General features: G+C 34.6%; 8 protein-coding genes, 2 long non-coding RNA genes and 1 other non-coding gene across 14 annotated transcripts; 7 read left to right on the top strand and 4 right to left on the bottom strand.

The window, feature by feature from the left end:
• The first annotated feature begins 27,008 nt into the window (after positions 1-27,008).
• Positions 27,009-29,300, top strand: LOC135147736 (uncharacterized). The gene is made up of 5 exons (XM_064081045.1): positions 27,009-27,103; positions 27,209-27,283; positions 27,368-27,466; positions 27,726-28,596; positions 28,917-29,300. Exons 4-5 carry the CDS (start codon positions 27,728-27,730, stop codon positions 29,173-29,175), a joined length of 1,128 nt encoding a protein of 375 aa, XP_063937115.1. The 5' UTR covers positions 27,009-27,103; positions 27,209-27,283; positions 27,368-27,466; positions 27,726-27,727; the 3' UTR covers positions 29,176-29,300.
• Positions 29,301-29,571: 271 nt separating this feature from the next.
• Positions 29,572-29,644, top strand: TRNAR-ACG (transfer RNA arginine (anticodon ACG)). Its single transcript has one exon. It is a non-coding gene; the product is annotated as a tRNA-Arg (tRNA).
• Positions 29,645-31,466: 1,822 nt separating this feature from the next.
• LOC108195312 (putative methylesterase 11, chloroplastic) lies at positions 31,467-33,430 on the top strand. The gene is made up of 5 exons (XM_017362269.2): positions 31,467-32,110; positions 32,204-32,440; positions 32,521-32,664; positions 32,749-32,877; positions 32,964-33,430. Exons 1-5 carry the CDS (start codon positions 31,739-31,741, stop codon positions 33,273-33,275), a joined length of 1,194 nt encoding a protein of 397 aa, XP_017217758.1. The 5' UTR covers positions 31,467-31,738; the 3' UTR covers positions 33,276-33,430.
• A 7,098-nt stretch (positions 33,431-40,528) lies between these two features.
• LOC108193724 (protein SPIRAL1-like 1) lies at positions 40,529-43,715 on the top strand. Of its 2 annotated transcripts, none has more exons than XM_017360523.2 (3): positions 40,529-40,683; positions 41,817-42,115; positions 43,392-43,715. In XM_017360523.2, exons 2-3 carry the CDS (start codon positions 41,846-41,848, stop codon positions 43,470-43,472), a joined length of 351 nt encoding a protein of 116 aa, XP_017216012.1. In that variant the 5' UTR covers positions 40,529-40,683; positions 41,817-41,845; the 3' UTR covers positions 43,473-43,715. The 2 variants fall into 2 exon arrangements, with proteins under 2 accessions (XP_017216012.1, XP_017216011.1); XM_017360522.2 differs by having other exon boundaries at positions 40,530-40,683; positions 41,812-42,115.
• Positions 43,716-43,962: 247 nt separating this feature from the next.
• Positions 43,963-46,397, bottom strand: LOC108194082 (ubiquinone biosynthesis protein COQ4 homolog, mitochondrial). Of its 2 annotated transcripts, none has more exons than XM_017360985.2 (3): positions 46,179-46,397; positions 45,214-45,427; positions 43,963-44,642 (listed from the first exon to the last, which is right to left on the bottom strand). In XM_017360985.2, the coding sequence occupies exons 2-3, from the start codon at positions 45,397-45,399 to the stop codon at positions 44,136-44,138; spliced, it is 693 nt and encodes a 230-aa protein (XP_017216474.1). In that variant the 5' UTR covers positions 45,400-45,427; positions 46,179-46,397; the 3' UTR covers positions 43,963-44,135. The 2 variants fall into 2 exon arrangements, with proteins under 2 accessions (XP_017216474.1, XP_017216473.1); XM_017360984.2 differs by having other exon boundaries at positions 46,201-46,397.
• A 9,774-nt stretch (positions 46,398-56,171) lies between these two features.
• LOC135148072 (uncharacterized) lies at positions 56,172-58,268 on the top strand. 2 transcript variants are annotated; one of them, XR_010285944.1, is made up of 4 exons: positions 56,172-56,372; positions 56,494-56,533; positions 57,874-57,954; positions 58,016-58,268. It is a non-coding gene; the product is annotated as an uncharacterized LOC135148072 (long non-coding RNA). The 2 variants fall into 2 exon arrangements; XR_010285943.1 differs by having other exon boundaries at positions 56,172-56,382.
• A 1,189-nt stretch (positions 58,269-59,457) lies between these two features.
• On the bottom strand, positions 59,458-61,365 carry LOC108195655 (uncharacterized). The gene is made up of 2 exons (XR_010285526.1): positions 61,118-61,365; positions 59,458-60,272 (listed from the first exon to the last, which is right to left on the bottom strand). It is a non-coding gene; the product is annotated as an uncharacterized LOC108195655 (long non-coding RNA).
• A 502-nt stretch (positions 61,366-61,867) lies between these two features.
• Positions 61,868-67,424, bottom strand: LOC108196687 (fructokinase-like 2, chloroplastic). The gene is made up of 5 exons (XM_017364086.2): positions 67,276-67,424; positions 66,650-66,975; positions 65,875-66,530; positions 64,577-65,048; positions 61,868-62,320 (listed from the first exon to the last, which is right to left on the bottom strand). The coding sequence occupies exons 1-5, from the start codon at positions 67,314-67,316 to the stop codon at positions 62,085-62,087; spliced, it is 1,731 nt and encodes a 576-aa protein (XP_017219575.1). The 5' UTR covers positions 67,317-67,424; the 3' UTR covers positions 61,868-62,084.
• Positions 67,425-93,896: 26,472 nt separating this feature from the next.
• On the top strand, positions 93,897-100,611 carry LOC135147703 (cytochrome P450 85A1-like; the record flags this gene model as incomplete). Its single annotated transcript, XM_064080952.1, has 9 exons — positions 93,897-93,909; positions 98,938-98,975; positions 99,077-99,232; positions 99,322-99,570; positions 99,673-99,759; positions 99,843-99,921; positions 100,025-100,134; positions 100,218-100,342; positions 100,524-100,611. Coding segments are annotated over 9 exons (945 nt in total), but the record flags the coding sequence as incomplete, so codon positions are not given.
• A 10,691-nt stretch (positions 100,612-111,302) lies between these two features.
• On the top strand, positions 111,303-114,273 carry LOC108194607 (cytochrome P450 85A1). The gene is made up of 9 exons (XM_017361565.2): positions 111,303-111,496; positions 112,317-112,638; positions 112,740-112,895; positions 112,985-113,233; positions 113,336-113,422; positions 113,506-113,584; positions 113,688-113,797; positions 113,881-114,005; positions 114,186-114,273. The coding sequence occupies exons 1-9, from the start codon at positions 111,303-111,305 to the stop codon at positions 114,271-114,273; spliced, it is 1,410 nt and encodes a 469-aa protein (XP_017217054.1).
• A 4,170-nt stretch (positions 114,274-118,443) lies between these two features.
• On the bottom strand, positions 118,444-119,082 carry LOC135147892 (pollen-specific leucine-rich repeat extensin-like protein 2). Its single transcript, XM_064081928.1, has 2 exons — positions 118,861-119,082; positions 118,444-118,722 (listed from the first exon to the last, which is right to left on the bottom strand). Exons 1-2 carry the CDS (start codon positions 119,080-119,082, stop codon positions 118,444-118,446), a joined length of 501 nt encoding a protein of 166 aa, XP_063937998.1.
• Between the last annotated feature and the right edge of the window lie 23,345 nt (positions 119,083-142,427).

The following is a 142,427-nucleotide window of genomic DNA, read 5'->3' as shown; positions in this document are numbered from 1 at the left end:
AACTTTTTATCTTGAAAAGGTTCCCTTTGAGGTCCAGAGAAGATCCTCCTTGCGATGTCCCAGCTTTCTCCAACTTTCCGAGCAATATCTTCTTTCTTCTGCTTACAAGCAGCATCCCAAAGTTTCTGTTTCTCCAACTTGATATGCTCATCAGTAATCTTCTTTTCATCCACCAGCCTTTGTAGTTCACGAAGCTTTGCCTTGCTAGCTTCATGTTCAGCTTTAAACTTTTGAACCCTTTCCAAGTGCTCAGGGTCAATAGGCTCTTGCTCGGTGAATAAAAATCTTTCCTCAAAATGACCTTCTTCTTCAGCTTGGAAGTAGGCAGCATCAAATGCATCATCATCAGCAACATCATCAGGAATGTTATCATAATCTTGATTAGAGAAGATGTCATCAGATGCAGGCATTTTGCCTTTAGACTTGTCATGTTTAGCTGCTTCAGAAGAGTACTTTGAACTTTCTTTCCCTTTGCTTGCTCCACCCTTATCCTCCGGATCTTTGTCCTTATCCTTCTCCCCCTTAGTTGAGGGATCCTCTGGAGTTGACTGAGCTGTAGACTTAGGAATCTTCAAAAAATCAACAACCTGGGCCAATGTTTGCTCCACGCTATGAAGTTTTGACATACAGAGCTCATGATTCTTGTCAATCCGAGAGTAAATACCCTTGACATGTTCGTCCATTTTCCTTTGCAGAGAAGTGTAGGAAGAATCAGCAACTTGCTTCTGTAGAGTGACTAGCTCTCCACTCTTCAACTTAGCATTTTCAGCAAGAAGTCTTTCACATTCAGCTCTCAGGGCAGCCATTTGTTCCTGTAACAGATCCGTGTTGGTGTGTGCACTCACCTCACGAACACTCGAAGAATGATCTCTATTCTCACGTGCATGTGTTTCGCTCGGTGTTTGCCTTTCTTCACTCGTGTTTATCACACCGTCATCAGTACCTGTATAAACTACCAAAGTTCCCTGAGATGGAACCATAGGTAGTGAAGGAACAAATTGTCCTTCCGATGCCTGTGAAGGCAGATTTACTTGCAAGCTGCCAAGTAGTCCCTGATCAATAAAGAAAGAGTGATCAGAAAAGTTTTCATTAAACATGTTTTGAAAATCTGTGCACTCATTAAGTGTAGTAACAAAAGGATCAGGTTGAGTGTTTACTAGCGTGAGTGCTAGTGATGTGCTTGACTCTTTACAGGGTACCGCGGTAGGACGGCAAATTTCAATAAACGCATCCTGTTGAGAGAATGAATCTAGAGACTGTATATTTACCATTTCAGTATCCAAATCCTTTTGGGAGGAAATGGATGCGGCTGCAGTTGTCTTAGGTTCATACACCCTTAGCTTCTTATGAGACAGAGCTGCGGGTTGACGAATCATAGCACTCCCACTCCGTTTCCGGGCTACCTTCTTAACACCAGGTGTAGTAGTGTTGGTGGAAGTGTTTGACGAAGAATCAGTGGTTGAAACAAATTCATCAGCTTGGTTATGAACCTGGGTGTTTTCAGGTTCAATGCTGGCAGTCTGACATACAAGATCAATATCACAATCATAATCTGATACATCAACAGTAAAATTAGATGACAAGTTAGAAAGTACCTCAGCTACCTGTAAGTCGTCACGGAAGTTCTGTAGCTCAATGTCGATGTCAGAATCAGCTGGCAGTGGCTGAGAGGTTGATTGTGTTTGGGGGAAGTATTGTGTTTGGACATTTGAGGGTGTTGGTTCAGATTGTGATGGAAGGATAGATGATTGTTGTACAGGGAAGAAGTTGTGTTGAGGTGGTTCTGTTTCAGGTGGTGGTGAAGGGTGATGTAGAGGTGATTGGTGAGGAGATTGGTATGGAGAGTAGTGTGAGGATTGGCTAGAGGATTGGTAGTCTTGGATGAGTAGAAGTGGTGGAATGTGATGTTGTTGTTGCATCTCTTGTGGTTCTGGTTGTTGTTGAGGTTGTTCTTGTTGAGGTTGAAATGGTGGAAGTGGTTCTCCTGGTTGAAGTTGTTGCAGTGGTTGAGGAGGTGGTGCCACTTGTAGCTGATATGGCTGTAACTGTGCATTGAACTGTTCCAGCATGAAAGGAGTGACAGTGAGAGGAACCCGATTATGTTTCTTTGCAGCAGTAAGTGTGGTCATCAGCTTAGTACAAGACTTAGATGTAGGAGCCACTGGTGAGTTCATGTAGAAGATCTTGTCTTCTTGAGACATCTTGTCATTCAAAAACAACATAAAGAACCTTGGATAAAAGCAGTCAACTTTGGCATTGTCTAGCACATTCCGATTCTTTACGGGACCAAGCTTGTTGATAATAACCTTCATAAGAATCTCCCCAAAATTGATAGGACGATTATGCGCACAACAGAATCCAAAGACCTGTAGAAGGGAAGATATATTACCAAAATTTCTCCGGTCAGTGGGAGCAAATACTTTCGCAAAAGTATCAAAGTACAAATCCCACTCAGCTCTTAGGTTGCCCTTAGACATTTTTGACAGCTGGATTTCCCCTTGGTAGTGGATTGTCTGAAAGAAGTGAGTCAACTCATGGTTAGACGGAACCTCAGCAAAATTATTCCTCGGGAATCCAAGTATTCTGTTCACATCATCCGTAGTAATTGTGATTCGCTTGCCTCCTCTAATTTCACCAATGATCTTGTAATTGTCCAAAGTAGTTGAATTAACTGCAGTGGAATAAAAGTCATAGAGGGGTTGCACTTGAATGTCTGCATAGGCAGTAATGGCCGTGCTGACTAAACACTGTTCATTCAGAAAACGAATCCACGGTCTGAAGTGACGTGAGCAAGAATCGGGATCCAAGTACCCATAATAGTTAGTCTCCTTAATTCTGAATTGACCATTCATTTTTATAATTAGAAATTGAATTAAGCGAGAATTTTTCAAATAAAATGATAATTCTCAAATATCTCGCAAATTTCAATTAATAATTAATGGACAATTAATTAATTAATTAATAATTCGAATTAATAGAATAAACTCGAATTAAAACTTAATTAATTAGTGAATGGTTCAAGATCAACTTAGTCCAATAATCACCAATAACCAAACGCGGTCTTAAGTCCAAATAACTCCAAGTAAGCTTCAAAAACCCAAAACAATTTCAAAGTGCCAAACGGAGCCTTAACACAAAACTAATTAAACCACAACCTCCAAACACACCTTAATATACCAAAAACAAACTTAAAATCCCCAATTAAACCACAAACTCCCGAATTAACTGGAAAGCCCCAAATCACCAGCTAAGAACCCTAAAACACAGCAATCGAATCAAAGAAACCCAATCAGATTACTCAAGCAAACGGCAGAAAATCAGTCCCCCAAACACAGTTAACCATTCAAACTCAGGCGAATCGTTCGATGTTCCAATGAAAAACCGGCAGCGTTTCGGCTGTATTTCAAGCAAAAACGAAAACCCAGCAAGCTTTAAGCTTGAAATCGAGTACGAAACCAGCAAGTTTTCGGCGAAACTTGAAAACCAGAGTAAGCAGTGTGTATATATCTGTGTAGAGGCGACGAGATTGTGGTGTTTGAAGGGGTGTGAAGTCGCTGCGTGTGTGTGTGTGAAGCAGGGACGAGAAGGTAATGTAACGGTGGTGGTGTGGAGAAGAGAATCGAAGGCGAGTTTAGTGCGGTGGGGTGATGAAGAAGAGGGCGAAGTGGAGTTAAGGAAGACAAAGAACTGATATGTCTTGGTGTTTTGCGATTTGTTAAGCCAAGACAAATGTCTTTTCGATTTAAACCGGGTTAAAAAAGATTAAGACAAAAGTACAAAGCGTGGGTATGTGATCGTGTAAGACAAATAAATCAAATGTCTTGCGGGTCAGTATATGCGTGCTCAGTACGATAGACTCGGTATGTCTTGGCAAACGAAATGATTTAAGCAGTACAACTTGGGTAAGACAATGTGCGAGCCGAAAATACGGAGATTGTAAGACAGACAATGTATTTGTCTTTGTGGGTTCAGTAGGCGCGCGTGACATGGCTGGCAACGTAAGGATGAGTCGGGTAAGACAAATTATTAATTTGTCTTGCCGAAGGCTATAACTGACAAAATCGTACGAGCAGCCCAGCAAAAATAGCATAGATTATATATATATAAAACGATTTTTGATTAAAAATAAAAGAAGAAAAAAAAAAAAAAAAAAAAACGTTTTAATAAATAAAAACTAAAATAAAACAATAATATATATTACACAAATATTTAGTAAATTCCAACTTTAATTAAGTATAAATATTTATGAACTTAACTTTAATTCAATAAAATGAATTAACTTAAATTCTAATATTTATACTTAATTAATTTTGAAAAATATAATAATTACAAATAATTAAGCTAATTATCTAGATGCTTAGAAAATAATACAGGGGAGTACGCAAGCATTTAGAAAATTACAGACTAATATACAAACATGCATAATTACACAAAATATTATCAGATAATTTACGGGTTATCATATAAAATCTAATAACACAAATATAATTACACAGATAATTCACAAAAATATATAAAAACATATAAAGCATATGAAAAATATATACAATGAGAACTATGTCATATTTAACATCCCTAGCTCACAAACCAACTTAGAGAAAGTGGATTCATCAAGTGGTTTAGTGAAGATGTCAGCAATTTGCTCAGTCGTGGGTACAAAATGTAACACCACTGTACCATTCATGACATGTTCTCGAATAAAATGATACCTGATATCAATGTGCTTGGTTCTTGAATGTTGAACCGGATTGTTGGAAATGGCTATGGCACTTGTATTATCACAAAATATAGGAATTTTGTTTACTACAACACCATAATCATTTAATTGATTCCTGATCCAGAGTATCTGAGCACAGCAGCTACCAGCAGCTATATACTCAGCTTCAGCAGTAGAAGTAGACACGGAGTGCTGCTTCTTGCTGTACCAGGAAACCAACCGTCGTCCTAGAAATTGACAGCTTCCAGACGTACTCTTCCTATCAATCCTGCATCCTGCATAATCAGAATCTGTATAGCCAGTTAAGTCAAAACCAGTATTCTTAGGGTACCAAATACCTAAGCCAGGTGTACCCTTAAGATATCTAAAGATTCTTTTGACGGCTATAAGATGTGATTCTTTAGGATCAGCTTGGAACCTAGCACACAAACATGTTGCAAACATAATATCTGGCCTACTAGCAGTGAGATAGAGTAATGAGCCAATCATACCTCGATAGCTTGAGATATCAACTTTCTTACCAGATTTATCCTGGTCAAGCTTTGTGGCAGTGGCCATGGGTGTTTTTGCCGGTGAAGAGTCTTCTAGATTGTACTTTCGCAGAAGATCTCTGACATACTTTGATTGGCAAATAAAAATACCATCTTCCTTTTGGCTTACTTGAAGACCAAGAAAGTAGGATAGTTCACCCATCATACTCATCTCATAATTACTCTGCATTAACTTAGCAAATCTCTTGCACAAGTCATCGTTAGTAGAACCAAATATAATATCATCAACATATATTTGAACAAATATCATATTATTATCATGCAATTTGTAAAAGAGAGTTTTGTCTATGACACCTCTAGTGAAATTATTTTCAATTAAAAACTCAGAGAGGGTGTCATACCAGGTTCTTGGTGACTGCTTGAGGCCATAGACAGCTTTGAATAAGAAGTAGACAAAGTCAGCAAATTCTGGATTTTCAAAGCCAGGAGGCTGTTCAAGATATACTTCTTCTTCAAGCTTTCCATTCAGAAATGCACTTTTCACATCCATTTGATAAACCTTGAAGTTGGAGTGTGCAGCAAATGCAAGAAATATTCTGATGGCTTCAAGGCGAGCAACTGGAGCATAGGTTTCATCATAGTCAATTCCTTCCTCTTGAGAATAACCTTTTGCAACCAGTCTGGCTTTGTTTCTCACAACAATGCCATCACCATCTAACTTGTTCCGGTAGACCCATCTAGCTCCAATTATAGATTTACCCTTAGGCCTTGGAACCAGGGCCCAGACTTCTTGTCTCTCAAATTGATTGAGCTCTTCTTGCATGGCAAGAACCCAATCAGGATCAGCAAGTGCTTCATCTATTTTCTTTGGTTCCAGTTGAGATAGAAAACCAGAAAATAAACATTCATTAGACGTAGCACTTCTAGTCTTTACACCAACATCAGGATCACCAATAATTAAATTAAAGGGATGATCTCTGCTCCAGATCCTTTCCCTTGGAAGATGTGATCTTGATGATTCAGCAGTATTGTCATTATGCTGAAATGTGTGACTAGTTGATCCATCAGCTCCCCCTGAGTTGCTGCCAGGATGACTTGATGATCCACCACTAGCATTAGTGGAATCTCCAGTGTTTCCACCATTTCCTCCACCATTGCCTGGATCAACACCATCATTGTTGCCATCTCCTGTTGCAACCTCAGGTGGCAAATCATCATCTGAATCTGAATCTGGATAGTTGTCAAATTTCAGAGACTCAGATGAATCAGCAGATTGTAGACTTGGTAGTTTAGTGTCATCAAATGTTACATTGACACTAACTTTCACTGACAGAGTGTCAATCACAAAAACTTTATAAGCTGTATTGGTGTAACCAACAAAGATGGCTTCATATGCCTTTGGTTCAAACTTGTTCAAATGCTCTTCTCCATCCTTGAGAACATAGCATTTAGCTCCAAAGACATGAAGATGTTTGACATGTGGTTTCTTATTGTTAAACAGCTGAAATGGAGTTTTCATGTGATCCTTATTGATCAAAGTTCGATTTTGGGTGTAACAGGCAGTGCTCACAGCTTCAGCCCAAAAGTACAAAGGAAGCTTTGCTTCAGCAATCATTGTCCTTGCAGCTTCAATCAATGTACGATTCTTTCTTTCGACGACTCCATTCTGTTGAGGAGTCCTTGGTGCTGAGTACTGTCTATTAATTCCTTTCTCAGAGTAATAGTTGACTAATGTTTGATTCTTGAACTCCGTACCATTATCTGACCTTATAGCTTTCACAGGAACACCCTTTTCTAATTCAACTTTCTTGATATGATCAATTACTGTCAGGGGAGTTTCATCCTTGGAAGATAGGAAGTAAACCCAAGTAAATTTAGAGAAGTCATCCACAATAACCAAAGCAAATCTTCCTCCATCAATTGACATAACATTCACTGGGCCAAACAAATCCATATGCAATAGCTGCAATGGATCAGTGATGCTATTGATGGTCTTGCTTTTGTGAGATGCTCTCTTTGCTTTTCCTTTCTGACAAGCTTCACAGAGATCATCAGTTGTAAATTCCAGGGAAGGTAAGCCTCTCACTAGATCTCTCTTGACCAGAGAGTTCATAGTTTTAAAGTTGAGATGTGAGAGCTTCTTATGCCATAACCAACTTTCTTCAGTAGATGCCTTTGCATAAAAACATTGTATTGCATTTCCTGGTCCAGAAGATAAGTCAGCTACATAGATATCACCTTTCCTTATGCCAAATAGTGAAGGACGTTCATTCTTGATATGTCTGATTGTACATGTCTCCTTTTCAAAATGAACAGAGTATCCCTTGTCACAGAACTGACTGATACTGAGGAGATTATGTTCAAGTCCTTCAACTATAGCAATCTCTTCTATGATGATCTTTCCAACTTTGTACTTGCCATATCCTACAGTTCGACCTTTGCTATTGTCAGCAAAAGTAACTGAAGGGCCAGTTGCCTCTCTTACTTCTGTCAGCAGGGAATTCATGCCAGTCATGTGCCTTGACGCTCCACTGTCAAGCACCCAAACAACTCGTACAATTCCTCTGGCACCCTGCACAAGACAACTGATTAAACAATCTTTGGGACCCACACTTGATTGGGTCCAGCATACTTAAAGAATTGATTTGTATCTGGCAAGACAACAAAGCCTTTTGGACTGACATTCGATTCTGACTTGACTGAACTTACTTCCTTAACAACAGCCTTGTAAACTTTCGTTTTAGGCTTTGGAACATAAGTCTCCTTCCTAACACGAGGAGGACTAGCAGTCTTTGCCCTAGCATGCTTGCAGTTTGTGTGTTGTCTTGGGGATGTGTTTTCATTTTTAGCATGCAAATTTCTAAAATAAGCAGACATAGTATTGAAAGCACAAAGCATACAGTTATCAACACCACAATATTTATGACATGCATCAAAAACATGGGCAACAGGAATATCATTCACAACAGTAGGAACATCAATAGATTCTACTCTAACTTTGTTGACAGATTTAAAGTTCTCAGTAGAATGGCATCTATTGTCTATGTTCTTACTATTCACAAAATTATTAGGCTTGTTGAATGTTGTTCTTTCTGAGTTGACACCTAAACCAGCATTAGGCAACCTAACATTGCCTTTCACTTTTATTGGTTTCAGTGATGTCAAGATCTCATCTCTCTTCTCATTACTCTCTTTCAGAAGAAGGTCTTCCTGTTCGAGTTCATAGTTAATGACAATAGGTGTCTCTAACAGGGGTTCAGCTTCTGAGGATTTAAACAGTGGTTGAGGGGAATCTTTCAAAACAAAAGGTATCCCTCTTTCCTCAGCACTCTTCTTAAAAGGAGTAATGTTACTAGCCTTGCCTACAGATTTGTTATAGTCATAACCTATTCCAACAGTTCTGTTAATCTCCTGTTGGTCATTTATCTCTTTGACTAAAGTGGAGGCATCTTTAAAGGCTTTACACCTAATTCTTTCTTCTTCTATCTGAAGTTTTAAAGCAGTTTCACTCTTTTCTAAAACTCTGACTTTAGCAAATTGATGTTCTAAATCCATAGTCAGTTTTTCAATTTTAGGCTTTAATACTTTCATCTCATTCATTTTATAATCATGAATTTCTAAGACTAAAGCATTATTCTTAAGAATGGCAGCTTTTAACTTTTTAATAGCATCATCTCTTTCAAGTCCTAATTGCATAAACAGTTTAGGGCATGTAGGATCTACCTGAAAGATTCCAGCAGGAGGAGGTGAAGATGATCCAGCATTAGCCATGAGAGCAACATTCCCAATCTGCTCTTCTTCATCACTATCTGTATCATCCCAGCTTTTCCCTTCTGCTAGATATGATTTGCTCTTGAAGCTTTGACCTCCAGAATTACCATGATGCTTTCTAACCAATGCATCATACTTCTGTTTCAGCTCATCGTACGAATCTTTTCTTTTTCCTTGAACCTTGGGCTGCTTGCACTCAGTCGCAAAGTGTCCAGGTTCACCACAGTTGAAGCATTTAAACTTGCTTCTATCCACCATCCCAGTCTTGTATCCTCCTTTGCTTGTAGAAGATGAGTAACCTCCTTTTTGAAACTTGTTTACAGTAGGTTTGTACTTGTAGGAGGGATTCTTCCTGAATCTCATGTTTCCAAACTTCTTGGCAAACAGAGATAGAGATTGATCTTCTAACTGTTCAAGCTCTTCCATTGTATAGAACTCTTCGTCACCACTGGAAGAAGCAGTCTGACCCATCTCAGGTACAACAAATTCCTGAGTGGTTTTAGAAGGAACAACAACATCCTTCTTCTCTTCCGGTACAGGTGACTCAACAACTAGAGCTCTCGAATGGTTCTGTGTTTTACCCCAGCCATATCTCTGCTTGCTTTGAACTTGCTCGAGTTCATAAGTTTTCAAAACTCCGTAGAGTCTCTCCAGAGATATCTCATTCAGATCTCTGCTTTCCCTGATGGCAGTGATTCTGTGTTCCAGATGTTCAGGAAGTGTTAAGAGAAACTTCATGTTGACCTCTTTCTTGTCATAGAATTTCCCATTCAGATTTAAATTATTTATCAAATTATTAAGTCTGATAAACACTTCTGAAATCCCTTCTCCGGGATTGGAACCAAACTGTTCATACTGAGCCATCAGTATTTCTTTCTTGTTTTCCCTAACTTCTTCTGAGCCTTCGTTTATGATCTCTAGTGTATCCCAGATTTGTTTTGCATTTGTACAGTTCACAACAGCATTGTACATGACAGGATTTAGAGATTCAACCAAAATTAATTGAAGAGCGTCATCTAAGTTCATCTGTTCACTCTCTTCATCTGTGTACTCAGAAAGTTCTTTCGGAATGACCTGATGAGGTATTAACACACCATCCTCTTCGTGTGCTAATATGACATTCATCGGAGTAGTAACACCTTTGTCCAAAATCCCGATGTATTTTCTGTTTGCTGTTCGGAGGAATAGGAACATGTGCCTTTTCCATAGGCCAAAGTGTTCCTGGCTGAACGGTGGGATTTTAATGCTACTGATCTTTTGTGTACTCATTTTGAAGATTTGAAAGTGTATAGTGTTTGGATGAGATATAGAAATTGAAAGAAAAATAATATAATATTAAAATTAATTTTTGGAATAAAATTAATTCGAATAAAATATTATTTGGACGTTTCAGAGTGTGTATAGGATCTAACACGGTATATTCGTATTAACCGCTCTGATGCCAATTGTTAGGTCCGGAAGCGATTGTAGAAGGGGGGGTTGAATACAATCGTCACAAAATAATCGCGGAATAAATCTGATCGGAATATAATTTTTTAATCAGATTTTAATTAATTAATATAACAATGTTTGAAGTCGTTATATAATTAAATTGGTTCAGTTTTAATGTCCACTAATGTTCGTAGAATAAATTCGACATGGTATATTCTAGATTAGTGATTAAAACAACCGGTAACAAAGCACAGTAAAACTGTGGATGTAACAATAGCAAGTTTTAGCAAAACTTGAAAGCTTTTACAAGTGCTTGTGTTTGTCAAAGTGAGTGAACACTTTCAAATGAAGAATGGTGGCCATATTTATAGGCAAAACCATTTGAACTAACAAGACAACCTAAAGGTTTGACAACTAAAGCAAGACATGACAAAGCTAAGCAAGGTATGACAATATACTAGCTTTGCCATGACAAAACAAGACAAGGTAAGACATAATAAAGCAAAGTATGACTACTTTAAGCTAGTCATGACAAAGTAAAGAAAGGAAAGACAAAGCAAACTAACACATGTCAACTTGTCACCTTCCAAGAAAGCATGCCATCGATTATAATGACAAGGAAGATTGCTTTTGATGTCATCAAAAGCAAGAAAGACATTCCATGTCTTTGTACTAATGATTAAAGCATGGAAGCATGTGGAAAGACATGCCAAGTCTTTGTAGCACTCGATTAAAGCATGGAAAAGGCATAGTTGACATGGCTTTAAGTGTGCTAGCTTGTCTTTTACAAAGAAAGGAGTTGTCTTGACCATGTGCTTTATGAACAAGGTAGGACAAAGCTTTTCAATGTCTTGCAGTGTCTTTAAAGGAGCTAGACAAAGCATTTCTTTGCCTAACTAATGTTGAAGTGCTTTAAAGTGATTTCTTTACTAAATAATAAATAGAATATAATCCACTTAATTAAACTAGTTGAATATATTCATTTAATAAATTAATTCAAGAGTGAATCAATTTACTAAATAAAATATACAACTAATATAATTATATTAGAAGTGAATATATATAATCTATTTAATATTTAATCACTTTCTTTCTTTAACAGAGCTTCTGTCTTCTTTGAAACTTTAATATCTTCATCTTGAATTGTCAATCAATTGAACTACCACCTTTGTTTGACGTAGAATATTTAATCCTTGTAGCTGATACACAAATGTACTGTCTGGTTCATTTGTATCTAGCTGAATAAAATATTCCTCGTCATTAAAACAATTAAGCTGTGGCTTGTTCGTCGAGTCTTCGTCTTGTAAGTTCTTCTTCACAAATTGGAATCATCTGAATAAATAAAGTATAGAAACTTCATACCTTCTGAACTCCTGGACGTGCCACAAAAGATTATTTGTGCACTGAGGCTTGAACATATTAATGAACTTCTCTCAGTGGACTGCAGCAGCATCCTGGAATTTTTCTGATATAAAATTCCGATAAATCATTTGACGTTCTTCGTACGGATTCCGGTGACTTGCTATTTACTGAGCTTTCTTATCTGAATTGAGTTGTACCTATTTAAATACAAATAGGCTAAGCATATGCCTTTCAGTTGTTGCTGAAAATAAATTTTTGGTGAATACATATAACACAATTTATAGTTACAAATAAAAGTAGAAAAATACCAAGCATTCCGGTAATCCATCATAGACTGCATTGCTGCCATCTCCAATTCTATTGTTGTCAAGGTTCTCTTTTGATGGATTTTTAATGTTGAAACAGACAACGTAATAGTGGTCTACATCATGGATGGGGGAAAATATCTGCATAAATAAATGTGAAATATTTAATTTAGTCTATCTATGTTCGTGTTTTTGTGTGAAATTGAAAGTATTTATTAAATGCTTAGAATGTACCAGACCGATATCATCAATTTTTGAATCATGTTTTAGAATCCATATATTTAATCTTGAACAAAACCTTTTATACTTTGCTTTAGCCTCTTCAGGAGTTTCAACATGGTTCCTTTTTGTCAATGACATCCCCTGTATTGTAGAAACAATCTCAAGTTAATATAAACTATAGAAGTTAATATAAATTAGTGCAAATTATATATTATTAAAGACCTTCATTGTGTCTAAAATATTTCGTCTAGTAGCATACCGTGATACTAGTGTTGCAAAAGAACCGGTGTGGCGAGTCTGGGGATCTGTATTTTTCGTCTTCATTCAGGATGCTCGCATATATATCAACGAAAGCAGTTGATATTCTTTCATTGAATTGAAAAGTTTTAATCTGGTACTTCATGCAAATTACATCCTCCCAGAAGAAAATAATTTGGCTGCATTAATATTATATTATTTGTTAGGAATATGTGATGCTTGATGATACAAAGTGTTTTTATTCTTACTTAGAATAAAATTGCATGTAGCTGATCAATTGATAGCATGCCAAGGCAGTATCAATTGATCAAATAAACTCAGCAACGGATGATGAGGTACTGTAACAAAGCTGGAGCATCTTAGCAATTGATGTATTGTTATGTATACTTTTAGATTAGCAGTTGATCTATCAATGGATGTTTAGATAGGGTGACTTAATTGTAAATATGTGAAGTCATGTAAATTATCCAAGTGAAGTGAAGATCGATCGCTAGTCATGAAGTATCAATGGCTAATTTAAGGGAGCTTATCAATCGCTACATCAACACCATCAATCGATAATTCAAGGAAGACTATCAATCGCTCATTCTGAACAACTTATCAATTGATAGTTCAAGAATATTATCAATCGATAATATTAGCAATTGACAATCAGCAATTGACAGTTACAAGTCAAGTAAAAGACAAAGAGCACATGGGTTGATGTGACAGATGCTGCACCAGTTTTGGAAGCTAAACCAAAAGCTGTTTAGTCAAATATTGAGAACCTCGAAGCCTACCATTTCTGGCAAAGCAACAAGAATTTCAAGCTGCCAAATGTTGTATCAAGTCCAAGAAATTCTATATTTGTATTAGCTAGAAATTGAGTAGGAAAATACTTTTACAGACTAGTTTTGTTTGTAGTAGTATATATTCACTTTGTAATTTACATTTCGATGTATTCAAACACCAAGAACTGAAGAGCAAAGCACTAGAGAAAGTTAGCAAGAAATTGTAAGATTCTGCTCTTCATTCTTTTGTAAGCAGCCAAATATTTTTACTTGGAAGGTTCTTAATATAAAAATCTCTCAGGTGGATCAAACAATCCACCTGAAATTTTTAAGATCCTTGTTCTTTAAATTTCTGTTTTAGTTTTCATGAACTCTTGTAGTTTAAATATAATCTGTTGAGAAAGAATTCATTAAAATTTTTGTAGATTGTATTCAACCCCCCCTTCTACAATCTAACTTATTGTTTGCATTGTCTGAATAACATTATTCATACTTAAAAGTACCGCCTAGATTAAGTAGTGATGTGTTTTTAAATTTAATCAAATATGTTAGTGAAACATACGTTGGATCTGATGTATCTCCTGTGATCCAATTCCACACTGTTAGGTCCAGATACGATTGTAAGGGGGGGGGGGGTTGAATACAATCGATACCAAATAATCGCGGAAGTGAATCTGATTGGAATATGACTTGTTAATCAGATTATAATTAATTAAAATAACAATGTTTTAAGTCGTTATATAATTAATAAGGTTCAGTTTTAATGTTCACTAATGTTCGTAGAATAAATTCGACAGGGTATATTCTAGATTAGTGATTAAAACAACCGAGTTATTAAAGCACAGAAAACTGTGGATATAACGAACCAGCAAGTTACGAACAATTTGAAAGATTTACAAATGCTTTGATTTACAAAGTGATGAACACTTTAGAATGAAGAATGAACGCCATATATATAGGCAAAGCATTGAACTAGTAAGACAATTAAAAGACAAGACAAATACAAGTTGTTAAGACAAAACAACTAATGGCAAGACAAATTAACTAAGGGCAACATAGAAGCTAAGTGGGCAAGACAAAAAGAAACAAGGTAGGACAATTTAAAATTGCCTACCAAGTTCTTTCACTTCGGCAGAAAGACAATTACTAGAATTGTCTTGACAGTTCACAAGATTTCGGTAGGACAATTGTCTTCTTTAAACTTTAATAACTTCGTCTTGATTTGTCGATCGACAGAACTACCACTTTTGCTTGACGTTGAATATTTAATCTGAGTAACTAATACACGGATGTACTGTCTGGTTCATCTGTATCTAGTTAAATCAAATATTCTTCGTCAAATAAACAATATAGATTTGGCTTGTTCGTCGAGTCTTCGTCTTGTAAGTTCTTCTTCACTAAATGGAATCTTCTAAATAAATAAAGTATAGAAACTTTATACCTTCTGAACTCCTGGACGTGCCACAAAAGATTATTTGTGCATTGAGGCTTGAACATATTAATGAACTTCTTTCAGTGGTGTGCAACAGCATCCTGGAATTCTTCTGACATATAATTCCCATAAGTCATTTGACGTTCTTCGTACGGATTCTGATAACTTGCTATTTACTGAGCTTTCTTATCTGAGTTGAGTTGTACCTCTTAAATACAAATAGGCTGAACATATGCCTTTCACACACCTCGTCCTCTGCTTTTGTAATCTTTTGCCTGTTGAAGTCAATTGTGCGATCAAGATATGGTGATTTTTGGGAGTCTCCGACCTTTACCTCTCTCCTCAGTCTTCCCGGATATATTCATTGTCTTCCTCTCTTGCAAATCTATCAAAATCAATACGTTCACCACCTAATGTTAGATCACCTAGAAATTCATCGATATCAATCATTTTGTTATATGCTCTATCAAATTTTGGAAGCGCTAAAATATCAATTGTTTTCCAGTCTTTGTTCGTGTAGTAAGGCCACTCTGGGTCTCGGTCATTCTCTGGTTCGAGTCTGTTTTTCAAAATATATTATTGTCACTTGAATTATTTTTTAATGATTACTAGAATAGCAGAGAATGACATATGATAAATAAGAATATTAAATCATACATTTATCAAAGTAAACAATCACAAAAATTACATTCTATTCTAAGTGTTGTTATAATACCTTTGGTGCTCTTCTTCTGCCTGATTTGGTGGTTAATACATTTTTGCAAATGTGTCTTCATACAGCTTCAGCCTAGGGTGGTTTGGGAAGAGATCATTTGCCATCTTCAAGTTGTTTTTGCATTTCTTATACACAAATTCCAATTCTTTGATGTCTTTATCAACTTGTGACATCATTTCCTAGTTTCATAGACATAATAACATTATGCAAAACTTTATATAATTACGGGACAGAAACTAGATTTTATAGAATTATAAAAAAAATGGTTTGTACCTCTTCAGTGATAATTTCATTATCTTCATAAATGAAGTTAATATCTCTTGCCACAGACATGATTCTAGTATTAATTTCATCTTCCTTGAATAGTTGTGGACTCTTTTCTACTCCCCTTAAGGTTTTTTTTTGGTGTTTTTAAATTGTCACCTTCTTGAAATATCTGTAAGAGAAGACATATTTATGTGGTTAATAAAAGCAGAGGAATTTATGTGGACCAATATAAGATTGATGCAGTTTAATTATCAATTAAATTGAGCGTACTTTGGAAGCACAAAACTATTATTGTACTATAGAACATAAACTTTATTTCAATATAGAACATGAAATCCAAATAAATTACAATCTTGTTTAGAGAATATAATTGAGAAGATTACATCCACAAAATCTTCAGCTGGTAACTTTCCTGTGTTTTAACACAATTTCAAAATTGCAGCCTCCTCATTATCCTGATGTACATCCTAAATTTTCCAAGTTTAATTACATACAAGAACTGTAGTTTACTTATCACATATGTTTATATTGAGAATGTAGTTTATGATATGCTTGTTATTCTTGCCTTGTGCCTTTGTTGTTCAGGTGATACATTTTTAGTACTCTCTCTCTCTCTCTCTCCAGTGTTTTCGTTGTGCAATGGTCCAAATTTTAAAAACAAAATTTAATCACAATTTTTCAAAAAAATCAGTTGAGAATTATATTAATTGGAGAAATGAACTTACAATTTCTCCTTTCATAAAGGTTCCATCAATGGATTCACTTCTGTTTCTATTCTCAATGAGTGAGTCCCTATAACCAATGAAAACAAGCCTTGTCCTTTCTGCTCTATATTCAGTATGGACGCTTCGGTCAAGGTAGAAGAACTGAAAACATTGTTAGTTAAAATCAATCCACGATAGATATTAAGGACAATTATGAATTATTAATATTTTATGTTTACTTACAAGAAGGAACACTAGTGAACCAGTGTAGTATTTCTTGTGAGGATCATCCCACCATTCCTCATGAGTAGATCGAAGAGATTCATTGACAAGCTTGCACCAATTGTACTGGCTCGCGTTTTCAAACTCGTCTTCAAATTCCAAAACATCTTGAAAAAGGAAAGAGCTGTTGTTTGTGTATACGAACAGATTCATCATCAGAATCATAAAGTTTTGTTTGAAATGAAGATCCACTACTCTTGATCTAATTATCGCCTCATACACGGTCAACTATATGATTCTATTTCCATCTTTGTCAGGAAATTGTGCCCTCCATCTAGAGAATTTGTCTCTATTAACTTTGCTTTTTTTTGAAACAAAATTCTTTTTCTCCCTTTGGCAGCCCAAGGGTATCAACCACATCTTGCTCTGTGATCTTCAGCCTTTGATCATGGAAGAGCATCTCATCCTTGGTCAAATCATACCACCAAATGATATTCACACACATTGAGTGCGGAACTTTTCTCATTGCAAATGATAAAAGAGGGCCAAATCCCGCTTCAGTCACCCATTTTCTCTAATCTTCTGTCAACGCCTGGATAGCATCGGTGAAGGTTTTCGGGTAGGCACGTAACAATATCTTATTTGGCATTTCTGTTGCAGGCTTTCTTATTTTCTCAGTTGGTTCCTCTTCTTCTGTTTCTTCTTCTTCTTCGACATTTTTTCATTTCTTGGCTCTTTTCATTTTGACCTAATATCATCCAGATTAAAGGAAAAGATTTACTATTTAAATTACACAATTTAAAAGATAGACAGATTCCATATGTGTGCACATATATGAAAGAGTGTTCCTAATATATGAAGTGAATGAAGAGATAAAATGTTAAATAAAAAACTTATTTACAGGACTTGAAGCTTTTCTCTTCTTTTTCTTAGGCTTAGTTGTTTTTTTGCTTTTACCATCTTCAATAAAATCATCTTCATCAGCTTTGTCTTCATTATTACTATCCAGATTTTCTTCATCCTCATTGTTATTAACTACAGCAATCACGACTAGTTCAAAATTGATATCTTCTATTGAATTTCTTTCACCTTCTTCTGCAGCAACTTTTGTATCGTGCTTGGCATAGTCATTAGGATTTTTCTTTGCTTCAATGAGCCTAGGTGATTTTCGTTGTTCCCCTGATTTGAATTTAAATTTGATGGTCTTTTTCTTTTTGACACCATCACCCTCGATCTTTGATTCTTCAATTGCTGGAAAAGGGGATGACTTATTGCCTACAAGGAGACATATTTGAAGAACATCATTATGTTTCTTTAAAGCAATTTGCAAGAAACAAAGTTCTGAAGAATAGAAACTTAAGAAAGTAGAGAATTTCTTACATTAAGTTATTTTCTGCTCTTCTTGTGAACTTTCGGGGGTGTATGATACCAGTGCAGGGAGGGCATCATTAGATTTGAATAGATCATGTGATGGCGATGTTTGCAGCATATCATGATTCACATTCTTAATATTTTGAATGCTACTTCCTTCACCATCTTTGTTTTTATCTGTAGTTCTGTCAGATAAACTAAACTCCTTTTCTATTACTGATGTCAAGTCTTCGTAAAAGTTTTGGAATTCATCCAAATCAAACCAATCTTTATTCATCTGTTACAATAGAGAAGTTTTAAATACATCATTTTATTTTATAAATCATAACAGAAATTAGGAACATATAGATTAGAGAAAACCAATAAATAATTACAAATCCTGGATAATCCTTAGACATGTCAAAATGATAAGGATAAGCAGTGAGGAATTTAAACATGTAGAACAACATGTAATAACCACATTTAGTCCCATCTTCTTGTTGTGGAATTGACGGTATGTTGTATGGTATATTGAAGATTTCCTCAACAGATTCTTTTCGATTTCCAGATTCATATAAATGAAATACAATATAATATTTATATGTAAGAAATATTTAAATCATAATTAACAGTTAATATAAGATCATACTCTATTAATTTTGTTTCAAGTCTTGTAGCCTCTCCGCATTGCAGCGAGTCCAATAAGAGTATGCACGGACTCTTTAATTCTGAATTCAAATCCTCACCAATGTTACAGATGATGATCAAGTTCTAGTGATTTCTGTCATGAACAAATTTCAATTTCTTGGAATTGGTTTGAAGAATGAGTAATATGTATCTAACATCATGTTTTTAATTTACTTACGCTTGGCACATTGGAATGAAGACATATCTGTTTGGGAACTTTTTTTGTTTTGATACCCATTTTTTTAGTTTGTTAACTGATTTGTCAGTCAAGTATCTTCGAAAAGATAGAGGATGAAAATACACAGATCCTTGTATTCTCTCTGAAGGTATTCTTTTTCATATTAAACCACATAGAAAAAAATTATTTGCATGACCAGAGAAAATAATATAAAAAAAATGTTATGTAAACACTTGTATAATTTGGCAAGAAAATATTACCTCCAATAATCATCAAAGACTGTTGTGCTCAACTGTTATTCTACTTCATCATCAGAATCTTGCTTGGTTCTCTTTTGCGACTTGCCATGTTTTGCAGATCCTGAACTTTTGAATTTATATTTCTTTCCTCCTGACCCTGTACCTGCCATGTTTAGATAAAAATAGTGAAGATATTAGAATAATTAAATAGGAAAATCAAAAGCAAGTATTTCATTTATGCAAATAAATGAAAGCTTACACCACCGAGACGCCCTAAAACGCTTTAATTAATGAAAGGGCTACACTTTGAATAAACAAGTAGGTTTCAAAAACTCAATTGATGACTAAGTAATAATAAGACATTATATAGACAAGTCAGCCAGAGCCAAATAATTCTCTAAATTATATGAGGCTTAGATTGTGACTTATAAGGAAACATCTGTGTGAAGAATAATTTGGCTCTTTCCCATTCAGTTTCATATGATACACTTTGAATTATTTGAGGCTTAGATTGTGCTTTCATATGAGCCATAGCCAGAGTAATTTTATATGATACACTTTGAGTTATTCCACAGAGCAAGTAAGAGACAAAAGTGGATTCAACATAGGAGTAAAAGACAACAACATGCTCTAAAAAACTCAAATACAAATTACTTAGTTCTATTCCAATTTATTTTGCATACTTTATCTACTTTCAGAGTCATAAAAAACATGGTCAGACCCATTATTACAGTTGATAACATGGGCCAACAATTACAATTTCATATCCCAACAAATCCAAGTTTTTGTCATAGAATTTACATGCGCACTTATCCAACAAAGTGTTCCTGAAAATCTAACCAAAACATCTCAGTGTGGTGCCAATAACTGTGACAACTGAACAATAAGCATCACTGAACAATTTCTTGTCACACTCGCGGGAACTTTCGCAGATTCATTTTATAGTTCCTGAATGTCCTATAAACAATGATATTATTCTAATGTAGAACAAACTTCATAAACTAGTAATATATTCTACTAAAGAAGCAAAATAATCTATACTATAAACAATGAATTTATTCTAATATACAACATATTTGATAAACTTGTAATATATTCTACTGTGGAAGATAAAAAACTATGTCGTATAAACAATGATTTTATTCTAATGTAGCACAAACTTTATGAACTTGTAATATACTTTACTGTAGATGCAAAATAATGAATAATGCTCTATAAACTTTATAAACATGCTCTATTTTATAAATAATGAATTTATTCTACTGAATAAATGTATAAACTCTATTTGTAATCTAATTTACAATATAATCAAAATTACTTCTATTGTGGAACATCCGTGTTTCGAACTTTGCTAAAGCACAGCATTCTATTGTAGAACATAAAATGTTGAACAATTAGTTTTACTGACATATTCGCCGGAGCATCTTGTAAGCTGTTAATACTCCTCTAAATCACCTGAAACAAACAAAAAGAGCTAATTAAGTATGTTACAAATATAAAACAAGATGTTCAAATTTGAAACCCTAATTTATCAAACCAAAATAGAAGTTCGATTAGCTTCCGATTTCTTTGAACTTGTGTTCCAAACCTTCGATTTGCTCTTCAAGGAATCTCGATTTCTAGTTTCGATCGAGCTTGTTTTTGAGCTTCGTGGTTCGAATCTCTGAAGCTCTGCTGTGCGTAGTAGAGTCTCGGTGGTTGTGTGTATAGCTTGTGTGTGTATAGTTGCCAAAAGCAAGTTAGCTGCAACTGTTTTAAGAGGTAATTAATAGGTTTAATCACAGCTGTACCTTTTTTTTTGTAATATCAACGGTTCAGATCGGGTGTACTATATAACTTCATATAAGGTGCACTCCCTATATATATATATATATATATATATATATATATATATATATATATATATATATATATATATATATATATATATATATATAGAGAGAGAGAGAGAGAGAGAGAGAGAGAGAGAGAGAGAGAGTTGGGCTCAATGGAGACCAAAAACTTTGGAGTCTTTAGAGACTACAAGATCTACCGTTAAAATAATCTGGCATTAATGGACATGATTAAATATTTTTTGTCCTGCATTTCTAGTAATGTAATATTAATAATTTACACTATCTTGTCCTACATTTCTAGTAATGTATTATTAATATTCTTGTCCTGCATTTCTTGTTTTAGTTTTAATTCAATACTATTTTTATAATTTACACTATTCTTGTCATGCATTTTTAGTAATGTAATATTAATAATTTGTCCCGCATATTTGTGATATATCTAAGTGTTATTTTGTCTTGCAACAAATTCAATTAGTTGTAGGACAATGACAATGAGTTTAGTGCCAATCATATCAATGTCCAACTACGTTTTTGTTTTGTATGCAATTATTATTTTTATTTGTTAGGATTTCGGTGATTGAACACCAATATTACGGGATTATTATTTTATGTTATGCATAATTTAGAAGTTCTGCTTGTTGTTCACCGATTTAAAAGTGCGGGATAGGGTTGCAAATTACTTGTCCAGTTACAATTTTCAATGTAAGTTTGTGTGATTAAGGTTCAAAAATTATCCTCGATATTTATACCCACTATTGACTCTATTTATTTGCAAATTACTTGTCCAGTTACAATTTTCAATGTAAGTTTGTGTGATTAAGGTTCAAAAATTATCCTCGATATTTATACCCACTATTGACTCTATTTATTACACTGACTTTGCTCTCTAGAAAAACGAAGAGTTGCATGGAACTGGACTACTATCACTACCTTTTGGTGTATATATACATGTCATGCACAGTGTATCTCCACCCGGTAAAATCTAGCAGCATTAGCTTGAAAAAAAATTGTTTGCAAGTAAAATGAGTACCTTCAATTTGAATGAGATGCCCGAAGCAGATGATCCATGTGTTAGAGAAAACCAATCTGAAGAAACACATGGTACTCATACTCATCAAGATTCAAATGTCGGCATCGATCTGAATAACTTGCCTCAGCCGGAAGAAGACATGTTGCTGAATGAATCCGTGCGAGAAGTTATCCATTTTTTCACTGCATTGTACTTTCCAATTGTTTTACAATATTTTCGCGGAAGGAAATTTCTATTTATTCTGGTGGAAGAATGTATTTTATTTATATTATTATTAAGTTCAATCTACTGTTTGGATTATGTTCTTATTTAAGTTTTTGAATCTTTTTGGAGTAGTATCTTTTTTTTCTTTCGATATTTTCAGAGAACTCATATATATCTCTGGTCTTGCAATTTAAGTAGTGTTGTTTGCAAAGTTGCATATTTACAAGCAATAAACCCAGATGAGTGCATAAGAGCCGATTGATATGGCAACTTCAAGACCCTTTTAATCTTGTATGTCTGCATTGCCAAAGCTTGTGCACTGTGGTCTGCCCTGTAGAACACACAGTCTAAACACTATGCACATGTAGTAGTACAATAGAAATATGACCAATAATAAGAAACTTCATGCACACAAATTGATTCACTTGCTGCAGCAACAAACTGATTCATTTTCATTCATAATCTCTAATAAAAACAAGTACAAATCTGACCAGCTTAAACTAAAACAAAAAACATAGTGCAATATTTTTCTGGGATTATATATATTAGAAATCTTCACTTGTGTCAAGCCATTTTATCGCTTCTTCGACCAATTTTGGATCACATCGCATTTGATGTGGCAATCTACCTTCCTTCTCCAAAGAAATCTTGTTCATGTGTGGAATCTTGTAATCGTTGGTGCCTCTAACCTTCATAATTTCGACCATACATTGCTGCAAAGTTATAAAAATATGGTTCGAGCGAATGGATGGAAACGCATCAAATGATCTTTCAACTGTAGTGATTAGTTCGTCAACTGTTTTCGGAGCCTCTTTGTATTGCAAGGACTGAATTGCACTAAAAAAATCCCAAGTCCAAAACATTCAAGTCCAGAGAGTTGGGGGGCTGACAAAATAAACGGAGATTTAGACCATATTTTGATACGGCTGAACAGAATTCTTCATCATCAGGATTAATCAGGATTAATGTGGGTTCGAGCATTGTCCTGTTGGATGTATATGGGACGGCTTGCATCAGTAGCTGGCCATTTTTTTACAATAGCCTTGTTGATTAAAAATGATCTGCATGTTTCCCTTCCAACTGAATTTATCGGTTTAGTAAGAGTTCCTGCAACTCTATTCGCGCTACTCCTCTTAGCAGGTTCTTTCGTGACAAATGGAAAAATACCAATCTTCCCTGAAAATGTCTCGTTGCCTCCCGAGTCGAATCGTGGTTGTGCTACGGCTGCTAAGAACATAATCTTCAATAAAAAATTCTTGCTTTTGCAGCTCCTCACAGGATCGCGCTCCTCCGGTAGTAGATAATATTTCTCACAATTTTTGGTTATGTTGAACCATTTCTCGTCAATGTGTATTATATTCTCCATATCTATGAATCTCGGATCATGTGGCACACTAGTTGGTTCAAGCATGGATAAACAGAACTGAACTCATGCTTTCTTATTAGACTCCTTCAAAAATGGTTTGATGGGATTGGAATTTCTCCGAATACTACCAGAACGTAAGTTACGACATAATGTTGATGCACTGACCTTTAAGGCACATGATAGAGACCGAAGACAGGTCTTTTTATTCAGGGGAACTCCTCGGAATTCTTCGTGATTGATTTCAATTCTTTTACGTCCGCAATTCTTTGTCTTCCGATGAAGAACATCTACAACACCACTGACCATATTTTTTGATTGACTTCATATACGTGAGATGGTACGTGGTGATACTGAATACATCTCTGCGATATTCTTTATGGTCCCCTTTTTAAGCTTTCCATGAACACTATTTGTCTGCAGAGTTAAGAAAATTGCCCGGCGTTCCTCATTGTGCATCATCTTTTTTGTAATCTGATGAGTTGGTGGTTCACTTTCTTCACCTATAACAAATAAGAAATTTACAAATTTAAGATACAAGTAGCCTAAACGAAAATAAGCAACCACACTAACTTGTATTATGCTCAGGTTGTTTACCATCCTCTGATCCTTCTTCGCTTACATTCACATGAGCATAACCATTTATCGGACCCTCCTCTGATCTTAATATTGGTTGGTTTAAATCAATATTTCCGATTGCTTCATCATTGTCATTATCTTGTTGCAAAACTTCTTCTTCCAAAACATTTTCTAAAGCTGCATGAACACATGGTATAAATGGTGGACTATAAGTATATGATGCAATGAAATAAAGAAAACTGTTACCTATATTGAGATGGGAAAATTAATTTAAAGGTCCCTGAACTATTGGTATTTTATTGTCTAGGTCCCTGAAATAAAGATTCCAATATCCGGATCACTTATGTTTTCAGTTTTCATATTTGAGTCCTTCCGTTAACTAAGATTCTAACGGACGTTAGAATCTCGCTGACGTGGCAGACTTGTTGACACGTGTATATGAATTTTATTTTAGAGGTCCCTGAACTATTAGTAATTTTCTTATCTGAGTCCTTTCATTAATTTAAAATTTATTACGTATTAAGATACTAAAATTTAATAGACTTAGAGGGTATTCAATTTTTAGTACAACTTAAGCTTTTTAATTCGTAATTATTTTAAAGGTCTAATAGATAATAAAAAACATTAATATAACACAGTAAAATAAACATTAATATATTTATTAATATAACACAATAAATAAATTAATGTTTATTAATTAATTAATAAATATTATTTATTTTACTGTGTTATATTATGTTTTAACTTGTGTTTCTATGTATCTTAATTTATTGTTTATTAGTTTTTTTTATGATATAATAAATGACATGTAAAAGAGACTTGCCAGGAACATTGTCATAACAAACACAAAGGTTATAATCCTATTGTAAAAAAAAAAAAAAAAAAAGGGCCTCACAAGATATTGGCCCTGTTTGGAAGTTAGAGGTTTGGGTCAAAATTAGAAGTTTGGGGTGGTTTAGAGGTTTGATCACTAAAATCCGCTAATATAAGTGTTTGGTAGTTAGCGGATTTAAATAGATGTTTGGACCAAAAAGCTAATTTTGAAAAAGCTACTTTGAGGAGTTTTTTGGGTTAGAGGTTTTGGTGTGTGTCAGAAAAAGCTAATCAATCCGCTATTAATCAAACAGTTTTAGGAGAAACAGCTAATTCAATCCGCTAGTCAAAAAATCTATTTCAATCCGCTAGTCAAAACATCTGATTCAATCCGCTAACAGCTAATCCCCAAACAGGACCATTGTCAAACAACTCTAATAACAAATCAATTTTGAATTTATTTAACTTAAAAGCCATGTTACAATTCAATATTAATTTGTCAAATAACTATCAATATTAATTTTGCAAGAATTCCGATTGGTGTTACACATAATATTATCTATTAGAATTTAGACGTTTAAAATAATTACGAATTAAAAAACTTAAGTTGTACTAAAAATTGAATACCTTATAAACCGATTAAATGTTAGTATCTTAATACATAATAATTTTCGAATGATAAAGAAAAAAAGTGCTTAGTTTCGTTTAAATCAATGGAAGGACTCACATAAGAAAATTACTAATAGTTTAGGGACCTTTAAAATAAAATTAATATACATGTGTCAACAATTCTGCCACGTCATCGAGATTCTAACGTCCGTTAGAATCTCAGTTAACGGAAGGACTCAAACAAGAAAACTGAAAACGTAAAGGACCCGGATATTGGAATCTTTATTTCAGGGACTCAGACAATAAAACACCAATAGTTCAGTGATCTTTAAATTAATTTTCCCATATTGAGATCAAATATTTGAGCCCTCTCTACTGTATCATCCGTTTGTGATGGGCTCTCTTCCGATCTTGGTGAAGAATTTAAATCGAATTCTCTCGCAAGACTCATGGTAAAGAAGAAGTTTTTTTACCGTAGCTTATTTGTTTCAATACTGCAATGTATATATATGAGAAATTTGGTGGGAAATAAAAATTTTAAATCCACGGAATTCATTCTAGTATAAAAGTTTAAACTTTGTTTAAAAATTTTGGAGGGAGATTTTGTTCTTGAAAAGCATTGGATTATCACTGTTAATGGCCAGTGGGATTACATGAAGTGTGGAGAGAAGAGCAAAAGTGTAGTTAATGAATATAAATTCACGGTGGTGTGATATTAGCTGTAACTTAATCCAGTGATTTCATTTAATAAGGGTACATACTCTTATAATAATTTTTTCTTATTGTTTTTTTCTTTTTTTTTTTTGAAATTTTTTTTCTTATTGTTAGAATTTCTTAATATGCGTGATTTATTTGAAAGTGGACATCTAATATGGGGAGAGAGTATATATCATCTAAAACAAATCAAAATAAAATAACAAATATCCATTATAAGATAGTATATTAATTAAATGAGTAAAAATATAACTATAACAGTAAAATGATATTAAAATATATGATTAAAAAATATAGAATGAGATATTCGCTAGAGCACGTGTAGCGCGGCCAATGTCCCTAGTTAAATCATATAAATAAGAATTACTAAATTCATGTATTATTTTTTGAAAAAGAAATTAAATAAATTCAAAAATTAATTTTACCTTTAAACATTATTTTACATATACATTTTATAATAATTAACCCACTATATTGGTGTGTATTTGAATTATTAAATTAAAAAGTAAAATATGTTGGCTGTTTGGCCATAAAAAAGGTCAAATATTTTAAACAATAATATTATAATAACTGGATAATATCAAACATTTTATACACTATATTGTAAATTAAATTAAAACATAAAATGATGTTGAGTGTTTTGAATATTTGAAACAAGAATGGATAGATGGGCACTCTGCACGTAAATGTCGGTAAGCCTGTAGAATTATCATCTACTTTCTTATCTGTTTTTTTTTTTTGATAAACCCTAATTTTCTGTTTCTTCTTTCCCTTTTGCATTCTTGTTTTTTTGCAAAATCTCATCAAAAAACAAGAAATCCTTGCTGATCCAAAGGTACATTTTAATTTCTGTCGCTTTTTCATTGAAGGGTTGTGAGCATTTTATAAAAATATCGTTTGTGTTGGATATGATTTATATTTATTTGCATGCAATCTGCAGGTGCATGTGTGTGGCTGTGGGGCGGTGGCTTCTTGTTGCCTCTGCCGCTCCATGAAAGATTGGAAAAGCTACAAGGTGAAATATTCTCATTTTGTTGCAATTCTTGAATTTTGAGTATGCAAAAATAGTGTAATAATGTTTGTTCTTGTGTGTCAGTAGTACTGTGATTATTGCAGGATTTTAAGTTGGGGAGTGATTCTGACGACAAAGAAAAGTAGCTAGAAGATATTTCTGACAGCGGAATTTAACAGCTTTGAGGTAAGATATTAGGCTGGTTCGATTGTAGTTCAGAGTTGTTTTCGGATTTCAATTAATAATATGTCAGGGTATTCCACTGGGTAGAAATTTTAAGATTGATGATGATCCATTGATACTACTCTTTGCATCCGAAATTTATCAGTCTGGTTTGAAATTTATGTAATGCCATACCTATAGAGAGTCCTTCTGTTATGGAAATTCGGGGATATGCAGTTTATGAAAAGTAATTAATAAAATGGAATGTTGGTTAAAATTTCAGTGATGGAGTCTGAGCATGAAAGTGAAAGCAATGAGCACTTGATCAAGGATGCTGATAATTCGAGGAATATGGATGAAGCACTATTCCCTGTAATGTCAGCTAAGAAATCTGACCATGACAGCAGAAGTGAAGCAGAAAAATATATTGATTTTAATGAGGAGACATCTGGCTCAGCCGAGATGTCAAAAACGTCTCATTCTTCTTCTTATTCGGGGTCTTCATCAGATTATTTCCAAATAGATGCCAAGATGCCTCAGAAATCCAGCACATTTCCTGTCGTCTCCCCTGAACCCCAGGAGGATAGTCAATCTAAGAATCATGGCCAGAATTCCCCATCTCAGCCCAGCTCACAAGTTTCTCAAGCCACCAATAAATCTACATTGCAAACACCATCGCCAATTGAATCACCTCCCATTCAAGTAATGGAGAAGGCTGGAGGTTATGATCCTAATAGGATACCAGATTCTGTTTTTGGGAGATCCTCTTCGGCAATGGACTGGAGTGTTGCTTCTAACGAATCACTCTTCAGTTTACACCTCGGGAACAATAGTTTCTCCAGGGAGCAATTTCTCTTGATGAGTGGAGAATTATACAGTTCTGGGGAATTGAATAAGCCTAGTGAGGCTGCTAAGCCTGGACGGCCACCATTAATTCCAATAGGAAAGTTGCAAGAAGAAGAGGCTGTGGATTCAGACAATAAACCAAAGGAAACAAAAGCAGCAGAAGAGAAGATGGATGATTCTTTAGAGCTAGATGTGTCTGATCAACCTGAAGAGAAGGAGAGTGAAGCAGAAGTGAATGGCCATTCCTCTATGATTAATCGTCCCTCTGACGCAAGTGGAACCAGTACTCAATCCTTTGCCTTTCCAATGCAAGTTTCATTCTGTCTGACTAAAACCGACCATACTTTTGTTGACACTAATTTCCTAATAAAAATGCTTTCACGTATCTCCAAATATAGAAAGCATGGTTTTGGTATTGCATTTGATTTGTTACATAGGAATGTTATACAAGCCATTTCATTCACACTCACGCATACATGCACGTCGCATCATAAAAAGGTCTTCAGGGCCAGTTTGGCACTATTTCAAGTGCGGCCCATAGTCACATTGTCCCTTCTCATGTTTTAGTCACTGATCATGTTCTTTCAATATCACAGGCATAATTAATTGTATCTTTCATTCATTACAGTTTGGTAGATCCTACTAAAACTCCTACTATGAGAAGTGATTCCATGAAGGGACCATCTCCAAGGGAGCAGGATATGCAGCGAGCTGTATACGAGGATATTGTCAAATTAGAGGCACAAACGAAGAGCTCTTCGAGTTTTGGGTGCTGCTGCTGCTGCGGTTGCAATTGTTGTTCCTCACCTCACTGCTCATGTCCTTCACATCAACATTGTTGGAGCTGGAAGTGGTGTAACAAGTGGTTTTGTTGCCCTTGTTGCTAAGAAAATGAGTGCTTCACATCCATATTTCGATGCATGGCTGTCCCACAGCTGCCTGCCTTAGGGCATGTGTACCTAAAATTTCTGAATTTCTTGAAATAAGATGAGATCTTTGCAGCATTCTGATCATAATCCAGTAGTTTTTAGCTTCATATATGTAGTTACTAGTTAGGCTAGCTTTCTATATAGGTTGTTTTACTTATCTACAAAAACAAAGTTGCTTCCTTGCTTATTTTTTTTATTATTATAAAATTTATAAGAATTATGAAAGAACTTCTGAAACTACTGCAATGATAAAAAAAAAAAAAATGCTAATTGCAAATTGCAATACCAGTTGGATACCTCATTAAAACCTGTAACTATTTTAACTTCAGTAAAACTGAGCTGTTACCACTATCCGACTCTGTGGCCCAATGGATAAGGCGCTGGTCTACGAAACCAGAGATTCTGGGTTCGATCCCCAGCAGAGTCGTTTTGCTTTTTTACATATGCTAATAAAAAACCAGCATTCAATCTGATCGGGCCAACCCTTTTTTGTAAATTGTAAGTTTGGTTTTAATATAGGATTTGAAAGGATGAAAGGACTGTTGGTTATAGAGTACTTGTTTTCTTTATCAAAGGAGTCCTGTTGGTTATAGAGTACTTGTTGTTTTCTTTATGATTTCTACTATGTTGTTAATTATGTTATTGTTCGACCATGTGTTTGTGTTACTTTAAGGTTGTCTGAGAACCTTCAGGTACAGACTTCAGAATTGTGCAGTTCATTTATTCAATTCAATCTGATTGCAGTACCTACATTTTCTAGTTTAATGGAGTTTTCTAAATGTAGCTAGAGTGCGAATCTACTGGAATCGAAACAATATCCCTAAGTAAAGGATTCAATGTTGCCGCCTGATTTAAAGCACGTTCAAAGTAATGTGTATAGTTATTTGAGAAAACGGAATCTAAGGTCGAGTTTAGAAAAGTTACCTAAAGTCGTATGCTTTTTGTATATGAAAGATTTATACTTTCATGTGAAATATGCATCAAGTCCTTGCTTATAAAATGTTTCCTTTGCTGACCATCTCAATTTGTTGTTGAACTGGAATGGTGGTATTGATTCTGTCAAGTATATGAACTGCACTCGGAGTCTGTATACCTAAAAAAGTAGAAAACTTTGTTTTGTTCTGTTGTGAAATCTCTCGAATTATGTAATGAAAATGAAAATACAAGTAGCTGTAATTCTTCTCACAGTAAGCTCACATCAGTTGGTGACTGTTACTTCTTGTACTTAATCTGAACAGGTAAAATCATTAAAGTTGAGGTTTCAACTGATAGCGATGACGTAGAAATTTTATTCAGAATCCATAGGAAATTGTTGCTGCTGTGAAGCTGAGCAAAAAAATTCTACTGAGCTTAGGCTGAAACAAGGCTGTCAGCGTGTTTGGTCAACATTCCTCTCACCTTTGGATACTGTAATTGCATTCTGGTTCTATGTGATATATGTTAGTCTTTAGTATTGTATACTGAGAGACAGGAATTAGCAAAGTTCACTGGCCTTGGTTTCCTTTCTATCATATATTTTTACCAGATTTAACAATGTACATATGTTTGGCAGTCTTTTTATAAAATTGTGGCTACCATTTCTAGACTTTAATTCTTTGTTTGCTGAATTGAATGTACAACCTTTAGTGACCTCTTACGTAGCCAGCATTTGTTATTTTCCACTAATATTTCTCTCTCTTATCTATTGAATCAGCTCCAACTCTCTCAGTCAGCCAAAGTTGGTCTTTGCTATAAGCGTACGACTCTTAAACGTTTAGGGCCCCTATATTTTAGTATCTTGTAAACAAATACGAAGAACGTGTGATTACATGAATTAGTGTCCTAAAAGTCCATTTTGATTAAGACCCTGTGAACCTCAGCACCGGCCTTGCAGTCAGCTAATGATCAAAAACGAAACAAGAATACTGCTAAATGGATTTGTAATAAGTATATGAACGGAAAACAGATTCCAGGACTGGACTAGAGCATAAATAAAGAAATATGAAATCTGGTCCAGCCCGGTCATGAAAAAGACCATAGCTACCTACCAGTATCTGTTTCAGTTGGGGGATATATGGGTGTTATAATTGCTCTGTCTGTTTCTGCATTCCCAAATTTCTATCAGAATTCAGAGTAATTAAATTCGGCATCTTGACTTTTTCATTCATGGAGAGCAGTAGTACAGAGCCAACTAACATCAACCAACCTCTACTAACAATAGCATGTATGTAGTTGCCTCTGACCCCAGCAAATTTAGTGTCATAAATATTACTGGAACAGGCTCATAGCCAAACATGCCTCTCTAAGTCGTAAACAGGGTTCGGAAAGATGAAATGTACATGTCCCTTACCCCTCTACTGTGATCTGATATAAAGCTAGTCATCCGCTAGTTCATTGAGTGTAGCACTCTGGAGAACATTCGATTTAGTGCCAGAATTTATGAGATAAAGGAGGTTCTGGCTTTATTCTGTCTTTTATATCGACTACTAACATTTTAAAGTAGCTTTCTTGACTTTTCTTGATAGACGACTATCATAGCCTTATGGGAAATTCATTGATATGTTTTGGTCACAAGGGTCACAGAGAAAGGACTTCCAAGTGGTCTAAGAAGTCGTTATCGTTTATAGAATCGGGGCAGAAATTAAATACTGCATTGAGATCACGGTCATCATCATCAACTGCAGTGAAGAAAGAAGTCATAGATAATGATGAGCTTATTCGGCAACAAGCTCTTGCAGCGCTAATGCTTCTTAGGCAGCATCAGCAGAATGGTTCTGTAACTCGATTTGATAGGTCAAACTCTGTCCAGTATCCATTTTCATCTTCCAAGAGACAGAATAAGCTGCCCAGAAGTGCAAGTTCAAGGGCAGGTTCATTGTTGGATCTTCCTCAATATCACCAAAATACGAATCAGGTTCTCATACCTAATGACCTGTATAATGAAGAATGGTATTTCGTGTCCCTGTACATTTTTTTTAAGGCAATGTTTGTTTTTTTTTTTTTTAAGGATTTGAAGGTGGAAGATCTTGAAACGAAGCATTTTGTTCTAGTCCATGGAGGTGGATATGGGGCGTGGTGTTGGTATAAGAGTATGGCACTACTGAGAGAAGCTGGATTTGATGTCGATGCTGTAGATTTAACCGGCTCTGGAATTGATACCACCGACACAAACAGCATCACTTGTTTTGCTCAATATGTAAAACCTCTCATTGATTTTCTAGATAATCTCGGTCAAGGCCAAAAGGTTATTTCTCTTCCTCCTCACAGTGCCTTTTTCGGATCATATTCTCAATCAAGCAAATTCTAAAATCATTTCACGTGCAGGTGATTTTGGTTGGACATGATTTTGGCGGTGTTTGTGTTTCTTATGTGATGGAAATGTTTCCGTCCAAAGTCTCAAAAGCCATTTATATTGCTGCAGCAATGCTGTCTAATGGGAAAAGTACGCTTGCTACGTATCAACAACAGGTTTGATTCTTGAATTCAAGTTTTGAGTTGCCTAAACTATAATAATGATCCACTGGTTTTCATAATTCCAATGCTATTGTGCAGCCCTCAAGTGATCTGATGCAACAAGCTCAGAAATTTGTATATGCTAATGGGAAAGATAATCCCCCAACTTCAATTTTCCTTGAGAAAACATTACTAACAGACGTGTTATATAACCGGAGTCCTTCTAGGGTATGGTCTTAAGCACAAATAACATGCTGCAGTTATCGCGGTTTTCTGTTTCATAAAACTAAATTTTGGATCTTACGACATTACAGGATGCCATATTAGCCTCAGTGTCGATGAGGCCAATGCCGTTTGCACCAATTATGCACAATCTGGCTCTTTCTGAAGCAAACTATGGTTCCATTCCGCGGTTTTATGTCAAGACAGACGAAGATTTTGCAGTCCCAGCAGGTCTCCAGGATTTCATGATCGATTCAGACCCTCCTGAAGATGTTTTTACGGTTAAAGGCTCCGATCATTCCCCTTTTTTCTCAAAGCCTCAGGCTCTTCACAAGATTTTGGTAGAGATTTCGAAACTTCCATCCAAAAACAAACGTCAAGCCGTGGTAAAATTGAGTGGATAGTTAGTATTAATCTGTTCTAGAAAGAAATGTTAAATGCACCCCTGTAGCTGGCAATGGTTACACCAGCATCCCTACATCCTTATAAGCATGTCGTCACAGTCTGGTATCGATCACCGTCTGCATTGTTTTCCAAATTTCAACGCTTTTTTGGGTCCCAAAAATTTCAAGAATGTTCAATAGGAGTACATTATCATTTGGAAAGACCGGAAGTAAAATAATCTGGAGCCCAAAATAATACAGTTTGGGCATACATAGAGCGAGCAATTTAGTACATGATATGAAACGATACTAAATATACATTTAGTTCGAATTTCAATTTTCGGTACTCGAGAAGAATATACACGAACATGAAAAATCAAGAATCAGTCAAATATGATTTTTGTCACCAAGATACATGAGTACACGAAATGAGTACACGAAATAACTATATACATATAATAATTAGATATATAATTCCCTGAGAAATATATATTAAAAGTTTAATGAGAAGTCTTTATAGGGTACTCGTGGTAACATGTCACATATATATAATATCATGCAGCTATTTTATATAATATTAATATTAATTATAGAAGTATATATTATATAATATTATAGAGAAATTATTAATAATATCATTGTGGTATTGGTTATTATTAGGGAAGAGCGCGGTGCGGATCGGTGCGGTTTTAGGGTAAAACCGCAACCGCAACCACAAATCTTCGGTTTTTGAAATTGAAAACCGAAACCGCAACCGAACCGCTGGATCGGATTCGGTTTTAAAAAACCTCGGTTCGGTTTAAATCGGTTCGGTTTCGGTTTTAAAACCGCAAAAGATAAATATAAAAAAGTATTATAAAAGTTAAATACAAAAAACTGTATATTTTAAATATTAAGCCTGTAAAAATTTCATGTGATAAACCCTAACAAGGCCAGAAATATGTCAGTTAGTGTAGTTCACAGTGCAGTTTATGTTTTGCACCAAAAGATTGTGAAAGCATGATATTTTAAGAGTGTTTTTAACTTGTATGGCTGGTTTCTGGGTTGTCGGGCTGTAATTCGGGCCGAGTTGCTCGCGAGCTACCCGAACCCGAACTCGTTTAAGTCTACCCGACTCGGCTCGACAATGTATACGAGTCGAGCTCGACAGGAAAATTTGCCCGTTTATTTATTCGAGTCGAGCCGAGTATACCCGATACTCGATTAGAACTCGACTCGAACTCGAAAAAACGGCTCGACTCGACTCGAACCCGAACTCGTTTAAAAAAATATATAATTTTTGCAAATATTTGATATATGCAGTAGGATTTAGGCTTTCCTCCCTACCTGCCAAAGTCAATATAATATATTCCAAAATCTATACACAGGCACAATTGACAATCACTTGCACAATCATCCTCTGACAGTGATTCATCTGCGAAACTTCTGACTGTTACGTGACTTACATTGTTGTAAGGTGCAGTGGGTGGAAATATCTCTACGTGATGAGTTTTCTTCCTTTTGCTCTTTCTTGGTTCTTCCTGATCCATAATACCCTTGTCCCCTGCATCCATAAGAAGTTGTGATCAATCCAGATTACAAGCGTAAAGTATGAAAACAGTTAACAGAAGTATAATCCATAAGCTCTAGTTGACGGGAGTTAGAAATAACTCCACCAAACCTTACTGAATATAGGAAAAATAATCCAAGTGTTGATCAGGAAAGAAATTTTGCACTATATTAGTATGTGAGGAACATTTGTCAAGACTCTTCTTTATTAAGTCTGAGTTAGTATGAGTATTATATTTATACGACTCAAACTAACCAATCCACTGTGATCATCAAATATTCAAATTAGTAAATCACAGTAGTTCCTTAGCTTGCTACTTACGCACTAATAATTCAGCCAATGAACAAACGTTGAACAGGTTCAGACAGAGTCTCAAGCATGGTAAACATATTGGACACATTCACACAACTTATCTTACAGCTTACAGGCTTATAACAATTTAATAATTTATCATAGTACACCACTTAATTAAATGTAAGCGCCTCGACATATTTAACATTATCCTAAACTCAATCCCACAGCTCTAGCCTCCAAATCATCTCTACTCCACGTCTAATCAGCAAATAAACCTCATCAAAACCTAATTGCCACACATTTTTTAATCCACACAAATCAAGTAAAGAGATAATGCTACAAACATGATTCAAAAACACATAAAAACATGTATATTCACAACCAGGATTCAATGATTCATTAAACAGAAATATATTGAGTATTGATTATGTAATTTATACACACAAAACATATGTATATATACATATAATATATATAACTATGCGAATCGATGTAAAAAGAAATGGTACCTCTTTGATTTTTAGCAGTAAATCGACGGGGTCGGTGTCAGTGTCGCCTGTCGGTGTCGGTGTCGGTGGTCGCGAGTCGCTTAAAGAGGAAAGTAGTCTACTAGTCTTCGGAGTTCGTATGCAGTTTAGACTATTTAGGGGTTTAATTACATGATACAGGCCTGGCCTGCTGTTTGTTGGGCTTTAAAATATACGTTTGGGCTTCTATAATATCCTGATCCAGTAATATTATAAACGGGTACTCGACTCGGCTCGTCAAATACCGGCTCGTGTAACTCACGAGTATACTCGACTCGACTCGTATAATAACCGAGTCGAGTCCGATCAGGAAGTTGGGCTCGTTTAACATAAACGAGCGGCTCGGCTCGTTTAAAAATACTCGAACTCGAACTCGTATATTGCTTGCCCGGCTCGGCTCGGCCCGAATTACAGCCCTACTGGGTTGTGTTATGGTAGCATATTATCTGTGATAACATATTATCTTGGTGATGTCCAGTTACTGAAACAAATTTAAATACATAATTGATTATTTAAACTATATAAAATATATGTTTAGACGAGTATATCATTCTTTTTAATACCTACATAAAGTATTAATAATATATATTTATTTATTCTAATAATCGGTTCGGTTCGGTTTTTTGCGGTTCGGTTTTAGCTTAAAACCGCAACCGCAACCATTAGAATCGGTTCGATTTTTCAATTTTCGGTTTCGGTTCGGTTCGGTTTCATGCGGTTCGGTTTCATGCGGTTTTGACCGGTTTCGGTTTCGGTTACGGTTTCAATTCGGTTTTTTGCTCACCCCTAGTTATTATAAAGAGCTTACTGCACTTTGCAACCCTCTGCTTTGCTCGAAAAACACTTTGGTACATAGACTTCTAAACGTGTCAGTTCGCCTCATCAACTTTGAAACCGTTAGCAGTTTGCCCCTGACCGTTACATTGGCTAGTTAACGTTAGTTTTTCAAAAAGCCAACGGCTCTTTTGGCCGCTCTTCTTCATATATATATAATTCTCATAATTTTTTATTGAAATTAATATGAAAATTATCAAACGAAGTTTACTAGTGTTATAGAATACCTAGTTTACCGATGGAAATATGAATGACGAATAAATGAGATATAAGATAATTAAGTAGTTTAGACGATGCGGATCGAATTAAATTATATTTATAAATGTATTTTATATTAAAATTATTATAATAAGATTTAATTTTAAAATATATTAGATAGAAATAATTTTGTGACGGTGCGATTTATATGATTCTACAATTAAAACTGATAGGAAATATTTATTTTGAATTAAAATATCTGGCTTATTAATACTCCCTCCTTCCCATATTAATAGTCCACTTTGTCAAGAAAAAATTTCCCATATTATTTGTCCATTTTCTTTGTCCAATACAAATTATAACAAGTTTCAATGTTAACATTTACTAGTTCACACAATTTTCATTATTTACAATGCAAACTATGTTGACTTTTAACCAAAATGAATTAAAACTTAGTAGTATATTTGTATAACCAATGCATGGCAATGATAACAACATATCACATTTAATACTTCTTAATTTGTGTGATTTGTGCAAAGTGGACAATTAAAATGGGAAGGAGGGAGTATTAAAATATATCAGATAAAAATAATTTTGTGATGGTGCGATTTATATGATTCTAAAATTAAAGCTTGTAGAAATATTTATTTTGGATTAAAAAAATCATAAACATGTGAAAGACATAATTTGTCTTGGATTTAGAAAAGGAATTATAAACATACAAATAAATATCAGTTGTCTTATAGAATTAGAAGTTAATTTTGTTCAAATATAACGGGGCTTATTTGTTCAATATACGATCCAATAGATGAAAAACTTTTAAACCATGTGGTCATGCGACCAAATTATCTCCCTTACGCTGATTATATATAAGTATATAATTATAAATTGAATATATTATCTAGATATGACAATAAATGTATAATGTGAAAATTTTGTAAAAGTGTTCGATGAATATTACCAATATCATGAGATTGCTTAAACAAAGAAACTAATTTTACATATTTACTATAATTTAATTTATAATATTTTATAACCATTTTTAGTTAAGCAAAAACAAAGAAAATAAATTTTTATATATTTATTATAATTTAATTTATAATATTTTACAAATTAAAATGCACGATTGTTTCACAGCAACATTTTGATATGCACGATTGTTTTTTCTTTTTTCTTTTAATTTAAAAAGTGAAATTACAGTTTTATCCTCCAATTTAACGTTGACAGTTTGACTACAAACGGAAAACGATTAACGGGTGCAAACTGCAGGATAATTATAAGTTAATGAGGCGAACTGACACGTTTGAAAGTCTATGTACCAAAGTGTTTTTCGAGCAAAGCAGAGGGTTGCAAAGTGCAATAAGCTCTATTATAAATGATATCATTTCATATTTGTGACTTATAAGTAGTGTCGCGATATTTTTATGTACCCATTAAAAGTAGCATTATGTTAATTCAAAAGTTAAAGTTGCCGAATTCTGGAAAACCTAGAAATCGTCGAGCGAGCTTCAAATTCCAATCGGATCCTAGTCATAGCTCAAACACTCTGTTCAGATTGGTTTTTGTTTTGTTTAAAATCAATATCATCAGACAATCATAATCAACCAACAAACAACACAAATCATCAACCATACCTATATTCCGGCAAAATCAAATACAAAAACTGAAACCTAAACACTAATATATACAATCGACTTCGAAAATTATTTAAAACTCAATACAAAAAACACAACATCATCCTAAGCACATAAGCAAATTACATGAACAAACAAGTAAAGATTCGTCTAATAACAAGAAAATTCTCAAATCTAACTTTGAACACAAAAATCGAAAAATCGAACCCCATTGTGAAATTGATGACTGATATCGATAGAGTTGGTCTCAAATTTCGAGCTTGTTACTCAAACTCTTAAAATGTACATTGACAACATGATCACAAGATTGTTTAATACTCGAGAACTCAAGAGCACAAAAGAAGAATAAGGGTTTCAGTTGTATTTTTTTATATGTTTCAATGAAAGAAATAGAATAAATACGGTCAACTAACATTGATTTAACGTTTCGATGGATAGAATGTTAGTTTTTTTAATGAATCATGTACTGATTCGTACCGCTTATACGTCAAAAACTCGAAATGATACCTAACACTACGATCGTTCCATTAATAATTTTTATATAATATATTTTTATATAAAATATTATAAATATTAGGAAAAATAGAACATGAACATATATTAAGGGTCCTTCATTTGTTCTCCGTATAAAGCCTTGGTAAAATACAACTATTTTTGAAGACATATCCAAAAAAGCCTGGTACCACTATCAGTCAGCACGATATTTTAAATTGATCGAAAATTGAAAACCGTGAGAAATCCACATTTCGGGCAACCTGCATTTATTTGTAAGAGCAAGTCCAATGCTAGATGCTATATATCTATTGCTATTGCTATAATATACCATCAAAAAGTGTTTTTTGGTGTTAAAATAAAATTTGCACTCCAATGCTAAGTTCTATAACTAGTTTCAAAGTTAAGTTAACCAACTCATTAACTTTTATCAAACTTCTATAAATAAAATATAAAACCAAGGATGCGGCAATATGGATGGATCCATCCTTGGTTTCAAATATAGAACCAAGGATGCATCTATGCATGGATGCATCCAAATATAGCACCCTTTTGGAATTGAGCTTTTTTACTTTTGATGCTATAATATAGTAATAGAACCAAGTATAGCATTGCATTGGAGTTGCTTTAAGATACCATAATTTATGTCGGTGCAGTTTCACCTGCAGTTCCTGTAAATGTATACATGACTTATTATGCTACATGGCAGTTGTCACATTGCTTAGTTACAATGCTTACTAGAACAAAATACTATGGGTCATTTGTTAAATGTGAACAAGTTTTGCTCGATGATTGAAAATCTAGATGAATGACCTATCTGAACGGTGAACAAAATTTGCTATTTGTTAACTCATTTTATCTGAATGACAAAATTTACAAATTTAAATATTTTTTTGTCAAACAAATTCAGTTAATTGATTATTATGCATAATATACATAATTTAATCTAAATAACTTGTCTATTCAGAAATAAAACATAAATTTATAAATCATAATTATTTTTTATACAAAATTTATTATATTTTATAATATAAAAATTTATTATAATATATAATATAATATAATTTTTTAATTATCATATTAATTTTATGATAACACGTGAATGACAAAATATACAAATTTAAATATATTTTTTATCAAACAAATTCAATTTATTGATTGTTATGCATAATATACATAATTTAATTTAGATGACTTGTCTATTCAGAAATAAAACGTAAATTTACAAATCTAGTTATTTTTCACACAAAATTTATTATATTATATTATATTAAAAAATTATATATTTTTATATTTTTTAATTATAATATTAATTTTATATAACGTAATAATTGAACATTTTATTAGTCATCAAATTAATATTTTTTAATTCTATAAGTTATGATAAAGTTATAAACGACATTGTCAGTGGAAAATATATTTAAGAAATAGTGGTAACATATATAAATAAATGTAACTACTAAATAATAATAATAATAATAATAATAATAATAATAATAATAATAATAACAACAACAACAACAATAATAATAATAATAATGAATATAACTTATATTACTGTAGGTTGTATCAAGAAAGTAACATCCTCTGGATGGTTGAGACAGAATTTTTAACGCCAGTCGTTCAGAGGAATTCACTGTCATCGAGCTGCATATTTGCAATATCAAACGGTCGGGCTCATTCACTCGTTAACAAATGAGCAATATAATAGAAAATGAATATTTAATAAAAACAATATCCATGATTTTAAGGAAAAGAAATTAGTATTATTATTATATTTAAATTTCAATAAATAAACTGTATATGCAAGTACCTTCTGTCTCCCCCATTGAGCTCAACAGCAACACTCTTGCACAGAGCTAAAGCAGATCTATCTGACTGAAGCTAAAGCTAATTTTAAGGTTGCTTAGCTTAACCCTAGATCTCTTTCTGTTATGTAACAATATACACACATTATGTCTGTATGTATAGTGACATCAAATTTTAGCTCCTTCAACATTTCTTACATAAGTGTAATGCACATCATATGTTAAATTGTTCATATGTTTGCTGCTTCTGTGCTTTGGGGATCTAAAGTTGTCATCTACTTTGTGCTATTGGGATTGCACTAATTTTGTTTTGTTAGGTGCTAATTTTAGTTAATTATTTCTACTTTTTGTATTAATTATGCAAGTGTGTGATTGCTTAACCAGATTAATTCAGTTCTATGTTTTTGCTTTTGTGTTATGTCAGTTGATGCGAAAGTGTTGCTGTTATAAGATTAAAATCGATCAAGTGGAGGATACTGTCGGTTTTAGGCCAAGTTGACACTAATTTGTTTTCTGAGCACCTCCGAAAATGTCTCGTACTAATGGATTAAGTGGACATTTGGTGTACACTTCTTACTATTAAACTTAGTATGCAACCTCTGTTGAGCAGTTTTTAACTTTTTTTGTAAGTTTTGCCTAGTAAAAAAATCCAGATAAATGAGACCTTCATAGATCAGAGACTCTGATTAGAGTTTCAGATATGAATTTTTAGTGATGGACCGATGTCCAGTAATTGGTTTTGTGTTAAAAATGTTGGTCATTAGTAATATCAATTAGATCTATATGATCAGCCTTGAGTCTCATATTTTAACTAACATCACTGTTATTTGCTTGATTAAATCTTGTTGTGGAATTGATGCCCTGTGCATTGGTATATTATGCACAAGGTTGTATCGTCATTAGGAAGTGCACTTACCCACAAATAGCAGTAGAATAAAAATTGTTTCAATGTCTTTTAAGCCAACAATCACTTGATCTATAGCTTTTCAGATTCGTGCATGAAAATGGGCTTTAATCATCTTAATTAATAATTGTAATACATATTAGACTGTAAACTTTTCATAGGTGATCCATTTTCATGTATATCTGCTGCTATACAATTTTTAATAACTATTCAGGTTGCAAACTTTATTATTCGGGTTTCATATATAATTTGACTCTTGATAGCTTTTGATTATTAACCAGTGCTTCCTTTTGTCGTCTGCTTTGGTATATGGGCAGGGCAGACTTCCTTTTAAATACGAAGTTAGGAAATATGAATCGTGGTGGTAGCTGCGGTGGGGGTCAGAGTTCATTGGGATACTTGTTTGGAAGTGAAGAGGCTCCAAAGCCCTCTGGAAACAAAACACTGGCAACTCCAGACGAGGTGCAAACTGTAGTTCAATCCCCAAAACCTAATTCCCCTCCAGAACCGGTTGATATTACCAAGCAGATTCCTGCCGGAATAAATAGCACTGCTTTAAACAGTACTGCTGCAAACAACTACTTCAGAGCAGATGGTCAGAATACTGGTAACTTCCTCACGGTATGTCGGCACAACAAACTTCTTTTCGTTCTATTACTGGCTTAATATATACAATTTCTCTTGTTTGCATAGATTCATCACGCATGGAGTAAGTAGTGGGTAGATCAAAGGAAGTCACATTATCAATCCAGAAACCAATTATTATGTCTCTTTAAAAGTCAAACAAGACTAAAAAATTATTTAGCAGAAAAAAAAACAAGACTAAAAAATTAAAGATATGTACGACTAAATGGAGCCTAGATTCATTTTATTTCCCACTGCTCTCACTTTTATTGCGGTTAAGCTAGACATTGTAGGATATTAGTATGGTCGGTAAGGCAGTAACTCTTCTGGAAAGTGTACTCATTTTTTATATACAGTGCAATGTGGAACCTGTGATGCAATGAAAAATTCATCAGAATTCTGGTATTGTGTGTCTTTATATCCTTGCATCTACGGATTCCCATGGACTATGTTGGGAACATAACTTGGTTCATCGTGTGTTTCGCATAATATAGCATTTCTAGCTTGAAATTAATAGAACTTATTGCCCCTTGTCATCATGGAGCTTGATCTTTCTCGCAGCTGAACCACACAGAATAATAGTTTTGCAATTTCAGCTGTCTGGGCACTATAGGCCACAAACTCTGCACTCTTGCTCATGCTAGACTATTTCCCATTGTCTTGGTTGAAAAATTACACATTACAAATAAAATGCATCCACTTTTTCAAGTTAAAGTCAATGAAATTGCTTTTCAGTTTTAAAATTCAGAGTGTTTCTTTTAGCTTCCAACAATATGAATTAACAGAGCTGGTGGCTTAAAACATTATCTAAGTTCTTCAGGCGTTTCTTTCAGTAATTTGCCCCTTGCTGCAGAATGGCTTCGAAATGATAGCAAACTGACTTATCTGTGGTATGTTGCCTTTTTAAAAAAGCCAGGTGGTTGGCAATATGGTGTTCACTCTTGTTGTCGTAGGGGAAATTATATATAATATATATACATATTGCATTTTTTTTCTTTGTGAGTTCTGTTTTACCTATATACAGTTACTAATCTCTACAGCAACATACAATATGGTGATCTCTTCTTTCCTTTCTTCTTTTTATACACTACCATGAACTGTTGTACCACATTAACTGTAAATATAGTGTCATACTATTCTGCATGTCTATCAGACTTTATCGGTTTCTTAATTAGAAAAAGGAGAAAAAGAATGTGTTTGAAATCCTAGATTTCTGTGTTCACTAATAACCAAAATCGTGGTTTTTACATGATTTCTGCTTTATTTGGTGCAGGAAAGGCCCTCAACCAAGGTGCACGCAGCCCCTGGCGGTGGATCATCTCTGGATTACCTCTTTGGCGGAGATTCCAAATAGTTTTCTCTATTCTAGTCACCTGTGTAGCAAATTTTCAGCAGGCCAAAGATTTTTATCTGCCAAGTCTGTGGATTGCCTATAATGGAATGCATTGTTAAATTCGAAACCTTATTATCCGATTGTCTATTGTATACCTAAGGCCTAAGGGTCTATCACAGAGTTGTGATGTTTCTTAGGGCTTGTGGTTTGATTTTATTCGATAATTAACTTCTCCATAATTATACTCAAAATTTTGATGTTGCATGTATTCCTTGTAAAACCACCATCACTTTCCAAACACTTCAACTTCAAGTATGTTGTCATAAATAAATAGCTTTTAAAAGTTCTAATTTGCTGTTAACTGAGTTTTTGAAGTCCAAAAGGTCTTATTTTGATAAAATTTGACATGCCTTGCTATTTCACTTTGAATGAGTTCACTATATCAAGTCATTTCCTAGAAAGAAATACAAATTAAACTATATATGTTTCTGAAAAAAAGAAAAAAAAGAGATGAATAAGTAATATGCATATATGTAATACGGGATTCTACAGAGATGATTATTACTTCTTGTAGTAGAATTTAGAAACCATAATCGAGCCAGTTACAATGTTGCACCTGATATACATACATGCAAATACAGAAGAAAACTCGAGTCTGACCATATCCTTCCACCTAAAGATTAACTAGACGCTTTTAGCAACATGGGGCTGAGGAGCAGGAATTATTCCCCATTTCTTCCGAACATCTTCCAAATCTTCATCGAAGTGCTTCTCATAGTATATACACATCAGATCTGTGCTTTTCATACCAGCACGTATGGCCCATGGAAAATAGTCTTGGTAAAACAATGATCTCTGCTTCTCGCTGAATCTTGCTGTTCCTCCCACCACAGACATCACGCACATTGGGAGTAGCATTTGCTCAAATTCTATTACCTTTAGTGCTGTCTCACCAATCAAATTGGTGGGAAGACCAAACAGGGTGTGCCAAAGGTCATGCACCTCACGTGCACGCATAGCTACGTACGCTAACTCGTCTGTTTCCATGAACCGAACCGGCGGCCTGTCATCTGGAGAAAAGTTCCTGGATCCCATAAAGCTTGCATATGCAGCACCAAAAGTGTTGGATGGTAAATCCCATGCATGTCCCACTTTCTCAGAAATGACACGGGGACGATCCAGTAGCACTGCCTGAGATTGTCATGGGAGAGAGGATCAGATATTCTTAACATTAACGATCAAAAAATACACTGAGTAACACAAGTTAGGAAGAAAACTGTCTTTAGAAAAGTGATTTTGCTACAATCGGTGTTTCATAATGATTGTATAGGTGACCATTTTATTTCTACAACACTAATAATATATTTTGTTCAGTTTATGATTTAATTGAAAACAAATAATTCGAGAATAAATACAACATTAGACCTATAAAATGCACAAAGTCCATGCTGGAAGAACTTAGTTACAAGCTAAAAGCATTTGCCCTCAGATATGCAACTACTTGAATGAGCAGCATAGACAACAATATATTTGCTTGACCTAAATTTGCGATGAAGTCTAAATAGTTTTGCAACCCTACGACAACATACATGAAATCTTTTATGTTACTGCTAGCACAGACCTTGGGCACTTTATGAAGAAGAAGACATATAGCATGCCAAGACTAACACGAAAACTAAAACTTACTACAGTAATAGCATTAAAAACCCTTTAAAATTGCAAAATGCACTTGTACAGAACTACAGAAGCAATAAAGTATTACCCTGCCCTCGGGACTTCTCTTCATTCTTTCAAGAACCCTCTCAAAAGCAGGCTTCCCAGTAGTCTCCCCTAACGCAGCTATCAAATCTGCTCTTCGTGGGTCCAATAAAGCCCCAACTGCAGATCCAACTGCAACAGCAGCCTGCTGCCACCCATTAAGGTGAATACGAGCTCGGCTGCCTAACATGTATGATTCACTAGCTGAATGCTACTATCTGGCCAACAAAAAGCACCGACATGCTTAAATATATAGCACGAAAAACACAACAAAACAGTAGCATGACACAGTTGTGTAAAATCATTAAAGCTACTACATAATAATTCTTGTGTTAATATACATGCAAAGCTACCGATATTGTATAAATTGTCTTAGCCATTCACAAGTGCAACAGAAACACTACTCAGCCCAATAACATCCAACATTCACTAATCTAAAACCTGCAAATACCAATTCTCGACAAATATCCTATAGAACCTCTACCATGTACATTTATGGTCCGCCAATCAAAAGCCAGAAACATACATTCCTCTATTTGTATCACGTACATTATTCACAATAAAAATTCATTTCCTATAAACTTATAATATTTCAGCATTAGTATTTCCTCTACATCCAAGTACAATTTCTGCCTAAATCAACAAATCCCCTCTAACATAATAAATTTGGTAATGACTAACTGCACCCTAACCACATACATAAACATCGAGAAAATATCTAAATGCACATCACTGTAAAACAAACGCTAATCGTAATCATCTCCAATTGAAATCCCTATCGTAAAAGGACATATCAGCAGGTGCTCCTACACAAATTTAACAAATCTAAACACAGCCGCAAAAAAAATTATAATCTGGAAGCACACAATAGAAAAAGCACAAATTAGCAGCACAAAAGGAACGTTTACACAATCTTGCAATAGTCAATTATAACATATGATTAAATAAGATGAATTGCAAATATTATACATAATTTGGAGAAAGAAGGTACCGAGTTATGATTGACGGAGAACGATTGGTACCGAGTTAACTCGGTCTCTTAGCAGCTTCTCTTCCTTACGTGTTGTCACTATATCCTGCGATAGTTAACTGGGTTTATTGCTTGTGTTTCAGTATCATTCAAGGTCGAATTCATGGGCGTTTGCCGTTTGGTTTAAGTTGCAGTAACTTATTAGCAGTTGTTGATAAATTTTTTTAGGACAAGTAGTTATTGAGTATAAAAATTATTAATATAATAATAATAATAAACTAGCGTAAAAGCTCGTGTGAGGCATGGGCCCGTAATCTATAAATTATTTTCTATATATATATTTTGATTAATAATTTAAATTTTGATTTTTTATAAAATATTAATTTTATAAAAATTTTAATACTCTTTTTACAATAAACTAATAATTTCCATGACAATTGATTTAGCATAATCGACAAATTTTCATATAACTCGAATTGGCACAATAAATTCACACATGAAAGAGGTTTATACTACAATTTTTCAGTGTGTTATTCAATCAAAACACAACAAAATATGTTCATAAACGATAAAAATAATAGATGCGATTCGAGTGAATCATATAAACAAACTCATGAACTGTTATGATAATTAAAGTTGATCTAATATGTTCATGTGCTACGATCATTAAAAAGATATAAGATCGAACACTGACAGACATACTATATGAAACATAATTATATGAGGGAGTTACATAATGAAAATAAACATAAAACTTGTTAGAGCATCCCCAGGAAGAGTTCTTAGCTAAAAACTGAATTGCATACAAACTAAAAAATATAGCCAACTTCTTCAAAGAATTGAACTCGAACCATACTCACCCCTTGTCTATAATTATAGTGAACCTTCTGTGGATGACTATATTTGTCGATCTACTACAGGTGTATGAAATCTGTAAGAAGATTACATATCACTTATTATCATATTAAATTAATGAGTTATATATCAAATTGGACACCTATTTCATCAAAAAATCTCACTTTACCCACCCAAAAATTTTCGGACTCATTTAAGCCACTATAAACCAAATATATATCATTTTACCCACTTCATTATTCATATCATTTTACTTAATTATTTATAAAAAATTAACCGTTTATTTTTTTATTACAAAACCACTTCGAGTACTTTCATAATAATCCCTAGTATTTATTAAAATAATTTGGGAATTTCTAAAGCAACATAGCCATGTTGTTAAAAAAATATATAGTTATATGAGCATCCTAGCTATGTTGCTTTAGAAATTCCCAAATTATTTTAATAAATATTAGGGACTATTATCAAAGTACTCGAAGTGGTTTTGTAGTAAAAAAAACAAACGGTTGATTTTTTATAAATGTTTAAGTAAAGAGCTATGAATAGTGATGATATATATTTTGTTTACAGTGGCTTACATGAGTCCGAAATTTTTTGCGTGGGTCACGTGAGATTTTTTGACGAAATGGGTGGCCAGTTTGATATAAAACCCTTAAATTAATATATTCTATTTATAACAATCTAAAATATTAATTGTTAGTATTGGTGTCCTAGAGACAATACTATTGTGTTTTATCGTAGACATTTATGGATTATGTTTTATTGATTATTGAATAAATATTTATTATGTCTTTATTTACTGCGTAATAAATTCTGACAAGCTAGGACCTAAGTCTGATAAATGTAATTTTGTGGGATACCCAATTGAAACAAGAGGTTATTCATTCTATAATCCTCCTGAGAACAAAGTGTTTGTTGCTCGAACCGCTGTGTTCCTTGAAAGAGAGATGCTTTCTAAGAAAAACAGTGGGAGGATAATAGATCTCGATGAAGTTCGAGAACCACATGATAACATTGAACTAGAGCAGGAACCTGAGCAGGATGTACATCAAAATATTGAGAGTAATCCTGTTCCAGAAACACAGGTTGTTCATAGATCTAGTAGGGTTCGCCATGAGCCAGAGAGATATTATGGTTTTCTCTTGACTCAAACTGGTGATGTGATGCTTATGGATAATGATGAGCCTCTAACCTACAAAGATGCTAAGAACACTCCAGATTCAAAGAGATGGCTTGATGCCATGAAATCTGAGATGGATTCCATGTATGAAAACCAAGTATGGACTTTGGTTGATTTACCCGAGGGAGTTAAACCTATTGAGTGTAAATGGGTTTTCAAAAAGAAAACCGACATGGATGGAAATGTTCAGACCTATAAGGCACGACTAGTTGCAAAAGGTTTCAGACAGATTCATGGTATTGACTATGATGAAACCTTCTCACCAGTTGCTATGGTCAAATCCATCAGGATTTTGCTTGCAATAGCTGCTTACTATGACTACGAAATCTGGCAGATGGATGTCAAAACCGCCTTCTTGAATGGAAGCCTAGAAGAGGATGTGTATATGACACAACCTGAAGGTTTTGTCGATCCGAGATTTCCCAAAATGGTTTGTAAGTTGCGACGATCTATATACGGATTGAAGCAAGCCTCAAGGAGATGGAATATTCGTTTTGATGAAACAGTCAAAGAGTTTGGCTTCATTCAAAATGAAGATGAGCCTTGTGTTTACAAGAAAGTGAGTGGGAGCCATGTGGCATTCCTAGTGCTGTATGTGGATGACATATTACTAATGGGGAATGACATACCTTCTTTACAGGCTGTTAAGACTTGGTTGAGCAAAAATTTCTCGATGAAAGACTTGGGCGATGCGACCTATATATTAGGGATGAGGATCTATAGAGATAGACCAAGAAGACTAATCGGCCTAAGTCAGAGTACATACATTGATAAGGTATTGCATCAATTTGGGATGCAAGAGGCAAAAAGGGGATATGTCCCAATGTCTCACGGGATATTGATCTCGAAAGAAAACAGTCCGAAATCATTTGATGATAAGGACCGTATGAGCAAAGTTCCATATGCTTCGGCAATTGGTTCCATAATGTATGCAATGATATGTACTCGTCCTGATGTCTCGTATGCCTTGAGCATGACGAGTAGATACCAGTCTAATCCAGGTGAAGGTCACTGGACGGCAGTGAAGAATATTCTTAAGTACCTAAAGAGGACTAAAGATCAATTCTTGGTATATGGAGGAGAAGAGAAACTAGTTGTAAAAGGTTACACAGATGCTAGTTTCTAAACAGACAAAGATGATTCGATCTCTCAGTCTGGCTTTGTATTTTGTCTAAATGGAGGTGCTGTTAGTTGGAAAAGTTCAAAGCAAGAGACGGTTGCCGATTCTACAATGGAGGCTGAGTATATAGCTGCTTGTGAAGCAGCCAAGGAAGCTGTTTGGATCAGGAAATTTCTTACAGGACTTGATGTGGTTCCTTCAGTATCAGATCCGATAGATTTGTACTGTGACAATAATGGAGCCATTCCACAGGCTAAGGAACCCCGATCTCATTCCCGCACTAAGCATATACTCATACGATACCACCTGCTCCGAGAGATTAATACTCGAGGGGATATACATATATGTAAAGTGCATACAGATGATAACATTGCAGATCCACTGACCAAGGCTTTGTCGCAGCAGAAGCACGAAGGTCATACTAGTTCCATGGGTATTAGATACATCAGAGATTGGCTCTAGTACAAGTGGGAGATTGTTAGTATTGGTGTCCTAGAGACAATACTATTGTGTTTTATCGTAGACATTTATGGATTATGTTTTATTGATTATTGAATAAATATTTATCATGTCTTTATTTACTGCGTAATAAATTGAAAGCATAATAAATGTCCTTGGAATATTATATGTAATTCTATATCTCTAAGTACGTGTATCAATATTCCTAAGTGTCCCTAGTCGAGTATTATTTTTAAGGGACAATAATGATGCATTAAGACTAGTATGTTTGTTGACTGATGATCACATCTCATTGATCATAGGTATAGTGATGCTAAAGTCAAGAACATAAGTGCATGTATCGACACATGGCACTGGAATGACCCACCGTGAGATTTTGCATGTTAATAAGTGTCATTAGAAATTCTCACTATGATAATGATGTAATGATCCTCTGACTTGATATCATTATATTTCTATATGAGAATTAATATACTTTGGTTGCACTAAAAGTGACCTTTGACTGGGTGATGATGAAATGTACATTGGGTATATTATGAATCGTATGAGAAATATGAATGATCTAGAAAGGATTTAACCCTCCTATTTTAGGAGTGATATTATTGGCCTCTTGATTGAGTGAGACTATAAAATGCATGGCCGTGCTCAAATATTGATTTGTTTAATAGTCTACTCATTGATCAAGGAAATTCGGATTAGACGATGAAGAGGATGACACAATACATGCCTTGAGTCTGATCTATAATATAAGGTTAAAGGGATTATATTACATTGTACATTATTCACAAAAGGTTTAATTGAATCACCAATTATTATTATTACTTGGGTAGCAATGATGTATTACTAGATGCCGCTCATTGTTTATAATTTTATTATTGGATATTAAAATTATTGCCAACATAATAATGACCTAAAGGGTCACACACTTAGAACGTTTAAAGGAGTTTTAATTTAAATTCTGAATTTAAATTAAATGATTAAGTTCGAAATAAATTGTTTAATTGAGCCGGTCTTAATTAAGTAATTAGAATTTCGAATTTAATATTAAAACCGAAATCGGATTAGGTTTGGAGAAGCCCAAATCTGATTAGGGTTTGGCCCATCTATCTCTCTTCCCTATAAATACATAATGATGTATTGTTTTAGGGTTAAATATTATAAAATTCGTTTTATTAAAAACCCTAGCAGCTCTACATCAAGAGAGAGGCTAGAGAGAGAGAGAGAGAGAGGCTGCATTCGGCTAGTACCGGCTCCGGTGATCTTTGGCGATCAGACGTTCATGTGGACTACTTAGAGACGCGATCCTTAGACCGAGGGCTGCGTGGTGATTGCTTGTTCCGGACCTCCATCTTTCGCTAACGTAAAGCTTCAACAAGATATTATTTCGTATCTCCATGATCAGCCATACTTTATAGATGGATCCTCGGGTTAGGGTTTCGAAAAATTTTGATTTTACGTTGATTATCCGCTGCGTTTGTTGCCCCGAAACCCAACATTAATAATATAATATTTTTAAATTATAGGCTCAGCAAATTTTACATAATGTCCTACAGGTCCAATTCAACCAACTATTACAGCCAACCTATTGAAAATGCTCTTAATACTTATTATCGTTCCCTCCCTCTTTATTTCCTCTCCCCCTCTTTCTCTAGTACATCTCTACCTAATTATATATCTTACTCGTCAGCGTGTTTTATGAGATTGAAATTTTGATGCATGGCATAAACACTAAAATATATGCCGCGGAAAACGCACATCCCAACCTATATTATTAATCAAAATCGTATCAATCGTATCAATAATATAATTAATTAAATTATGATAAAAAGCCTAACATACTCAAGCATCCGCTCTCAGTAATACCCAAGTCTACATCTTGAACCACATAATAGATAAAATATGGCCATATATATAGTCATCTCAAATTTAGCTAAATCAAAATTTAATTATAAAATACCTTAACTCCAATTCTAAAATCTCTAACTTAAATCAAAATTCAATTCATACAGGGTTACTAACCCACCAATCCTTTAGGGCTGTTAACGAAATGAATATTTAATGAAATATTCGGTATTCGAATTCGTTTAATTTTATTTGTGTTCGTTTATTAACAAATACAAATACAAATTCAAATCTTAAAAAATATTCGGTTTGTTAACAAATACAAATTCGAATAGATAAATATTTGTATTCGCTATTCGCTTAATTATTCGGAAATTAAATATTATATATATGTAATTTTTATATTATATAGAAAAATATGATATAAAATAATATATCACTTGTCATAATATTTTTTTTCAGAGGATGAAGAGTCAACAAGGTTCTGTCGCATGATCTTGGAATTAATTAAGGCATATCAAACTTTTACATTTTGGTTGTAATTTGAATTTTATTTTCTTTGAGTTGGATGACTGTAGTATCAGTACTTTATAATTTTCTTGAAATTGTGAAGTATGGGAGTTCATAACTTTTGTGAAGGGCCAGTTTAGTTATTTAGTTTTATTTTCTTTTAAATGAGTACTTTAAGTGAATATGAATAGTTCGTGAATTTAATCGAATTCGAATACGAAAAACAAATAATTATTCGGATAATAAACGAATACAAATCCGAATATATATACTTAAAACGAATACAAATATGAAAATTAAAGTATTCGTTTCGAATTTGTTTCGTTAACAGCCCTACAATCCTTCACCAACCCATATTTTTTTTTTGAGTAACCAACCCATTCATTTTATAATAATTGTAAACATACAATTTTTATCCATATATATTTTGGATCACCAAGCCCATACTATTATTATAATGGTTCATACCTAACAGGTCGATCGATTATTAAATACTCTGTTGTTACCTTATCATGAGTGTTTATCGATATTTAATTGATTATTTACTAAAATTTGACTGGTAACTCGACCGAGTACCCGAGCTCCGAGTTGGATATATTAGCTGGATGATAACTCGATTTTGAGCCTAACTCAAATAAATCTCAACATAACTAGAGTCAAAAGCATCTTTTCTCCGTTGGAAATTTTGTTATTTTGTTATTTTAGTTTTTATTGATGTTCCCCCCTTGGAGATGTGTTTTTAGACATTTTATTAAACAAGTACTTTTCAATTTTCGTATACGAGTACTCATTACTTGATAGGCTTACCAAGTCAAATCGAAATTCAATTTTTAAAACATTAGTTAGTAGTTAATTGAACACAATCATCGATCATAATCTTTGAATCACAAGATATATGCCTAAAACCTTTTTTTTTCCTGTACTCCCACTCTTTAAACACAAGACGTATCAAATCTAATATTTGTTATAAAATTTAGTGTCAATAATTGATGTAAAATTTAAAATTAATAAATATGGTTGTACTACCTTTTGTGCCTATTAGTTTGTTTGTTTTTGAAGTATTTTTACTTCTTTAATTACGTACGATTCTTTGCTCGTTTATTTAAAATCATATCATATTGTATTTGCAAAATTGTGCAAATGTGTAATATAATTGTAAGACTGTTGCAGGATATAGGATATCAGTAGCTTAATACTTTTCACACTAAGTTAAATCGAAAATAATTTGAGGTATCCGCACATGTAAAAAAAATTACAAATTTTTTATAAAATGAGAATCAAAAGATCTTAATTTAATAGTTATGATTGTAGAAATTATATGAGAGTATATTTAAACGTCACAAGTTCAATTCACATGAATTAATTTTATATAAATTAACTAACTATCTTTGTAATAAGTGATCATAAACAAGTGACAACTATAACTAAATGGATACTTATTACATAGATGTATTAATTACTAATACTTAATTTTCAAGTATAATAAATGAATCATCTATTGTTAATTTTGTAATTACAACTAATATAAGGGTATAATGGATATTTCACCACTATTTTTTTTTGCTCTTTTTGCCCTTGGTTCCTATTTAATATATAGAAGTAGATTTATCAGATTCGGTATAAATTCACAAACCGTACAAATAAATTGTTGATTGACTTATAAATTCATTACACACACAGTACGAATAAGATTCTTCTTAACCCACAAGCTTGACTTAAATACTAAGGCAAACACCCCTTCAAATATTTCTGATCGTTCCAAGAATTATTATTATTCAAACAGTTCAATAAATATTAATTTATGAATTTATAGATCGAATAGAATATTTTAAAAAATATAAATAAATAAATTATTGCTCATCAGAACATCACTAATTAGTAAAATTATAAACTAATTGTTTAATATATAATAACAATAATGATAATATATACTCCCTCCTTCCCATTTTAATGGTCTTGTTTGTTAAGAAAATATTTCTCATATTATTTGTTCTTGTTCTTTATCCAATACAAATTTTATACAAGTTTGAATGTTAGACTTTTAACAAAATGAATGAAAATTTAGTAATATTTTTGTAAAACTTATATTTCTTAATATGTGTGATTTGTATAAAGTGGACTATTATAACGAGGGAGTCAATCTCTAGTCATTAAACTCAAAATCAAGTAATTCTCTCTAATATTTAAGTTATTCAAATTAATAACTAATTTATTTATGAATTCCAAACACAATTTGTTGAATTCTGAAATATGAATTTTTTAGAAGTGGATAAGTCTTTAATATAGTTCAATAGACATCAAGAATGGAAATAAGCTACGTGAATAGATATATCCATTGTTATCAAAATCGGTTAACTAGGCCGAGTACTCATCTGAGTACTCGTTTTTAACCCCTCATCCAATCCGAGTTCCAAGTACTTGCATCCAAAAACGATTTTGTAACAAATCAGTCAAAACTCGGTTTGACTCCGAGTACTCTAAGTCAAACTCGGGTTTGACTTTTTTCGTAAAGTACGGACAATAACTAGAAACATGGATGTAGTAATTATTAAAACTTGTTTTTATTTATATTGTGAAATAGTATCATGATGATAATATATACTTGAACTGATAACTCAATTATGATTAATGTGTTTTCAATAATATTATATATTTATTAATAAATCAATATACTTATATAAAGGAGAAGCGAGGGGCATGTAGGTGGCGCCTCTCACATCGCTCCGTTCCATTTTTCTAATTTTTTGAAATTTTTGGATAAAAAATATCAATAATTAGAGCTACCTTTTTTAGTTTCAGATATATTAGAAGCAAGTTCAAGAATCTGATTTTATTTCAGATTATTTATGGAATATAGTAGCTTGAAAGTTTTAATCTGATTTTGTTTCCATATAACTGAAATTTTTAAATAAAAAATATCAAAAATTAGAACTACCTTTTTTAGTTTCGGATATATTAGAAGCAAGTTTCAGGATCTGATTTTGTTTCAGATTATTTATGGAACATAGTAGCTTGAAAGTTTTAATCTGATTTTGTTTCAGATTATTTAATTATGGAAAAGAGTAACACACAAGTCTTTCTGCACTTATAAATACCCCTATAGGTTGTAGGGTTTTGGATCATCTAAACACAACCTACTCTCTCTCAATACCACAACCCTACCTCTCTCTGGTGATAATTTTCTTGCTCGATTTCTAACTCGGTGGTGCCGTTCTTCTACAATGATAAGTGAAGGTTGTTTATACGGTATTAAAAAAATAAAGGTTGTTTCAAGCAAAAGTAGTTATAGACCGTTATGTGGGAGTCGACAAATCCAAACACGGGAGGAAAAGTATAGTCTTGACATGATATTGATGGATAATATCAATAAATTAACTATTAGTGATGTATGTTTGTTGGTTATTCTTTTATAATATTTTCTTTTGTTCATCGGACATGTTTGTTGTTAATTTTCTATATGATTTACATTGTACACGGAAAAATATTATTCATCATTATCTGTTTTCTCCGTTCAAGCAACTTTTAAGTGAAGACTGTTCATACAGTATTATTATTACAAGTAAGGGTAGTTATAGACTGTTATCTCACGGATTTAAGTTAGATGTTTTTGTGCACAATCAATCGGAAAAAAATTAGAGGAAGGTGATAATATAAGAACATGATTACTTTTTTAAAAAAACACAAATAAAATTAAGATTCGTCATGCTTTAAATTGTTAATTACGTGTAGAAATTTATTTTCATTTTTTTTACCATGAATTATAGTCCAATTTTACAATTTTATATATTAGTATTAGCATTTTTACAAATATTAATATTGAATCATTAATATACTTTTTATAGGCCGCCGCAACGCGCGGTTTCTCAACTAGTTATTGATAATATTAGATAGATTATTAATATATAACATATTCATATATAGGGTGGCACTCTAGGGAGGGCTCCTTATATGGAGTTCCATAGCACACTCCAATCTGAACCATTGATTTTATTAAAAAAAATACACGGTCAAGATTAAAAGATATTTTGTAAACGTTTAAAACACAATTATAACTCTACCTCTGTTGAGAATACACAGTGATACACACAAATACACATGGAGCTTCTGAAATATACAAGCGAAGAAACAACCTCATCTAAACTTCCTGCAAGAGCAAATCGAATCTTTGAAGATCAAAAATAAACTTGTTGCAAGATCAAATCGAAGTTTTAAAGATCAAAAACGAAGGTATGAGAAGGTAATCTATGTAATTTCCGTTTGACAAAGTTAGGGCTCTGATATAGAGTATTTAGATTCATGTTTTATTAAAGATGTTTATGAGATAATACCTTATTTTCATTTGTTTCAGGTCGAGGGAAATCATCATTGCAAGATGCTAAGGAGAAAAAGTATGAAAAGGAATCCTATATCGTATATTTTGTTTTTATTTTTTGTGTTCTCTAATAAAATATATCTGATTTTTTGCGTATCATGTATTTCTTTTAATTTTAATTTGATTTTGATTGTATATTGGAATCATGACTTATTATATTGTAGAATATATGCCGTTGTAGAATATATAATAAATTTATTTGTTTATTTAGACATTTATTACTTGAATCTATTTTGGAAGCTTGTATTTTATCTTCGTTGTTCAGTAGTAGAATACATCCATTATTTATACAATAGAATACTTTTTGTTCTACAATAGAATATATTACTAGTTTATCACATTTGTTCTACGGTAGAAAAATTCATAGTTTATACAGTAGAGTATTTTCACTTTTGCAGTAGAATATATTACTAGTTTATCAAATTTATTCTTCATTAGAATAAATCATTGTTTATACCAGAGAGCATATTACATGTGTAATGTGATTGTTTTATGTTTGTGTTATATAATATAACACTTTTTACTTAAACTAGAGAGCAAATTACTTGTGTATTGTAAATGTATTAAATATATTCTAATATAGAGTACATGTTTATTATATTTTATAGTAGATACTTGATCCCACTAATTCTATTATAGAATTCATTCTTAATTCTTAATGCCACTTTATAGTAGATATTTGGTCCCACTAATTCTACTATAGACTACATTCTTAAATCTTTTCACTAATTAATAAGCAGATTGCGGAGACTAGAGTTGATAGTGTAGGGGAAATCTCATGAGAAATGACTAGAATGATAGTTTATTGTAGTCAATGATTTGTACTAATGAGAAAATTAGTAATACTTTTTTCATAATGCAGTAATTATATGAACCACATTCCTATTGCGAAAACTAGGATGTGCTATTATATATATATATGCAGATCCTGAGATCCCCTAGTAAGCAGTGACTAACTACAAATAAGTAAGAGAGGTCACAAAAAACATACTTATGTGTTTAAAATGTATAGCAACTATGATAAGTTTGGTTTGCTAATATTTAAGGGATTGATTCCAAAGATTGGAACATTAGTCTTCACATTTTTCTAAATGAAAACACTTAATTGATATATCTCTCTTTTTAAAGTAGAGAAAAACACTTCAATGAATGTCTTCAATGTTAGGGCGTAAGAACAATTGCGATGTTGTGTGGTCATGTTGCACCAATAGTAGATCTTGCTATCTATTTTCCTACCAGTATTCTTGGAAAAGAGAATATAAAAGATTTAAGTAATGTGATGCAGAACTCTAAATCAGTTTAAAATTATGCACTTTTTAGAACTTGTTCTGATGGTGTATTGTGTGTGTGGAGCAGAGGCTGCAGCCATTATAGGCGCAGAAGAAAATTGTCATCTTGGAAGGCAGTCCATCTATGGTCCAAGCTTGAAAATCAGGGGTATGTTTGTTTTGCTTGTTCTTTAATTGATTCAGCTCATTTATCTGAAGATCACTTGCAGGAATCTGCGGAAGTAGGGGAGGCATTAATGTCACATGAATGCAAACTGGAAAGCCTCCTAAGTGCAACATTGTTATTGTTGATTCCGATAGTCTACCCATTGTACAAACCATTTTTCATGGTAATTTGTCTATTACGTCTTTAAAGTTCATGTCTATGATCTTGCCTGTTGGGGATATTGAGACACAATTCAAAGTTAATGTCTGTAATCTTGCCTATTGATGATATGAGACAAAATTTGTGGTTATGATTGACTCATGAGGCCTATAAATAGTATATTCATGTTATTTACCAAGCTAACATGTGCATATTCGGAAGTGTAGATGCCTCCCAAGAGTTTGAAAGATCATAAACTAAATAACAATGTTGATAGCATGACGAATATACTCGAATGTTGCCTTTGCTAACTGGAATGAGAGTTCTTAAGAGCATACAAAGTGAAAGTTGAGAATGAGATGGGAGCAGGAAAGGTTGCAGATGGATATGATTTATTGACATGATTTATGTTCTATATTAGAATCATTTTGTGTTCTATATTGAAATAACCTTTGTGTTCTTAATATAATCATTTTTATGTTTTGTAAAATCATTTTATGCTATGTATTAGAATCATTTAATGTTCAGTATTGGAATAAGATTTTCGTCATAATTAAAAAGCAAAAATTATATATATGGGATGATTTTGTGTTCTTATAATGAGTTTGAAATGAACCATACAATTAAATCTTCATAGTTGAATCATTATAATTTTGTGTAGACTTAAGGTTCCGTACTAGAATAACTCATATAATTAAAATCTGGATGTGAATTATTGACTTTTTTTATCGAATAATATTTGTGCCTGTAGTCAGATTTGACTTCTAGGTTAAATTTTATTTCATCACGTATGACTATTCTATGTTAGAATCATACTTCAGGTTTAAACACGTTCTTATGACCTTATCTGAAATGTTACTTCACGACTTCGATTAACCTTAAAAAATTTGCTTCAACATATATCATGTACTAAATCTGTTCCATTTGTGGGCTTGTATCCAGTTAAAAACAATAGTGGCAGGAAATTGAAGGTCTCAAAACATAAAAAAAAAAAAGAATAAAAGAAGAGGAATAACCAAATCAAGATATATGCAACATGATTTAATGTTGTTCCTTGACGTATTGACTTGTTTTGCCCGTACTGCTCATATTTACCTAGCCATTTTGAGTTTATATTCGTGCTATATTGAGACGATTCCTTGTTCATTTTTCTTGTTGCTATTATGGCAACTTCATTTTTATTTTTGTACACTTGTTAGACTTTATCCACTTTACACCACTCAATAAAGAAGTTGAAACAAGACACATTTAAGCATTTGCTCCCCTCGTTTTACTTACAGACCCCGCATGTTGAATCAAATGCATACTAATTTATGTATAATATTCTTTAATTTAATCATTTCTCTATGACAAAAACATATAAGCAATGTTCATCATTTTCATCCAACTTTCAGAAAAAAACGTGAAATGAATATACAAAACAAGACATGCATGGACTAAAAATAAAAACGACACTTCGATGATAGTATTCCAATACATATCCAGCTGATGAAAGCAAAACGATAAATATGATGCACATTGGTTCTCCAATATAAATCCTCAACCACAATAGAAGTAAACATGCACACAATTTTCAACCAAAACCACTCTCCCCTAAAACAAGAAATGGTAAATATTAAAAAAAAATCCATACACCTACTAATAAACGAGGCAGTGATCTATCCTTCCGTTACTCATGTACAAAACCTATTCAACTAGTTTGTTGGTAGCAGCATTTAAATTACATGTACATCAAATGGAATAAAAAAAACCATTAGACACTCCAAAAACACTCTACTCACAAACTGGAAATCTTAGCAAATTAAAACTCAACTAGGCATTATATCAGTTCCTAAGGCTAACATAACTCATTTCGTAGCTTTTGAGAGAAAAGCCCACATGCATCCATACTCATCAATTACAGCTGATAATGCTAGAAAAATTGTTGCATCCAATCGACCTCATAACTTCCAGGTGTCATCTCTAAGATTATATCGACTAACCCTGTCCAAGGCAGGAGACATTACAAACAGAGTCACCATTGATTTAGTGCAACTTACGAGTCAGACAAATCATAGAAAATATTCAACCAATTATAATTTTGCTCTTTTTCTTGCATCTTTCTATCACTTTTGAATGAAGTCAATCATCCTCTATTAACAGTAGCCTCAAAATGTAATGATCTACAAAAAAACAAATTCAATACTAAACATCATATAATAGAAAGTCCTAATCACATTTTTTTATATCTTTAATTAAAATCAAATCTGACCTTAAATCAACAACATAAATAACAAAATATAAAGAACCTACTTTTACATTTTAAATTTGATTCTTAGTGTTAAGCCTAATGTTAATTCTAATTTAGAATTAAAATCACAATATTATCACTTTATCGTAAAATTCCATCAAATATTGAAATATCATAAAACATAAAATAAAAAAGAATCTCACACGTCATCACCTTATTTTCACCCATTCATACAATCAAACTAATTCAAGAAAAAATTCAAAATCCTCTCAATTAAACAAATTTCTGCTTAGATTCAGTTCTTGTCGTAAAGTCTTATGCTACTTCCACCATATATTAAGTTTAGTTGAATGAATCATAGTATACGTGACAAAATAAAATGCCATAACAGAAAAAATATTTGATACATTAGAAATTCGAGAATATGCATATTTTGATTCTATATTAGAGTCATAAAGTAAAGATAACAAATAACATATATTACACCTTAAGGATATGTGATTGTATCAAATATGTAATTCCATAGTAGAACTAAAATTAATGAAGAACAAAATAACCAAGGAATATCATATATAACATGGTTCTACAATAGAATAAAAACAAATTAGCAAGTATTAACAAAATCAGGTAGTAAATTAACAAATCAAATTTAATGTTCAATAATAGAATCGAAATCATAATTGAAATCAGTTATGACCGTAGAATCACAAACTCTTACAAATGAAACAAATTTGACAATTAATTAAAACGGATAAAAGTAGTCAGAATTAACATAACCTGATGGACATCGAACATCGAACATCGGGAGTTGATTTGATAGTTTGAGTTCATTCAAGAAAGGTTCCCGGATTTCATTGTGTGCGCCACAAAGAGTGTAGATAGAGGGATGGAGAGGAGGGAGAGTAGATCGGGGAGAGAGAGGGAGCGAGCGAGCGAGGGGGGAGAGCAGAGGAGAGAGAGCGCCCGTAGAGAGAGAGTAGAGAGAAACACCGTAAGGAACAATAAGCATCAAGATCTTTTTTTTTCAGAATTTCACAACCGTTAGATCAGATAAAAACGAACGATTAAGATTAAATATAGGGTGTACTATGAAACTCCATATAAGATGTCCCTCCATGGAATTTAGGCCTTCATATATATATTAATAACAAAAACTTTTATACTTAAAGTTTCAAGTTTAAACTTTTGTAATTTGTATACTAAAATTTGATTGAAAATGAATTTAGAACATAAAAAAAATATTAATATCCGAATAGCTGTCTGAGTACTCGTTTTCCGAGTACTCTCCGATTTCTGGATACTCATTTTTTTCAGAACAAAACCGAGTCAATCCGATTTTCGATTTTTACAACCTTGTATATATCCAATATATGAGTTACTTAATTATCAATCAAAGTCGAAGTTTTCGGTTATGCTGTTGTAATGCGATGCGTTCGGACAAGTTAAAGCCATACTGAATTGACACTGCCATGCTGCCTCTTGAGGTATCAGAACAAAATTTATGGGAGTTGTGGTTGAAAGCCATGATTACAAAAAGAAACATTCCTCTTCTGTATTAAAATCGTGAATTTTTTTAATTCATTCTACAACAGTGGATTCCATCCATTTTTAGCTTGGTATTGCGCTAAACATATATGATCATCCCTATGCAATGGGACGATGAAAAAGATAAAACACTCAATTCTACTACCCGATTACTCTACACAGTGCTGAAGCCTTACATTCAACTAACAATGCCAGTGCATCAAATTGTAGAACTAACAGGCACTAATGTCCGATATTGTTTTTCTGTTATAGACATTATGCCATTGGTATCTGGAACAATGTCACCTTCCATCTCTTCTTTAGGAGGGAAGCCACGGATTCGTGCCTGAAGCCATTGGTCTGTTACTCCACAATTAATGGCATACTTGATGGCGTGCTCCAAATAACCTTTATCAGTGATGAGATTTGGTTGAATTGTCAGCTTTCTCATCAGAGCTGTACAAAAATCAAGAAGTAGGAGTCAGCACTATTTTGGTAGCCTTTTTTTTTCTGCTTGAAAAAATCAGCTTGCTTATGAAAATATGTGTAATTCAGTATGTGACCATCAATTGATATAGATACAGTAGTGCTTACTTAAGGTCATACATGACTTCAACGTACGAGTGCAAATGCTTACAAATATCGATATAGGTAGCAAAAGCTGAACTACTTTATTAATATCTACTTTGCCATCCGTTTTGATTCCATTCATGTAAATATGGTATGTATGTGTCATACTACATTTCATATTTAAGGGCCCTCCGAGTGACATTGTGTGAGCACCCGAGTGGCAACAGCGCGCACACACAAGACAGAAGGCAAGAAATTTCAAGAAAGTGAAAGTACAAACTAACATCCTATAAAGTTACGGGCTAGATAAATGTGAGCACCTGAGTGGCAGGAGCGCACACTCAAGACAGAATGCAAGAAATTTCAAAAAAGCGAAAGTACAAACTAAAGTTATGGACTAGATACAAGTGCACAAGCTAAACAAGTTAAATGAAACACATACAGAAAAAGAAGTAAGATGATGAGAGCTCAGACATATACATGATGCATTATGTGAAAGATACTTTTAAATGTGTTTGCATCTTTTGAGCACATGCACCGCTAAAATCTCACACATGTCTCACGAATGATCTTCTATCAAGTAGGTTAGGTGAAAATTGACAGAAACTGATCTACCTACAGTTTTTCGTATCATCCTAAATCTTGGTTCCTTGGTAAAATATATATTATGAGTTAAGCCAACATTTAGCAGCTTATAATAACACTAGAAGACTCATTTTCAGCAAAAATATGAAAAATTATAGTATTGAACCTAAGATAGGAATTGAAGCTAATAAGATGAGACAAAAAGAATGGAAATATGAGCAAACAGAAGTACAGAACAGCTTTGTTACTCGGACTCGGGTACGGAGTGTCGGACACGACACATATCTGAGTGTCGGACTTGGGAACTTTGAAAATCGGGGACACAGGGACACTGTCCAATTTTTGAACACAGGTACGAGGACAAATCGTAGTATACTAATAAACAAGTATGGTAAGTTAGACATCTTAGTAACAATAAAACTCAAATCAGACATGGTTTTGTAGGGGATTTTGCATATTAGGAGTCTTCTGTACTTTAATCTCATCCTTGCTTCTTTCTTTTTTCGTACATATTTCTTTTGAATTGTAAGTTTGACTCATATTTGATTTTTAAATTGATCAAAGTGGGCACATTCTAGTCAAAGGATCCGATACAAAATAGGTGCTGTGTCCGAGTGTTCGACACGGGTACGGTAACCTAAATAGAAGAGTCGGAGTAAAATAGCAGAACAGAACTATAAGATGCTATTGTACTTATAAAAAACCTACAATTCTTTGTAGGGCATAGGTTTTGAGAAGAATGCATTAAGAGATACACTAAGGTCTAAGGCTTAAAAAGATTCAGTTGGCCTTCAAGGGAATTTAATTTCTTTAAATTCCACTCCTTACTCTATATAAAATTATAATTACTCTAAACTCTCTGGAGTAACTAATTTCTTAAATCCAGAAATTAGGTTACAATAAATTGTTCATCTTGGTTTTGTAAATTTTCTTACTCCACTGATTTAACATGGAGTACTTTATCGTCTGTACAATCGGAGGAGGTAGCTACACTCTAGTTAAATTATTCAAATATTTAAAATAGTTTTAACCCTAACAGAAGATAAAATAGACACAATTCAGATATGTAATCGGGGGATGATTAAGAGAATTACAAGAATTAAGAATGCTTCCTGCTACATAACCAACAATTAAATCGTAATTAATAAAAGTGGTGACTTCTGTTAATTGTTGACCAATAAAATTATCTCATGGGATCTTTTAGAACCAAGAACAATTGTTTTTTGAAAATTTATGGCTTCATGAATTAAAAAAATTATATATTAGTGATATGCAATTGATGAATTCTACTAGCCACTATTTAATTTCTAGAATATTTCTTTTGTAGTTAATTGTGGATTTAAATTGCTCATTTAGAATAATTAGTACTTAATTAAAAATCCATATAATTAATAAATAAACTTATTTTGTCAGATATATAAGCTTAACATTAAATAATTCTCTCCATGTGTCAATTTACTTACCATTATACTATTAACTATGAAGACCCAACTTGCCCGATTGTGTTTACACTCGGAGAAGTGTATACTAGTCCTACATAGTAGTAGATGAATTTACCTGCAACAATGCCATCCCCTGCTGCAGACATGTCACAACTGAAAGGAGTAACAGGTGCATCCTCCATCCCAAGGACAGCTCCATCGTGTTCCTTGGTGTAGTAATGAATCTTTGACGTCCCATTTGTTACAAACAGAAGTTTTAGATTTTCATGCCAAAGTGGAGCTAAAACTTCTGGTGCATAATGAGGGAACTTTGATTTGTCATTATTTTTGGTATCAAAATTTTCAAAGGGCTCAATTCCACAAAGAAATTCAAGCTCTTGTGTGGTAACCTCAATAACATCTGCAAGATCCCATGCTTGTTGTATGAACATTTTGGTCTCTTCCCCAGATTGCCATAATGGTAATGGAAGGTTTACATCATAGAAAATCAGACTTCCTAACTTCTTTGAGATCTTGATGGCTTGTAATGCAGTGGATCTCATCTTTTTATCAAGCAGTGAGAATGTGTTGAAGTAAAACATCTTTGCCTGCAACAGAGGTCAAAGGGATAAGATAAAACTAGATGGCTTAATCTAAAGTAAGCTAGACAGCTCGTAAAATTAGATTCAAAGCAAACAGCCAGGGATTCATTTTGAAAGTATCGCTGAAATTATCTTTTCTTCACAGGTCAATGGCAGAACTACACAATCAATTTAATGACAAGAAATACAGTTGAGTGCCTGAGTCTTGTCAAAAACAAGTTATTGATTATTTTGCACAGTATTAGAGATATTATAATATTAAGAAAGCATTCAACCTTTAGGCTGTGAGGCTTACTTAAATTACATATATCATTGGTAGATTTGACCCAAAACAGATACAGAGAGGAAAATGCCACAAAACGCACCCGAAAAGAAGAAAAAGAGATGGCTAAAAGTGCTTATTCAAGTCTGAAAAAAATATGATTGCCCGAAAATTATTTGTGACAAGTCACCAAAGAGCGGATAATTTGCTTGTAAAAGGATACTCAAACATCTACTTCCAAGCAATCTAGCACCTTGAAAAGGAAAGGTGTCTACATCAGGTATCTAATTTAACAAGCCAAAACCATGTGATTCATGTTGAAGAATTTTCAAATCTTTAACCACCAATTTACCGAGTATTATAAACACTTCAGGTTAACAAAAAAAATGTGGAAGAGTTGTGCACTTTTCTGTTCAGTCTGTTATTCAGAGTCACGCATAACAATTTGATTCCAAACTTGTATGAAATAAAGTGGCAGTCCATAAGTTTAGCTCCAAGTTTAGTAAATAATCAGAATATATCAACCAAAAGAGAATACTGGGATACTGATATTGCAAAAATCATCCATACCTCCTTCAACACATCTATGTTGATCTCAGACTTCAACAATGAATCCTCTGCACATGGTTTGACACAAGTCATTCTCAAGCCACCTCTCTTGCCTATCTTCATTTGTGAAATTGCAGTAACTCTTTTACTATCAATTCGAACTGATCGTGTCTGAACTCTGCTTTCATTTAGATGCAATAACAATGCTTGACCATAATCATCGTCCCCAATTTTTCCCATGAAGGCAACTTTACCACCTAAATTGGCCAGAGCCAATGCAACATTGCTTGAACAACTCCCTGGAGCCCTAATGTACTTTTCAGGGGCCCATAAGGCATCCTTCATTCTTTCATGCATTTCATAGTCAAGAAGCCTGTTTGCAGGTCTTCCTGAGGGCACAAACGAGTGTTGAGCAGATCCGAAGCAACAGACAAGAGGAGGCCATCCATAAGTAAAACTGATATCGTCTTCTCCATCATCATATTCAAATTCCAGTCCTTTCTCATTATCATCTTCCACGTCAGTGTCAACTGCCTCCCCTTCACTATCGCTAACTTCTGTTTCACTAACTTGATCAACTGGATCCTCGATCTTCTTTTTAGTCCTCCGCCTAGTTACCTTTTTTACAGGTTTTTCCTCCACTATGCTGTCAGAGGTAGACTCAGCTGCTACTAAAGCTGCAAATAATGTACGTACATTTAAAAAATTGAGCTAGGTATCATAATAGCAATAGGCATTAATTATATCTGGCGGCAAAAAAATATCCTGCTTTTATCTGTGTATGCTAATACAACACCTTTTTTTCGCGTTCGCCTCTGAGGTTTTTCAGTCGACACGGGAAATAATGCTTTATCATCTGTGACATCATCAGCCTTCTCTGGTAAAAGGCTATCCTCTGGAATTTCCACTTTAGCTTTTCTACGACCTCTAGCTGGAGCCCGTTTAGAAGTTTTCCGCACCTTTTTCTCTACAACCTCCCCTTCTCCATCAGAACCATCACCAACTAAAGATTCTGAAAGATTTTTCTTAGATAAGGCTGTCGGTACACATCTACTCCGCAATCTAATATCCTGAGGTTGTACGAACTGAATCGAGGCAAATAAAGGCAAATTCAATTGCCACCTTCATAAATCAAAACAACACAAATCTTTTATCACTAAAAGCATAAATCATCTGCCCAATTCTCAATTGGCTCAAAGACAAAAACAAAATTTACAACAAGAACTACCTAATTCATAATTTAAGAAAATCCCAAACAAACAAAGTTCACAACTTTCTTGGTTTTATTATTCATACAACAAACCAACTCAAACGAAATTAGCATGATATCAGCAGACACACACAAATACACACACACATAAGTATACAAGAACAAATCAGCAAAATAAAAGCTAGGGAGTCAAAGACAAGGGGAGAGAGAACCTGGGCAGCACATAGAACTGTGTGAAACACAGAGAAGCCATTTAGGAGCTTCCTCAAAACCCACTGGGTTTAAGGGTTTATACAACTCAACTGAACATATGCAGTTCTAGTTTAACAAGATGAGGCTTTGCTTCTGTCTTAAAATATTATTTCCTTTATTTTATTTGGTTCTTTACTTACCAAAACACAGATTTAATATTTTAGTCAAGCCCATCGCGACCTGCAAGCCCACACGGCCCACTTTGTACCCGCATAAAAATAGAAAATAGTATAGATACTTTCATGAAATTATCATATTTCAATTACATTTTTTGTTTATAATTTTTTGGCCGAGCTCATGATTATATTGTTGAATCACTACTACAACAAATGCCATGTCATCGATTACCATATTAAAATAATACATTTTATTTATAAAAGTTTGAAATAATAAAAACATGCTATATTTGAAATATAGTTGATTAATATAGCAAGTGCTATCGAAACAAAATGTGTTATAAGTTCTGCAAAATTTACATAATATCTCATAGGTCAAATTTAGCACATCATTATAACCAACCCCAATTCAACAAACCATTGTAGCCAACTCGATTGGAGATACTTTTACGGACTTCATTGGAGATGCTCTAGTATAATAAATTATTAATAGTACAATGGTCAGCTTTTAGGCTCCCTTTCATATATAACCAGTACGTTCAATCACTTTTCAAAAACAACCAGTTTTTTTTCGAGTTTTCAAAACTAACCAGTCCAATTAATTTGTGTTTGGGCGACCCAAATTATTTTTTTGGAGCCGTTAGGGGCGCCCCTTGCAAGGACGACCCAAACTTGTTTGCTAACAAGTAAGGGACGCCACTTACACGGGCGACCCGTGCTGGGTGACCTGTGACGTGGTCGCCCCAGTCACGGGTGTCCGCGTGGCTGCCCCGACCACCTCAAAACACCCCCCCCCCCAATTCTTTTCCTCCTCCCACATTTTCTTTCTTCTCCTGCAGTCGACCCCTCCCCCGGTTTAAAATCCACCACCCCTCACTCACAAATCAGCCTCCAAATCACTCAAAATCAGCCTCCAAATCATTGTCATTTCAGATCGGTACTTAAAAGCTCCAAATAAATCTCGATTTAGCATCAAATTCAAAGGTAAATTCATTACCTTAAGCCCCTTTCAAATATTACATGCATGTGTATATATGTGTATAATGCCATGATTTGGATGCATGCTTATGTGAATTTTTATCTTGAAAATTGTTGCTTGATGTTGGGTAAGAATTGAAGTAATATATTGTAGCCTTTTTTATATAAATTTAGATTTTACAGATTAGTGAAATTAATATTGGTAAGAAAAAATAAATATAAAATTCAAATATAAATTCGGGCATAATATTTCAATTAATATATTAATATATCGAAAAATTGGAATCAATATATAAATATAATATTGGAATGAATATGTAAATATAATAGTCAAATTAATATATTAAACCGATATAAAAATAAATCAAAATAATAGCATATAATTTATTCAATTAGTATAATAATATAAAATTGGAATTAATATATAAAATTCGCACTAAAATATAAATATAATATTTCTTATGAATATTATAATATTCGAATTAAAATATCAATATTAAAAAAATATATTAAAAAATATAATATTAATATTCGAATATATTAGTGGTGTTATAATATTAAAAAAATATATTAATAACTCGTAAGAAAGAAAAGCATATTATATTCGAATTAAAATATAAATATTAAAAAAATATTAACATATAATATTTGAATATAATATATATAAATTTTCGAATATAATATATTAAAATATTAATATTCGAATATAATGTATTAAAATATTAACATATAATATTAACATATAATATTCGAATATAATATATTAAAATATGAATATAATATTCATAAAAAAAATTAACATATATAAATATACTATTTGAATTAAAATATCAAAAAATATAAATATATCGAAATAAACCACTTTTCACATATTCGAATAAATATATAAATATACTATTTGAATTAATATATAATATAATTTTTGAATTAATATGTAAATATAATATTGAAATTTATTTGTTGGCGCAGATGGATCCCACAGCTTACTGTCCCGGCCCTGTCAATGGCAACTTGTTGACATTGCAGTACGATCACAGGTCCCAGGCGATGTGAAACAGGAGAGAGGTAATGACCTGACTTATTGCTATTTATTAGAATAAAACGTCTGTTTTATGATAAACTGCTGACACATTATGCATTTTAATTGTGCAGGCACCGGAGGATTTTAGACTGAGGACCAACTTCGGTGAATATTGGAAGATAGTTAAAAATAACTGGCCGCATCACTCGATAGTGACTGCCATCACGGCCGCGGGTTTTGGATGGGTTTTCAGGTTGGGGCAGGTCAGGCATGATAGGGGGTTGATCACAGCTTTCATCGAGAGGTAGCGTCCAGAGACGCAAACTTTCCACCTATCGTTTGGAGAGGCCACCATCACACTAGAGGATGTTCATCACATTCTCGGCTTACGGACCACTGGCCGACCACTTATCCTGCACGGGTACACCTCCACTACAGCCCAGATGAAGGATTTGGTATGGGATTTACTTGGACTGTCTCCTGGGGACGATGATTTGAGGAAAGACAGCTTGAAGATCCAGTGGTTGATTAGTCACTTTGGCACATGTCACCGGTTGGACGAGGTGACTGAGGATTTTGGTGCGCAGTCTATCTTTCACATCAGGGCACACCTACTCTGTGTGATTGGATCATTGTTTCCCACTGGTAGCGGGAACTATGTGCAGCTAAGCCTTCTTCGGTTACTAGATGACCTGCAGAGCCTGGGTGGTTATAGTAGGGGCAGTGCTGTTCTTGCCTACCTATACAGGAAGATGTGTGATGCGAGCAGGGGAGTCAAATCCGACTTCAATGGGTATGCCACATTACTACAGGTACGCATGAAAGTACCCTCTTTAATCCCATTACTGTCATTTAATTTTTACAAATTGTCTTCCCATACAACTTGATGTGCACATATATGTACTTTGATACCAGGTGTGGATATAGAGCAGTTCCCTACGATAGCTCCACGACACAGGTCTCAACCCCATTTTACTTACCCACTTGCGCTGAGGTTTGTAATATGCTACTTTTCTCGTAAACGCATTCAATTATTGCACATGCACTAGTTCTCTTCCTTAATATAAACATTTTGTTGTAGGTGGCTGGCCTCCGTTACCCGTACTCAGGCGTCGCGCTCTTAGAGTCGTATCACCCGGTACGAGTTGGATAACAAGGTTGTGGTACAGTTTATGTGGAGGCCGTATGCAGCTTTAGATGATGAGTTTCAGCCCGATCACACATTGTACTTGCAGTGGACAGCTCCTACCCCTTTGATGTAAATGGCATATGTCGAGTGGTGTTATACTGACAGGGTGACGAGGCAGTTTGGGTTCGTTCAGGACATACCCACATCCTCCCCACGTAGGAATCATCAGGACCTGCACGGCGTCGTCAACGAGTCCATTAACTGGGAGGGCACCAGGGAGACATACACTCGTTTGTGGGATACGTCCCTTGACCGAGCTCTGACATCTCCTCCACTCATGCCGGGCGAAGGTTGCTCTCTCGCATACATGCCTTGGTACCTCGGGGTTACACGTAGATACATGGTTAACCCCAGATTTTGGACCACGTCGGATGCTTTTCAGGAGACACAGGGCGCCACAAAGTCATTGGTAAACAACCTTCTTACTAAGCTTTTTACTGTCTTCCACAATTACTTTAGTTCTATTGCATATGTTATGTCATTTAGAATGGTGTTCTCGGTCCGACTTTTCTTTGCATGTTTGCTAACAGGAGGAGCAGCTTCTAGATATGGAGCCTGCCATTGACCCTGCTGCCCCCGATCTTAATCGGGCACAGAGTCTTCTACAGGGGTTGCTTGCTCGTGTCAGGGGTCAACGAGGCCCTGCCAGACGCAGAGGTCGGCGTCCTGTCACACCTGTTGAGCCGGAGCCTGGCACTTACTACACTCATGTGGCCAGTAGTAGCTCAGATAAGGGAGGCTGGTCGCACCTTGTTGGCACTTTTAGTTTGCCAGATAGGGATGCACCAGGTGCTTCAGGGGCGGGGGAATGGCCCCGTTGGGTGGAGGTGCCAACTCATACTGCTGAGGGTTGTGCAGGGGATGACTACGTAGGTGGTGAAGGTGGTTTTGTGGTGAATTTAGAGGATGACGAGGACACCTCTGCTGCTATGGGCACACACCTGCTGCTGGTGGGCACACACCTGTTGCTCCTCCACTTCAGGAGTCATACCAGTTCTTAGATCGAGATGTTTATTGTCTTGACATGTCATTCCTGGCTGATCAGTACACCACACTTCCGCTATAGGCCCTGGTGCCGTCATTTGGTAGCCCATCCTACGTGTTCGGGGCACCTGCATTTCCACTTACACTGGCACCGGTGAGGTCCACTCCTACTCCTGTACATATGCATAGTTTCGGTTCGTACGCTGCTAAGAGCAGTCCGTGGGCAGTACAAGATGAGTCGGAACCCGATGGGCCGTCCCAGCCTGAGCAGAGACAGCAGCCACCCAGAGATGCAAAGGGGAAGGGCAGGAGATGTCACACGCGCAGCCATATCTTTGGGCATAAGAAGAAGTACTTTATGTATTTTCAGTTTCTAGTTCCATAGTTTGCTTATGTATGAACATTTACTACTTGTTTAAAGTTTTCAGTTTATGTCTCATTATGTACGTAAACATCTTTGCATAACATGACTATTATTGCAACTAACAATGACAAAGCCACATAAACATTGTAAGCATCAACATACCACTTAAAATGCCACTGAAACATAGCAGTTAGCACTTACAAACGTGACACGAGCAAACAACATTTGGAACAGTTATAAAGATAGATAAGGAGATGTGCATAAGTTAAACAACATTGAAAGACAAACACATAACATGAATAACATCACACATCCTCAGAATCCCATCGAGATCCATCACCTTTCATGGTCTTCCTCATTCTTCTTACTCTTTCGGCATCTTCGTCTCCATTTCTGCCACTTCCACTGCCTGCGATCATTTGAGGTCACTTATTTCCTCAGAAAGTTTGTTGATTACCACAGTTGCACGGGTGTCTAGCCGCTCATCTAGCCATAATAAGTAACCACAACCACTTGCGCCGTCAGGACAGTGCAACATCCGTCAACCAACATCGGGACCGTTGTCCCGACAAACCCTCTTAACAAGGACTTTGTCACAGTAGCACTTATCGACAGCAACAGAATCCATAAATGTTATAATGTGTTTGAGCTAGTGATGAAGGTGAGATGATGAGGGAGGGACTTATTTATAGGTGAACATGACATATGCATCACTTTAAAATCTTAAAATGTAAAAAACTTAATATATAAGACTGGGTTCATAAAGTAGGGAAGGACAATGTATTATTGATTAACAATACAAGGGCAGTGCTAGGACATCAACTTAAATCAACGTTCATTTTTATTTTTTGAACAACCCTCCCCTTTTTTTTCCCTTCACAGATTTAAGGCCTTCATCATGCCTCTCTCTAATCCTCTCCTTCGCAAAGTGATGATCCCATATGAGGTCACTCATCTCCTTAGTCATCTCAGTAAGCACTGCAGTAGCACGCGGCTCAAGTGGGTCATCGATCTAGAACATGTATCCGCACCCCTATGGCCATAGTGGACACCGGGACATCATTCTTCCAGCATTAGACCCAGTCCCTCGATAACTACTATGAACGACAAGCCTTTCACAATAGCACGTATCCCCTTGAACAACCTCACCTATTGGATCCATGTAATTAAGATTTGTTTAAAAAGTGTGATCAAGTTTTCCACTATTTATAACCCCAATTTCGTAAGTAGGGTCCCTTCATACACATGTTCACTCAGCATATTACCATTATTGCGGAAGAAAATAATGGAGACATTACATGGCTGCATGGCTACAGTGTCCGAATCTCTGCCAAAAATAATTCACATGGGTGCATTATAGGCTTCACATGGGCACAGTGTCCGAATCTCTGCACCCCCGACCATGCCATTTAATTTTATCAGGGTTACAGTAAAGGAATCTATGCAGTTTCACATGGCCCGATTCAGACACCTCCACCACTTTACTCAACTAGTTTCACATGGCTTCACCTGGCTACAGTAAAGGAAGCTATGCAGTTTCACATGGCCCGAAGCTTTTCACACACCTCCACTACTTTTCTAACATGGGTGTACTGAAGGCTTCACATGGCTACAGTCCATGAAAGCTGTGCAACCCTAGCCTTCCAACTCAACTAGTTCACATGCCTACAGTGGATTATTAGTCTATATCTACTCATGTTTATTGAAGGTATGTACATTTACACCTTCAAACTTAAATCTTCTCATCACGAAATGTTCTCATCCTCTAGAATTTGGTTGCTACGACAAATGGATGATGACTACTATAGTTTGAGATACACCGATCCCAAAGAGTATTTCGCTGGAGTGCGGCGCGAGTGGGCATTCCGTCTTGAAGAATCGGATCAGTTGAGAAATGATCTGATTGGTCTCAGTGCAAAGCTCCCCGTCTGCGATTCTTTAGCCGTGTATCCGGCTCTTAACTTTAACGGTAGTTGGGTTGATTATCGCTGTTTGGTCATTGAAGCTGTCGGACTAATAAGGGAAGAGAACAACAGAATGTTGTTACGTCGTTGTCGTTTCTACATGCTTAAGTTGGCAAAAGATTCGACAACTGCTAGCGGTAGGGAAATGACTTTTGAAGAAGAATGTCAACTTCTTCAAAATCCACATTACTTGTCCGATGACCCGATGTCCGATGAAGAGCCAACTGATTCCGATGATTCCGATTAATATATTTTATTCTTGCTTTTATTTCGATAAATCTAGTTGTTTGTACTTGCATTATATTATTTCAATGAAATTGCACTTACGAAGAGCATGAACACAACATTACAACTACTTCAGAATGACTCACGTCTAACATATGACGAAATTCATCACAGATGCTTTGCATACTCGTCAAAATTCGATTACAAAATATCTATCACTTTTGCATCGTATTCTGCCCAGCTTTCTTCCAACAATGCTATCCTTTGCTCCTCCGTGATCTATCCTCTCAAGAAAGAATTATTTGTATCTCTATCTTTTCTGAAGTGATATTCTCGCAACGCCCTGCCTACTCCATACATAACCTCAGTCCGGGTCTCATCCTTGGTCGGCACCCAATGTCTGCCCTTTCTTTCTTCTCGATACTGCAACAACCGCATCTCCGCAACGAACTTCATCTTTCTCGATCCCCTTTCCGCAACAATTGAAAGCTCACCTTTCGTTTGTTCACAAGCCAATTCTTCCATCCCCTCGTCCGCCTTTCTCGATCGTTTATGGTTCTCCATTTAGAGCTTTGTTTATACGAGTCGATCTGGAATGTGTGTGTATGTGTGCTTGATTCAAATTATGACAATGGCTGCAAAGCTAATGGTATTTTATAGAAACATATAGGTTACGAAAATTCACAATTTAATTAATAAGTATCTAATTACAATTTTATTAATTAGATACTCACTAAAACTTGAATTATATATATATATATATATTATTAATTACCTTTTAAATTATATTTCAATATGAGCTTAAATATTTAAATATTACAATCTATAATATAATATTTTATAATATTATATCATTATATATTATAATATTATAAAATATAATAATATAAATCATAAATAAGAATATGCCGATTATTGATTTTTTTTAAATAAGGCAGGGTCGCCCGTGTATAGGGCGACCCATATACACAAAAAATTGAACAGGGGTCGCCCGTGGCAGGGGCGCCCCGTGCTCTGTAAATATTATAGTTTGGGTCGCCCGTTTTCAAAACAATTAAGCTGGTTACTTTTGAAACTCGAAAAAAACTGGTTGTTTTTGAAAAGGGGTTGAATAAACTGGTTGTGAATGAAAGGGAGCCCAGCTTTTATGAATGGTACCATTATTTATTTTTGACTTATAAATATATGGTTTGTTGTTGGTCCTAGATAGTATTGTAGAAGGAGGGGGTTGAATGCAATACTGATAATTTTAAATATTAATTCAACAACAAATATAAGATTCAAGTTTATCAGTAGATTTGTATGTAAACTTGAAGAACATAGTAGTTAACTTCACAAAATAAATGTATTATTTATTTCGTTGTTTTGCTACAACCTCAAGAAAGAGTTTCTTCAGCTTAAGTTCTTTCAAGAGATACAATCATTGTTGTTCTTCTTGTTGCTTGCTTACAATTGAACTAGTGATGTTTCCTATATGACTATCAGAGTTAACAACACTATCATCACGGCTTATGTAAGTCTACAAGTAGATTATGCTTTTACGGCTACTTGTAGATTGCAGCCCATGTGACTTTCCTAAAATGCTAATCAAACAGATATTACATTGTATGAAAAGCAGCCTAGGAATTTTAAGCTTTGCAAATCCCAATGGATAGTGACTTGACTCTTTTCAGGTGGCTATCCACGACTTTGTGTATTCTTGAGCTTCTGTTGTAGACTTTGCAGGTGTGCTACAAAACAGCTTTCTGCAGCATCCCTGATCTTTGAACATCTTTATCTGCAATAGGGTTGACTTAAAGAAGATTCAAATGCAATCCCGCATCTCCTATGACAATGATATAGTGACACCAGTACTTGCTGTCAAATAATAATTTTGATGACAATGACTTCCTGTAAAAGCTTCTGCTTGGAAATCCAAGTCCTGCTGTCTTGCATGCGGAAACTTGCTGTCTACGGACTTTCAACCAATGTTGCTGTAGATATAAACCATCTGTCGTGACCTGAAACTATCTGTCTTTTGTAGTACTGCTGTCATCTAACTAACTGTAGCATTTCTTTATTCTTGTTGTCATTCCAATGTGCGACTTGAGGATTGAACAATTTAATGAACTTCTTCCAAGAATATTCTTATTACATGACAGTTACGAACACAATACGAAGACATACTCTGGCTGTGACAGTATGTTCTACTCAGAAAAGTCTAAGTAAATAAAAATTTTAAGTTGACATCTATCTATTACCCATATATCCTAACAATCTCCCCCAATTTATTTTTATAGACAATAATAACAAATTTTCAATACAATCATGCTATCAACTTAACTAACATAGATCAGATTAGTTAAAACTTTGTTTCTGAAAAATGTTAAAGAAACTGAATCACTTGTACACAAGATATGGCAATTGTATGAACAAATGACACAGTAAATTAAGAAACATACTTCTATAGACTAAGCAGATGGAAAAGATTTAGTACTTAGCTCATTTTCGAGCTCTCTTTTCCTCATTTGCTTTCTGTTCTTTTTCCTTTATTTCTTCAACTAACTGATTGAGATCAGCAACCAAAGCAACTTCTTCTGGAGTTACAATGAAGTCTTCGACTTCTTCAATTCTTTGCATAAGAGAGAACTGAATTGCCTTGCACCATCAACAGTGAACCATATTATGTGTCCAGCGGAACAACTCCTGAAATGTATTTCATCTCTTTCCTTCTTGAATTTCTTTCCAGGGACAACATTTAAGGTTGATCTTCTCTTCTCATCAAGCTTAGGATCTTCATTATCTCTGCTTGCTAGAATGTGCTCACATTCCTGAGCAAACTGAGCATATCCAAATTTTTCAAGGAGCCCACCACTCTAACATGCATATTCTCTATAACTTCAGTCTTCATCTTTTACAGACTCTTAAAGTGAATTTCCTGATCCTTGTCCTTGAATCTTAATGGATCAGCAAGAACATTAGGAGAATAGATTGGGCTACTGGAAGATTCTCTGTTCAGATCCCTAAAGAAATTTATCATTTCATTTCTCCATGCTTGATGAGTGGACTAGAAGCCACGGTACTGTTGAGCTTCGGTTGGATTCCTGTGTTGAGGTTGTCGAGGTTGTTTCTCTTCATCATTAGCCGTCAAATCAATGACTTCATCAACAGGAGCTTCATTAACTTGTTCTTCCTCAACAAGACTGAGATAGTCTGAATCATCATGCATCTTCCAATCACCATAAACACGCTCATACCGCTTCTTTCTAAGATCATAGTAATCACAAATAGGCTCCAATGTCTTAGTAGAAACAATAGGATTGTCCTTTAGAATTTTAATCATTCTTTCGAGTTCGAAGAAGTACATTGCTCGTGTGTCATCACTTCTATGGTTATTGAAGTCCTTATTGGCGAAGACAGTTTGATTCACATGACCATCGATTTGAGGATGGTACAGCTTGTATCCTACAGTGTGTCCATTATCATCATAATCGATTCCTACCTCAATGATTCTCTTTGACAAGAGTCTTTTCATTACACGAAAACTATTTTCTTCAAGGGTCCGGATTTGTAGTATATATCAATTCTGGCATAAAAGTTCTTTGTGTGCACTTTAGGCTTGCACTTAGTCCTCGACCATAGCCTTGATGTCTAGTTAGCTGTCCTTTTTTTAATGAATTCCTCGAAGGCTTTCTTTCTAAACACCTTTTGAGATTGAGTAAGAGAAGTTTTCACAACCTCGGCATTCTTGACAGTATCTATGACTGCATCTTTGATTTCCTTTTGAAAGACTTGATGAACAGTAGCAGCATCTGCATCATCAGTGACAGCTTCGGTAGTGATAGTAGGTATGATAGTTAATTCTGTTTCCATAGGAGTTTCTTGATTGACATTAGTTTCCATCTTCATAGGAACAACTTCGTTGATAGTAGCTTCACCATCGATGACAGTATTTTTTGTGACAGAAGTGTTGACAATTTTTTCTGTGACAGCAGCTTCAGTCTCCATTTGAACCTATTCATCGACAGTGACATTGACAGCAGGTTCCATGACAACATCTTCTGTCCTGCTTGCAGTGGTATTCCCTTTCAATTCTTCAGCAAGAGAGGCTGAAGCTAACATGAGTTCCATGACGGCATCTCTTGGACATTACTTTTTCCTTGACTAGCTCCCCTACTTCCGCTGACTAGATCCAACTTGTGACTCCTATAGAGGCTGATCTGAATCTTCTTTATTTGATCTAGCACTTTTCTCCCCTTTAAGTAAGTTGGCAGCATGAAGGAGGATGGAGAAAGAATCGAGTGCAGCTTGAATCTTGGAGAAACCATCAGCAACAGAAGGAGAAAGACTGTCTAACTTGTCACGTAGGACAACAATTTTCTCTTTCAATGAGGATAACCTGGAGGAAGCTTGAATAGTAGGGACACTAGTTCTCAACCTCTTAAGATGTGGTGGAGGAGATTTCGGCCTGAAGTCTGTTTGGGATCTCACACTCTCAGTGTGTTTTAAAGTGATCTCATCACTTCTAACGGTTGAGCTCTCAAGGCCTAGAGCCTTTGTAAGTGTGGCTCCCTCAATTGCCCTCTGGACATGCTCAAGTCCCTCTCATTTTGCCAGAACATTTGGCTGCCCCTCATTTTTATTCCCGAGACTCTATTCATTTGTCTCTCTTTTCTTTTTCGCACCCTCACTCAACCTAGTTGCATGAGTATGAGCAGTACTTGAATCCAGTAAAGAAGATGGAAGGGAATGTACATTAAATAGAGAAGATATGGGAACATCCTCATCATCAGAATCATCTTCAAGAATAACATCCTCATGAAGATGCTGCGTTGAGGTGACAGCAACCTTTGTAGAAACAATGCTGTCAGTTTGAGTGAAGACAACAGTTGGGACTACGACAGCAGGAGAACTGGTGACAGCAAGCGATACACTCACATCAGGTTTATCTTCGATAGCAATAAAGGCTGTGGTACCTGCAAAGTCATTAACAGTAACAGAGACTGTGACAACAACTTCCTCAGGGTAAGTTGCTGGAGGGAGATCAACTAAGGTAGTGGTTGTTTCAATATCTGACTAGAATCTACCTTGATCTATCTCAGTGTTTGGAGGGGTGGTGTCCATTATACTTTGAGTAATAGGTTCTTGTGGACCACTTGATAGGGGCTCTTCCAAGGTTGAAAATGGAAGATCAACATCTGAGGGGATGGAACTGTCCCCTACTCTCGATGTTATAAAAGAAATAAGTAATGTGGGACAAGTAGAAGATAAAATCGCATACATGATTGGGGGCTGAGTCACAGAGGTAACTTGTGGCTCATCAATTGGATGTGGAAAAGATACATCACTGTGCGCTACATCTATGTGTGTTTCTACAAGTGTAGGCTTCTCAGGAGTGTGTGTCTGAGTTTGTGCAGACTCTTTACAGGATGCCTTGGACGACATGCCAACTTCAATAGATGTCTCTTGTTGATAAGAGACATCTAGAGATGTGTTTTCTTTCCTTGTAATGTCTACATCCTTTTAGGAGGATGTAGCTAGCATGGCTGACAGTAGCTTTGGCCTTTCTAGCTCTCTTCTTCTTAGGCTCAGAAAGAGTCACCGTGGGTTCTTTGACAGCACCATCCTTATTTGCTGCATCTTGTGCAAGTTCTCCCTCAACATTCTTATCGGCTTCTATGGGTCTTTTCTTGGATTATGTTTGGGCCTGTAGAAGGTGCTTAGGTTGTCTAGAGAGCCTAAGTGGAATGTATGGTTTGGAATGTTAGTTAGCTAGGGTTAGGTCTATTCTAACTTCATCCTCAAACGAAATGATGAAAGGGTCATCAGTAAATGGAGAACCAAGGTTGGACAGTTGGTCAGCCATATGCCGGGTTTAGTGCAATCACATATCTTTGCTAGGATTAGAAGTAATAAGTGCAGTGTGTATGTTCCTTTTCAAAACAAGACACCCCTTTGTGTTAAGAGCGTTTTCAATAACACCACAAAAGTTTTCTTGGATTAGCTGGTTATTATAGGAGATTCGTGAAATACTTTTCTAAGTTAGCCACCTCGTTGACCCGACTCACAAGAAAGAATGAGAAATTTGAGTGGACCCCAAAGTGTGAGGAGAGCTTTCAAGAGTTGAAGAAGATATTGATTACAACACTAGTGTTAACCTTACCATATGAGAAGGGAGATTTTGTGATTTATAGCGATGCTTCACATACAGGTTTGGGTTGTGTTTTGATGCAACACGGGAAAGTAATTGCATATGCATCAAGGCAATTGAAGGACTACGAGACTTAATATACTACCTATGACTTAGAATTAACTGCGATAGTTTTTGCACTTAAGATATAGAGGCATTACAGTGAGAAGTATGAAATCTATATGGATCATAAGAGTTTAAAGTACATTTTCAGCTAGAAGGAGTTGAACATGAGACAAAGAAGATGGTTGGAACTTATCAAGGACTATGACTGCACCATCAATAACTACCCAGGAAAAGCTAATGTTGTGGCGGATGCTCTAAGTTGAAAGGAAAGGTTGAAGATGTTGGTGACTTCAGAGGAGTTGGTTCGAGAAATGGACAAGATGGAGATCGAAGTTAAGATTCCGGTTCAGGCTAAAGAGTGGATTTATGAGATTCAAGTACAACCGGATATACTTGAGAAGATTCAACGTTGTCAGGAGACGATGATGATGGAAAACAACCAAATAGAAATGACTGGAAAGGAAGTGATGTTTCAAAAGGATGAGAAAGGATTTAAGAGATTTGCCTCAAGGATTTAGATCCCGAAAGTAGCAGAGTTGAAAGATGAGATATTGAAGAAAACACATAATTCTAGATATTCAATTCACTCGGAGAGTACTAAGATGTATCAAGACATTAAGAAGAACTTTTGGTGGCCTAACATGATAAGAGAGATAACAGAATTTGTACTTAGATGTTTGACTTGTCCAAAAGTCAAATCTGAACACCAGAGACCTAGTGGATTTTTATAACCATTAGAGATACCGGAGAAGAAGTGGGAGCATATAACTATGGACTTTTTTGTAGGATTGCCAAGATCTAGAGCGAACCATGATGCAATTTGGGTTGTAGTTGATCAACTGACAAAATCTACTCAATTTCTTCCGATTAATGAGATATATTCTATAGAGAAGTTAGTAAATTTGTATTTGAAGGAGACTGTAATGAGACATGGTGTTCCGGTGACAGTTGTGTCAGATCGAGATGCAAGAATTACCTCTAGATTCTGGAAGACTTTTCATGAATGTTAGGTACGAAGTTAAGTTTAAGCACAGCTTATCACCCCAAAACAGACGGACATAGCGAGGGGACCATACAGACCATCAAAGATATGTTGAGAGCATGCATGTGTGCTAAACTTTAAAGGAAGTTGGGATGCTCACCTACCGCTAGTAGAATTTTCCTACAACAATAGTTATCGCTCGAGTATAGGAATGGCACCATATGAAGCCTTGTATGGAAGAAAGGTTAGGTCCCTTATGTGTTGGGAAGAAGTTGGAGAAAGAAAGATATATGGACCAGAGTTTATTCAGCAAACCAAGAAATCAGAAGAGACAATTAGGAAGAGATTGGTAGCTGATCCGGATAGGCAAAGAAGGTACGCAGATTTAGGATGAAAGCATAAGGAATTCGAAGTAGGAGACAAAGTGTTGTTAAAAATATCACCTTGGAAAGGAGTGATGAGGTTCGGAAAGTGAGGGAAGTCAAGCCCTAGGTATATCAGACCCTTTGAGATTCTAAGAAAAGTTGGATCGGTGTCTAAAAGGCATATGTTAAGCCTATTTGTATTTAAGAGTATCAACTCAACTCTGATAAGAAAGAAAGTAAATAGCAAGCACTATTGAAGGAATCCGTACGAAGAACGTCAAGTGATTTATTAAAATCATATGTCTGAAGAATTTCAGGATGCTGCTGCACACCACTGAAAGAAGTTCATTAATATGTTCAAGCCTCAGTGTACAAATAATATTTTGTAGCACGTCCAGAAGTCCAGAAGGTATAAAGTTTTAATACTTTATTTATTCAGAAGATTCCAAACTATTTCTACTTATGAAGAAGAACTACGAAGACAAAGACTCGACAAACAAGCCATTTCTCAAATGTCTATTTGATAAAGAATATTTGATTCAGCTAGATACAGATGAACCAAACAGTACATTTGTGTGTCAGTTACTCAGATTAAATATCATGCATCAACTATAAGTGGTCGTTCAATGAAGACAAAGAATCAGATCTTTTAAAGGAAGTCAGAAGACGTGCTGCTAAAGAAGTGCTCAATATAATTATTCTTTTAATTAATTCACATCTCAAAATAATTATATAAGTTATGTAATTTATTTATTAAATTGATTCACACTCAAATTAATTTAATTTATGAATTTATATAATTAATATAATTAAGTGGATAATTATTGGATTAATTATATAAAGAAAATACATAATTATAGTATTTTTGGGCGGTATGACAATCAAATTGATTGTCATACTACACCATGACATGTGCTTAAGTCAGACGGCAGGCATGACAATGGTGATTGTCATACCGAAATCATAAGGTATGACAATCCACTCGTTTGTCATACCGTTTCAAGCTTAGCGGCCAAGTTTAATTGTCATACCGTTTGTCATACGGTTGTCATACCGTTTGTCATACTGATTTGATAAGGTATGACAATGCTTGTGTTTGTCATACCTTCCCACTTGTGCCATGACAATGCCTTATATTGTCATACCTTTCCATGTAATTGTCATAGCACTTTGTTAGATTGTCATATCACTTCCTTAGATTGTCATGGCTAGCTTTGTCATACTAGTTCAAGTGATTTGCCTATAAATAGGCCTTCACCTCTTCATTTGTATGTTGTTCATTGCCTTGTAAACTTTCAAGTTGTTTGTAACTTGCTATTGTTATATCCACAGTTTTCAGTGCTTTGATCACTCGGTTCTTTTATCCGCTAAGTTAGAATACTTCCTGTCAAATTTATTCTACGAACTAGTGGACATTAAAACGAACCATATTAATTATATAACGATTTAAAAATTGTTATATTAATTAATTTAAATCTGATTAACAAGTTATACTCCAATCAGATTATTCCGTCGCGATTATTTTGTGACGATTGTATTCAACCCCCTTCTACAATCGTATCTGGACCTAACAATTGGTATCAGAGCCAGGTTGATACCATTTTCCGTATCAGATCCTATACACACTCTGTAACGTCCAAATATTTTTTATTCGAATTAATTTTATTCCAAAAATTAATTCTGATTTAAAATATTTTTCTTTCAAAAATTCAAATCTCATCCAAACACTATTCACTTTAAATCCTTAAACATGAGTACACAAAAGATCAGTAGCATTAAAATCCCACCGTTCAGCAAGGAACACTTTGGCCTATGGAAGAGGCACATGTTACTATTCCTCCGCACTACGAACAGAAAATATATCGGGATATTAAACAAGGGTGTTTCTACTCCGATGAAAGTCATATTAGCACACGAAGAAGATGGTGTGTTAATACCTCATCAGACTATTCCGAAAGAACTTCATGAGTACATAGATGAAGAGAGTGAACAGATGAACTTAGATGACGCTCTTCAACTGATTTTGGTTGAATCTCTAGATCCGGCCATGTACAATGCTGTTGTAAATTGTACGAATGCAAAGCAAATCTGGGATACGTTAGAGATTATCAACGAAGGCTCAGAAGAAGTAAGAGAGAACAGGAAAGAGATACTGATGGCTCAGTATGAACAGTTTGGTTCTAATCCCGGAGAAGGGATTTCAGAAGTGTTTATCAGACTTAATAATTTGATAAATAATTTAAATCTGAATGGGAAATACTATGACAAGAAAGAGGTCAACATTAAGTTTCTCTTAACTCTTCCCGAACATCTAGAACATGAAATCACTACAATCAGGGAAAGCAGAGATCTGAATGAGATTTCTCTGGAAAGACTCTACGGAGTTTTGAAAACTTATGAACTCGAGCAAGTTCAGAGTAAACAGAGATATGGCTAGGGTAAAACACAGAACCACTCAAGAGCTCTAGTTGTTGAATCACCTACACCGGAAGAAAAGAAGGATGTTGTTGTTCCTTCTAAGACCACTCAGGAATTTGTTGTACCTGAGATGGGTCAGACTGCTTCTTCCAGTGGTTACGAAGAGTTCTATACAATGGAAGAATTAGAACAGTTAGAAGATCAATCTCTATCACTGTTTGCCAAGAAGTTTGGAAACATGAGATTCCGGAAGAACCCCTCCTACAAGTACAAACCTACTGTCAACAGGTTTCAAAAAGGAGGTTACTCATCTTCTACAAGTAAAGGAGGATACAAGACTGGGATGGTGGATCGAAGCAAAGTTTAAATGCTTTAATTGTGGTGAACCGGGACACTTTGAAACTGAATGCAAACAGCCCAAGGTTCAGGGAAAGAGAAAAGATTCGTACCATGGGTGGCTGAAGCAGAAGTATGATGCCTTAGTGAGAAAGCATCAGGGCACTTCTGGAGGTCAAAGCTTCAAGAGCAAATCATATCTGGCAGAAGGAAAAAGTTGGGATGATATAGATAGTGATGAAGAAGAGCAGTTTGGTAATGTTGCTATAATGGCTAATATTGGATCATCTTCACCTCCTCCTGCTGGGAGCTTTCAGGTAGATCCTACATGCATTAAACTGTTTATGCAATTAGGACTTGAAAGAGATGATGCTATTAAAAAGTTGAAAGCTGCCAATCTTAAAATTGATGCGTTAGGCTTAGATATTCATGCTTATAAAATGAGTGAGATGAACGTATTGAAACCTAAAATTGAACAACTTACTATGGATTTAGGATTACAAGTTGCTAAAGTCAGAGTTCTAGAGAAAGGTGAGATTGCTTTAAGACTTCAGCTAGACGAAGAGAAAGTGAAATGTAAAGCCTTTAAGGATTACAAGTTGCTAAAGTCAGAGTTTTCTGACGATTGTATTCAACCCCCCCCCCTTCTACAATCGTATCTGGACCTAACAGTGTCATATCAACTAGCATTACCACCAGACCTTCAGTATATCCACGATGTATTTCATATCTCAATTCTGAAAACCTACCACCCTGATAACCGACACGTACTTGACTATGAGCCGATAGAAGTGGAACCCGAATTGACCTACGCAGAACAACTTGTAGAGATTGTTGATAGCAAGGTACAAGAACTAAGAAACAAGACAGTCAAATTTGTTAAAGTAATATGGAGGAACCACTTGATAGAAGAAGCAACCTGGGAACCCGAAGAAGAAATGTGAAAGAACTATCCCCTACTTTTTTCTAAATCTGCTGATTCCGAGAACGGAATCCAAGTAGGGGAGAATGTAACACCCGTGAAAAATATGTACGAAATTTAATTATAATTAATACATTTCTTGCTAATATCGATGTGTTGACCCTGGTAGATATTTATTTATATCTACACACACACACACACACACCCCTCACACAGATATATATTAGTATTGATAATATTTCTGCGCCGGGATCTTTAATTAAATAAGGTGAACGTTGTTTAGTAGCCGCAACGCCAAGTTTCGTGAGTATATAAATAATATATGAATATATGTATATAATACTACTTAGAAATTATAGATAATATTAATAAATAAATAAGGAATGCCGAATATATATATTATAACATTATATATTTGATTTGATCGCCAGATCTAATATTATATTAATGAGAATATATATTTCTCTATATGGCATGCTTTCTTCACTCTCTCTAATCTTCTTCTCTCTTTCCTTCTTCCCGTCTCTCTATCGCCATCTCTCTCTCTCTCTCTCTCCATATTTCTCTCTCTATCGTCTTATTTTTGTCTGTTAGAGTGTTTGTGAAAGGTGAGGTCGAGAAAGTGTTTGGGAGTGTTTTCTATTTTCTATATTTTGATAAAAGCCCACCAAAATATTTCATACATCCCGCCCTGATATTTTAATTGGCCCGCCAATTTTATTGACCCAAAAATATCATCTACTGCAACGCTCTCTGGTAACATTGCAATAGATAGTTCTTTTTATACTCCTTTCAAAATTTTTAACGAAATTTTGTATCTATCGCAACGATTTTTTCGGCATTGCATTATAATTATTTTATTATTTCAATGGCAACGAAATTGAGGAATTTTTCTTCTGATTGGTTGCGAAATCCAATCTATGGTATAGTGAAAGGCATATGTTAAGCCTATTTGTAATTAAGAGGTATCAACTCAACTCTGATAAGAAAGCAAGTAAATAGCAAAACTGTTAATCGGAATCCGTACGAAGAACGTCAAATGATTTATTGAAGATTTTATGTCAGAAGAATTTCAGGATGCTGCTGCAAACCACTGAAAGAAGTTCATTAATATGTTCAAGCCTCAGTGTACAAATAATCTTTTGTAGCACGTCTAGAAGATCAGAAGGTATAAAGTTTAAATATTTTATTTATTCAGAAGATTCCACATTTTGTCTACAAATGAAGAAGAACTCAGAAGACGAAGAATCGACGAACAACCACAGCTTAATTGTTTAATTGACAAGGAATATTTGATTCAGCTAGTTACAGATGAACCAGACAGTACATTTTGCTATCAGCTTATCAGATTAAGTATTCTGTGTCAAAAGAAGGTGGTCGTTCAATCAAGTCGAAGATCGTAATTGTTTAAAGAAGACCGAAGACTTTGCTGCTGAAGAAAAGGATTTAAATGACTCAAAATAATTATATTGGATGTGTAATTTATTTATTAAATTGATTCTATCTTGAATTAATTTAATTTATGAATTTATGCATTTAATATAATCAAGTGAATATTAATTAATTAATTAATTATAAAGAAAATCATTGTCTTACTCATTCAAAACTCGGCAAGACAATACAAGAGATTGTCTTACCGAGCTAATCATCCTTCTTCAGGACACGGTAAGACAATCTCTCAGATTGTCCCTTAGATTGTCTTTGCCATGGCAAGGCAAGACAATCTTTAAGATTGTCTTGCCGAATAAAGCTAGCAAGACAATCCCTGAGATTGTATTGCCTAGTGCCTTGCAAGACAATTCAAGAGATTGTCTTACCGAAATAGACAATCTCTCAAATTGTCTTGCCCATGGTTTTCATTGTCTTACTAGTTGTAGACAATCTCTAAGATTGTCTTACCTTGCTTAAATAAGCAAGACAAAGTGCCAACTTGTCTTAGCAAGCTATGGATTGTCTTTGCCACCATTGTCTTGCTAGTTCTTGAGATTTGCCTATAAATATGGCTCATTCTCTTCAGTTGTAAAGTGTTCAAAGTATTGTAAAGCTTTGAAGTTGTGCTAAACTTGCTATTCGTTAAATCCACACTTTACTGTGCTTTGAAGTTGTTCCCTTCAAGTTGTGAGATCTGTTCCTTGAGAGTAGCAATGATTCCACTACTAGCTTTGGCACTCTTTTCATTTAAGAAATCACCTATGACTTTCTTTAAATGAACATTTTCTTTCTCGAGCTCATAGTTCTCATTCTTTAGATCAATGAGTTCCATAATTGATAGACAACTCTTATCCTGCATGGTTAGTTCACAAGATGTTGTATCAATAGAATGTAATTCAGAATTAATAGAATGTACCTCACTATTAGTCTCTGAATCCGAATCGGTTGTCTCTATTGAGCCATCGAGACCAACAAGAGCCAAGTTAACCATCTCATCACTTGAAACATCAGAAGCTGATTCATCTTCATCATCACTCCATGTGAGAAGTGCCTTTGATTTCTTCTTGTTCTTGTAATCAGCTTGCTGTTTAGACGGCTTAGACTTGTTTTTCAGCTTGTAGCAATCCCTTTTGAAATGTCCTTTCTTGCCACATTCGAAACATGCATCATCTTTTGGATCTTTCTTTGCACCAAAAGCTTTGCCCTTTTCTCTTTTCATCTTATTCTTCTTTTCGATCATTCTCTTGATTTTTCTGGACATAAGAGCTAGATCCTCATCTGATTCTGTTTCCTCATCTGATTCCAGCTTGCTGACAGAGGAGTGCAGTGCAAGATTCTTCATTTTCTCTGTTGGCAGCTTGCTGCTTTCTGAGCTGTTAGCTTCAATCTTAGCTTCAAATTGTTCCAACTCAGCAAATATAGCCAGGTGATCCATAGTATCAATGTTGAGAGCTGACTCCAATGCTGTGACCTTGGCACCATATTCGAATGGAACGGCATTTAGAATATTCATGTTGATTTCCGATTGAGGAATCTTTTTGCCAAGTCTTTCAAGGCTGTTAAGAGTGACTTGGAATCTAGCTTGGCTTTCACGAATGGATTCTCCCTTCTTGATAGCGAAGCTTCCAAATTCTTTCATAAGCTTTCCAAGCTTGACTTTCTTTAATGCCTTTGAGCCTTCGTGATATGTCTCCAATGCATCCCAAATTTCCTTTGCTGTTTTGAGAGATGAGACCTTGTCATATTCAGCTTGATTCAACCCATTGATCAATGTACTCCTTGCTTTTCCATTGGCAGCAACCTTTGATAGCTCGTCCGCTGTGAGAACATCAACGTCCTTGACTTTGTCATCTTTATCAAGATATTCATAAGGACCTCTTTGCACCACTCTTTGCATTAGGGGATCTCTGGACAGATGAGCCTCCATTTGGCCTTTCCACCAATTGTAGTTGTCAGAACCCGTGAGGAGGGGAGCTCTAAAATCGGACTTTCCCTGAAAGTTATCAGCCATATCGATCGATACTATTCCTGTTACAGAAGTATTAGTACAAACACAGCTCTGATACCAATTGAAATTACACACCTAGAGGGGGGGTGAATAGGTGTTATGGCTAATATACCCGATTTTTATAAGTTACCGAATAATTAATCTGTCAAAGACAGCCTGCTGTTAAGTTTCAGAGTAAACTGTTAGCCTGCTAATAAGATAAATGCAATGCAGATAATGTAAAGCAGTATGCTAGCAACACCAAGAATTTTAGCCAGGTTCGACCCCTAACCCTAATGGTCTACGTCCTGGTCCCCTACCAACTGGTAAGAGATTATATTATTAATCAATAATATCAACGATTACAATGATTCAATAATATAACTCCCTTTATCCCTTGTTCCTGTTATCAGCTTGCTGAAACCCCTGAACCACGAACCAAAAGCCTACCAAGACCTATACTTCCCAAGTATATTCTCCAAGCTAACTAGTCCCCTTGTTCCCTTGTTTCACAAGCTCGATACACAGCAACAAAACATTACACCTTGAACAATACAATGAATAAGTGTAATACAACCGAAACTATGAACTCTCAATATAGATATATATGCAAATATAAGTACTAGAGCTCAATAAAAGATTTAGCAATGTAAAGAGTTGTATTTCAGAAAGCTTGGTGTGTTCTCCTTGTTCTCTACCAAAAATGAAAGCACACACAAATTTATATACATCATACCAACGGTCATAATCCAACAAACTTCCCAACGATCTTGGTAACAACCTCACGTTTAAATTTGAATTGAATGATGAACGTTTGAATGAAGTAAGATTACTGAGTAAAGGATAAAATCGTTTGAAAACATCTCAGTAAAGAATTTAAATAAAATCCGTTTGAAACTAAATAGGAGTTTGTTAAAGATAAGACTCTTTGAGATAAAATCTCCTATTTGTTAGGAAAACGTTTTTGAACAAAACTCTTTATAAAACTGAGCTCTAATATTTATATCAGATATATATAAATATTAGAATCCTTACAAAGTCGTTTCCTATTAAATCTCCTTGAAAATAGGCTTTGATCTTTATCCGATTGATTCTCTGTTCACGCTGTAAGCCTGCTGATAGCTTGTAAATATCCCTGTAAGCTTGCTGACAGCTATAATCATGCTAACATCCTGAAATACTGTTAGTCCGCATAAACAACCTTTGATAGCATGCTAACACATATCAGTTTCATGTTATTAGCTTGCTGTTAGTGTCATCATCAAAACCTTGAAAGTATCAATCTCCCCCTTTTTGATGATTACACTATATTAGGAAAAGTAATAAACTCCCCCTAAATATAGCAATCTAATATCACTAAACTTTCACAATTATCACAGAGAATAAAATCTAGCAGATATATCTAATGCAAAATTTAACACAGAAACAATTAATCAAAGCAAATTGCATAAATATTTCCTAACCAGGATAAACCACCTGGTATCCAAAATATTATCCAAACAACTTAAACAAATTAACTCAGGATAAACCACCTGAGATCACCAAATTCAAATCCAAACCAACATAAACCAACTTAGTCTTAAAGCAAATTAAACTTAGGGCCAATGTACTTAAGCAGATTAAACAAACTTAAGTAAAAGTATTATTAATTTCCTAATTTCCTCCCCCTTAATCATTAAAAAAGTAGAGAAAATCAAGTTCCAGCCTTGTCCTGCGCATCCTTCTCCAGTCCATACTTCTTTGCAAGCTCTGCCGCAATAATATTCCCAGCCAGCATTGCATTCCCAGCCTCAGCATACTTCGAATCAGGTCCAGCAGCTTCCTTCAGTGCATCCATAGCTGTTCTAGGCCGTGGGCTGTCAGTAGCATCATCCTCTGAAGTGAAAGTAGCCTTTACATCAGAGGAACCCCCGGAGCCATACATACGCTTGCACAGTTCATAGGCAAAACTTCCAGAACTGCATTTCTCTGAGGCAGTTGAAGTGCGAGCCCCAAACATCATATCCTTCCAAAAAGCAACCTGAGAATTTAGCTCAACCATCTTCTCAGACAACTGCTTCTGGCCATCCATCACCTCCTTGTGATGTGCTCGAAGCTCATCCATATATTCCTGAATCTCTTGTGCAGAGATTCCCAGATCAACCACATTCACAGACTGTGTCGTGGATGGAGGAGGAGGAACTTCAACAGTAACCAAATGCCCATCCTTATCCAATTTTAAATTGGATTGAGCCAAAAACTTAGCATCCAAAAATTCCTTAGCAACAATGACTTCCTCATCAGCAAATGACACACCAAACCACTCGAATACTCGAGTCAACAACAAGCCATACGGTAAACCACCAGTTGATTTACCCTCAACAGATTCCAACATATTCTTTAAAATCAAATCACTTAAGTCAAATTTACGACCAGCCACCAACATAGCAACCACAACAATATCTTGAGAAGATAAATTAGAACGAGTCCCCAATCTTGGACTGACATTCTCTATAGACAACTTAAATATAGCTTGAGCCAGTGGGAGCAATTGTGTAGTTGACGGAAACGCATTTTCAGAAACAATTTCAGACCCAGTGATTAATTTTAATTGATCTTTGTGAGAAAAACCTTCAATATCCTTAGGACCTCTTTTAGTATGTATAGACAGAGTAGATGGTGGACATTTAAGTATAGCCCCCAAAAACATAGAGGAGAGACAGATCTTCACATCCGACACATACGACACATACTGATCAGATCCAACCAACTGTAGATTCACATAAAATTCTCTAACTAATGCAGGATAGCAAGTTTTAGGCAAATCCACTAAAAACGATTGAAACCCTAAATCCTCAAAAAGCTTAACTATACCACAAGAGTACAAAGCTTTTCCAGATAGAGGCTTACCCAAAATAACCTTGCGACCGGCAAGACCTCGGACAGCCAACATCTCCGATTTGGGCTTTTTCTGAGTGGATTCAACCCCGACCTCATCTCGATTCACTCCAGATAACTCGTCACCACTATCAACAGTCACCAGCTCATCCTCGTCTTCGTCAATCAACTTGCGCTTTTGCGATATCGGAGTAGGAGTGTGAGCCTTGATATTTGCACGAGTCTTCTTCCTCATCGCTAATCTCAAACCGATTGATGCAATTGTGAGTACAGAGAGCTTTCGGAGTAGGTGAGATAAAACCCTAGCGTCTCGGGGAGGGTTGTATATGTAGTTGAAGAGGCGTGGAGAGAGTATGTATTTCAAAACTCTTTTAACGATTATCAGGGGAGTATTTTTAGGAATAAAATTAAACGAACTAAAATTCCTAAAACAATTCATGTTAATCTATTAGCTCCCGAAAGATTTAAAACACATAACCACTTATCACTTATCACAGCTATATATATAGCTAGTGTAACAGATTTGAATTTTAAACTTATCATAAATTACACAGATAAGCACAAAATCACGTATCAAAATTCAACACAAAAATTCATCAGTCTAAGCACACAACGGTAATGTCATTTAAGATCACATATTTCAAATAAACACTTAGATTGACCAGCATGCAAAATAAATAAAAGATATGTAAAATGCTAGGAGTAAGCTGATAGTACCCGGACCATGCTTAAGAGCCTGCTGACTGCACATCACACATACCCAATTCCCTTCTCAGCACGACATAACGTTCTTCAGGAAGAGGTTTTGTGAAGATGTCAGCTAGCTGATCTGCTGTAGCCACAAATATTAACTTGACAGCACCCTTTGCAACATTGTCTCTCAGAAAATGATGTCGAACATCAATATGTTTTGTCCTTGAATGATTGACTGGATTTTCTGAAATGTTTATTGTACTTGTGTTGTCACAAAAGATAGGAGTTTGCTTGCATTTGATTCCAAAGTCCTTCAATTGTTGTCTCATCCATAGCATTTGAGAGCAACAGCTACCCGCTGCTAAATACTCCCCCTCAGCCGTAGATAGAGCAACTGAAGTTTGCTTCTTGCTTAACCAAGAAACTAAGCTTTGACCCAAAAATGCACAAACACCACTTGTACTCTTTCTATCAGTTTGACTACCTGCATAATCTACATCACTATACCCAACAAGATCAAAAGCATTTGTGATAGGATAGAATAAGCCCAAAGTAATGGTTCCACTTAAATATTTAAATATTCTTTTAACAGCTTGTAAGTGAGAATCCTTTGGTTTTGCTTGAAATCTAGCACAAACACAAACACTATACATAATATCAGGTCTAGAGGCTGTAAGATAAAGTAAACTACCAATCATACCTCTATACATTCGAATATCAACATCTTTACCATTTTCATCTGCTGTCAGCTTGCTGACAACGCTCATTGGTGTTGATTTCGCCTTGATATTCTCATATCCAAATCTTTTGAGTAGATTCTTGATATACTTGGATTGATGCACATAAATTCCTTCTGGAGTTTGCTTAATTTGGAGCCCCAAGAAATAATTTAGCTCTCCCATCATGCTCATGTCAAACTCACTATGCATGCACTTTGAAAACCACTTACACAAAGAATCATTAGTAGATCCAAATATAATATCATCTACATATATTTGAACAACTAATATATCTTGACCTTTAAAGATAGTAAACAAGGTAGGATCAATTTTACCTCTAATGAAACCATTTTTGATCAAAAATTCACTTAACCTTTCATACCATGATCGAGGTGCTTGCCTTAATCCATATAGTGCCTTCTTGAGCTTGTAGACACGGTTGGGATATTTTTCATCCTCGAATCCTGGTGGTTGCTTGACATAGACTTCTTCCTTGAGATATCCATTTAAGAATGCACTTTTGACGTCCATTTGATGTAGCTTGAACTTCTTGTAGCATGCAAATGACAATAGCATCCTAATAGATTCCAATCTTGCAACCGGAGCATATGTTTGATCAAAATCAATCCCTTCTTGTTGATTGTATCCTTGTGCAACAAGTCTAGCTTTGTTCCGAGTGATAGTACCAAATTCATCAACTTTATTCTTGAATACCCATTTGGTTCCAACAATTGAAGCATCCTCTGGTGGATCAACAAGTTCCCAAACGTCACATCTTTCGAATTGGTTGAGTTCTTCTTGCATTGCCATGATCCAATTTTCATCTTGTAAAGCTTCTTGAACATTCTTTGGTTCCTCTTGAGCTATGAAAGCAGCATAAGCACAAATGTTGGCTTGAGCTTTCCTTGTCTTGATTCCAGCTGATTTATCTCCAATGATCAACTGAGGAGGATGATTCTTCACTGTTCTAGTTGATTTTGGTAGATTATGTTGAGCTATGACCTCTTCATTCCTTGTAGTCTGCCTAGGAGGAGTCTGATCAACAACATTTTGGCTTGCTGATGAAGTTTGACCTCTGGATTCATCCAATGTAAGCTTAGACATCTTATCCAAAGTTTCTTCAAGAGATGGAGTGGATTTAGTAGCTTTATTGCTTTCTGAAGTTGTGGCAGTTGACTTGTCAGCCTGCTGATTTCCAGTTTCCTGCACTGTCAGCTTGCTGCTAGTACCTGTACCTGCACATTCTTCCTCATCCCTTGCAAGATCATCAGTAGACTCTTGAAATGAAACATCAATAGATTCTTCAACAGTATGTTTACCAAGATTATACACTCTATAAGCACGACTTGTTAAAGAATAACCCAAAAATATAGCTTCATAAGATTTAGAATCGAATTTACCATCCCTATCAATGGTTTTGAGTACGAAGCATTTAGATCCAAAAACTTTGAAGTAGCTAATGTTAGGCTTCTTTTTCCTTAGCAATTCATAAGGAGTCTTGTTGAGAATTGGCCTGATAAGCACTCTGTTAAGAACATAGCATGCTGTGTTGACAGCTTCTGCCCAGAAACTTCTTGGCAGCTTGCTCTCCTGCAGCAATGTCCTAGCTGTTTCTTGTAAGGACCTGTTCTTACGCTCTACAACTCCATTTTGCTGAGGTGTACGAGGTGCTGAGAACTCATGTGAGATTCCTCTTTCTTCACAATAAGTAATGAAGTCTTTTTGGAATTCCCCACCATGATCACTTCGAATACCTACAAGTCTTGTATCTAGTTTGTTCTCAAGCAACTTGATTAGCTTCTCAAATTCACTAAAAGCACAATCTTTAGTACGCAAAAATAATACCCAAGTGAATCTAGAATAATCATCAACAATAACAAAGGCATATTGTTTACCTCCAATACTTTTATAAGCTTCGGGACCAAAGAGATCCAAGTGTAGAAGCTCTAAAGGTTTAGAAGTAGATACCATTTTCTTTGCCTTATGTGGAGTCCTTGTTTGCTTTCCTAATTGACAAGCAGAACACGTCTCCATCTTGACATACTTAAGCTTTGGTAGTCCTCGAACAAGCTTCTTTGCTGACAGCTTGCTGAGATGATCCATATGAGCATGTCCAAGCCTTCTATGCCAAATTTCTGGATTGTTATCCACAGCTGCTAAACAAACACCTGCCTCCTGTTCTTCAAAGTTCAAAACATATATATTTCCTTCTCGTTTTGCAACTAGAGGAGTTTTGTTAGCACCAACAAGTATAGTACATTCATTCTTACCAAAGTTAACAATATGACCATCATCAAATAACTGACTTATACTAAGCAAGTTATAAGTAAGACCTTTAACATATTGTACCTTGTTAATAGAAATGATACTATTACCTATAGTTCCTTTGCCAAGAATAGGAAGAGTTTTGCTATCACCAATTGTGACACGGCCACCCTTCTTCATCTTCAAGCTTAGAAACTGAGATTTGTCTCCACTCATGTGCCTAGTGCATCCACTATCCAATATCCATTGATTTGGCTTTACTTTAGATACGAGACAAACCTACAAAACAAACACAAACAACTCAACGTTTTGGTACCCAAATTTTGTTGGGTCCAGCAGTGTTAGTTGATAAAACATATAGAACATTAAGATCAGATTTCTTGATCCACATTTGGACCACTTTAGAACTCTTCTTCCATGTTCTGCTGGTCTTATCAGCATACTGTCCCGGAGCTGTCTTCTGTCTGTTTCTGTTGTCAGCATACTGCCAGTGAGATGACTTCCTTCCCCAGCTTGCTGATTGAGAATTCTTCATTGGACAATTATTAGCAAGATGGCCCTTCTTTCCACACTTGTGACAAGTCACCCAAGGCATGGCATAATTATATGGAATGCCATTTTTCCCTTCATATCTCATTGAAGAAGTGGATGTAGAAGCTGCACCAATGCCTCCTTTGTCATGAGAACCTTTAGCTTGTTTCATTATAGATTTGAGACTTTCTTCTCCTTGAACAAACTTTCCCATGGCTTTCTGAAGATCTTTGACTTCTTGCTCCAATGATTTGATCTTTTCAGCTTGAATAGAGATTTCGGCTAAGCTTTGGGATTTGCTTAACTCGAATGCCTCCAAGCTTGCATCCTTAGCTTTAAGATCTGCTCTCAGCGAGCTGAGTTCCTTCATAAGTGTATCATTCCTTCTTTGGATTTGCATGTTGTTCCCTTCAAGTTGTGAGATCTGTTCCTTGAGAGTAGCAATGATTCCACTACTAGCTTTGGCACTCTTTTCATTTAAGAAATCACCTATGACTTTCTTTAAATGAACATTTTCTTTCTCGAGCTCATAGTTCTCATTCTTTAGATCAATGAGTTCCATAATTGATAGACAACTCTTATCCTGCATGGTTAGTTCACAAGATGTTGTATCAATAGAATGTAATTCAGAATTAATAGAATGTACCTCACTATTAGTCTCTGAATCCGAATCGGTTGTCTCTATTGAGCCATCGAGACCAACAAGAGCCAAGTTAACCATCTCATCACTTGAAACATCAGAAGCTGATTCATCTTCATCATCACTCCATGTGAGAAGTGCCTTTGATTTCTTCTTGTTCTTGTAATCAGCTTGCTGTTTAGACGGCTTAGACTTGTTTTTCAGCTTGTAGCAATCCCTTTTGAAATGTCCTTTCTTGCCACATTCGAAACATGCATCATCTTTTGGATCTTTCTTTGCACCAAAAGCTTTGCCCTTTTCTCTTTTCATCTTATTCTTCTTTTCGATCATTCTCTTGATTTTTCTGGACATAAGAGCTAGATCCTCATCTGATTCTGTTTCCTCATCTGATTCCAGCTTGCTGACAGAGGAGTGCAGTGCAAGATTCTTCATTTTCTCTGTTGGCAGCTTGCTGCTTTCTGAGCTGTTAGCTTCAATCTTAGCTTCAAATTGTTCCAACTCAGCAAATATAGCCAGGTGATCCATAGTATCAATGTTGAGAGCTGACTCCAATGCTGTGACCTTGGCACCATATTCGAATGGAACGGCATTTAGAATATTCATGTTGATTTCCGATTGAGGAATCTTTTTGCCAAGTCTTTCAAGGCTGTTAAGAGTGACTTGGAATCTAGCTTGGCTTTCACGAATGGATTCTCCCTTCTTGATAGCGAAGCTTCCAAATTCTTTCATAAGCTTTCCAAGCTTGACTTTCTTTAATGCCTTTGAGCCTTCGTGATATGTCTCCAATGCATCCCAAATTTCCTTTGCTGTTTTGAGAGATGAGACCTTGTCATATTCAGCTTGATTCAACCCATTGATCAATGTACTCCTTGCTTTTCCATTGGCAGCAACCTTTGATAGCTCGTCCGCTGTGAGAACATCAACGTCCTTGACTTTGTCATCTTTATCAAGATATTCATAAGGACCTCTTTGCACCACTCTTTGCATTAGGGGATCTCTGGACAGATGAGCCTCCATTTGGCCTTTCCACCAATTGTAGTTGTCAGAACCCGTGAGGAGGGGAGCTCTAAAATCGGACTTTCCCTGAAAGTTATCAGCCATATCGATCGATACTATTCCTGTTACAGAAGTATTAGTACAAACACAGCTCTGATACCAATTGAAATTACACACCTAGAGGGGGGGTGAATAGGTGTTATGGCTAATATACCCGATTTTTATAAGTTACCGAATAATTAATCTGTCAAAGACAGCCTGCTGTTAAGTTTCAGAGTAAACTGTTAGCCTGCTAATAAGATAAATGCAATGCAGATAATGTAAAGCAGTATGCTAGCAACACCAAGAATTTTAGCCAGGTTCGACCCCTAACCCTAATGGTCTACGTCCTGGTCCCCTACCAACTGGTAAGAGATTATATTATTAATCAATAATATCAACGATTACAATGATTCAATAATATAACTCCCTTTATCCCTTGTTCCTGTTATCAGCTTGCTGAAACCCCTGAACCACGAACCAAAAGCCTACCAAGACCTATACTTCCCAAGTATATTCTCCAAGCTAACTAGTCCCCTTGTTCCCTTGTTTCACAAGCTCGATACACAGCAACAAAACATTACACCTTGAACAATACAATGAATAAGTGTAATACAACCGAAACTATGAACTCTCAATATAGATATATATGCAAATATAAGTACTAGAGCTCAATAAAAGATTTAGCAATGTAAAGAGTTGTATTTCAGAAAGCTTGGTGTGTTCTCCTTGTTCTCTACCAAAAATGAAAGCACACACAAATTTATATACATCATACCAACGGTCATAATCCAACAAACTTCCCAACGATCTTGGTAACAACCTCACGTTTAAATTTGAATTGAATGATGAACGTTTGAATGAAGTAAGATTACTGAGTAAAGGATAAAATCGTTTGAAAACATCTCAGTAAAGAATTTAAATAAAATCCGTTTGAAACTAAATAGGAGTTTGTTAAAGATAAGACTCTTTGAGATAAAATCTCCTATTTGTTAGGAAAACGTTTTTGAACAAAACTCTTTATAAAACTGAGCTCTAATATTTATATCAGATATATATAAATATTAGAATCCTTACAAAGTCGTTTCCTATTAAATCTCCTTGAAAATAGGCTTTGATCTTTATCCGATTGATTCTCTGTTCACGCTGTAAGCCTGCTGATAGCTTGTAAATATCCCTGTAAGCTTGCTGACAGCTATAATCATGCTAACATCCTGAAATACTGTTAGTCCGCATAAACAACCTTTGATAGCATGCTAACACATATCAGTTTCATGTTATTAGCTTGCTGTTAGTGTCATCATCAAAACCTTGAAAGTATCACGTTACCTTGTCGATGGTTTAAATGGTAAAACTATCGATATTCAGGAGAAAACTGAAGAGGTAAGTACTCTGCGATCCTTTTTGATGGTGAAGAGTTTGAGCTATTTTTGTGTTAGTTATATTCAATTTTTGACAATCGTTATTTTGTTCTTCATTTCCAGATGGCATACTTGGTATCCTTTAGCCAAATATTTTGTAATATTGAACCAGGTACTTCACTATATAATGTACTCAAGTCAGAGTTTGATAAGTTGACACTTGGAACCTTGTCCTTGCCAATTAACCTTCCTGGTACAAACTACTATAAGGGACTCATGGTAAATATCTATGATTTAGATATTGTTGTGATGTCTGTTGTGAAAAAAGGTATAGCCTTATTTGAAAGTGATGTTTATGTTTTTTGCAGAGTAGTAAAAATATAATGAAATATGTGAGCAAGATCATAGAAGGGAGGAGAGTTGCTTCAGTCCCACCTCACAAGGACCAACTTAATGAGCTTTTAGGGATTATAGACTCTAAATATCAACTTAGTGATGAAGACGTAATTAACCAGATATTCACATTGCTGTACTCAGGATATGAAACTGTCTCGACTACTACAATGATGGTGCTTAAGTATCTTCATGATCATCCAAAAGCTCTTCAAGAACTCCGTGTAAGACGACTTACATGATTTCACTCCACATTTTAATGCAATCTTCTTTTTATAGATTATGATTCTTAATGCTAAAGTTTCATTTTTCTTCAACCCTTACAGGATGAACATTTTAGGATCCGTGAAGGCAAAAAGCCTGATGAGGGAATTGACTGGAGTGAGTACAAGTCCATGACTTTTACGCGTGCTGTAAGTTCATGTAAAGATTTATCTATTCATTTAACCACTTTGTTTTGTCACATGATTCCAAAACCTGTGTGTCTTGTATCTAGGTGATCTTTGAAGCCACTAGGTTAAAAACTGTTGTCAATGGGGTCTTGAGGAGAACAATAGAAGATGTTGAGCTGAATGGTATGTGTTTTATGCGTAATCAAGGGTGATAATTCTTAAAAGTGGCCACAACAAATAAAGTATGAACAAGCAATAAGCATATTAAAAATTCAATTTTTGACAGGGTTCGTCATTCCTAAGGGTTGGAAAATCTATGTCTACACAAGGGAAATAAACTACGATCCGTTACTCTACCCAGAGCCTTTTACCTTTAATCCCTGGAGATGGCTGCATGTTATAATCTGGAGTAACTTTTGTTTCTAAAAGAATGCAGTATTCAAAGTGCACTGGTTTTATATGATTACATGTAATTGCAGGATAAGAGCTTGGAGTCGCACAAGTACTTCTTGTTATTCGGAGGAGGAACTAGGGTCTGCCCTGGGAAAGAGAAGGCTCTTGTTAGCATATCTTTGTTCCTTCACTACTTTGTTACTAGCTACAGGTGATATTCTATCTTGCACTTTTAGCGCATACATATTTTTCTTAAATAACAAAAGTATAGTTTAAAGTAGTCGATCTTGCTAGTAGATAGATATAAACTCACTCATGGACCTTTTTTTTATTGTTTTACATTTTTATATCCTTATGGTCGAACTCTGAGTAGGCTGTTGTGTTGAAAATAGATGGGAAGAAGTTGGAGAACAGAAGATCATGAACTTTCCGAGGGTGCAAGCACCTAATGGACTGAAGATAAGGATTTCTAGTTACTAAAAATATTGCTATTGTTAATTACTTGGACCTCCAGATGTGTTTAAAAAGCCCTATCGGTTTGATGTTGATTCCTACACATATTCGATGATGAATCATTTTAATAGTAGGACTGTGTTGGATTTTTTTCTTTATACCAGAAGCTAATGTTATGCCCAATTAACTTTATGGTTCATCTTAAAATTTTTAAACATAATCATGTAGAAGCCTTAATCAATCAATTACAATTTAAGTAATTACTACTCCCTCTCCCTCTATCCTGATTTATCTATGTTCTTTGACTTTTTTATATACAAATTAATCAAATTTGACTAAATTTGTTATAAATTGGATAATTTGTAAAAACTTTATAAAAATATTTCACTAAAAACTACATTTACTCTACTTTAAAATATATTTTTAAATTTTTTAAAATCATTTAATAATTTATCAATTCATAATCAAAATCTGGTCAATTTCAATTGTAAAAAGTCAAACACACAAATAAATTAGGAAAGAGAGTAATATTTTATAATCATATATTTTTTCCGAGTTTGTGTAAGCATGTTAATGTTAAATGATGCTTAATATGCTGCTCAACTTAGATTCTACATGCATAGCTTCGTCTGATGTATGGTTCCTATGATATGAAGCCAAATGCCTGTATACACCTATCCATCAGTCTTCAATCATGCATGCACCTAAAGACGTATCTATTTCGAAGGGAAAGAGAAATTTGTAGAATATCAATAGAGTAGGTATCATGGGGACCTTCTTGTTTGTTATCGGATAGCCTAAGCTTGTTATTCTTACGTTAAAATGGAACAAAATGAGGTTGCACGGGAAATCATTACCTCCTAAAACAACATGATATCCTTTTTTGGTAAAACCACAAAGTTTAATTCTGAAGAAAGGACCTCATTCATAAAACTCCACAAGCTAGGTCAGATTAATTCTATACTCTTCTTCCCAAATTAAAACATAGTTATGTCAATCATGAGGTGATACATCAAATCAAGTTAATCCTAATTTACAAATATTGGACCTCTTAACTTCTGATTAAAGCCGATGTGCTCCTAACTGACATTTATCTTTTGCAAGAGTGTGTTTGGTTAATAGTTAATGAGTCTGATTAACGTGAATGAGATCCTCATAACTAGTTTTGATTTGCGGATAATAATTTTTGTGAATGGGATCCTCAAACCAAGTGTTGCTGTCTGGAGGAGTAATTTTTGTGTATAGGATGTCAACCTCAATGCCACTTCATAGGTATATAAATGTTTACACAATTCTCGGGATATCATTATCAAACCCGTTCTCGATTCTCATTTTCACTAACAATCCAAATGCTACCTTAATTACTATCCCCTCTGTTTTCTCCAAAAAAAATTATAATTACCATAGTTTTTACATATTAATTTGTATCATAGTATAAATTTTCAATTTGATAGCCAAAATACCATCTTAATACTAATTTTGAAAATGGGTAATCCGATTTATTCATATTTGATGTTTATAATTTTCTGGTAGGATAATTGTTGAAGAGGTGGTGATTATGATGATTGGTAATGTTGAAAAGGTGGGTGGTGTATATGTAGATGAAGGTGTAGATGGTGCAGAGAACAAAAAAGAAATTTTAAGATTGATATCCATTCTGAGAATGCGTATCAGCCTTCTGAAAAAAAAAATAATTTGCATGCGATACCCATTTCTAGACTACGAATCGGGATACCAATTTTAAAATTTTGTATCAAAATAAATTTAATAATCATGTAGACAAAATCATGTCAAAAAAATCATCTACACGAAAAATAATATTTTTGTAGTAAATAATTCTACAATTTTTCTAGATGATATAATACATATCCAAATTTCATGTATAGAAATAAAAGATGTAATATGTTCCTATAGTGAACAACTCTTCATTTCATATCATCTTTATTTCTCTAGTTCTTGCTTACTTACCAAATAATCCTTCATAGTATGTCTTGAAGAGGATGCAAAACATTCTATATAAAAAAATCAGCAACTTTAGTGAATTTTTCAGTGGTAATGAATAAGTTCATGTCAAACACTTACTGAAAAATAAATGTATTACCATAACTCCTCACAAATAAAGAACAAGTCTTTGCTTATGCTTCTCCTTCTGTCGAAAATAGCGGTGAACCAATACCACTGCTTCGTAGGAATCATACCACGTTCCACCTGACTAAAAATACACCACAGTGGTGAGTTGTACATGAGCTAATATTACTTCTCCTCCCATTACCTTTAATCAGGTTCACCTTCAACATTTCTTCGCCCTTAGTTAGTAGTTTTTTTCCTTATTTGTAAACAACTAAAGAACACTTAGTATTTATTTTTCCTCCCCTTCAATAATATTTCCCCCTTAGTTGTGTAATCATCCGAGGATATGATAAAGGAAAGTAGAAGAGGCAATACTTCCTTTCCAAAAAATAATTTCCCTATAGAGAACTAAATAAAGTTAAAGTTGGGTTCGAGGAAAGGGTTTAAAAGAAAGGTTTACTTTGATTGGGTTGGTCCTAAAGAGATAGAATAGGTTCCGAATTGGAAAAGTAATGAGTAAAATCCTACAACTATTTCCCTTTAGTGTTACCAATTGATATAGGTCCATGTGATTGTTAGGTACCAATACCAATCATTGTTAGGTTCCAACTAGGTCCCTATTAGGTACCAAGAACATCTCCAGTACGGCTTTAACGATAGTCGGTTTTGACATAAAAGTACGAGAGCTTCCCATAAAAAAAGTACGAGAGCTTCAAGTGCCATATCTAACTCTTATCTAGATGAATCTTTACCATCATAACAGGTCACTTCACCTTTATTAAAGTTTCAAACTAGTTACGAGCAAATTTCACATCCTTCCTGATTTGAGATAAAGCACTATTCCATGAACTTACGTAATTTCCTTTGTCAGAGAACTGTCTGATATGAAAAATGTGTGTGTTTTGGCTCTTCCAAGAAATACATGTTTCCATGATGGCATTCCAAAAAAAAAAGGAATATCCCATAAAACAATATTTGTTGTCATCTTTCAAAGATTATTAACAAGACTACTCACAAAATCACATTTGCTTGCAAGGTTCTTTCCTCAATCGTATGACTAAGTAACTCAGCAAACAAAGTGAACAAGAAATTGCATATGAATCATTCGACCTAATATGTAACTTGCAATCATAAATGGATAAAGGTTCTATGGTCCTAAATATAACTAGTTCTTGATGGACTAGAGATTTTTCTTTTAACAGTAGTAATAACGGAAATAACCTTAACATGCTAATATTTATCTTGGTTATACCCTATTGACATTTTCAATCATGCTTTCCTAAGATTAATTCAAGTATAAAGAGATGCATACATGTCATGAAAATAAGCAAGCACGCTGTTGAATACACATGGAAAACATTTAATATTATTTCAGTAAAGATAAGACAAGAGCAAGATAGGCACTTCTGCATTTCTGAATATTCAGTACCCTCTACTTCAAACAATTAACACAAGTGTAACACGTAGCACATAGATTTATAGATTTTCATTAAACATCTAAACCATATGAATCAAAGAAAGGAAATTAAAAATTAGATTACCAATTGATACTAATCCATATTTGATGTTGTATGCCATTTTACTGTCTTTATTACCTAAGTCAGTTTTAGATCTAACATGAAGTTCTAAAAGTACTATCAACACAAGATAAACATTCCATCATAGAATATTGTAACATCCTTAACAAACAATTCTGATTAGATAGACAAATTTAATTGTGCCAGGAAATCTGAAATTATTAACACACGAAGAAGATGGTGTGTTAATACCTCATCAGACTATTCCGAAGGAACTTCATGAGTACACAGATGAAGAGAGTGAACAGATGAACTTAGATGACGCTCTTCAACTGATTTTGGTTGAATCTCTAGATCCGGTCATGTACAATGCTGTTGTAAATTGTACGAATGCAAAGCAAATCTGGGATATGTTAGAGATTATCAACGAAGGCTCAGAAGAAGTAAGAGAGAACAGGAAAGAGATACTGATGGCTCAGTATGAACAGTTTGGTTCTAATCCCGGAGAAGGGATTTCAGAAGTGTTTATCAGACTTAATAATTTGATAAATAATTTAAATCTGAATGGGAAATACTATGACAAGAAAGAGGTCAACATGAAGTTTCTCTTAACTCTTCCCGAACATCTAGAACACGAAATCACTGCAATCAGGGAAAGCAGAGATCTGAATGAGATTTCTCTGGAAAGACTCTACAGAGTTTTGAAAACTTATGAACTCGAGCAAGTTCAGAGTAAACAGAGATATGGCTGGGGTAAAACACAGAACCACTCAAGAGCTCTAGTTGTTGAATCACCTACACCGGAAGAAAAGAAGGATGTTGTTGTTCCTTCTAAGACCACTCAGGAATTTGTTGTACCTGAGATGGGTCAGACTGCTTCTTCCAGTGGTTACGAAGAGTTCTATACAATGGAAGAATTAGAACAGTTAGAAGATCAATCTCTATCACTGTTTGCCAAGAAGTTTGGAAACATGAGATTCCGGAAGAACCCCTCCTACAAGTACAAACCTACTGTCAACAGGTTTCAAAAAGGAGGTTACTCATCTTCTACAAGTAAAGGAGGATACAAGACTGGGATGGTGGATCGAAGCAAGTTTAAATGCTTTAATTGTGGTGAACCGGGACACTTTGAAACTGAATGCAAACAGCCCAAGGTTCAAGGAAAGAGAAAAGATTCGTACCATGGGCTGAAGCAGAAGTATGATGCCTTAGTGAGAAAGCATCAGGGCACTTCTGGAGGTCAAAGCTTCAAGAGCAAATCATATCTGGCAGAAGGAAAAAGTTGGGATGATACAGATAGTGATGAAGAAGAGCAGATTGGTAATGTTGCTATAATGGCTAATATTGGATCATCTTCACCTCCTCCTGCTGGGAGCTTTCAGGTAGATCCTACATGCCTTAAACTGTTTATGCAATTAGGACTTGAAAGAGATGATGCTATTAAAAAGTTGAAAGCTGCCAATCTTAAAATTGATGCGTTAGTCTTAGATATTCATGCTTATAAAATGAGTGAGATGAACGTATTGAAACCTAAAATTGAACAACTTACTATGGATTTAGGATTACAAGTTGCTAAAGTCAGAGTTCTAGAGAAAGGTGAGATTGCTTTAACACTTCAGCTAGACGAAGAGAAAGTGAAATGTAAAGCCTTTAAGGATTACAAGTTGCTAAAGTCAGAGTTTTCTGACGATTGTATTCAACCCCCCCTCCCTTCTACAATCGTATCTGGACCTAACAGTGTCATATCAACTAGCATTACCACCAGACCTTCAGTATATCCACGATGTATTTCATATCTCAATTCTGAAAACCTACCACCCTGGTAACCGACACGTACTTGACTACGAGCCGATAGAAGTGGAACCCGACTTGACCTACGCAGAACAACCTGTAGGGATTGTTGACAGCAAGGTACAAGAACTAAGAAACAAGACAGTCAAATTTGTTAAAGTAATATGGAGGAACCACTTGATAGAAGAAGCAACCTGGGAACCCGAAGAGGAAATGCGAAAGAACTATCCCCTACTTTTTTCTAAATCTGCTGATTCCGAGAACGGAATCCAAGGAGGGGAGAATGTAACACCCGTGAAAAATATGTATGAAATTTAATTATAATTAATATATTTCTTGCTAATATCGATGTGTTGACCCTGGTAGATATTTATATATATCTACACACACACCCCCCCCCCCACACACATATATTAGTATTGATAATATTTCTGCGCCGGGATCTTTAATTAAATAAGGTGAACGTTGTTTAGTAGCCGCAACGCCAAGTTTCGTGAGTATATAAATAATATATGAATATATGTATATAATACTACTTAGAAATTATAGATAATATTAATAAATAAATAAGGAATGCCGAATATATATTATAACATTATATATTTGATTTGATCGCCAGCTCTAATATTATATTAATGAGAATATATATTTCTCTATATGGCATGCTTTCTTCACTCTCTCTAATCTTCTTCTCTCTTTCCTTCTTCCCGTCTCTCTATCGCCATCTCTCTCTCTCTCCATATTTCTCTCTCTATCGTCTTATTTTTGTCTGTTAGAGTGTTTGTGAAAGGTGAGGTCGAGAAAGTGTTTGGGAGTGTTTTCTATTTTCTATATTTTGATAAAAGCCCACCAAAATATTTCATACATCCCGCCCTGATATTTTAATTGGCCCGCCAATTTCATTGACCCAAAAATATCATCTACTGCAACGCTCTCTGGTAACATTGCAATAGATAGTTCTTTTTATACTCCTTTCAAAAATTTTAACGAAATTTTGATTCTATCGCAAAGATTTTTTCGGCATTGCATTATACTGATTTTATTATTTCAATGGCAACGAAATTGAGGAATTTTTCTTCTGATTGGTTGCGAAATCCAATCTATGGTATAGTGAAAGGCATATGTTTAGCCTATTTGTAATTAAGAGGTATCAACTCAACTCTGATAAGAAAGCAAGTAAATAGCAAAACTGTTAATCGGAATCCGTACGAAGAACGTCAAATGATTTATTGAAGATTTTATGTCAGAAGAATTTCAGGATGCTGCTGCAAACCACTGAAAGAAGTTCATTAATATGTTCAAGCCTCGGTGTACAAATAATCTTTTGTAGCACGTCTAGAAGATCAGAAGGTATAAAATTTAAATACTTTATTTATTCAGAAGATTCCACATTGTGTCTACAAATGAAGAAGAACTCAGAAGACGAAGAATCGACGAACAACCACAACTTAATTGTTTAATTGACAAGGAATATTTGATTCAGCTAGTTACAGATGAACCAGACAGTACATTTTGCTATCGGCTTATCAGATTAAGTATTCTGTGTCAAAAGAAGGTGGTCGTTCAATCAAGTCGAAGATCGTAATTGTTTAAAGAAGACTGAAGACTCTGCTGCTGAAGAAAAGGATTTAAATGACTCAAAATAATTATATTGGATGTGTAATTTATTTATTAAATTGATTCTATCTTGAATTAATTTAATTTATGAATTTATGCATTTAATATAATTAAGTGAATATTAATTAATTAATTATTTATAAAGAAAATCATTGTCTTACTCATTCAAAACTCGGCAAGACAATACAAGAGATTGTCTTACCGAGCTAATCATCTTTCTTCAGGACACGGTAAGACAATCTCTCAGATTGTCCCTTAGATTGTCTTTGCCATGGCAAGGCAAGACAATCTTTAAGATTGTCTTGCCGAATAAAGCTAGCAAGACAATCCCTGAGATTGTATTGCCTAGTGCCTTGCAAGACAATTCAAGAGATTGTCTTACCGAAATAGACAATCTCTCAAATTGTCTTGCCCATGGTTTTCATTGTCTTACTAGTTGTAGACAATCTCTAAGATTGTCTTACCTTGCTTAAATAAGCAAGACAAAGTGCCAACTTGTCTTAGCAAGCTATGGATTGTCTTTGCCACCATTGTCTTGCTAGTTCTTGAGATTTGCCTATAAATATGGCTCATTCTCTTCAGTTGTAAAGTGTTCAAAGTATTGTAAAGCTTTGAAGTTGTGCTAAACTTGCTATTCGTTAAATCCACACTTTACTGTGCTTTGATCATTCGGTTGTTTTAAACCGCTAAGTTAGAATAATTCCTGTCGAATTTATTCTACGAACTAGTGGACTTTAAAACTGAACCATATTAATTATATAACGACTTACACATTGTTATATTAATTAATTAAAATCTGATTATCAAGTTAAACTCCAATCAGATTATTCCGCTGTGATTATTTTGTGACGATTGTATTCAACCCCCCCCCCCCCCTCTACAATCATTTCAGGACCTAACATATAGTGAATATCTTAGATATTTTGGCAAGTTAAGATTTTTATCAAGAATAATCATTTTATAATCAAGAGAAAAATCTAGAATCAAGATATTTGGACCTAACATATAGTGAATATCTTAGATATTTTGGCAAGTTAAGATTTTTATCAAGAATAATCATTTTATAATCAAGAGAAAAATCTAGAATCAAGATATTTGTTAGTTTAAGATATTCTTACAAATATATTAGATATTTCGCATACCCAAATATATTTTATTAAGCAAAATAATATTATATTCAAGATATTTACAAGGGAAGTTCTAGAGAAAAGATTTTTTTGAAGTAGCTTATATATTTTAATATTTGTAGAGAATTCTTGAAAAAAGGAAAAAGAGATAAATTAAGTAAAAATATAAAAAGGAACTAGCTAGCTTGAGTTCTCATTTGCTCCACCAAAAACACATACTAACACACACCAGAGATTAGAAGGAGGGAGAGAGAGAGTTTGGGGAAGCTTGGAGAATTTAGGAAAGGAGATTTAGATTTGATAAACCCACTTCACAAAAGAGGTAACAAATCTCTTACTACTAGAACAAAAACTAAATAGAAACCAATGCGATTAAGTAGAATGATGCGGGTTTTGGGACCGGGGATGTACCCGAGATGGGCCTAGACGGGGTCTAAGTGGGGCCTAATTGGACCGGGTCGGGGCCTAGTGGGACCATGGTGGGGCCAAAGTTTGGCTTTTTAAGACTGTCTAGAGCCTGTCCAGGGCCTGTGAGGAGCATTGGCGAGGCCCTAGCGGGCCCTAGGTGGGTGATGACATATAGGGGGTGGGTGAGGTCATTTAGGTATAGTTTCTCTTGGTTTCCATTTTAGTTTTTATTTTAGTGATTTCTATTTGAGCAATTGCCTATATATATATATATAGTTAAGTTCTATGGAGTAAAAAAAATTTGGAGTATTGGAGGACAAAGTTGGATAAAATGTAATCTATTCATCTAAATTTCAATTTTTTTTGTCCAATAATATTTGTAAATAATTGACAACCTGCACATTATGTTCTGCAACATAAACATCGTAATCAAATGGTAGAATAATTACTTTTATAAATCGTAGAACTCTATGTTCTGCAATATAACTAATAAGCAGAACAATAATCTTTATACTTGTTAAAGTTGAAATATATTAATGATTAATTGACAATAATGTGCAAGACAACTTATAAATGATAGATTATATCAAAATTTGGATAATCAAAGATATTATATAGGATCAAACTAAAAAACTATGATTTGTACTCCAATACTCCAATGTTTTTGTGTACTCCATAGAACTTAACTCTCTCTCTCTCTCTCTCTATATATATATATATATATATAGAGAGAGAGAGAGAGAGTTGGGCTCAATGGAAACCAAAAACTTTGGAGTCCTTAGAGACTACAAATTCTACCGTTAAAATGATCTGGCAATTAATGGACATGATTAAATAATTTTTTGTCCTGCATTTCTAGTAATGTAATATTAATAATTTACATTATTCTTGTCCTACATTTCTAGTAATGTGTTATTAATATTCTTGTCCTGCATTTCTTATTTTAGTTTTAATTCAAAACTATTTTTATAATTTAGACTATTCTTGTCATGCATTTCTAGTAATGTAATATTAATAATTTGTTCCGCATATTTGGTGATATATCTGAGTGTTATTTTGTCTTGTAGCAAATTCAATTCGTTGCTGGACAATGATAATGAATTCATAGCAATGTCCAACTACATCTTTGTTTTGTATGCAATTATTATTTTTATTTGTTAGGATTTCGGTGATTGAACACCAATATTATGGAATTATTTTTTTATGTTATGCAGGATTTAGAAGTTCTTCTTGTTGTTCACCGATTTAGAAGTGCAGGACAGGATAGAGAGAGAAAACGAATGTGCAGGACAAATATCTACAGCCCTTGGATGTGTAAGAAATGGATGGCTGTGATTAAGTCTCTAAAGCCTCCACAGAAATTAGTCTTCGTAGAACTTCTCTCTCTCTCTTTCTCTCTCTCTCTCTCTCTCTCTCTCTCTCTCTATATATATATATATATATATATATATATATATATATATATATATATAATTTGCTTGAATTTATGATGGAATGAATAATATTATATTTAATGGGTCTAATTGATGAAAATAAATTGTTATAGAAAGAAAATATATGTTATCTCCAGTTTTAGGATCTCAGTATACATGAATAAAAATATAATTAAAAAGCCATTATAATGTTGAAACAAGCAAGGATGTTATTGTGCTCTTTTACTTTTTTTCCGGTTTTAAAATTTTTTAAATTTTCTTCTTTCTACTAAATTATAAATATGATATTTTGCTGAATAAGTGTTTTATTATACTTTACTTCTGTAAAAGATAAAATCATTGATTTTCTTTTTATAAAGAGATTACTCAAATCCTCTCATTACTAAATTACCTTTACAAGTATATTATATTTACACGTTTTACTTTCTTTCCTGACAAAAAATATTCAATATGAATATCATATTCTTAAATTTAAGGAGTTAAATATTAAGTAGAGTATTCTACAGTGAGTATATATTCCAAAATTCAAAAGGTCCATCTAAAATTCATAGTCATGATTTTTATTAAAGATTTTACGATTATCACATTCATTATATATTCAAATGAGGTCATTTTTTTTAATTTAAATTTCCCATTTAGCCCTCCAAAAATCAACTCACCGTCCTATATATATTTCCATTGTCTCTGTAATCAACCATGCACAGAAGCATATATACATTTAGTGTTAAAGTGAAATACAGATTTTTTGAACAGCAATGGAAGATGGTGAAATAGGAGCATATTTATTGGTCACTGGGTTGCTTATATTTGTTTATACAGTGTTAAAATGGAACGATTTAAGGTACGGCGGAAAATCATTACCTCCGGGAACAATGGGATTGCCATTTTTTGGCCAGACCGTTGAGTTTCTCAAGCAGGGACCTGATTTTATGAAAGCTCAAAGGGCCAGGTAAATTTTCTTTCAAAATTACTTGTTTATAAATTAGTGCCTGATTAAGCTAGGAAGTGAGGAAATGTCGAAATTTATCAATCAGGAAATGTTGTATAATAATCATGTGCACTCTAATTAAAATCATGATTATCAATGGAATTCGAAGATATTTCACAAAAAAATGGGATACAACAACCGAGAATCCTCTCAGATAAATAAATTTATCTTCTATATTATATAGTTACATGGTTAAAATTGTTTTTCTAATCACCAGTTTCATATCATGGTCTCCCAACCAGGTGAGAGAGGCAAAATTGTTGGGCTCATGTATGTGCGAAATCTCAAATAAACTAAATATTTTTATTTAGATAAAATGAATCATCAAATCACATTATGAACAAAAATCATCTTAAAAAAATTACTTAGGAGGGTGTATTCATTTGAGATTTTGATGAATTACTAATAATCCATAAATTTTAAAGGGCTTTAACTAATATTTGATTTTATAGATTCTTGTGAGTTTTTAAAATTTACGCACAATGCTTCAAATTATAATGATTTCAGCAAGCATAAAATAATAATCCCATAAAATCCATTATTTTATAAAGTCCATAAAAATCCATCAGCATTTGAATATCAATAAATTTTAATGGATTTTAAAATAATTTAAATTTGATGACAACTCTGTCATGTATGTTCGAATTCCACTCATACATTGCTTATAATTAGATTGGACTAAAACAAAACATTATGGTCGGCTTTTTATGTTTGTAAACAATTGTCATTATGATTTTGTTTAACTGATAATACACTTATATGATGTAAAAACATATAACAGATATGGAAGTATGTTCAAAACTCATATACTAGGAAGCCCTACAATTGTGTGCATGGATGCTGAGGTGAACAAGTACATTCTCATGAATGAAAGCAAGGGATTTGTTCCTGGCTATCCCAAGGCTATGCATAATATTCTTGGGCAAAACAATATTGGTGCCGTTCATGGTTCTCCTCACAAAATTTTGAGAGGCTCATTGCTTTCACTCATTTCTCCAATCATGATCAAAGAGTCGCTTTTGCCAAGAATCGACAATGTCATCCGTTACCTTGTCGATGGTTTAAATGGTAAAACTATCGATATTCAGGAGAAAACTGAAGAGGTAAGTACTCTGCGATCCTTTTTGATGGTGAAGAGTTTGAGCTATTTTTGTGTTAGTTATATTCAATTTTTGACAATCGTTATTTTGTTCTTCATTTCCAGATGGCATACTTGGTATCCTTTAGCCAAATATTTTGTAATATTGAACCAGGTACTTCACTATATAATGTACTCAAGTCAGAGTTTGATAAGTTGACACTTGGAACCTTGTCCTTGCCAATTAACCTTCCTGGTACAAACTACTATAAGGGACTCATGGTAAATATCTATGATTTAGAGATTGTTGTGATGTCTGTTGTGAAAAAAGGTATAGCCTTATTTGAAAGTGATGTTTATGTTTTTTGCAGAGTAGTAAAAATATAATGAAATATGTGAGCAAGATCATAGAAGGGAGGAGAGTTGCTTCAGTCCCACCTCACAAGGACCAACTTAATGAGCTTTTAGGGATTATAGACTCTAAATATCAACTTAGTGATGAAGACGTAATTAACCAGATATTCACATTGCTGTACTCAGGATATGAAACTGTCTCGACTACTACAATGATGGTGCTTAAGTATCTTCATGATCATCCAAAAGCTCTTCAAGAACTCCGTGTAAGACGACTTACATGATTTCACTCCACATTTTAATGCAATCTTCTTTTTATAGATTATGATTCTTAATGCTAAAGTTTCATTTTTCTTCAACCCTTACAGGATGAACATTTTAGGATCCGTGAAGGCAAAAAGCCTGATGAGGGAATTGACTGGAGTGAATACAAGTCCATGACTTTTACGCGTGCTGTAAGTTCATGTAAAGATTTATCTATTCATTTAACCACTTTGTTTTGTCACATGATTCCAAAACCTGTGTGTCTTGTATCTAGGTGATCTTTGAAGCCACCAGGTTAAAAACTGTTGTCAATGGGGTCTTGAGGAGAACAATAGAAGATGTTGAGCTGAATGGTATGTGTTTTATGCGTAATCAAGGGTGATAATTCTTAAAAGTGGCCAAAACAAATAAAGTATGAACAAGCAATAAGCATATTAAAAATTCAATTTTTGACAGGGTTCGTCATTCCTAAGGGTTGGAAAATCTATGTCTACACAAGGGAAATAAACTACGATCCGTTACTCTACCCAGAGCCTTTTACCTTTAATCCCTGGAGATGGCTGCATGTAATAATCTGGAGTAACTTTTGTTTCTAAAAGAATGCAGTATTCAAAGTGCACTGGTTTTATATGATTACATGTAATTGCAGGATAAGAGCTTGGAGTCGCACAAGTACTTCTTGTTATTCGGAGGAGGAACTAGGGTCTGCCCTGGGAAAGAGAAGGCTCTTGTTAGCATATCTTTGTTCCTTCACTACTTTGTTACTAGCTACAGGTGATATTCTATCTTGCACTTTTAGCGCATACATATTTTTCTTAAATAACAAAAGTATAGTTTAAAGTAGTCGATCTTGCTAGTAGATAGATATAAACTCACTCATGGACCTTTTTTTATTGTTTTACATTTTTATATCCTTATGGTCGAACTCTGAGTAGGCTGTTGTGTTGAAAATAGATGGGAAGAAGTTGGAGAACAGAAGATCATGAACTTTCCGAGGGTGCAAGCACCTAATGGACTGAAGATAAGGATTTCTAGTTACTGAAAATATTGCTATTGTTAATTACTTGGACCTCCAGATGTGTTTAAAAAGCCCTATCGGTTTGATGTTGATTCCTACACATATTCGATGATGAATCATTTTAATAGTAGGACTGTGTTGGATTTTTTTCTTTATACCAGAAGCTAATGTTATGCCCAATTAACTTTATGGTTCATCTTAAAATTTTTAAACATAATCATGTAGAAGCCTTAATCAATCAATTACAATTTAAGTAATTACTACTCCCTCTCCCTCTATCCTGATTTATCTATGTTCTTTGACTTTTTTATATACAAATTAATCAAATTTGACTAAATTTGTTATAAATTGGATAATTTGTAAAAACTTTATAAAAATATTTCACTAAAAACTACATTTACTCTACTTTAAAATATATTTTTAAATTTTTTAAAATCATTTAATAATTTATCAATTCATAATCAAAATCTGGTCAATTTCAATTGTAAAAAGTCAAACACACAAATAAATTAGGAAAGAGAGTAATATTTTATAATCATATATTTTTTCCGAGTTTGTGTAAGCATGTTAATGTTAAATGATGCTTAATATGCTGCTCAACTTAGATTCTACATGCATAGCTTCGTCTGATGTATGGTTCCTATGATATGAACCCAAATGCCTGTATACACCTATCCATTCAGTCTTCAATCATGCATGCACCTAAAGACGTATCTATTTCGAAGGGAAAGAGAAATTCTTAGAATATCAATAGAGTAGGTATCATGGGGACCTTCTTGTTTGTTATCGGATAGCCTAAGCTTGTTATTCTTACGTTAAAATGGAACAAAATGAGGTTGCACGGGAAATCATTACCTCCTAAAACAACATGATATCCTTTTTTGGTAAAACCACAAAGTTTAATTCTGAAGAAAGGACCTCATTCATAAAACTCCACAAACTAGGTCAGATTAATTCTATACTCTTCTTCCCAGATTAAAACATAGTTATGTCAATCATGAGGTGATACATCAAATCAAGTTAATCCTAATTTACAAATATTGGACCTCTTAACTTCTGATTAAAGCCGATGTGCTCCTAACTGACATTTATCTTTTGCAAGAGTGTGTTTGGTTAATAGTTAATGAGTCTGATTAACGTGAATGAGATCCTCATAACTAGTTTTGATTTGTGGATAATAATTTTTATGAATGGGATCCTCAAACCAAGTGTTGCTGTCTGGAGGAGTAATTTTTGTGTATAGGATGTCAACCTCAATGCCACTTCATAGGTATATAAATGTTTACACAATTCTCGGGATATCATTATCAAACCCGTTCTCGATTCTCATTTTCACTAACAATCCAAATGCTACCTTAATTACTATCCCCTCTGTTTTCTCCAAAAAAAATTATAATTACCATAGTTTTTACATATTAATTTGTATCATAGTATAAATTTTCAATTTGATAGCCAAAATACCATCTTAATACTAATTTTGAAAATGGGTAATCCGATTTATTCATATTTGCTGTTTATAATTTTCTGGTAGGATAATTGTTGAAGAGGTGGTGATTATGATGATTGGTAATGTTGAAAAGGTGGGTGGTGTATATGTAGATGAAGGTGTAGATGGTGCAGAGAACAAAAAAGAAATTTTAAGATTGATATCCATTCTGAGAATGCGTATCAGCCTTCTGGAAAAAAAAATAATTTGCATGCGATACCCATTTCTAGACTACGAATCGGGATACCAATTTTAAAATTTTGTATCAAAATAAATTTAATAATCATGTAGACAAAATCATGTCAAAAAAATCATCTACACGAAAAATAATATTTTTGTAGTAAATAATTCTACAATTTTTCTAGATGATATAATACATATCCAAATTTCATGTATAGAAATAAAAGATGTAATATGTTCCTATAGTGAACAACTCTTCATTTCATATCATCTTTATTTCTCTAGTTCTTGCTTACTTACCAAATAATCCTTCATAGTATGTCTTGAAGAGGATGCAAAACATTCTATATAAAAAAATCAGCAACTTTAGTGAATTTTTCAGTGGTAATGAATAAGTTCATGTCTAACACTTACTGAAAAATAAATGTATTACCATAACTCCTCACAAATAAAGAACAAGTCTTTGCTTATGCTTCTCCTTCTGTCGAAAATAGCGGTGAACCAATACCACTGCTTCGTAGGAATCATACCACGTTTCACCTGACTAAAAATACACCACATTGGTGAGTTGTACATGAGCTAATATTACTTCTCCTCCCATTACCTTTAATCAGGTTCACCTTCAACATTTCTTCGCCCTTAGTTAGTAGTTTTTTTCCTTATTTGTAAACAACTAAAGAACACTTAGTATTTATTTTTCCTCCCCTTCAATAATATTTCCCCCTTAGTTGTGTAATCATCCGAGGATATGATAAGGGAAAGTAGAAGAGGCAATACTTCCTTTCCAAAAAATAATTTCCCTATAGAGAACTAAATAAAGTTAAAGTTGGGTTCGAAGAAAGGGTTTAAAAGAAAGGTTTACTTTGATTGGGTTGGTCCTAAAGAGATAGAATAGGTTCCAAATTGGAAAAGTAATGAGTAAAATCCTACAACTATTTCCCTTTAGTAGTTGTTGGTTTGAACACAGCTTGAGCCTTGTCAGAGGTTGTGTCTTTCTTTGTTTCCTTATTAACTTGAGCTGTGTCAGAGGTTAATTTTTCTTGTTGTGATTCTGCAATATGAGCTTTGTCAGAGATTGCAGCTTCTGTTTTCTTTCCTTTTACAACTTGATCTTTGTCAGAGGTTGTAGGCTTCTTCTTAACCCAGCCTTTCTCAAGGTTATCATCTACTATGCTTTTGCCTTTGCTTGTATATTCATCTTCAGAGTATACCTTTTTGATTGGTAAACTCTGATCAGCAATAGTAATTTCCTTGATCAATATCCCTTTTTCTTTTGGCCTGGCAGTTGATTTTGCAGGCTTTTGAATTTTTCCAGAGTTTATAGCTTCAACATGTTCTTTCTTCAGTTCAGCTTCCTCTGCAGCAATCAACTTCAAATCCAATTTGGCTTCTGGATTCTCTTGTTCAAATATCAGTCTAGCAAGTTCTTCATCAGTCATTGGTTTATCTGATCCAGCCACTGGTCTTTGCTTTGATCCAGATGTGACATTATGTGTTGGAACTGGAGCAGACTTTGAGCTTTGCTTAGACTTTGAACTGTCAGAGTTTGAAACTCTTCCACCAGTTGCAGCTTGAAATCTTTTGTTCTTTGTAAAGTCATCCACATCATCATCATCCTCATTTTTCTTTCTCTTCAGAGTTTGAGAAGTAGACTTGCATTTGACTTGTGCTACTCTCTCCCCCTTTTTGACATCATCCTCATCAGGAATCAGTATTGAAGTTATCAGAGAAAGTGAAGATTGGATGGCTTCAAGCTGTTTGGACATTGCCGCTTGAGTAAACTCAATGGTGGACATCCTCTGTTCCAGAGATTGATTGGCAGACACCAGCTTCTTCATGTCTTCCTTTAGAGGTAGCAAATGCCTTTTCTTGTCCATATTCTGAGTTTCTTTAAAGTTGGCTACCTCTGTTCTAAGACCATCTATAGACTTAGATGTCTGAGCATGAGCAGGATGAAATGTCTTCAGATAAAGAACTGTAGCTTTGAGGCTTGACATGACATCAGAGTTTGTGATTTTATTCTCTGCCATAGATAGGAAATCTTCAGCTTTTGCTGGCTCCAGAGAATGCTGGTGGCTCAGCCAGAGTTTATCCCATACTTCATGAGGTGGATCAACCTGAAGATCCCTGGGAAGTGGCTCAGAGTTTGTGTTCAGAGTTTGCAGCCTGGCATTATATTGGCTGGTAGACTCCCACTTTTGTTGTTGATGAGACAGAGGGACTTCATCCTCATCATCATTGTCATCATCTGAACTTTCATCATCCTCATCATTATCAGATGCAGGATCTTCAACATTCTCAACAGGATCTGGAACAGATTTTTCTTGAACTTCAGATTTTGATTTGCTAGGCTCTTCACCAGCCTTAGCAAGGGACTGCAGTGCTTCCAATGCTACCTTGTCAGATTCTTCAACTACAGCATCTGACTTGTAGTTTTCTGGAGCTGTATCATGAATAATGGCACCCTCAGGAAACTTCAATGGAGAGTGAGGAATTGGAGTGGAGGGTCCATGATCAGATATTGGAATTTAAGAATCAGACACTGTTGTCTCAGCTTCAGCTGTAGCTTGTTCCTTGCATATTATTTCCTCATCTACTTCAGATGAAGTAGAGGATGCTGCAGCAGCAGAGATTGGAACAGCTTGAAGGGGATGCACCATCAGAGCTTGAGATATATCAGTAAGTGAAGTGGATGGTGCTTGCTCTTCCTCAACAGTAAAATCTGTGATCTCAGTAATGGGCACCTTTGCCCTCTTAGGCTTGTTTGCCCTTCTTTTAAATCTAGCTGTCTTTGATTTAGGACTGGCCTGTGAAGGTTCAGAGTTTGTTGCAGGAGGGGCTTCCAGATCTTCATAATCATAAGCTGCAACAAGTCTCCTTCTTTTATGCTTTGGTGGAGAAGCAGCTTCAGAGTTTAAAGTCTTAGAGACTGTATCAGAGTTTACAGGAGGAACTCTGTCAGAGTTTGTTGGCACATCAGAGTTTGACTTCAGAACTTGTGTAGCAACAGAGGTTCTAGTCTTCTTAGTGGAAGGGGCTGCATCAGACTTTGTAGCCCTTTTTGGTTTTGGTGTAGATGATCCGGGTTGTCTGGTGGCTGTAGGAGAGACTGGAGGTTGAGGCTGTTGTTGTTGTGGTTGTGGTTGTTGGACTGGGGGCAAATCCATCCTAGCTCTAACTGGAGCTGGAATAAGGAGAGGCCTCTGAACTGGATACTTCTCATCTTTTGAGATGAGGTCCTTGAACACCCTTTTATGAAGCCTAAAGGGCTTAATCTCATCATCAGCATCAAAATTCACCTCACCAACAGTTGTATTAAACAGTAATTGACAGAATCTTGAGAAATAAATGACTTGTCTATTTTCATGCATTCTTTCACCAATATTTCTAAGAACTAATCTACCAAAATCAAAATTAGTAGAGTAGATCAGAGAATACCCAATTTGCAGCATATCCATGGTATAGCATCCCAGTTGGTGCTTTTCTTCTGGAAAGCCCTTGTGATACAATCAAAGAAGAAGCTCCATTCTCTTCTGAGTCCTGGACGCTTCAATTGTCCCAGTTTATCAAGTGATTCACTGTAGCCTAGAGCATTCATCATGCCCCTAAGATTGGTGTCTCCATTAGTGATATAAGCTGCATTCTCTGGCAAGTTGAATGCTTGACGAACTGTGGCAGGAGTAACAGCATACTCCTCCCCTTCATACGAGAACACAATAGATGGTGATCCATCTGCACCACCATTATCATATTGACCCGTCCTCCAAAAATTGATGATTTGGCTTCCATAGAGTCTGGCAGGAGCGGTAAGAGCAGTAGCAAGGACACTCTGTGCCAGAAAGTGCTGGATTGGATGATAATCCCTTGGTGCATCTGCTGTGTTAAGAATGGCAGCATGGTTGTTGGGAACAAATTCCACACCTGCATGAATAAATGTTGTAGTGGCCATTAGAGCAGAGTTTGTGAAGGAAGGTGTTTGAGAAGGTGTGTAAGAGAAGATTTGAATTGCAGAGAGAAAAGATTAAGAGTTTGTGGAGAGAGTGTGTGTAAAATGAGGTGTATAAGTGAATAATAAGCAATAAAATCTGATGTGATAAACTCTTCAGATTTTGTTTAGCTGTTCACGCTTGGCTTTTGTTCAGCTGTACACCTGTCAGATTTTAACTGGTAGATGAGAGTTAGTGGCATGGAGAAAAGAGAGTAATAATCATGAGCGCAGTAAAACATGTGCAGTTATAAATGCTGATTACACGTTCTCCTATTAAAATGTTTTTCATGTAAACCCACTAACAATACATCCGTTTGGAACACTCTCTTCACATTCTCTGAATATTTGAACTCCTGAAATGTATAAGATTTTAAAAATCAAGATCAAATCCCTTGAATTTTAAACTCTGAGATTTAAAACAAATAAATTTCTAAGCACCTCAGAATAAGACATAATGTTTAGAAAATTCATCAAAAAATCAGAGTTTGTCATAAAATCCATAGCTCAATAATGTGCTTGTGAAATAATTTGTGTGATTTAACATATTAAATCAGAGACTAAAGAATTTCACAATTTCGTAATTATAAGGTAGACAAAAATAATTTATTTAAACTCTCAAGACATAGACAACAGACATACTCTGATGAAGAAATATATAAAATAAACTAACCCCCTTTTTTTTTTTTCAGGACGCTTTTCAGTGTAAATGAATCACGACCTTTAAATATAATTTTGCAACAGTATTTCTCCAGTAATCAGAGATTGTGACTGGTCACCATAGATTATAAAATCTTGGCAATTACTTAATACCAGCAAATGTTTGGGTCTTCCCAGTCACTGTCATATAGACATCTAAGATCTCAAAGGAGTACCATGCTTATTTTCAGGGGTGTGTATAGCATCAGAGTTTATAATCACTGTCTAATTTACTGAGAGAAAATGCAAATTAATCAGTCTCACTTATAATTAAGATATGTGAAGTAATAGAGTCTCAATGATATCAACATGCATATTGTGTAAATTAGTAGCACAAAATTGAGATCAAGATTAAAGAGCTTAACTGAGATTCATGATTACTAATTCAGATCATGCTTCATAGTATCTTCACAGGTTATTTGTCTCAGAGAAATAAAAATGAGATCATTTATCAAGATTCAGAGTTTACAAACATCAAAGAATATCGTCAGAGAATGACAATCAGAGTGTAACAAACAGAGTATATCATCAGAGAATGTCATCAGAGTTTAACATCAGAGTATATCATGGCAAATTTGTGAGCAATACATATGGTAATTTGACAATTTAAACTTGAAAGATCTGACCATGATGTTTACTCAGTTCCTGATATCATTCCTAGCTCATTCACCAGCCTAGTAAAGGTTGCTTCACTTAGTGGTTTGGTGAATATGTCTGCTAGCTGCTGTTTTGTGGGAACAAAGTGAAGTTCAATGGTTCCTTCCAGCACATGCTCCCTTATAAAATGATATCTGATACTGATGTGCTTTGTCAGAGAATGTTGAACTGGGTTTCCTGTCATAGCAATAGCACTTTTGTTATCACAATAAATAGGAATTTTAGAAAAGGATAACCCATAGTCTAACAATTGATTCTTCATCCAAAGAATTTGAGCACAGCAGCTGCCTGCAGCTATATACTCTGACTCTGCTGTTGATGTTGATATTGACTTTTGCTTCTTGCTGTACCAAGAAACAAGTCTTCCACCCAGAAATTGACAACTCCCACTTGTGCTTTTCCTGTCAATTTTGCAACCTGCAAAATCTGCATCAGAGTATCCAATTAGACTAAAATCTGATTCTCTAGGATACCATAATCCCAATGATGTGGTTCCCTTGAGATATCTGAATATCCTCTTTACTGCAATCAGATGAGGCTCTCTTGGATCTGCCTGAAATCTTGCACATAGACATGTGGCATACATTATGTCTGGTCTACTTGCAGTCAGATAAAGCGAAGATCCAATCATTCCTCTATAGTTTGTGATATCCACTGATGCACCAGTATCTTTGTCTAGCTTGGTTGCTGTTGCCATAGGAGTAGTTGCAGCTGAGCTGTCTTGCATACCAAATTTCTTCAAAAGATTTCTGGTATACTTGGCTTGATTTATAAAAATCCCATCTTCAGTCTGTTTAACTTGTAAACCTAGAAAGTAACTGAGTTCCCCCATCATGCTCATTTGGTACCTAGACTGCATGAGCTTGGCAAATCTTTGACAGAGTTTAGCATTAGTGGAACCAAAAATGATATCATCAACATAGATTTGAACTAAAAGCAGATCATTACCATGATTCAAATAAAACAGGGTTTTATCTATGGTACCTCTAGTAAATCCACTTTCAAGAAGAAATTGAGCCAGAGTTTCATACCATGCCCTTGGAGCCTGCTTTAGTCCATAAAGTGCTTTGTCCAACCTATAAACATAGTCTGGATGCTTTGGATCCACAAAGCCTGGAGGTTGTTCAACATATACCTCTTCATCCAGTTTCCCATTAAGAAAAGCACTCTTGACATCCATCTGGAATACTTTGAATTTCTTGTGAGCAGCATAGGCCAGAAAGATTCTGATTGCCTCCAATCTTGCAACTGGAGCAAATGTCTCATCATAATCAATACCTTCCTGTTGTGAATACCCTTTTGCCACAAGTCTTGCTTTATTCCTTGTAATGACACCTTCACTATCAGTTTTGTTTCTGAAAACCCATTTTGTACCAACTATGGATCTATCTGTTGGTCTTGGTACTAGGGTCCAGACTTTGTTTCTCTCAAACTCATTTAGCTCCTCTTGCATTGCTTGAATCCAGTCAGCATCTTGAAGAGCTTCCTCCACCTTTTTAGGTTCTGTTTGTGACAGAAAGCAATGATGTAAACACTCATTTGCTGTAGCTGTCCTTGTTTGCACACCTGCTTCTGGATTTCCAATTATCAAATCAGGTGTGTGAGATTTTGTCCACTTCCTAGCATGTGGAAGTTGGCCATTTTCATCATTGGATCCTCCCCCTTGATCCATGCTCTCTTGATTCTGTTGATCATTCTCTGTAGCTCCCCCTGTATTTGTGCTATCAGAGTTTGAATTAGTATTCTCTGATGAGTCAGCATTCTCTGATGAGTTTGAGTCTTGGGTAGAGTCTGAAACATTTTGATGCTCCCCCTCAACATTTGCTTCTTCATCATGAACGTGTAAATTTTCACCAGAGTTTGCTGTATTTTGCTCACAGTCAGAGTTTGACTGTTCATCAGAGTTTGTCGAATCAGAGAATATTTCTTCATTTTCAAAATGCAGTTCTTCATGATCATCCATGTCTGCTAAACCCATAATTCTCTTGTCATCGAATGACACATGTATGGATTCCATGATCACTTTGGTTCTTAGATTATAGACTCTGAAGGCCTTTGTTGTCAGAGGATAACCTACAAAAATGCCTTCATCAGTTTTTAGATCAAACTTGGTAAGCTGTTCTGGATGAGTCTTTAATACAAAGCATTTGCACCCAAATATGTGAAAGTACTTCAGATTTGGCTTCTTTTTCTTCACCATCTCATATGGGGTCTTGCCATGCTTATTAATCAGTGTTGCATTTTGAGTGAAACAAGTTGTTTGAACAGCTTCTGCCCAGAAATAAGTAGGTAATTTAGCCTCATCAAGCATAGTTCTGGCAGCTTCTATAAGAGTCCTGTTTTTCCTTTCAACTACACCATTTTGCTGTGGTGTTCCAGGTGCAGAAAATTGTTGCACTACACCTCTTTCTTTGCAGAACTCTTCCATTGTTGAATTTCTGAACTCAGTTCCATTATCACTTCTAATGATCTTCACTTTGTCTTTAGATCCATGGTCCAGTTGCTTCACATGATCCATCAGATGCAGAGCTGTTTCATCTTTAGAGTGAAGAAAATATACCCAAGTGTATCTGGTATACTCATCAACAATGACAAGAGCATATTTCTTCCTTGCAATGGATGGTACATTAACTGGTCCAAATAGATCAACATGTAGAAGATAATATGGCTTCTTTATTGAGAATTCAGTCTTACTCTTGAAGGATATCTTTCTCTGCTTGGCTTTTTGACATGAATCACATAATCCATCAGATGTGAGTAGTGATTCAGGGAGTCCTCTCACAAGCTTTTTCTTTATAAGCTCATTTATGCAGTTGAAATTGAGATGTGAGAGCTTCTTGTGCCACTTCCAACTTTCTTCTGCAGAGATTCTTGTAGATAAGCAAATTGCTTTTCCTTCAGAGTTTGTAGGCAAGTGGATTTCATAAATATTTCCATGTCTGTGAGCAATCACTGCCACCTTGCCTGTTGACTTGCTTACTATCTCACTGTGTTCTTCATAGAAATCAACATGATATCCTCTGTCACAGATCTGACTGACAGAGAGTAAATTGTGTTTTAGCCCTTGAACAAGAGCTACATTTGATATGATGACATTTCCAAGATTGATATTGCCATATCCCAGAGTCCTTCCTATGTTGCCATCTCCATAAGAAACACTTGGGCCAGCTTTCTCCACAAACTCTGACAGCAGGGCCTTATTTCCAGTCATGTGTCCTGAACATCCACTGTCCAAGACTAGGATATTCTTCCTGTTGCCCTGCAATCACAAAGACCACTAATTGTTAGTTTTAAGGACCCAGACTTGCTTGGATCCCTTGGCCTTATTAAGTTTGTTAGCTTTTGCAGCGGAATTATTATTATCAGAGTTTGAGCTAACAGACTTTGGAACAGAGTTTGTACTAGAAACAGAATTTGTACTTGCAGAGTTTTTATTAACCTTTTTCAAAGAAGGTTTCAATTGATAATAATCATAATACAAACTATGATATTCTTTGCAAGTATAAATAGAATGCCATAAACTACCACAATGAAAACATGGATCTTGTGGTTTATATCTAATACTACTTTTTCTAACTCCAGACTTTGTAGGTAAGGAGTTAATGTCCTTGTTCTTCCTGCAAAAATTAGCAAGATGATTAGTATTTCCACAGTTATGGCATGTCTTCCTAGGTGCATTTAGAACAGGCATGTAGTTATTACTCTTGTCTATTCCAACCTTGCCATTTCTATTTTTCCTAGGCTCCTTTTCTTTGTTATCAGATTTTACCTCTTTAAGCTTATGTTTAAGCTGTTTCTGAGTCATCAGTCCTATGTTAACCTGTTTGGGCTTATCAGATTTTAAATTGTTGTTAATCTCTGATTTTGGTCTACTCTGTTTAGACTTAGAAGATTCAGCAACAAATTTAACAGGTTTAACCTTAGGTTTTTGAGTTTTAACAAACTCTGTTTTTGATGACTCAGCTTCTGAGTTATCAGTGTAACCTAGTCCCTTTTTCCAGTTTCCACTACCTAAGATATCCTGAGTAGTTTTGCCTGAATTAGTCCATGTCTTAATAATGCCTCTTTCCTTAGCAAGTTCTGATTGAAGAGATGCATACCTCTTTAATAATTTATCTTTGACAATGACAGCATCATCTCTTTCTTTCTGAACTTCTAACATCTGAACTAATTCTTTTTCTAGATAATCATTCCTTTTCTTTACACTTAGAGTTTCAGATTTTAATCTTTCATTCTCTAAAGTCTGATCTCTAAAGCTGATATGCAAAGTTTTAAGGAACAATCTTAACTCAGTTATATCTTCAGTATCAAAGGCAAGAGTAGAATGAGGTACCTTAGCAGTAGATTCAGAGTTGTTGTCAGTGTTTGCCATCAGAGCATAATTGACTTCTTCTTCTGAATCAGATGTATCTGTCCAGTTTCCTTTCTTGGTGATAAAGGCTTTTTCCTTTTCTTTCTTGGCTTTCTTGCATTCAGATGCAAAGTGACCCTTTTCACCACAGTTGAAACAGGTATACTTGTCAGCTTTTCCAGCTTTCCCTTCCTTGCTCTCATTCTTCCTAAAGTTCTTCTTATCATAAACTCTGTCAGAGTTTCTGTCTTTCCTTGAAAAACTTTTGCCTTTGTTGAACTTTTTGTAGGCCAACTTCTTGAAGCTTTTCACCATCAATGCTGCTAACTGCATCATCTCATCATAACTTTCTTCAGAGTCTGAGGGAACATCAGAGTTTGAGTCATCAGAGTTTGATGACTCATTGTCAGACTTTGTGACATGAGCTTTTCCTTTGCTCTTAGCAGCTTCCTCTTGAACTTTCAGAGCAACAAATTTTGATTTTCCTCCATGACGTTTGCTCCTCTGCTCCATCTCAAGTTCATGAGTCTTCAGTCTTCCATAAACATCATCAAGAGACATTTCTCCAAGATCAAGATTGTCTCTTATTGTAGTGACTTTCAAATCCCATTTTTCAGGAAGAGCCAGAAGGAATTTGAGGTTTGAGTCTTCAAGATCATATTTCTTGTTCACCAGAGATAAGTCATTCAACAGTTTGACAAATCTGTCATACAGATCTGTCAAGGACTCACCAGATTTTGAGTCAAAGTGCTCATACTCCTGTGTAAGAATTGTTTTTCTGTTTTTCTTTATGGCCCGAGTTCCCTGACATCTGGTTTCCAGAGCACCCCAGATTTGTTTAGCAGTTTTGCACCCAATCACCCTATTAGACATTGCATTATCAAGGGCACTGTGCAGAAGGTGTTTCACCTTAGAGTCTTTACCAATTGACAAGATGTCCTCAGGGGTATAATCTTTCTTTTCTTTTGGAACCATCTTCTGAGGTTCATCTGCAAGCCCAACAGAGAGTTTAGTGGGCATATGTGGTCCATCATAGATCCTGTCAAGGTATTCTGGATCAACAGAGTCTAGGAATATGATCATTCTCTCTTTCCAGACTGGATATTCAGATGCCTTAAGGATTGGAACTCTAAAGGACGAAGCTGGTCATTTTTCAGACATGATTGTTATTAAGATCTCACTGTAGTTATCTTAACAGAGCTGGCTCTGATACCACTTGTTAGGTCCTATAAACTCACTATATAAGTTGATATAGTGATCACAATCAGTAACACAGTATGACAATATAAGAGATTGAAAGCAGTAAACTCTTATATTCACAAAGCTTTAATGGTTACAAAAACTCTCTCAGTGATTTATATATTATCACTAAGAGCTGCTAGGGTTCTTAACAATGTACTCGATAACTCAACTCATATAGAGTAACCCTAATCTGTGTTTATATAGACACAGTTACAAAATCAATCTCTGATTTGATATCCTATAAATCAGCTATGTATTCTATCAATCAAAGATTGCTACTGTTTTCTGTTTAGTTTCCATAGTCAGCAAATCACTCCTCCGCTTCTATCCTTCCTTGAAGTATATCCGCTTCTGAGCTCTTTCCACGTGTAAACTCTGACGAGTCTTGACTATGTAAACTCTGATCAGACTTTATCAAACTCTGGTCAGACTTTATTAAAATCTGATCAGCTTCCAGCTTAAACTCTGATCACTCCTGTTCTAAAACAAACTTTAAGAACATTAGTAATCATCAATTATATCTAACACAATATATATAGGTCCATGTGATTGTTAGGTACCAATACCAATCATTGTTAGGTTCCAACTAGGTCCCTATTAGGTACCAAGAACATCTCCAGTACGGCTTTAACGATAGTCGGTTGAACATTCCAGTGACAACATCCACTTTTCCTATATGTTTACAATTGGTAACAAGTGGGTGTGTCATTAAATTGTTATGCAGCTGTATAACTCGACATACAAATTTCTCTCGTTCTGGTAAGGGTGTCACTCACGAGTTCTATAAGTGTATCCCTCCACACAAATACTGAGTTCCTTTTTATAAATAGAAAACGTTTCTTGTTTTGACATAAAAGTACGAGAGCTTCCCATAAAAAAAAGAACGAGAGCTTCAAGTGCCATATCTAACTCTTATCTAGATGAATCTTTACCATCATAACAGGTCACTTCACCTTTATTAAAGTTTCAAACTAGTTACGAGCAAATTTCACATTCTTCCTGATTTGAGATAAAGCACTATTCCATGAACTTACGTAATTTCCTTTGTCAGAGAACTGTCTGATATGAAAAATGTGTGTGTTTTGGCTCTTCCAAGAAATACATGTTTCCATGATGGCATTCCAAAAAAAAAAAAAAGGAATATCCCATAAAACAATATTTGTTGTCATCTTCCAAAGATTATTAACAAGACTACTCACAAAATCACATTTGCTTGCAAGGTTCTTTCCTCAATCGTATGACTAAGTAACTCAGCAAACAAAGTGAACAAGAAATTGCATATGAATCATTCGACCTAATATGTAACTTGCAATCATAAATGGATAAAGGTTCTATGGTCCTAAATATAACTAGTTCTTGATGGACTAGAGATTTTTCTTTTAACAGTAGTAATAACGGAAATAACCTTAACATGCTAATATTTATCTTGGTTATACCCTATTGACATTTTCAATCATGCTTTCCTAAGATTAATTCAAGTATAAAGAGATGCATACATGTCATGAAAATAAGCAAGCACGCTGTTGAATACACATGGAAAACATTTAATATTATTTCAGTAAAGATAAGACAAGAGCAAGATAGGCACTTCTGCATTTCTGAATATTCAGTACCCTCTACTTCAAACAATTAACACAAGTGTAACACGTAGCACATAGATTTATAGATTTTCATTAAACATCTAAAACCATATGAATCAAAGAAAGGAAATTAAAAATTAGATTACCAATTGATACTAATCCATATTTGATGTTGTATGCCATTTTACTGTCTTTATTACCTAAGTCAGTTTTAGATCTAACATGAAGTTCTAAAAGTACTATTAACACAAGATAAACATTCCATCATAGAATATTGTAACATCCTTAACAAACAATTTTGATTAGATAGACAAATTTAATTGTGCCAGGAAATCTGAAATTAAGTGTTTTAACAAAGTCTAATATGCTAGGATCATAACCCCTAAAACTAAGTGTCGTATTCCAAAAAAAAGCTTCTAATCTTACCATTGCAATAAATTAAATACTAAATGTTCATGCACATGTCAATAATCATCTAAAGACACATGCACAATGTTTGGCCGAATATATATATATATATATATATATATATATATATATATATATATATATATATATATATATATATATATATATATATATATATATATATATATATATATATATATATATATATATATATATATAGGGTGAGGTTCAAATTAGAACCCATTTTAAATTAGAACTTAAAACTCATATAGAATCATTAGATTATTGTTAAATCAATGGTTATGATCAAATGCTGCATTTAATGTTAGTTATTTAGTATCTTGTTTTACTTGATTATAGGTAATTAATGAATGCATTAAATGCTCTAATTGCATGTATTAATATTTAATTATTATCTTCTAATCAAATCACTTGTTATATTAGTTGATAACATACTACAACAATATCGGTATAATTATTAAATCATATTGGTGTATAATATTTACGTGCTATAACAGTGTTTGTATTTTTCTACAAAAATATTGCATTATAAAATAATTTTCTCCTATATTAATATATGTTCCGCAGCAGTATGATGTAGTAATTTGTATTTTTCTATAAAAATATTGCATTATAAAATTGTTTTTTTATTATGTTAATATATGTTCTGCAACAGTATGACGTAGTAATTTGCATTTTACTACAAATGTATTGCATTATAAAATCATTTTTTATTATATTAATATATGTTCCGCAGCAGTATATGCATAATTTGTATTTTCCTACAATTTGTAAAATCATTTTTAATTATATTAATATATGTTCCGCAGCAGTATGACGTATTTTCCTACAAAAATATTGTGTTATAAAATATTGTGTTACCCAGCAGATTTGTGCTTGATTCTGTCGATGATCCGGTCAGAACAATATTTGACAAAATATATCCAGGCTTTATCAGCAATTTGGGTTCCCACGAGTATCTCAGGTCCCGAGCTATATTGACACCTACTAATCTAATTGTCGATGACATCAACGAGTACATATTGGAGAAAATACCTGGAGAGACACATACCTACCTGAACCAAGACTCAATAGAAGACCGAGGAGTCGGTGAAAATAATTTCGACGATTCATTCCCGGTTGAGTACCTAAATTCTCTTAACATGCCTTGCCTTCTGAAGCATGAGCTGAAGATAAAGGTAGGTGTTGTTGTCATGTTGATGCGTAACCTTAACCAAATTCTTGGGCTGTGCAATGGGACTCGGCTTGTGGTTATAGCCTGCCGAAAAAACAGTGTAGAATGTGAGATTCTTTGTGGGGCACATGTAGGTAGGCGTCATCTAATACCACGAATCAACATGGTACCGACAGATACAGTGTGGCCTACTGAATTTAAAAGGACTCAATTCCCTCTCCAACTTTGCTACTCTATGACCATAAATAAGAGCCAAGGTCAGTCGTTTCTTTCTGAACTACGGATTTCAATGAATAGTTGTTTGAAATATTTTGAGTTCCTATTAGTTACTTTCTTACCTTACTCTGATGGTTAAGATATCGAGTATATATTTGATAACCATATGTGCTTGGATTTTAACAAAAATCATGTAATGTATAAAAAAATAATAAATTAAAAATTATACTTCAAATAAAAATAAAACTTTCACTTTATTCTGTTTAAATACATCTCAATTTTGAACGGTTGTGACTAAAAAAAATCTCAATTTTGAACGGTGAATAGCATATCTCCTGATTACCCATTTTATAATTTATTATGTTCCTGTAAATATAAATAATATGCAAAATAGAGTTTGCAAACCTAACGTTAACATCGGTTTGATTCATTTTCCGGCCTCATTTTAATACAAATTTCAACAAATTTCCCCGTACCCTCGATTTACATTATACCATAGACAAATTTTGTTATAAAATAAAATAGTCAATAAAATAGTTGGAAAAAATACCTTCACACATGAAAATATATTGGACCTCACAAATAATTACACAATGAAAAGCGAAACTAACAAATAATTTTAACGTGTTAACCTCCTTCATCAAGTTTTTTCACGTAACAAATATAGCATATGTCAGATCAAGAATTATAAGTTACTATTGTAGGTGCTATTTTAAGAAATACATAACTATTAGCATCAACATAGAATTTTCGTTATCATATTTAACAAAATTATTAACATGAAAATATCATTATAGTTACGTTTAATTTTAATATTTAAGGCAGAAATAACTTTAAATTTTATAACCAAGAAATTTGGAATTTAATAAAAACGCTGTAATATATATAAAATAATAAATTAAGAGTTATAATTCAGTTACAAATAACAAACCTAGCATTAAAAGTATAGATATTATGCTATAAAAGATACCCTGTGCATCCTGATCTTATACACAGTAATCAGGTTTATAGCAAGATATGCTCAAGGAAACTATCGTTTACGTGGTAACACGCATTACAGAAATCTTTCCAAATTTATACCAACTAACCCCAAAAAAAACAAATATACTTACACCTATTTGACTGCATGAATCAAGATTACTTTTTTTTTATCATAGGTTCCTTTTTAAAATAATCAATATAATTCTTGGTAATAATTTAAATAAGAGTGGAAAGTTCAAAATCCTGGTGCATTAAATCACAAGATTCGTCAACAGACTGGCTCCTATGATAGATGCGTAGATTCCTTGCTGATTGATACTCCCGATCCACTCACAGCATGCTTAAAACTGTTAAGCCAGTGATATTTTTTAATGCGTGGACAATTATTCTCTTCATCTCAGCATTTATAATCGTGGTCGATATTCTTTTTATTGCGTGTTACTGGCGTCCGTATAAAAACCAAAATTTCTGTCATCACTATTACTTATAATCGCTTATTTTTTGCCTTGATTGTTGTTGTTAAGGGGTCTATATAATTCATCGACTTTTATCAGTCTACATCAAAAACTTCAACTCACAGAGCAGAGGACGTAAGATCAGGTAACTGTCCCCATATAATTTCTTTATTGCTTTCTGAAAGTCTATACCCATACCGTGCTGTACTTGATTTTAAAGCACACGCTTAAATTGTTTTTAGATAACTAATACAACTTTCTTCTGCAGGTAAAGATGCAGGGACTTTTGTTCGATCATATTCAGAACCTCGACAAATCACGTTCCGACTGGAGAATTAAGGTGAGGTGTACAAGAGCATGGCCAACAGTTGCGATGGAGACTTCAGTTGTGAGGGGATATAATTTTATATTTCTCGACGAAGATGTATGTCGTTGGCATGTAATGAATTAACACATTATTATATATTTGTCACAAGTTCATGCAGTTGATATTTGTAATTTTATAAAATTTTGTCATTGTCAGAACTCACACATCCATGCATACGCTTATCCCGATAACTGGACTGCTATCGGGAAAGAAATGGTCGAAGGAAATGAGTATGTTGTTGAAAATTTCCAGGTTAGAGACGCTCTGGGAAGATTGAAGCCTGCATCAAACAAACTGTGCATACGCCTCCTACGGTCTACTGTTATACAAGAGCAGTCTAATGATTTCCTGATTCCTTCACACAAGTTTGAGTTTTTCGACCTCGGTGATTTAGTGGATGAGGACAGCAAAGTATCCAATGATGAAAATCCGGAGTTTGCTATAGGTTGTTTATAATTAGTCTATGTATTTTTTTTATTAATTGACGCTTTGACTCGATATCTCATAATATCATACTTTTCAAGCAGATGTTCTTGGCGCGATTGATGAATTTATACCGCTTAAGAAAATTCCTACTAAAATTGGCGAGAGGGAGGTTGTCAGGTTCTCAATTTCTGACGGAAGGTAAGTCATTATTAAGCAATAATCGTGGTTTCAGTTTTGGACCGTACGTATTATTATATTTTTGTACACGTACATTATCATGTTGTCACTTGAGAATCGTTTTAACACAGGAAATCCTACAAAGTCGCAGCGTGGGGAAATTTGGCAATAGCGATCAATGCTGATTTCAAGCCTGATCTTGAAACTCCTGTGATTGCCATCATAAGCATTGCGAAAATCACTGAATTCAAAGGTACACTCTCTTTGTACACATTTCATAACTCATTCGCAAACTGAAAAATATTTAAGGATGTCTGTGTGTGGTTCCTATCGGTTAATGATTTCCCAATTATGCTGATTGCAAAACACGTAATTATTAACGTTTTTTATATTCGTGTCAGGCAATACCCAGATTGGGACATTGCCATCAACCAAGGTTTATTTCAATCTTGACATTGAGCCCGTTTCTGAGTTTCGTGCCCTGTATGATTTAATATGATACGTGTGACTATTTTTGGTCCATCCAGTCGTCGTATGATGCATTTTGCATTCTCTAAACACGATCAGTTTGCACGTTATCAAGATTGTTACTTTTACTCACATTTGGTTGTTCTTCAGTTTACTCGAAGAAGGTTATACGGCAGGTGGACATGTTCACGATGGTCGAAATTCGGTCTCTGCTCCTCCGTTAGAGTTTTCATCTTTTGCCAGACTGGTTAGCAGCCCTGGAACTCTCTCACAAAGGGTATGCTGACTTTGAATCTTTCCTCGATAATGTCCAACATTCCTTTTTATATTATTATTTTCTGATGTCGCCTTTTGTTAATTTCTGAAGAGTGTCTTGGCCACTTTCACCGTGAATAAGATTGAGGAGGAAGACAACTGGTGGTTCTTCAGTTGTTCAGCATGTCATGGTTAAGTTCAAAAAGTGGAAAGAAAGTTCAAGTGTGAGAGTTGCAGTCGCAGTTTTCCTTATGCTGAGAAGAGGTTTGGTCTTTTTCCTTTTTGTCTAGAGTTTAATTGCGGTAGCATCACATTATGAACCTTACCTGCTTAGCTATAAGTGGAATGAGTCGAATGCATCCTTTTGTTTATTATGTTCCAGGTTTCGAATTTTGGTTTTAGCTGATGACACTACTCATGCTTGCAATGTGGTACTGATGGATCGAGTTGTGAAGCGTATTGCCGGAACAACAGCTACCAACATTCTGAATGAGATGAAGAAGGCGGGTTTTATAGCTCTCAATGTTTTGTAATGATAATTATGTTTTTGAACATATATGTGCATTGTTCGGTAATTATGATATTGGCTTATTACAGGTCCCCTCTGGTGCTTTTATAACTGATCTATACGGGAAGATTGTTGGCAAGGAGATTAGTGCTAAAATCGATCTGTCCGAGGCCAATTTAAATGGTGACAGCAACATCTACGAAGCCGTTGACTTATGGGATCCTTCTGCACACCAGCTTGGCGCTGTTGAGAGAACTCCAGAGTCCAGTTCTTCCTTATTTATACAGCCTGATGTATGTCATTTATAAAATTGCATATTGTGTAATATTGTTGTAGGTGCAAGTTTATTCCCTTTCAGTCCATTCCAACGCCTGTATTATGTGTAACATTCACAGGTTGTTCATGGTATCGAACTGTTCTAGACGCCAGGTTCTTCAACTTCCATATCAAAGAAGATTAAGAAGGTGAGATGATTTAATCAATTTGTAGTATTTTGTTACTACATATGATAAAAGAGGAAATCACGTAGGGATGGCAACGGGTCGGATCGGGTCGGGTTTCTTGAGATCCAGTCCCGATCCATTATATTTCGGGTCGGGTCGGGTTCGGGTCCGCGTCCAAAAAATGAAGATCCAGATCCGATCTGTCGGGTTTTTTCGAGTTTCGGTTCGGGTTCGGGTCTAATTCGGGTATATAAAAAAATAAAATTAAATACAAATTAAAAATTATATATCTATAAAAAATGTGATTATGGATAATTTTTTTTTATATTTAGAAATATAAAAAAGGGAATTACAGGCTTCATTTATTACAATAAACATGTGAAACATGTTAACTCAATTGTATACAATCATTTATATTTATTATTTTTATTGTATTTAGATTTTTTAATGAACAATAATTGAGAAAAATAAAATATTGATGAAATAAATATAAATTCTTTATTGCAAATATAAAATTGAGTAAAATGTTAATATTCATACCTACTAATTCATAATATTTCAATATATATACTTTACATTTGACATATATATATATGTGTGTGTGTGTGTGTGTGTGTGTGTCTCTATATATATATAAAATATTTTGTATCGGGTTTTTATCGGGTTTCAGGTTCGGATCGGGTTTAAATCGAGTTTCGGGTTTCGGGTCGGGTATCGGTTCGGAATACCTGAGATCCAGATCCAGATCCAAACTTTTTCGGGTCCAAAAATAAGATTTAGATCCGGATCCAAATCCTAAAAAATCGGGTTCGGGTAGACCCAATCGGGTCGGAACGGGTCGGGAATCTATCGGGTCGGAACGGGTCGGGTATCTATCGGGTCGGGTAAAACTGCCATCCCTAAAATCACGTGACGTGCACATGGTGATTATTTTACCTTTTATGCTTCTCATTTCTAAAACATGAATAACATGTTTCTTATATTTTACAGGAGACGGAAGTTGTTGAAGTCAATTAGCAAGTAATCAAAGGCTTTGCAGCGTTGTCCCGTCCGTTTAGTTCTTTTATGTTTCTTTGGTGCTTGACAATATCATTTCAGTAATTTTCATTCAGTGTGGATTGAGATGTTTGGTTTTTTACGTTGCTTTTCCTTCATGTTCAATGAAGTTTGTCTCTGAGTTCCGCAGCAATGCTTTGCTTTGGTTATAATAAGATCATGTTTTTTCCTCCATGGTTTGCATTTGTTCTCACTCGTGCTATGATTGTTTATGCTATGCCAGCACAAAATCAACATAATAGATAATTATAAGAATCATAAGTTTAGTTTTTCAATTAAATTTTAAATTTAAGATCCAATTATTAATATTATTCCCTTAAATATTTTATTTTATTCCTAATTATATCAAAATTAAAAATACTATATCAAAAAAATTATTTAATATCAAAAATGTATATCAATCTTTTATTAAAAGGTACAAGATAATTAAGATTGTTCCGACCAATATTTTGTTACACTTCTCACTTATGTTGCAATTAAATTTAAAATTTTATGCAGATTAACCTAACGTTTGATAACCGGGAATCTAGAATTTAAAAAAATTAAAAAAAAATGTTGTAATATCTTAAACTTAATAAATTAATAAGTATAAAACAAATAAAAATTTTAGTTTCACAATATTTTGTTAGCATAAATACCAATCCATGAATCCCAAATAATTATTTTTTTGATGATGGTGTAAATATACATAATATGCGAAATAAGGATTAAAAATCGAAATAAGGACATATTTTATGAATGTTTTTATTTTAAAGTTTTAATGTTTTAATGTTTTTCTAATTACAAATTATAAATTATAAATTTCTATATTTACTTATTGTTTTAATGTATAAAATTTTTAGATATAAATACAGTGCAAGAAATAAGAACATACTTCCTATAGCTTAGCTGTTTTTAAAATTTATTATTTATTACTTTTTCAATATGCTCAAACTTATACCTGTTTACAAAGCATCGGTGTTCTAAAAATCTCATCCCCGATTTAACCGATTAATCCCCTACAATGTCTGCCACTGATTCGATTTTTGAAATCCGATTAATCCTTATATATATTTCTTAATCGAAGTATATACAAAAAATTATTAATATTAAAATACTATATTACTTTAAATATGAATAATTATAAAGTTTATGAATATAGTAAATATATTAGTTATGAAATAGCTAATATGATAATAACTAAATATTAAATTGATAAAAAAAACTAAATATTAAATAATATATTAATATTAAAATAAATCCGAATTTCACTCTGATTAATCCTTCCGATTAATCCCCTATTTCCGATTAATAACTGAATCGGTACGTAGCTCAACCGATTAGGTCCGATTCTCGATTTCTGTAACACTGAAAAGCATACGTAATTTTATTATTCTTCATAGTTATATATGTGTGTGTGTGTATTAATTTTGTCATTATTTATTTTTGATTACAGTATCAATTAATCAACGGTGTTTATATGATTTTTTTTCATTGATTGCTGATATCCCTCTATCCTTATCCTTATAATAAAAATAGGTGATATTTTTGTTATGAAATAGTATGCCCACGCTATCAAGATACGCTTTTATTTTCCTCAATGTATTTAACGGGAGCCACACTTTTAAAAAGCGACGCCACAGTTTGGCCATCTTTTTGAGAATTTGGAACTCTAGCCAACGTTTTGAAAATATCAAAGTTTATTCTTAGAGTCTATCTAAGAATATAGAATCAGAGTTTATTCTTAGAGTCTATTTAAAGATCAAAGTTTTTCAAGTGCTGAAGATATCAAAGTTTGTCATTAGAAGATATTCTCGGAGTTTGTCAAGGCTAGTTTTCAGGAGCGAATTGATTCAACTTTTGGAAGATATACTTTGCAGAGGTACTATAGCTCAGGACTTCAGTATTTGACTTACATCACTAAGAGATATATTTTGTAATGCTTTATTTTATTTATTTTATACATATCTTAAGTGACTATAACTGTGCAGTATATTAGCACAAATATGTTTACACTATATGTGTTAAGTTTGAGAAAAATCATTTGTGTAACCTAGCAGCTCTTGCCGATATTTGTTCATTTTTGAGAAACGAGTTTATTTCTTCTTATAATAAGTTTTTTTTTTTGAATAATCTTATAATAAGTTTTTATCATCTATATAAAAATTGTGTTTGATTTAGTTTGAATTGATTGTATCCACTATATCCAACCCCACTTATATAGTGGTTTAAGGCCTAACAATTGGTATTAGAGCAAATCTGTTAATATTGATCCAAAGCTATACAATCATGACTTATAAAACACAAAGTCCAACAGTCAGTAGATATGAATCCATTAGGTTTCTAATCTTCAGGGCATCTGAATATGCAACCTGGAATATCTTGGCAGAATTTATGATGGTCAACCAAGATTTCTGTTACAATTGGAGAAAAACAATAAAGAATGATCCCAAACAAAAAGAGGGACCACACTCCTGAAGGCATCTCATCCACAAGCAAGGATGCCAAGGTATGGTATTTACTACATAGTGGTCTTGATAATGTTATTTCTAACAGAGTGATAGGTTATAAATTTACCAAAGAAATTAGGGATGCTCTAAAAGTAAGATGCCATCTTTATAAAATAAAGTACGGTAAAGGCTATTTATATTTACGAGAAATTGGTACCCTGTTGGATCACATCGGATATAAAATTACGATACTTAAAAGTTAAGTATTAATAAAACTGATCCAGGTGTTACTGGTTTTAGGGATAATTATCAAAATTAGACCTTTAAATAAAGTTTTGGGTATCCGAGCTTTTGTTTACTTGTACTACGAGAAAATATAATATTTAAATTAGAATATCTCGTGTATCGAAAATATCTAACTTACACGTTTATCGAAACAATTAAATAATATTAAAATAATCATAAAACCATACTATAAATCATACAGACAAATCCGTACTCCGGATCGAAAAAGTCAAACACGAAAAATGCCCGGAATAATCCAATTAAGCTAGAAATAAGTTTTCTCATAACTTTGTGGTAGCAGAAATACCAAAACCAATATGAGTGGATAGTTTTTGAAAAATTAAAAATAATTAATAATAATATCAAAAAATAATTAATTAAATCTATAAATCCCTTATAAAATCATATTACAACATATAAATTACTAGAAAAATATCTAAATAATATACACATCATTCCGAGAGTATAAAATTAAAATCCCGCAAATTGTAACACACACGAACAACAAATACAGGATACCAATTAACACATAATTCACAAAATTCACATAATATACATTTATTATAAAAAATATTTACATAGAATGTCCCGGATATTACATAAAATATATATACCTCATTTTGAGAATATTAAAAATTAAAATCTCGACACTGTAATACGTACGAACAGTGAATACTAAAAACCATTCAACACATAATTTACAAAATTCACATAATATTCGTTTAGCGCAAAAATAATTATATGAAAAATTTCGGATATTACATTTGAATGCTGAATTTTAAACAATTTCAATTGAATACTATTGAATTTTTAAGAATAATTTAAAATCATGATTGAATGTCATCATATTTGTAGTATAATTTAAATTTCATTCAATACCGCAAGATTTTAATAGATTTTAAACAATCTGAATTGAATATCATCAAATTTCATGAATTAAAAAAAATCACAATTGAGGAACTCAGTTTTAGCTAAGATTTTTTTGACCTGGCCGTTGGATGAGGGTTATAACCTACGTCTTGTTGGATGAGGGTTATAACATACGTCCAGCGCTCAAAGCGAGGCCTGTCCAGCGTTTTTTAACCGCTAGAGGAGGGTTAAAACCCCGTCCACCGATTAAAAAACGCTGCAAATACTAAACTTTTGATATATTGGGTGTTTGGGAAATGATCTTCCCATCTTTTTCAACGTAAAAGTGGGCTTCTGCTTCACGACGTGTGTTTGGTTATTAATTTGAAGCACTTATACTGGACTTGAGAAGTTCAAAAAAAAACTAGTTTGAAAGGCATATGTTCAGTCTATTTGTGTTTAAAGAGGTACAACTCAACTCAGATAAGAAAGCTCAGTAAATAGCAAGTCATCGGAATCCGTACGAAGAACGTCAAATGATTTATGGGAATTATATGTCAGATAAATTCCAGGATGCTGCTGCACACCACTGAAAGAAGTTCATTAATATGTTCAAGCCTCAGTGCACAAATAATCTTTTGTGGCACGCCCAGGAGTTCAGAAGATATAAAGTTTCTATACTTTATTTTATCAGAAGATTCCATTCAATAAGGAAATACTTACAAGACGAAGACTCGACGAACAAACCAAATTTATATTGTTTATTTGACGAGGAATATTTGATTTAACTAGATACAGATGAACCAGACAGTACATCTGTGTATCAGTTATTCAAATTAAATATTTGAAGTCAAGCAGAAGTGGTAGTTCGTTCGTTCGACAAATCAAGAAGAAGTTATTAAAGTTTAAAGAAGACAGGAAGCAGTTCTACTGAAGATTGGGTGATTAAATATTTAATAGACTATTATTTCACTTCTCAAATAATTATATTAATTATGTAATTTATTTATTAAATTAAGTCACTCTCGAATTAATTTAATTTATGAATTTATATGATTAACTTAATTAAGTGAATAATTTTCTATTTTATATATACTACAATATTACATTCATTATCACCAAATCAAGCTCAGCAAGACAATTCAAGATTGTCTTACTAAACTTGCTTCATGGAAGGAAGGAGAAGTGCAAGACAATTCATTTGAATTGTCTTGGCGAAATGGGTTGGTGGCAGCAAGACAATCTACATTGTCTTGCCGTGTGCTTCATGTGTGATCAAGACAAACTCACTTTGTCTTTCTGCCATGTGCAAAGGCTTAGTAGACAATCCGTTTGTCTTACCTTGTGACAGATTGTCTTGCCATTGGATGAATTGTCATACCTTCCCTGGAATTGTCATACCTTCCCTAGAATTGTCATACCTTCCCTGGAATTGTCATACCTTCCTTCGAATTGTCTTTCTGGCGAGTTTAAAGCATGGTAGACAATCCAAAATTGTCTTACCTTGCCTTGTATTGTCTTGCCCAAGCCTAGATTGTCATACCTTCTTTGTATTTGTCTTTCCAAGCTTGTAATTGTCTTGTCTAGTGATTGTCTTTCAAGTACAAAGCTTTGCCTATATATATGGCTTAGTTTCTTCATTTGAAAGTGTTCATCACTTTGATATTCAAAGCATTTGTAAAGCTTTCAAGTTGTTCATAACTTGCTTGATCGTTATATTCACAGTTTTCTGTGCTTTGATAACCCGGTTGTTTTAATCACTAAATCTAGAATATACCCTGTCGAATTTATTCTACGAACTTTAGTGGACATTAAAACTGAACCATATTAATTATATAACGACTTAAAACATTGTTATATTAATTAATTATAATTTGATTATCAAGTCATATTCCAATCAGATTCACTTCCGTGATTATTTGGTATCGATTGTATTCAACCCCCTTCTACAATCATATCTGGACCTAACAATTGGCATCAAGAGCGGTTAATACGAATACACCGTATTAGATCCTATACACACTCTGTAACGTTTCAAATATTTTTGATTCGAATTAATTTTATTCCAAAAATGAATTCTAATTTAAAAAAAATTCTTTCAGTAATCCAAATCTCATCCAAACAATATTCACTTTAAATCCTTAAAAATGAGTACACAAAAGATTAGTAGCATTAAAATCCCACCGTTCAGCAAAGAACACTTTGGCCTATGGAAGAGGCACATGTTACTATTCCTCCGCACTGCGAACAGAAAATATATCGGGATATTAAACAAGGGTGTTTCTACTCCGATGAAGCTTATAATTGCACACGAAGAGGATGGTGTGTTAATGCCTCATAAAACTGTTCTGAAAGAACTTTCTGAGTACACAGATGAAGAGAGTGAACAGATGAACCTAGATGATACTCTTCAACTGATCTTAGTTGAATCCCTTGATCCTGTCATGTACAATGCTGTTGTTAATTGTACGAATGCGAAGCAAATCTAGGATACGTTAGAGATTATCAACGAAGGCTCAGAAGAAGTAAGAGAGAACAAGAAAGAGATACTGATGGCTCAGTATGAACAGTTTGGTTCCAATCCCGGAGAAGGGATTTCAGATGTATTTATCAGACTTAATAATCTGATTAATAACTTAAATCTGAATGGGAAATATTACGACAATAAAGAGGTCAACATGAAGTTTCTCTTAACACTTCTTGAACATCTGGAACACATAATCACTGCAATCAGGGAAAGCAGAGATCTGAATGAGATATCTCTGGAAAGACTCTACGGAGTTCTGAAAACTTATGAACTGGAACAGGTTCAGTCTAAGCAGAGATATGGCTGGGGTAAAACACAGAACCACTCAAGAGCTCTAGTTGTTGAATCACCTACACCGGAAGAAAAGATTGATGTTCTTGTTCCTTCTAAGACCATTCAGGAATTTGTTCTACCTGAGATGGGTCAGACTGCTTCTTCCAGTGGTGATGATGAGTTCTATACAATGGAAGAGCTGGAAATGTTAGAAGATCAATCTCTATCACTGTTTGCCAAGAAGTTTGGAAACATGAGATTCCGGAAGAACCCTTCCTACAAATACAAACCTACTTCTAGTAAGTTTCAGAAGGGAGGTTATTCATCTTCTACAAGCAAAGGAGGATACAAGACTGGGATGGTGGATCGAAGCAAGTTTAAATGTTTCAACTGTGGTGAACCGGGACACTTTGCAACTGAGTGCAAGCAGCCCAAGGTTCAAGGAAAGAGAAAGGATTCGTACGATGAGCTGAAACAGAAGTATGATGCCTTAGTGAGAAAGCATCAGGGTACTTCTGGAGGTCAAAGCTTCAAAAGCAAATTTTATCTGGTAGAAGGGAAAAGCTGGGATGATACACATAGTGATGAAGAGGAGCAGCTAGGGAATGTTGCTTTCATGGCTAATACTGGATCATCTTCACCTCCTCCTGCTGGAAGCTTTCAGGTAGATCCTACATGCC

This window comes from Daucus carota, chromosome 7, assembly GCF_001625215.2.
Source record: "Daucus carota subsp. sativus chromosome 7, DH1 v3.0, whole genome shotgun sequence".
NCBI classification, from domain to species: Eukaryota; Viridiplantae; Streptophyta; class Magnoliopsida; order Apiales; family Apiaceae; genus Daucus; species Daucus carota.
Note: the sequence above shows the minus strand (reverse complement) of the source record. Positions and strands in the feature narration are given on the sequence as shown.

Coding starts and splice junctions, on each gene's coding strand:
- LOC108196687 (XM_017364086.2), bottom strand. CDS start 67,316: ATGGCTTCTCTGTGTTTCACACAGTTCTATGTGCTGCCCAG. Junction 66,976..67,275: donor CAGTTCTATGTGCTGCCCAG/GTTCTCTCTCCC, acceptor TGATTTATGAAG/GTGGCAATTGAATTTGCCTT. Junction 65,049..65,874: donor ACATAGATGTGTTGAAGGAG/GTATGGATGATT, acceptor CCTCTGTTGCAG/GCAAAGATGTTTTACTTCAA.
- LOC108194082 (XM_017360985.2), bottom strand. CDS start 45,399: ATGTTAGGCAGCCGAGCTCGTATTCACCTTAATGGGTGGCAGCAGGCT. Junction 44,643..45,213: donor AGAGAAGTCCCGAGGGCAGG/GTAATACTTTAT, acceptor TGACAATCTCAG/GCAGTGCTACTGGATCGTCC.
- LOC135147892 (XM_064081928.1), bottom strand. CDS start 119,082: ATGGATTTGCCCCCAGTCCAACAACCACAACCACAACAACAACAGCCT. Junction 118,723..118,860: donor ACTCTGACAGAGTTCCTCCT/GTAAACTCTGAT, acceptor GAACCTTCACAG/GCCAGTCCTAAATCAAAGAC.
- LOC108194607 (XM_017361565.2), top strand. CDS start 111,303: ATGGAAGATGGTGAAATAGGAGCATATTTATTGGTCACTGGGTTGCTT. Junction 112,639..112,739: donor TTCAGGAGAAAACTGAAGAG/GTAAGTACTCTG, acceptor CTTCATTTCCAG/ATGGCATACTTGGTATCCTT. Junction 113,234..113,335: donor AAGCTCTTCAAGAACTCCGT/GTAAGACGACTT, acceptor CAACCCTTACAG/GATGAACATTTTAGGATCCG.
- LOC108193724 (XM_017360523.2), top strand. CDS start 41,846: ATGAATCGTGGTGGTAGCTGCGGTGGGGGTCAGAGTTCATTGGGATAC. Junction 42,116..43,391: donor ATACTGGTAACTTCCTCACG/GTATGTCGGCAC, acceptor TATTTGGTGCAG/GAAAGGCCCTCAACCAAGGT.
- LOC135147736 (XM_064081045.1), top strand. CDS start 27,728: ATGGAGTCTGAGCATGAAAGTGAAAGCAATGAGCACTTGATCAAGGAT. Junction 28,597..28,916: donor CAATCCTTTGCCTTTCCAAT/GCAAGTTTCATT, acceptor CATTCATTACAG/TTTGGTAGATCCTACTAAAA.
- LOC108195312 (XM_017362269.2), top strand. CDS start 31,739: ATGGGAAATTCATTGATATGTTTTGGTCACAAGGGTCACAGAGAAAGG. Junction 32,441..32,520: donor ATCTCGGTCAAGGCCAAAAG/GTTATTTCTCTT, acceptor TTTCACGTGCAG/GTGATTTTGGTTGGACATGA. Junction 32,878..32,963: donor ATAACCGGAGTCCTTCTAGG/GTATGGTCTTAA, acceptor ACGACATTACAG/GATGCCATATTAGCCTCAGT.